Consider the following 144,179-nt stretch of genomic DNA (forward strand, 5'->3'; position numbering starts at 1 on the left):
GATGTGTTTTCCTCATTATATGCATTTGTAAGTGTGCTTTTTTTCAAAATCTGTACTTCTAAATATATTTTATCTAAAGGATACACATTTTTAAAAGTATCCTAATACAGCTATGAGTTTGCAGCTGAATCCGAGTAGGCAGAAAAGTGAGAAAACCAAGAGTATAATTGCCTTCTGAAATGCATGTTCATATGGGAGGAATAAATGAAATCAGTATTGGCATATGCAATGAATTTCACAAGCTTCTCCATGAGGTATAAATATACTTATATAGTTCAGACACAAATACTGTATGAGTTGCAAACTCTTCTGGGTTAACAGAATAATGTTTTGACCTCTTCAGTCTCCCTTTCTTGGGAGCTACATGGCAATCTGCCTAAATAACTATTGTCAGAAACCTGACATTTTGCTATCAAGCCAATACAGTTATAGCAACAAAAAAAGTAAGAACATGTTGAAACTCTTCTTACCTTTGGACTGATTTGGGGTATTTTTCCTAGTCTGAAACTGTCCTTGATTCTAGAAAAGTTAGAATATTACGTTTTTCTCACTCCAGATTTTCAGTGAAGACAAAAAAAGTATCTCGTGGATTCTTATGAAGATTTATTGTGGCAAATTCTTTCTTATCTCAGATACCTGAAATATATATTCTTAATCACACATACGTATTTATTCTTCTTTTGCCCGGACCCTATCTTTATTGTTTTTCATTTTCAACATATGAATGAAGAAGTGGTGTAGTCTGTAGACAGAGGTCCATGACTATGTTACTGTACATTTAAGTGAGCACCTGTGCTTAATTTGTTATTGTGTATAGTGTTTTAGAGGACTTAAATCTCCATTCTTAGCATTGTGGTAGCAAAGCTACACCTGGTTTCAGTGCAATATGAAGATGTATCAGTCAGAGATGGGACAGGTCACTCTGTTCTATAGTTTGGTGTAGACTGTAATTATCAGCCAAATAGGGAAACCTATCTAGACTGGACATGATGTGTGATTAAGTGGTACTATCTGCAATTCAATCTGTGATACAGTATTGGGGGATTGCAGCTGTGCATATTGTATTCAACATGGCATATCAACTAACACAAAAATACCACCTTCATTTCAGAATGACATGTGAGGCTGTTTTTAAAGTTCACGGATATTGGGGAAGGCTGGCAAGTAAGCTGATAATAATGCTTTATTTGCATTGATTGCAAAGCATTTTGATCCCAATTGAAAATGTTTGTTTTAATTAAAAAAAAAACTTAAACTGCCTTCATCCATAGCAGCTTGCATTCTGCAAGCCATCATACTGGGCTCCCAGATAGATGATTAAGGACAAGGAGCATTTTAGATAGGGTCTCTCTATCGGTGAAAAGAGCATTGGTCAGAGGTCAGGCTATCTTTGCAAGCCTTCAGGAAACTTATGAAGACCAAAATTATGTCATTGGCTTTTTAAAAAATTGGATTGCTTAATTTACTTGTAATGAGTACATTGAACTGACTTGTTCTACATCATTAATGTTCAGCGCTATCTTTATAGAATGTCTACAATTTATTTTATGCTTTAAAAATTCAGAGGGACACATACATCAGGGCTTTTCAACTAGTGGTATGCGTACGACTGGTGGTTTGTCAGCACCTGGCAGGTGATGCGCTTATGATGGGTTGAAAAGCACTGTAACAATTTTTGTGGCTTTGGGTGGTCATTGCTTCAGAATATGAACAACTTCTAGTTATGCATGGATTGTTCTGAATATTTAAGCTGTAAAATAAGAAAAATCATTTGAAACACCAGCTATACGTAGAAGATGGTGCAAAGAAGAAGAAAAAAGTAGTGATTCCCGGATCTGACTTCCCATTTTGCATTCAGGAGAAATATCAGACTGGGACAAAGATTTTTCCCCAAACTCAGTCCCTGAAGTTGCAGCATAAGAAAAGATCATTTTGCCCATTAAAACACTACTATTTATGTTCTTTGGCTCTGAAAATGCCAGCCTATTGATTACAGCTGAGGTACAGTCCACAGTCCACAGTGCACTGAAGACTCAGAAGTTGATAAAGTGAATCTAGCTAAGTTCATTGACTGAAGATGTTTATTTTAATGAAGGTGGGGCTAGCCATTCAAATATAACTTTAATTAGGATTGCCTGTTGCTGAAGCAACATTTGAGTTGATCCTTTGGGTTGCATGGAGCTGTCCAGGGTACTATCTATTTTTGATTGACTTGACCTTGACTTACATTGCTTACTTTTGAATTATTTGGCTGAAATCAGGAATCTAGACCCTGCCCAGCTCTGTTCCACCTGTCTGTGACTTTATACTCTCCTTGAGTGGGTGGGGGACTGGCGGTTTACCTTTGAAACAGTAGAGAGAAATATATCATATACAGTGTCAGCCCTTCAGTGTAGCTCAGGACAGGACACAGACTCTGGAATGATCGGAAGTCTACTGATATATATTATAGTTACAGAATTTTGAAAGTGTGACTGTGCTTTTGTTCCCTCTGCCTTATACCTCAGGGAATTAAGGCAGAGCCAGCTTGAATTTCTAAAATTTTCCAGGCTTAGAACAGGTTTTTGTAACAGTTGCCACATAGTTTCTCCAAGGTCAACTCTGGAGCTTGCCAGAGATGCACCAGGGATTCAAGCAGTGGACAACTTTCCTCACGATGGATACTTCAGGCTCATTCAATCAAGAGTGATTGAATGATTCAGCAATGAATGGTTCAGTGCAGATAAAGGGCAGAATTATCTTGTCAGGAAAGAATTGCAAGGATCCTTGTACTTCATATGCACAAAATAAAGACTGAGCCCATACACTAAGCACTTTTATTTTTCAACAAACCCTAGTAAATCATATCACAGTTTAATGTTAAATAGGAACTTAGCCTATGAGGTTGATTTGATACAAAATCTTACATTGTTTAGATAGTGAGATGCAGCTCCTTGATCTTGTTACATCATGTTTTATCAGCAATACTGCAAGCTTTTAAATGCCCCCTTCATCTCCCCCTCCCATCGTTGGCATTTTATGATAAAGGGCTGTGATTTCCTGGCATTGTTGGTAGCCTGGAAATAATAGTTGCATCCCAACAATACCTTTAGGGATTGGGTCTAAGTATGGTCTATAAGTCAAAACAGCACAGATGGCATAGCACAAGTATGCAAACATTGCTTACTTGAAGACAATGATCTCTGTGTGCCAAAGCCTTAGTCTTGCCAAGCTTTTCATAGGGATCATTGCAAAGACAGAGCTAATGTGCAGAGACTGGCAAGGACAATGTGGAAATCTTGTAGATGTTTACAGGAAATCTACTTCCCTCTATAAAGGCCGGCAAAGGAAGAATGCATAGAAGTGGTCATTATTTGCCATTTTTAACAGGTGCTTAGTCAAGCCTGACAAGAGAATCTTATCTTTCATGCTTTTCCTCCTGCTTAGCAACAAAATCATTCTGCCATGCATCCCTTACTGCTAGCAGGAAACAAAAGAAAAAGCCGTGTGTTTCTTAGGCTCTGTCTTGTTATGTGCCACATTTCTCAAGCATTTCTACTATATAAACTCTCATAAAGACTGGATCTCTTCTAAGGACCCTGAAGAGCTTTGGACAGATCATGCATGGAGGCTTCTTTTGTTTTGGTCAAGAACAGCCAACGTGGCATAAGTTAAACAGCTTGGTTGTATGTAAGCAGAACTAGACTTCGTATCAAGGACAGCTCCACCATTAGACAGAGTGAAATGAATGCCTTGAGCAGCAAATCCTTTGGAAATTTCTCCTGAGCCCCTGGCTCTTTCCTTGTGTTGAAGAATAGAGCTGTCTATCCTGTGTCACTTCTCTAAAGTTACATTACTGCCTCATTTGTGTTACAGGATACTATCCTATTGTGAGTTCCAAAGTCAGAGTCAACTGCTATCAGTTTGCTGTTGTCTGTGGAATGAAAAAGCAAAATGTCTTAGGCTTGCTTCACTGGATATATGAAATGCTTGCTGGTGTGATATATTTAGTTGTTCTGTTGTTGAGGTTTGCTATTCATTTCTTCAGAAACCTCTATAAGAACCAATCCAACCAACTCTTTTTTTTTAGCCAGCAGAGACTCTTAATATTTTTGGGAGGCTGAGAATTATGTTGAATGGAATCATATATGGCTAAGAAATTGGGGGGTGGATTTGGAAAGTTTTTAAATTTTGATGCTGCCTATTTTGAAGATTATGTTCCTGTCTTCACTTGTTTCCCACTTTAAAATTATCTTTTAGCAATCACAGTTAAAAGGGGCTTTATATGATTGTGATATCTACTTTTATATGATGCCAGCATTCCAGCAGTTGCATGTTGGAGATACCTTTTACAAATCAGAGATGAGATTGGAAAGCTTGCAAATTAAATTTGTGGGGAGGGAATTTAAGTACAGTTCTTATAGGTTATAGTCCCACAGGTGCTATTTAACATATAGTTATTATGAACAGATGCTTTTCAAGTATAATGCTTACCATATTTTCCGGGGTATAAGACGACTTTTTAACCCATGAAAATCATCTCAAAAGTTGGGGGGTCGTCTTATACGCCCAGTCATCTTATACGCCGGAAAATCAGCGAGCCCGGGAAGGCACGCCCTCCCCTCTCACTGTGGAGGAAGCAGGGCAGGCTGGCATCGGGCGGGAGCCAGCAGGGCAGTCCTGCGCACGCGCACGCTCCCCGGCTGTTAAGGAGCACTCCTTAGCAGCCGGGGAGTGCGCGCGTGTGCAGGACTGCCCTGCCGGCTCCCGCCCGATGCTCTTCCCTCTTGAAGCAGCATCCCCAAGGACTCCTTAGGAGCCGGGGAGCGATGCTGCCTCAAGAGGGAAGAGCATCAGGTGGGAGCCGGCAGGGCAGTCCTGCACACGCGCGCACTCCCCGGCTGCTAAGGAGTGCTCCTTAACAGCCGGGGAGCGTGTGTGTGTGCAGGACTGCCCTGCTGGCTCCCGCCAGATGCCAGCCTGCCCTGCTTCCTCCACAGTGAGAGGGGAGGGCGTGCCTTCCCGGGCTTGCTGATTTTCCGGCGTATAAGACGAAAAATCTTGAAAATCATCTCAAAAGTTGGGGGGTCGTCTTATACGCCCAGTCGTCTTATACGCCGGAAAATACGGTACTCCTCCTTCATGTCCTTTTTTTCCAATACACTTTTCCCTCACCACTTCTGTTCTGTTACTTTATTTCCAGTATTTATAAACCATCCTAATCCTAGCAGACTCTGATTGGATAATAATAAATAAAGCTAGAATACAAAAATCTATTTAAAAAACGGACATATGACAAGGATCATGAAACAATCAAGGTGCAAAAGCATGCTTAAGCATGTTTTCCCTTGTCTGCAAAATGCATTGAGGTTTGCAGCCATCCCTACCAATGGAAAAGTGTTGTCCAAAGTGTGGAGCTACTACCAAGAAGGTCTGTTGCCTAGTCCATACTTTACAAACTACACAAAGAGATGGAACCCTCAAGAGACCATTTTTAGATGTCCAGACCAGAAGACATTGCCTAATATATCCTGGTCTATCTCAACAGGGCTTTAAAGGTAATGTCACTTACTTTAGATGGTTGAATGGAATCACCCAAAACATCTTCAGTTGGAAATGCAATAAAGACAATGTAAATAAGCTGGAAATATTTTTCAAGAAATCATGGCTATGAGAAATTCTTATTTTCCCTATGGTATACAGATCTCCTCAAATTGTTTGCAAAGATTTGTGCAAGCAACAATTCTAAGAGAGTGAAGAAGGTCAGAAGTAAACAGCTCAAAGGAAGTGTCATTCGCTAAATGACCAAGGTTGCTTCCAACAGCAATTATGTTTTCTTTGACTTTGCTCATCAAAATGCAGAAACACTCCTGCTGTTCTGTTGTTTGGGAGAGATGCCTAGATCACAGCCCTAGGTAGTAACACCCCAGGCCATGTTTCATAGTTAATGCATGCATTATGTTGCCATAATCATATCCTATTATACTAATGACACTGAAAATTTGCAAATTCTTAAAAATGAAAACTCTTGAAAATAGGAGGAACCCTATTGTGCTCTGGGTCCCCTAGCACAATTTCTAGGCAGCAGGGCATTAGCTACCTACTCTTACCTCAGGGAAATCAGAAGACAATGTCTAGATATCTATTTCACAGTGGCTCTTTAATTATTATTTTCTACAATGAAAAAACAAAATGCATAGAGAAAGGTTTTGGATTGGAATATCATCACATGAAGAAGACTAGAAAGCTCTTAGGAGTTTTAATAGTATAGTAAAGCACTTAGGCACTTTAATCATGTGCACATTCTGACTTGAGAACCTATTAATTTTGTCAAGTTTGAATCAGAACTCACACTACAGTTGATGGAAATCCATCTTCTTCCTTGGGCTTCTCATATTTCCATAGGCAACATGCACCCAGGCACCAAATGGCAGCTGACCTTATCTTCAAAGAGTGACACCAGGAGCCTCAATAGAACTGGTCAGTACTTTAGAGTTCTATGGTTATGCAGGGAAATGGCAATTTTTAATGGAGTAGTATATACTTTGCCTTTCTGGTTTTAACCCATGGTATCTCCAACCACAGGAAGTCCTCAACTTACAATACTTCATTTAGTGACCAATCAAAGTTGTTGTTGTTGTTAGTTGCAAAGTCGTGTCCGACCCATCGCAACCCCATGAACAACGTTCCTCCAGGCCTTCCTGTCCTCTACCATCTTGTGGAGTCCATTTAGGCTCATGCCTACTGCAGTGACTCCATCCAGCCACCTCATTCTGTTGTCCCATTCTTCTCTTGCCCTCAACCTTTCCCAGCATTAGGCTCTTCTCCAGTGAGTCCTTCCTTCTCATTAGGTGGCCAAAGTGTTTGAGTTTCAACTTCAGGATCTGGTCTTCTAAAGAGCAGTCAGGGTTGATCTCCTCTAGGACTGACCGGTTTGATCGCCTTGCAGTCCAAGGGACTTGCAGGAGTCTTCTCCAGCACCATAGTTCAAAGGCTTCAATTCTTTGGCACTCAGCCTTTCTTATGGTCCAACTTTCACAGCCATACATTGCAACTGGGAAGACCATAGCCTTAACTATACGCACTTTTGTTGGCAGGGTGATGTCTCTGCTTTTTAGTGTGCTGTCTAGATTTGCCATTGCTTTCCTCCCCAGGAGCAAGCGTCTTTTAATTTCTTGGCTACAGTCCCCATCTGCAGTGATCTTGGAGCCCAGGAAAATAAAATCTGTCACTACCTCCATTTCTTCCCCATCTATTTGCCAGGAATTGAGAGGGTCGGATGCCATGATCTTGGTTTTCTTAATGTTTAGTTTCAACAATCAAAGTTACAACATCACTAAAAAGGTGACTTATGACCGTTTTTCACACTTATGACCGTTGCAGCATTCCCATGGTCACATGACCAAAATTCAGATCAGCTTGGCAACTGATTCATATTTATAATGGTTGCAGTGTCCTGGGGTCATGTGATCCCCTTTTGCGACCTTCTGACAAGCAAAGTCAATGGGGAAGCCAGATTCATTTAACAACCGTATTATTAACTTAAGAATTGCTGTGATTCACTTAACAAAAGTGGCAAAAAAGGTTGGAAAATGGGGCAAAACTCACTTAACAAATGTCTCACTTAGCAACAGAATTTTTGGGCTCAATTATGGTTATAAGTCAAGGACTACCTGTATAAGGATCAAATAGGGAGCAGTAAAAAATAAATTGATGTTGAGATAGCAGTGTCTACAGTGAGAAGTGCCGAGACTGAGTTAAGTTAATCACAGTTTGGAGAAAGGCCATATTCTGAGAAGAATTATGGTTTTAATTTTCTGCGAAGCTCTTGAGTTATGCTACTTATAGAGCATTGTGGGAAAATGAAATGGAGGATTTGAGCTCCCTGCCACTGTTTATGAACATCTTAGAAACCATAAGATGCTATTTACATACTAATAGGCCACCAGAAGGCATTTTCTTGAACAATCTCTCAAAAGTAGGGATTCTACACATTTTTAAATATGTTTGTGCTAAAAAAATGAGATGGGGTGTGTGTGCACAGGCTTGTTGCTAACAAGAAATTAAATGCTGGATGCTATTTTCTTCTGGATTCTATTGGTTTTATCATGACATTATCATAAGTGGCAAATGGAGGAAAGAGACTCAAATTTCCTCTGTCTTAAGTGTTCTTCTCTTATGTGCATAGAATCAGGATTCAAGGTTTGGGATTTTGCTTCCCCCCCCCCCCCGCCTTATCCTTTGTTTCTGTCCTTTGCCAATGCTGTGAGTAATCACTCTTTGTTTCCATTCTTCTACATTTTCTCCCCATAGACTTATCTCCATAATAGTAAGCAAGGGGAAGTCAAGTCAAAGAAATGGCCTCAGCTGGCTGGAGTTTTCAGCATGTCATCTCTCCGACTTGGAACTCCATTTCAAACATGATTAGCTCATTCATATTTCACATTAGTTTACTTATTTATTCATTTTTTGTGTAGATCTAATTTTTCCCAGTTAAGAACTGTGTAAATAGCCCTAATGAGCCTTGAGGGCTCTCATTTGCTTAGAGAAATTAAAACAAGCTGGGAAATCTCCAAACACGTGGGTCTTTAGGTAAAAATGCATTTTTGTACCTAGAGATGGTCATTTCCCCTCCATATTTTAATCATTTATCTGTAGTAATCAGCTCCTGTTGTTGCTTCAAATTCGTGGCATAAAGATCTTATCACACACGAATTACTAAACCTCTTAGCTGTGTACTGCCTTTGCTGAATTTTTGCTTTCATCCTTGGTAATTGCTAACCCAAACATAGTATACAAATTCAGTTTAAAATCCACTTTGATTTGGTGGGAGAAATTCATAATTATCATATGAGCCTTCCCTCAATCCCCAACCCAAAATTTGCACTAATACAACTTATTCCAACTCTTCATTTTCTTAGAAACAGATGATATATCAGCTATATTCACAGTGTGCTCTAGTTATTGGCATCTAACAGCAGATAAAATCTCCCTCCCTCCCTCCCTCCTTCCTTCCTTCCTTCCTTCCTTCCTTCCTTCCTTCCTTCCTTCCTTCCTTCCTTCCTCTTACACAAATAGAATAAAAGAGTTGGAAGGGACCTTAGAGGTCTAGTTGTCCAACCCCCTGCTCAGGCAGGAAACCCTATACCATTTCAGACAAATGGTTGTCCAATCTCTTCTTCCAAAACTTCCAGTGTTGGAGCATCCACCACTTCTGGAGAGGTAAGTTGTTCCACTGGTTAATTGTTTTAACTGTCAGGAAAAAAACTGTCAGGTTGCTTCTCTCCTTCATTAGTTTCCATCCACTGCTTCTTCTCCTGCCTTCGGGTGCTTTGGAGAATAGCTTGACCCCTTCTTCTTGACCCCTGAGATATTGCAACACTGCTAACATGTCACTCCTATACTATGTCACCACTATACTATTACCTGATATCATCATTGTGGCAATTCTTTTTCTTAGTGATAGTGACCAAAACAAAAAAACTTGTTGTGAAGGACTATCTTTTTCTAGAGAAATCAAACTCCTACTCACTTGCATGAGAAAGCTATCAAAACAAAAGCTGAAAATAACAAATAATTGCCAGAACAAAAAACTTTGCTCCAACACATAATGTCTTCATGAAACACACAATTATGATAGTCTCTGTTGTGTTCCTTCTGTTATTGTTTGTCTCTCACTCCTTCTGCTTTTGTGAACTTGATGCAGCACTAAATCCTGAAGCGCAATCTTATTACCAGAAAGTTATAAGCAATAGACTGAAAGAAAATCTAAACCGGCTCTCCACTGTACAGTTTTATCATTTGATCTGTTCAAAGTCCCCAAATACGTTTATTTTCCTAGGTCTCTGCATGCTAGGACAGTTTGAGTTCCATGCTGGATTATTTAAATTTTTCCAAAATAGCTTTCTTCTAAGAAAATTAGACCCTGGTGTAAGATATGTTAGGTGACACACGGAGTAGAGACAGCAGTCTCTGCAGGTCAAAGTAGCAGAACTGATATTCATGGAGTGCAGGCTCATAGATTTGATGAGGGGTAGAGAAATCATGCCGTAGGGATATAAAGAGTGACTTGGTGTTAGCCATAATCGCTGCAATGACACATTGTAGTTAAACGTAGTTGAAGCGAAGTTAAGCACAAGATTTAATATCAGTATATCTACTGAGCCACAGAGCGCTATTTATTTTTAATTGAATTAAATTGCTTGCAAAATGAAGGAAGCATGCTTTCATTTATATTTTATTTTAAAGTGTTCGGCAATGATCACAAAAGAAAACTTTGCTTCTAGCTGTCCCATCTTGACATTCTGGAGACAGGTTGCTACCCAAGACACATTGATGACCTATGATTATCTCCCTTGGGGCCAGAGGAACTGTCAGCCAGTCTTCTTAATATTATAAATTCTTGTTTCTGGGCATCTCTAACTTCTGATTTCTTCAAAGGCCAGAACCACTTACTTGACTGTTGTTGATTGGATGTGGAATTGTAGTGAGATGTGAATAGCAATAGCATTTAGGCTTATAGTAAGGTAAAGGTTCCCCCGCACATGCGTGCTAGTCGTTTCCAACTCTAGGGGCCGGTGCTCATCTCTGTTTCAAAGCCGAAGAGCCAGCGCTTGTCCGAGGACGTCTCCGTGGTCATGTGGCCGGCATGACTAGATGCCAAAGGCGCATGAAACACTGTTACCTTCCCACCATAGTGGTCCCTATTTTTCTACTTGCATTTTTACGTGCTTTCGAACTGCTAGGTTGGCAGAAGCTGGGACGAGTAACAGGTGCTCTGCTACGTGGCACTCGGGATTTGACCTGCCAAACTGCCGATCTTCTGATCGACAAGCTCAGCATCCTAACCCACTGAGCCACTGCATCCCAGGCTTATAGTACCCCATAGTATTTTCTGGGCAATTTATAATAAAGAAGCATTATATTTGCATATTGCCCACAACAATCTAGGCTTTCATTTTACTGACCTCGGAAGGATGGAAGGCTGAATCAACCTTGAGCCCTGTCAGGATCGAACTCCAGGCTGTGGGCAGAGTTTGACTGCAATACCGCACTTTAACCACTAGGGATCATATTCCAATGATGCAGTCTTTCTCTGGATTTCACTTGGAAAGAAATATTAGTATTGAAATATTATTAAATAAATAAATAAATAAATTTGTATTCTATACAGAGTGATCATAATAGTGATAATATAGTCAAATCTTACTTCTTTGCTCGCCAGATTTATTTAGTATAATATCTTAACATTTTCTCAGGATGCTTCTGTACAGGTTTGAATTCTCATGTGCTCCTACTTGACTTATCAATCAATGTTCTGTGGTTCATAGCTTTAACATTACAGTACTAAGCCTAAAAACTGGCCCCAGCATTCAATCAGTCCTCATGCACCCATTATTTGTTGCTTTTCTTCCAAAATGTGATCTTTACCTCCCTTTGGGTGCAGACACAGTCCAGGGGAAGTACAAAGAAACTTTTAGTTATTCTTGCAATAAATCCATCTTTCCCAAAATTTCATTGATTGTTTTCATTGTTCATTTGTGTTCATTTTGGTGTTTGGATTTTAGGGAGGTATGTATATTAAGATTACACTAAAGGGAGGAGTGATGGCAAAATGTTTAGAAAACTTAAGCTAGACTAATGAGTACATGCATAGAGTAAGAAAAATGATCTTGACGTTGACATGCTGGAACCATTGCCTAGGCAAAGGGACTGAAACATGTTTTGAGTCCAGAACTATGAGATAAATCTGGAAGTGACTCAGGCAGATGCCTCTCTAATTCACTGAGCTATAGAAAGGAGCAGGAGATACAGTATGCTGCAGAATTCTATTATTATGGCCAATCTCAATGTAAATAGTTTTAGCCTTTCCATGGAATTCATTTTCTGGTCTGGTCTACTTATTTGGGCTGATAATAGCAGGCAAGAGAAAAAATTCTGCAAAAATCCCCAGAATTTGATGGCATTGGAGAAATACATATATTAATTCTTTGCTAACAACTAGTGGTTATATGAATTTTTAAAGTTCAGATTTGATAGTGATGCAGTTGGGGAAGGAAAGACACTAATTCTCCCATAGGAAGACAAATTTGTGAAAGAGAGGTATTGCTCTTAGTGTCTTCCAATTTCCTTGGCATACCATCCCTACATCTGAGCACAGCGTCGGATCATTTAGAATTCTCTGTGCACATGATTTGCTACATATTAATGTGTGATATTCTATATAAAAATCGCAGCATGAAATGACTTCTGTATCCTTTTTTATCTTACGCTACACAAACCAGTGATTATTTTCTAACTAATGCAGAACAAAAGCTAGGAAGGAATGATGAAAACCTGTGTAGCTTCTAGGTACTGGATTTATCACTATCAACAAGAGCAACCATGACAGTACATTATATGTATTTTTCCAGTCAAAGATGCTATAAAGCTGATTAAAGTTACTAGGTCTTTTAAACTAAACTCTCGAGAAGAATTTTTCTACCTGTCATATCTTATTCCTTAAATATTTAGGCTTATGACATTTGATTCTGACTCTCTCTATATCAACAGTATGTTGTACTCACATTAGATATGTCATCGCTCATTAGGAACAGGCAGGGCTTTTTTTCTCATAGAACGCTCAGAACGGAGTTCCGGCACCTTTTTTGGATGGAACCTTGTACGATAGGCAAGGTGGGTTGTATGACATGTGTGAGTTCCGGCACCTTTTTCTTTTACAAAAAAAGCACTGGGAACAGGTGACACTGAGAATTAAAATCCTTCCAAATTAGGTGGGGGGGGGGAAGGAAACAAGGTAATAGCATGTTCAAAAATGAATAGTACATTCTAGTGCAAATACATGAATTCTTCGGCTAACTGATTTATTAGATTAAACCTGTCCAAGTTCACTTCATTGTCAGGGAATAAAATAGGTGCAATTGCACTGCATTAATCAATGGATCTAAGAAAAGCTCCTTTATCTAAGGAAAAAATATATCATCCCATTTCAGCCATTTAAAAAAAAATCATGTTATGGAGTAATGAAAATTAGTGGCTTCTTATGTAACTGAAAAGGAAATGGTATGAGCTGTTTTGAATTGGGCACTTACTATGAAAAAAAATCCTTAAAAAAAAGCATCTGACCCTTTATCGCAATACAGATTTGTCTTGGCAGTGAGAAGGACTGCTCTCTCCATTCATTGGTGGATCCCTTCCACAGCCCAGCACAGGGTCCTTGAATAGAGTGCAGAGTGATTCACAGCCACCTCTCTAACGCTGTGTCCCTGAGTGTGAAATTATCCATCCTTTCTGTCTTCCACTTATGGCATGGCCCAAGGCCCAGGTGGTGCAACCAGCTGCAAGATCTTTAGCTCTTGTTGGCTTTACCCCAGCAGTCTTAGTCTTTTAGCATTCTTTCACTTGCATTGAAGAAGGGGGAGTGGCAGAAAAGGACAGCAGGCACTCGACAGCAGCTGTCCCAGGTTGGCAATTTCCCCATGAAGCATTCATATCAAACCCTCTACAGCAGTGCTAAGCACTGACCTGGTAGGGAAAATAGTAGAACTTGTTTCTGAATTGACAGGTCTAGGATTATCCTGTGTCCCTTTGAATAGAGAGGTTTTGTTTTCCAATGAATTGGTGTGATGCAATTCCAGGAAAAGGACAATTGTGGTGCTTTCCTTACATCCCTAATGTTTGTGTTCTGTGCCCTCAGGGTCACCTGAATAGTGCAAATGGGTACGGAACCTATTCAGGCACTATTCAGGTGACCCTGAGAGCACAGATAAACCTCCAAGTGGCTTCAAGGACTCTCAGAAAGAGTGCTAGTGAACAGATGACTGCAAGGAATATTAACCCTTCCATTCTCCACCATTCAGTCAGAACTGAAGTAGCTTCTTGGATGAGAAGCAAAATGTCTTCAAGGAAAAACAACAACAAGAAAGTCCAGTTGCCTTTTGAAAAAGCACTTTTGGGACAACCATGGCCTGGATAACTGAGAAACTCCATAAACCTTGACAGAAATATGCAAGAACCATTACATAAACAAAGTGTGCTTAAATATCCTTTATGTCCAGGGAAATAATATGGTCTTTGGAAGTGACTCAGATAGGCTTTTCCCTAATTCATTGGAGTATAAGAAGCAGAAGAGGTAAACTATAATCAGGCTTGCAAAATGTTGTTATTATAACCTATCTCACTAAAGTTGAAGTCTAGTTTTCTTGTGGAGTTGATTTTCTTGTCCACCTTGTGGTCCGATATCAGATTATTGGTTTCTTATTGTTCCACTCCAGCTTTCCTCAATATATATTCTGCATATGAATTAGAAGAGAATGTGCAGCCTTGTCTCACTACAGGTAGTCCTCAACTTACAACCATTTGATTAGTGACTGTTTGATGTTACAGCAGCACTGAAAAAAGTGACTTATGACCATTTTCCACACATACGACTGTTGTAGCATCCCCATGATCACATGATCAGAATTTAGACACTTGGCAACTGGCTCATATTTATGACTGATGCAGTGATCCAAAGTGATCCCCTCCTGACAAGCAAAGTCAATGGGAAAGCCAGATTCACTTTTTAACTATGCTAGTATCTTAACAACTGTAGTCATTCATTTAACAATTGTGGCCAGAAAGGTCATAAAAAGGGGGAAAACTCACTTAGCAACTGTCTTACTTAGCAACAGAAATTTTGGGCTCAATTGTGGTCATAAGTCAAAGACTATCTATCTGTGCTTTGCTGATCTGTTTTGCTATGTGGCTTCCTGATCTGTGTAACTGGTTTTCATGAGGACCATGAGATGTTCTGAGATTCTCAGTTTTGAAGTACAACCCACAGATTAACAAAACTGAAGGTCTTCTTCTGGTCAGTGAAACATATATACTTATTTATTTGAACAAGCCGGCCTGGTCTGATGGGTTTGGGGTTTGGGGTTTTAATATGAATTTTAACTAATGTATCACATCGGGCATAATTATTTAATGTTATTTAACTTTTGTATTTTGATATTTATTGCCCTGTACACCGCCCTGAGTCCTTCGGGAGAAGGACGGTATAAAAATTTAATAAATATAAATATAATATAATAGATATTGTCCTCTTTTTTTGGCTTTGGGTCTTTTTTTCAGCCTTTTCTAAATCCAACCTGAACACCTGGCATCTCCTTTTTTATATAGGGTTCTAATCTGCATTGGATGATGCAGCATGTTAAGTTAAAGATTTTATATGATACTTTGTGTACACTATTAAATTCCCTTTTTTGGTAGTGGTCTATAGACTAAACTCTTCCAATATGTTGGCCACTCCGATGTTCTCCAGATTTGCTAGAGTAGCTTGGCGTAACTTTGCAAGATGTTGTTTGCTATATTTCTGTAGCTATCCCATCAATCACTGTAGCCTTCTGACTTGGTTATGACCAGAGTGCTGACATACGTAATTTGGTCTTCTGCTACTAGAGATGTTAATAGATTGCTATTTACTTCTATTACTACATGTTAATAGATAATCTTTTAAGGTATCGTGGACGCTGACACTTCTACTGTACAGAATTTCAGTATATTCCTTCTCTCTTTTTTCAATATTTTGTAATCAGTTATTATGTGTGCATTGATATCATTTAATCTGAGGTAGGAAACTTCTTCTGAGTTTGGAGCACCGTTTTTGTTTTTTCATGTCTGTTTCTATCTTTGATGTCTACAGAGTTTGTAAAACTGCTTCTTGTCTCTTCTAATAACCCTCTAAAATTCTTTATTAGATTCTTTTCTAAAATCTTTGTCTTCCTTGGCTTTGGCTTCTCTTCTATTTTTGGCAATTTCCACTATTTGTTCTGATACCCAGTTGGCTATTTTTGATTTTTTAATCTTTGACAGTCTCTTTTCACATGTGTCTTTCACAGCTTCTTTGATTCCATTCCATAATTTCTCTGGTTCCCCACCAATGAGTTTCAGGAACTCAAAGCAGTTCCTTATGTTCTCCTTGAAAATGGTGGTTATGTGCTCTTTATTTCAGTTTCCTAAACTATACAGTGCAACTATGTTTTCCTCCTTGATATTTCCAAATTTGACATTCTAATTTTTCAACTGCAAGCAATATATCTTGTTTGCATGTTCTGACAATTACAACTTCACCATAAAATTCATCAACTTCCTCTTCTTCTGCCTTAGTGACTGGAGCGTAAATGTGGGCTAGAAGATCTCCAAGGTCCCTTCCAACTCTGTTATTCTATTAAACTGGATAATTGTTATATTAAAAGGTTGTCTGTGAAATCTAATTGATGTTATTTGGTCACTGATTGCATTGTAGCCAAGTACTATTATTAAAACTTCACTAACCATGAAAGCAACTCCGTTCCTTCTTTGTTTATCATGTTGTGACTAATAAACTGAATGACATTCCGATTATTTCTGTCCAATTCCAATCCATTTCAATTCATTTTATGTCTAAAATGTCAGTGCGTCGTTAATTCATATCTTATTTCATTGTACTGAGCTTTCCTGAGTTCATCCTTCTTTCATTCCATGTTCCCAACTGTAATTTTATTTTTGCAGTTTTGGATTTTGTTTCTCGAACATAGCAATATCACAGCTAGATATCCTGAAGGCTTTAATCTAGCCATGTCATAAACACAATTAGTACTCAGAAAGATCCTCAGCTGTTCCTCAGCAGCAAGTTGAGTGCCATCCAACCTGAGGGGCCATCATCCAGCACCACATCATCAATCACTTTATATTGTCTATCCATGTGAATTTCTTGTTAAAATCCAGAAGTGGTTTATTACTGTCTTCTCCTATGCAGTATGAAATGATGCCTTTGCCATTGTAAGTAAGGTGATTATTTGCCTCCAACACCTTCTGATATCTCTCTTGCCCATTATAGGTGCCTCCCTGCCTTAGTCGGGCAGCTGGATGACCTGCATGTCTTCACTGATCCTGATGGGGTAATGTTTGTTTGGCACAAAACCTTGGCTTTTCTTTTCTCATCTCTCTCAAGAACACCCCCTCCCACAATAAGGTAGTACAGCAGGATTTGAGGGGCACCTTTAATAAGTATGCATAAAAATAAAATATAATATTGATGGCAATAGTTGGATATAACTGACTGCTATGTATCTGCGTATAGAGAGGGAAAGGCTCTTTTCTCATTGAAATCTGCCTCTATTTTTGCTAGCACGAAGAAATAGACAAAAACTCCTAGCTGGCTAAATGAAGAACTGCTTGGGCAGGGAGAACCTCAATGCACAAGAGTTAAGGTGTTCAGCTTGCTTTCTCCTGCAGACTGACTGACTGATTGATTGATTAATGACATTCATGGCTACATAGAATTCACAGATTGGAATATCTCGGATGGCCCTTTTATTAGTTTTTCCCCCCTTATCTTTATTCAGTAAACGGGGAATAAACTGATCAATGAAATACCATTCCTTAACTTACAAGAGAAATTTCCAGCATAGAGAACCAGGATAAATTAGACAATTTAAGACCATTCACTTATTGACACTTGGAAGTCAATACTTGGGAGTAGGCCCTTGTATCACCAGCTCTGCTTTTGAGTACGTATTCCTAAAGTCAGGCTTCTTGGTTTCAGCAAAGATGTTCAGTATGTGGACTTTTACAAGCTATTTGTCTTTGCTTACACACACACACACACACACACACACACACACACACACCAAAGCCACATGCCTGAAAGTTGAGTTTTATATCTCAGTGCTGGTATGAGAGAGAATTTTCCTTCCCACGTGCCATCAACAGGCTCAGCACAAATAGCAAAGCCCACACTCCAGAAGATAGGCTTAAGATACAGAAGTATCTTGACAGACATGAACATTGGGCGCTAACTAACAAAATGAAATTCAATAGTGAAAAAAGTAAGGTTCTACACTTAGGCAAGAAAAACCAAATGTACAGGTATAGTATAGGGGGTACCTTGCTCAATAGTAGCAACTGTGAGAGGGATCTTGGAGTCCTAGTGGACAATCACTTAAATATGAGTCAGCAGTGTGCTGCAGCTGCCAAAAAAGCCAACACAGTGTTAGGCTGGATTAACAGAGGGATAGAATCAAGATCACGTCAAGTGTTTCTTATTAGTTTTAATTGCATGGTATTATTATTATTTCTATATTGTATTGTTTAATAACTTGGATATTAATTTGTTTATGTTTTTACTATTATTATGTTTACTTTTATTTTGCTTGTATTTATGTTAAAGGGGAGGTAAAGCGCATTATGAACTTGGTTATATATATAGTTGGTTAATGTTTGTTAGATTGTGATTATTATATTTGTAACCCTGTACTCAGCTCTGGGAAGTGGGGGAAGGAGAGGGGGGGGTTTAGGGTGGGTTGGTTTGGGGGATTATATTGTAACTTTTATAAAACTTTTAAATAATAAATAAAAGATCACGTCAAGTGTTAATATCACTTTACAAAGCCTTGGTAAGGCCACACTTGGAATACTACATCCAGTTTTGGTCACCAAGATGTAAAAAAGATATTGAAACTCTAGAAAGAATACAGAGAAGAGCAACAAAGATGATCAAAGGACTGGAGGCTAAAACATATAAGGAATGGTTGCTGGAATTGGGTATGTCTAATTTAATGAAGAGAAAGTCAAGGGGTGACATGATAGCAGTGTTCCAATATCTCAGGGGCTGCCACAAAGAAGAGGGAGGCAAGCTATTCTCCAAAGCCCCTGAGAGCAGGACAAGAAGCAATGGATGGAAACTAATCAAGGAGAGAAGCAACCTAGAACTAAGGAGAAATTTTCTGACAGTTAGAACAATTAATCAGTGGAACAACCTGCCTCCAGAAGCTGTGAATGCTCCAACACTGGAAGTTTTTAAGAAGAGACTGGACAGCCATTTGTCTGAAATGGTATAGGGCAGACATGTCAAACACAAGGCCCGGGGGCCGGATCCGGCCCACAAAGTGGTTTCATGTGGCCCGTGAAGCCATCCTGGAAACAGTGAGGGAACGGCCCCCACTGCCTTGGCCCTGGCCCAGAGACCCTCCTTCTGCCAGAGACCCTCAGATCTGTCCCACTCCTGCCCAGGCCCCCATAGGCACCCTTGATGCGAACGATGTAGAGCTGGCCATGCCCATCCAGTAGGCCATATGCACTCTAGCCACACCCATCCAGTAGGCCACGCCCACCTGGCCCCCTGAGGGCAAGTACAATGCTGATGTGGCCCTCAATGAAATTGAGTTTGACACCCCTGGTATAGGGCAGGGGTGTCAAACTGCTGGCCCAAGGGGCGGATGCATCATAGCGAAACTGCGCCCACCCCATTGCCAGCAATGGCAAAAAAGTCACGATGTGTTGCAACATGTCACGTGACATTGCGAGTTTGACATACCTGCTATAGCATTTCCTGCCTAAGCAGGGGGTTGGACTAGATGACCTCCAAGGTACCTTCCAGATTTATGTTGTTGTTATTGTTATTATTATTATTATACTCCAACCTGCAGTACTTTGCTGCATCCCACATCTATCAGATGAGGTGGCTTCTCACCTCTGAACAAAGATCGGGCTGGGTTTGCCCTCCATTGTTCAAAATTTGACAAAGACCAGATTATACAATCAATTCTGGATGTAACATTATGCAGCATACGTAATTGTCTTAATATGAATCTCTGCAATGCAGTAATTCCTTCTGAATTCAGTAATCATATTTTCTTGGAAAAAGACAAATCTGAAAAAGGGACAAATCTAAAAGGTTCATAAGAGTTTAAAAAAGTCTATGTTTATTTATTTATTTATTTATTTATTTGGATTTATATACCGCCCCTCTCTGAAGGGACTCGGGGCGGTGTACAGAGCAATTAAAACACTATAAATAACACATGATGTATAAAAATTAAAATAGAATTAAATTAAATAGCCCTAAACAATAAACACATTCTAAAATTTAAAATTTTTAAAATTTAAAAATCTAAAATCCCAGTCCCTCAGTCCAGGCCGGCAAGTTCAAATAGCCAAGTCTTCAGGTCGCGGTGAAACGAGCGAAGGTCGGGAGCCATCCGGAGCTCAACTGGAAGCTGATTCCAGAGGGCAGGCATGCCCACAGAGAATGCTCTCCCCCTGGGGGCCGCCAGTCGACATTCCCTGACCGATGGCACCCTGAGGAGGCCCTCTCTGTGGGAGCACACAGGGCGATGGGAAGTTAACGCCGGCAAAAGGTGCTCCCATAAATAACCCGGACCCATGCCATTTAGGGCTTTATAGGTCATCACCAGCACCTGCTATCACCTAAAACTGCTTTATGAAGGAAAATTCAAGAGTAAAACCAAGAAAAGAAATAATTATATTAAATAAACACAACTGTTTCTACACCCATTTTAATCTTTATACAGTATGTCACTACCATTTCTATCCATTTTTTCAGCTTTTCTCCTCTTGGTGTTTATTAGAAACTTTCTCCATTGTTAGGCAAAATAGGCTTGATAGTATGCATTAAAAAAGGTAGAAGATGAACTAGTTTTCTACATTAAAAAAGCTGGAGGTTTGTTAGGTGGCAATATGCTAGATTAAAAATGTCATTTGTGCCATTGTTTAATATAGGTGAGCAAAATAAATTTGAGGCATATCAGGTCTACATATTTTATGTAGGTCTCCTAACCCTGCCCATAGATGCAAGGAAAGTATTTTAGGAAAGGTGACCTTGACCAAGTGAGTCAGATTGGGATCCCCTATGCTCAAGATGTGGAACTACAGTATCAAATCTGAGATGCAAAACTCCAGATGGTCATTGGATGGCAGCAAAGAGCTATTTATCCATCTGTTTGTTTGGAATGCAATTACAGTTCGGATATTTTCAGCCAATGTTATTTTATTATACAAACAGAAACCTTAAGACAGTAGATATTCCAATAGCAATTTTCCTGCCTCATCAAAGATTTTTGAAAATATCGACTTCAAAATAAACATCTTAACAGAAATGCACCAGTACTTCAAATTTCAGTTTGGCCATGTGATAATATCAGGTTCTCAAACCAAATTGTAATCTAAGAGCTGAACAAAATAAAAAAAAGCTGTGAAAATTAGTAACCTGTACTATGGAACAAAAGGTACTTGTATATAGCAGATATGAGGATGGGCCATAGTTGCCAATTTGAAATGTGAACAAATGGAGAGTATTGTCTTCACAAACAAATCCCCTGGGATTTTTTTTAAAATATTATTTTGGAGAAAAGGAAAAGGAAGAAATTAGATGAATATTAATCAGACTAGTTGTTCATAGTATATTATATGACTAATTTGTTTGCATGAAAGTCAATTTAGCTGTAAAAAGGAAAAAAATATGGATAATTTACATAAAATGAAATATACATAAGTAGGTTAAAGACAAGTTCAGCAAAATCCTCATGAGGTGAAGCTTTCTCAAGTAACCTCATGAACTTTCCATTTTCCAGAAAGACCAAACCAGCCAGAATTCACTGTCTGGCCACTGATCTCCACTTCCCCACTGCTTCAAGGAATGAATCCTACTAGAAACTGATAACTAAATAACCCCAAAAGCTTTACCACACACATCATCCATGAGAATTTCACAAATGCTTATATTTCCCTGAGAGCAAATGGGAAGAGAATGGGCAGAAACTACAGAAGATAATTATTCTGCATAGCATTAATATAGCATGGGAGGTGATTGGAGGGAGTTGTTAGCGTGTAGATGGTCTCTTGGAAAACATTTAATAGCTTGACCTGGTCAGTGACCAAATCCACAGTTCATGCTTTCCTTATGTGCCATGACCAATAGTAATCTGTGCTGCCGTGAATCTCACAGATCCCCATATCAAGATTTTCATATGTGGCTGCTCCATCTCCACTGCTTGTATCCTTTCTCTCAGTGCAGTGATGACTTTGAACCAGTTGGAGAGAATGACAGAAACTCATATCAAACTCTCCAATACACATCAGCACTGGGTTGTGAGTTGCCTCATGGTTGATGCACAAATTTGGAAATGGTGGATGAAATGTGCCTGCAGTGGGGTAAGAAGATGACTTAGGCTTTCTAATTAGTTAAGACTTATGAGAACTTTGAATGTCACTAGGATGGGGAAGGGTGGTATTATACATATATTCCCATGACTGCCCTGAAAGAAAGGATACAAAGGATACAAAGCAGCCATGTAGGAATATCTTGATATGTACCTACACAAACTCATCCACACTTGTGTATAGATGCATATTTCTAAAGAAATAAAAATAAGAACTAATTAATAAGTCTGTATATAAACCAAAGAATATCCTTTGATATGATCCATGTAATTCAGTCCAACTCTTACTGTCCTTTATCCTCTGCCCAAATAACAGTTTGATGCTTCAATCAGCACAATATTGAACCGTAGTAAGGAAGGATTACATTTCCACTAGGGAAGACCCTTATCTTCCACAGTCATTGCATCGCATAAATCAAATCTGAATTTAAAAAAAAGCAAGTGTGACATTTGTGAGATCCAAAAGCTTTGTGACAGCAACTCAGATATCTAAACACATGTATTATGACAAAATTGCAAACTGCTGGCTTGGCAGTTTATTTTGAACAGCCGGGGAAGGTGATAGCTCGCTGAAAGTCAGAAAAAGGATCAATATTGAACAAATCAAAACAAATATGTGACAGGTTCTGAGAATGCTATGAAAAATTAAATACTGGGGAACTGATGACAAGGAGGTTCTCAAATTATGAGAATAACAATACGGTCTTCACAACAGTTGAAAGTCTGGTGACTGGGTGCTTGTGTGTCTAGGATGAAAGCCAAGGGGGTATTTTTGGATGAGAATATCCAGCAATTGTGCAAGGAGCCTTTATTTAAATGTGAAGGCCTGGATGGCCTTTACAAAGGAAAAAAAAGAATCCTGTCATTGTTCTACTGTGCAGATGGAGAAAATGAAAAGAAAGAGAGACTTGGGGAGGTTATAAATCTTTTATGTGAACTGAGCAGTTGCGATTCAGTTATGCTGTTGAGTTTCTGCTTGAAATTTAAGGATACAAAACACTGATGTTAAAGCATGCGAAAGGACTGTATTCAATATTAGAAGCATGAGTCCATGCTTCTAATCTATAACACACAGACTTGTCAGCCATGCTATTTTGAAACCTCTTAGTAATGAAGATTCGCCCCTATGCTAGGCATTTCAAATATTGTAGATAGGAACTTTATTTTCCTTTAAGTAGAGAATCAGCAAATAAAATATGACATGATAAGCAACTTTGGACCAGTGATTATTTCTTAGCATAATCTACGGTATTCCAGAGTTATTCTAAAAGATAAAAAATGGGGTGGGATTATGGAAAACCTGCATAAGCTTCCTTGAGCCCCTTTGAGAGAGTACCCAATTTAAAAATAAGAAAGGTAGGAGAAGAATGTAATCTTCCTTGGGATTCTTGGAGAAAAAGTTGAATTCAAAACAAAATAAAACCTAGTATGCAAGCTGATTGGACTATATAGAAGAATTTAAGGGTTTGAAAGTCCTACAAAACATGAACTGCTTGTTCATGAATATATTTATATTCCAAAAATCCATCAAGGGAGAAGTGACAGAAACATCCACCACAGTAATATTCATCAGGGTGCTATGAGTTTGATGGATGAATATACACATGAATATCTTGGTCACATGCAACACAAACAATTAGAGCCATCTCAAAGCCAATGTACAAAACATCCAGTTAACACTAAGCATTTGAAGTAAGCTTTCCTAAATTTGTGCTCCCTCCAGATCAGTTGAAATAGAGTTATTATCATTATCCTACCATTGGCTGGAGAATTGGAGAACTGCAGTTCAATATATTCCAAGATGGCTGCTGGTAGACTGAGAAAGTCTACTTTAAAGGAAATGTATTTAGTGAACAATGGTTCTTCCTTGTTTTAGCTATAGCTGGATGCATTAAAAATATTCCAACAAAAAAATTCCATCAAAAATATTTAAACCTTAATATTGTGTGATTATAAAGGTATAAGTCGCTCTGAACAAATTAACCCTATGCTGTTTCAGATTTTGCATGTTTTCATTTCTTCTCTTCAGATATTTCTACTGATTACATCTTTTATATATGACAGGTTGAATAAGGGAATACAACTTTATTTCTAACATCAGAACTTTACTTTTACTTTAGTTTTCCAAAATATCATCAACTGGCTATGGCAAGAGTCATACAATTCATACAATGGCCCAGATGTCTCTCCAAATCCCTCAACTCTCACAGAACGCTCACAAAATTCCTGCAATCTCACCTGGACATTGCATAAAATCTCAGGTGAGAATGCTATAATCTCTGTAAACACCAGGCCAGACAATACTTGCCGTTATAGGAAAAAGGAAAGCTTTTAGTTTCATGGATCCCTCTATGATGGGGATGGGTGTATATCAGATGTTTTGCCCTTTACATTTGACTTTTTCTGAGATGATGAAAACAATTGTCTCCTGCATCCCCATCCTGCATGAGGTGGAAAGAGAAAAAGAATAGGAAGAGTAAAAAAGGAGTGTCAGAAACAGAAACAAATGGATATCTGGTCCCACCCATAACTTTTGGACATGAGCCTCACCTGCTCTTTGCTTTAGCTCTGCCCACCATTCTATGTGCCCCACAGCAATTACTGCCATGGGAATGTGATCCTCAAGCAGAAAGGTTAACCACCCCTGATTCATCTAGAAGAAAGTAAAGGAGTGGCACCTCACAATACCATTAGGGTGGAACAAATCTTGCCTGTTAGAACATCCTGCCTCTGGCTACCTGTCAAATTAAAGAGAAATTGGGTGTGTCCTTGCTCAAGTAAATAAAACCAGCAACCTGGATAGAAGCAGCATCATAGAGAGAAAGGAGCATTTCTTCTGATGCCACAACCTGAGTAACATGTTCCACCCCAACCGTCTTGTACAGCTTTTGGCAACTTATTGACATCAGAAGACAAAGACAAAAAGTTGTACAGTTTATTATTCATTACAACAAACACAGCAAACCCGTCAGATCCCATTTTCCAATCTGCATTCAGATAACATTTGGTGGCACCCCAATTTACTCAAAAGCAAGAGTAATTCTAATTTGTGAGATGAGGTACCATCTGTGTGCGTTTGTATGTCTGAGTATGTTTGAAATGTTGAACTAATCTGAGGAGGGGATCTGAAATTGCTCTTGGCCTCAAACACCTTTCAGTCTGGGGCAAGCCCTCAGCCGAATGATAACGCCACGGAAACATATAACATGGATTATTAGACACATTGATGATTGGAAATGCCTGTGTGTTATTTTATAGATGCTGCTAGTGTGTGTCAGCACACCCATTATTAAAGGGTCCAAAGGGCTAATAAAAGGCTAGATCTATGAATGTCTGACAGGCTGAGCTGTGAAGAAATTGGCTGGGGGGTAGGGAGCCTCCCACAATTGCAGAGCACCTTGAGACCAATGGAAATTTGTCAGAGGAACGTGTGTGATTATATGGCTCTAGATATTGAACATACAGTATATGTGGTTCATAAAGAAGAGCATTCAGGTTGCCCAACACTTAGTTAATGGTGACTGCTTTACTTAATACCATCAAGATGTTATCCCTCCCCTCCCCTCCCCAGTACCTATGTATTAACCCTAAGACATGGAAGAATAATGGAACTGGAGCTGGCATAGCTATTGGGAACTAAACGCAAACATCATTGTGTAGTGAAATCAGTCACTGCACTGAATGACTGCCCCCCCCCCCGAATTCTCCCTCCCACTACTTTTCTTTATGCCTAAAGAATTTGCCATATTCCATCTTCAGGCTCTGAACTCAAATGACCTTTGAAATGTGAATTTATGACCATTTCATCACCTTCTGTGATCAGCTTCCTTTCTGAACAAATAGAAAGAAGAAATATAGGGTGGGGACTGAGGAGGGGGAGAACCCATAATGGTACATTTCCAGGGTCTGCTTAAAATGTCAGGGTAATCACATCCAAGTGCTGTCCTCTCCTCTGATGTGAAATCAGAAGCAGCTTCAACAAGGGCTGTTATGCTGTTCCACTTTCGCTAAAGACTCCAACGCTTCCTTCTTTACCCTTTCCAAGGCAGCCGTTTGGAATTGGCAGCCGTGTTCCCATCAGAAATCCCTCTGCCAGCTCGGTACTGTACTTCATTAGGCAGCTCTATTTAATGGTTTCAACAAAAGCCATCATTTTAGCCAACTGCCTTGACTAAATTAAAATTTCTAATCTCTGTTTTTAGTGTTCTGCAACTGATGTATACATAGGCAAAACTGGTCAACATCTGCTAGTGGGTTGGCCCAAAGTTCGGTAAAGATGTACTTCCCATTTCTGAAGCATGTGCAAAGTAACAACATCCTTATCCTCCAGAGAGCTCTCAGGATTTTACTTCGCCATTTGTTCAGACACACTTTAGCAGCATATAAGCCGTACAGTTGATTCTCCCCTTGGTTGCCGTTTTATCTGTAGTGTCATTTTGAGTAATTGGGGTATGGTAGCTGATCAACTTTCAGGTTTCTCATTGGCAGGAAGGGACTATATTGGCACCAAGAAAGGATATGATGGGTCCTCTCGGTGCCTGAGCAAGTGTCCCCTTTTTGCACTTGGCTACCCGAGGCTGTTAGAGAATAAGCTTAATAAAGCCTCTCAGTGCCTGCATCTTCACTATTCGCAGCCAAGGGGTGGCAAAAAAGCAAAGAAATATTTTAAAGCAAGGCGAAAGATGGTAAATGTACATATTTAGCCAGTGATCTGTGAAAGTTTTTGAATTAGTTTTTAAAGCTTTGTTAAGACCAGAACGCACAGATGTTGAAAACAAGTTCAGATGTAGCGACAGATGGTATTTGATTATGAAGCAGACTGTTCATATAATACAAAGATGCTGCTTCTGCCATACACAAGTAACTGCAGAGAGTGGAGCAGAAATTTTGGAAACCAGAGCAGTTCAAGAGGTTCTTTGTGTGGCAATAACTTTTAACATTTTTCCAGCAGAGTTAGAAATCAGGATAATTTTCTTCTTCAACATTTTCTCCTCCCCTCCCCTGCTGCTTCCGTGATTATTCCTCGTTTGGCTTTGCAAGTGGCTTGTCTTTTCCCACTGCATTGATTTGATAGGAGCATGTTATCATTGTGTATCTGTTTGTGTGTGTGTCTACTCTCTTTTACAGTTACGTGTTACTATTGCCATTGAACCAAGGAAAGGGGAAAGAAGAAATCTACCAACACTGAAAAATGAATCAAAATCCCTTTGCATGTTACATTTTAATACTTAAATATTTTAAGAGTACTTGATATAAGTCCTCATAAAAATGTACTCGTGCCAGCAACCTTTCTTCCATGAGAAGAGAGAGCCACCATAGGTTGCCCTTCTATTCCAGACAATGTAATGTGTGAAACACCATTTTGATATTACCTCTAAACAGACTTCTTTGGATATGTGTCCAACTGAATGCACCAATGGCGCTAACGTGTGCAAATCTTGACTGGTTATCAGAGACTGGTTAGAATGCAAATTTGCAGGCAATTTCTGCCCACTGCCAGGAATTCAATTCTGAATGGCTCAAGGTTGACTCAACCGGCCACCTTTTCAATGTTGGTAAAATGAGGACCCAGATTGTTGGGGGAAATTTCCTGACTCTGTAAACTGCTTAGAGAATGCTGTAAAGCGCTGTGAAGTGGTATATAAGTCTAAGTGCTATTGCTATTGCTTATGCTTAAATTGACTACATGTCAGGTTTATAATGATTATGCTTCCTACTTCTTTCCAATCTAGATTTCTGCTTATACTTTTGCAAATCATATTAACATGATATACCAATGCTAGAAAAACAGCCTGTTTTGTCTCTCTTCCTCATCTGGATAACAATAGCATTTAGCACTTAAACTTATATACTGTTTCACAGTGCTTTATATCCCTCGCTAAGCAGTTTACCGAGTCAGCATATTGCCCCCAACAATCTGGGTCCTCATTTTACTGAGCTCAGATGGATGGAAGGCTTGAGCCGGTGAGACTCGAAGTCTGGCAGTCAGTAGAATTAGCCTGCAATACTGCATTCTGACACTGTACCTCCACAGATAGCGATATAATTCCTAGAAATTTATTTATTTATTTAGATTTATATACCGCCCTTTCCCGAAGGACTCAGGGCGGTTAAAAAATACAGTAACCCCCTCCCATTGTCTCTAGTTGAAGAATGTAAACAAGTTACAACACAGTTTGTGGGCAAAATGTTAACTGTTCTAGCTTGATGGTAGATCTACAGCAATGACTATGAACTCAGTCAGCTGATGCTGGAGCTGAATATTTGTAACTTCATAAGGGAAAATATATCCACTTAATGCCGGGAGATCTCGGATTCTGCCATCTCTTTTTAACAGGAATTTCCTATGCTAATGTGTGAGTTTCCAATTTTGCTGTGCTAAATTACCAAAATCCAAACTGATTACTCCCAAGCATAACCAAGATGAACAAAAAGTAGACCTGATGCTTTGTCCAACTGTAGAATTATATAAATCAATAAATATGTCTTAGGTTTGCATAAGATTGCATTCTAGGCAAGAAATTGTCCTCCCATTTATAAAACAAAGATTTGAACATATACTGAGTCATGTCACTAGACCATTTGACCCAGAATCATTTGGTTTGACTGCCAGCAGTTTTCCAAGATTCTGACAGACTAATTTCTAGCTCCAGCAGAATGGTAATATTAATATCTTATGTAGTGACACCAAAACTGCTGCTGTTTTCTATGTTATTAGCCCCCCACCACCACACGGCTAATGCTTGTTTGACTTTTTACAAACCATAATACATTTCATTCCATGCCTGCTTGGTTGTTAGATTGGTCATCAAAGCAAAATCTGGCCTCTCGTGTGTATCAGTTGTACCCTACTCAGTAGAAAATTGAGGGTAGCAAGAAAGAAAAAAAGACGCAGAGAGGGATGAACAGCTACAACTTCTACTAGCCTACTTGAGGTTGCACTTGAATGGAGAAAGGTTATGGCATGACCTCAATGACTTGTATTTTTTCAGGTGCTTGGGTCATTCATAACTTATTGGGATGGGGGGAGCTAGCCATTGTTAATATATGGCAGATAAAACCAAATATGTTGGGGGGGGGGAAATAGCAGTCCAAGATTGTACATGTTATAGTGGAAGAAACTGAGACAAAATTGAGGAAAAGTGGAATCAGTCCCTAAGCACTGCTGTAGAATAAGGCCATGTTCACTATGAGAGAAAGCATTGGATCCTTCTGCTTTGGTATCCACTCTTCTCCAAACAGAGTAATCTCTTTCTCTCTGAATTACCTTAAATAAAGGTATTTTTATTAGTTCAAGTTATTTATGATATGTTGTGCAAATGATAAAATACTGGTTCATTGTAATACATGTAAAGTACTGCAAATACTGCAAAATGTATGTGATGCATAGTAACATTTTTTTACAACTACCTGGCAGAATGACACTCATAATCAAAGTGCACCTGGGCGTCTATTTGTTCTCACTAAAAAAACTATTTGTAACTTATTGCAGAGATATGGTACATGATTTGATCCCAGCCTTTTGAAAAAGAAGACGTAATTTCAGAAACATACCCTACCTTTCAACTGATAGGGCATTCAGGATGAATATTGTCTAAAATGAAATATTAGCCAGCAAAAAGGGTTATAAATGCAACCTGTGGTGCCCCGATAAATGCATAACTGGCTCTGCTAGCTCCTCTGCTGTTCCCAAACAACTGATCGATGCGCTCAGTGTTGCGGCTCTCCACTGACTCACAACTTTTCTGACTATCTAACAATCAGCTCTCATGAGACATACAAGCCAACTGCAGCACACCCCAGGTATAACCTGAGAGCCTGGCAGGAGCCTTTTGCTGAACCATAGAAACTCTTCATCTCAACCTCCTTTCAAGGTCATTGCTGTCTGCCAACCAGCCTTCTCCTCGCATGTGGGTTCTGATAAGAGCAAGAAGAAAGAAAAACTTTTGCTTTCTTTCTCCATTCCAAACTGAAAACCTGTTACCTTCCAGATGCTCGAGTTCAACTTTTGTAGGCCCCAACTTAGCTATTATTTTGGTACCCCACCTTCTGCTTTTAACTTATTCGGAATCTCGGGAGTAGCATGTTTTTTTACAATTCTAAATAAGTTTCTTTTAAGATAAGAAGAGAAGAGAGACAGGCAAATTGGAGCCCCCCCCCAAAAAAAAGAATATTACAGGAATCCAGATGCTTTTGCTCAAACAATATGAATTTGGTTTGATTAAGATTGGAGATAAGATTGGTCTCTCTTGACTTCCGGTGGCTGCGCGGCGCCGGAGACAGCCTCCCCGGGCTGCCCGCGGCTCAGCTGAGTGATTTTCGCCCGAAACAGCGCCGATCAGCTGTTCGGGCGAATTTGAAGCCCCCTCCTCAGGAGAAGAGGAGGGGGTGAGGCCCCAGGTAGGGGTCGAGTTCTCCGGGGCCGCCTGAGCTTGCAGCTTGGGCGGCTGAAGGATCGAACTCCCCCGTAGCCTGGGTCGCTCCCAGCTGGCCAGCGCCTCTGCTCCTGATTTCATGGAGCAGAGCCAGGCGTCTGCGACCACCCCTGCCTGAAGGAAGGACTATGGATTAAAAGGAGCAGGCAGAGCGGTACAAGAGGAAAAGGTGAAGAGGATTATTTTATTTTACTCTCGAGCTTGATGGACTTTTTTAAACTTTAAGTGAAAGTGCGTCACAATTGAAAGTTAAAGATGGCGGCTAAACCTCCCCCTAAAACTCTTCGGAGTGGTGGATCTTCTCCGGTGCAACAATCATCATTACAGGCGTTGCACCCTCCTGATGTATTGACACCGAAGGATTTACGAGATGCTTTGGATAAACATGCCCAGGTACTTTTGGAATCAATTAATCAATCAATTGGTGATAAATTTGCACAGATGGAGGAGAAATTGAAGAAGTTGGAGGAGAGAATGGAGGAGAGGATGGAACAGAAGTTCAGGGTGATGAAGGTAGACATTTTGTCTTCAGTGTATAAAGTGGCTGAATGTGTGGAAGATTTGGATGAAAAAGTGGAAGATTTGACTCAAAAGAATGCTATATTAGAAGCAAAAGTACTGGAGAATGAAGATTTAAGAGATAAAATGGATAGAGAATTGAGTCTTGCTCAATATTTCCAGATGCAGTTTGCCATTAGAATCAGAGGTTTAAAGGAGAATATTAAGGAAGATCTAAAGCAGCTGGTTTCTGAGGCTCTTGAAGTGGTATTGAAGCAGCCAGCATCCGAAATAAAAGGAGGCATGGATAAAGTGTTTCGTGTGAATTCATGGATTGCTAGACAGAGAAAGCTGCCTAGAGATGTGGTGGTTTATTTTGCAAAAAGGGAAATTAGAGATGAAGTTATACAAGCTGCCTATGATACTAAAGTCGTGATTGCTGATCAAGAAGTTCTGGTTCTAAAAGAAATTCCTCCAAAGATTTTAAGGAGAAGGAAGGATTTTACATTTCTTGTGCAAGAGCTCAAGCAACGAGATATAAGGTTCAGATGGGAGATCCCAGCTGGGTTGATGGTGATGCATGAAGGTAAAAGGTACCGTCTGGTTACTGTGATGCAAGCGCGTGATTTTTACAATAATGTTTTAAAAGCAACCCCATTAACACTTCTGGAAGCTGCAAAGGGATCTGGAGAAGGAGAACATCAAGAGGCTGAAGATGGACAGACAGAGGAGAATGGTGCTGGAGGAGATCAAGTTATAACACTTTTGGATGATCCTAGAGAACAGAGGGTGACGCGTGCTGCTTTAAAACGATCAAAAAAGATAAAAGAACAAGAACAGCAGAAGTCTATGGAACTTTCACAACGTACTTATAGCCAAGTAGTGGGAGGTGGGAAAAGATTTGGGTGAGGAATGTAAAATTTAAACAAGTTTGAAATCTAAGAGAGAATTTTTACAAAATGTTTTATAGATGGTATTTAGATTTTAAAAAGCTAAGTATGTATCTGAATCATTAGCCTAAATGTTGGAGGTGCGGTGATGAAGACGTAATATATTTTCATATATGGTGGACTTGTAAAAAGGTTAAGGCTTTTTGGATAAAAGTCTGGTGGAACATACTAAGTTGATGTTGAATTTAATTACGGCAGCAAGACTTTTGATAGGTTAGTACTGGAAAGAGGAACTGCCGACCATAGAAGAGTGGGCTTTAGAGGTTTCCGACTTGGTTGAAATGGTGAAGATTTCGGCCTATTTGTAAGATTACTTGCAGGAACGCTATATTATGGAAGGGAGAGAATGGTTTGAGTTTATCCAGAATAAGTATAGGGTTAAGAAGTTTTATATTTGAATAAGGCTTCTTTCTTTGTTTCTTTTTCTATATTAGTTTTTTTATATATATTTAATATTACTAAGGTTTGTTTTATCCTATATAAGCTAGAGAGTGATAGATTTTAGAGTTTATAGTTGTTAGTATATGGTTGTTTATGATTGTTTTTTTTTATACATACCTTGTATTTAGCTCTGGGAAGTCGGGGGGGGAGGGGGGGAGGGGGAGGAAGGGGGGGAGGGAGAAGGGTGGGGGAGGGGGGACTTTCTAAGGGAAAAATTGTATGTTAAAACTTTTCAATTAAAAAAAAAAAAGATTGGTCTCTCTTCTTCTGACAATTATTAGATGTATAAAAGATTCCCTTTGGCTTTTGCAAAATGCTGGCAGAAAATTATCAACGACGATAGCTGTTTGTACTAAAAGGTGTTAAACACTTGTAATAAATATTTTTCCTTATTTCCCCCAGGATCAAGTTCTATCTCTGTCTGGCGAAGCATAAAAAAGAACGGTCATGCCCAGTTTTAATAGGCAATAGGATTTTCAGGCCCCAAGAGTTGTTTCATAGCCTGGCAAGGCTATAATGAAACTGGCCACTGTTGCCACAAGATTTTCCCCATCAAGTGATCTCCCTTGTCACCTCCCCCAGCTGCCCATTTGTTGTGCCTGTTAGAAAGGAAAACAGGCCATTTGTATTGGATCTAAAAATGCATTTTTTTTCAGCATAAACATTTTCCTAGGGTAAGCATGCATTTCTAAAAACCAACAGTTGATGCAATCAGAATGATCCTTGAAGAGCACTGAAAATAATTGGTATTGATGCCTAAATTCTAAATATTTTATTCAAATAGCAATGTGATTTCTTTTCGGTACCCTTTGGATGGATATTACATACAAAACAAAAACACATATGCTGTACAATAGCCATGTTGTCCAAATGGAAATCAAAATGGCAGATGAGGTTGGGATAAAATGCATCTTTAGTTAGCTATTGGACTCTTACAGAAAAGGTGCTTTGAAAAGGTGCTTTTTTATATAAGAATCAAGCATGGATTCTATCTCTCAGGCTTCAGGAGCATCCTCTACCACTAGCAGAGTCATCATCTATGTTGTAGTACCAGTATCCTTTTACTAAAGAATATACTTTACATAGCATGCTCTTTCTCAAGATGCATGCACACATGTGCACATAAAGAGTTTCCTGGTTGTTTCGTCTTGAATCAGTCAGTGGAAAATGTTTGTATATCCCCTAAGACTGGAATTCAAACCCTGACTAGAATCATTTAATGTATTTTGGGTTATTACAAACTGCCTGAAATTCTTTAAAATGAGGTGTCAAATAGAGCAGGGGTCTCCAACCCCCAATCCATGGACTGGTACCAGGCCGTGGCATGCCAGGAACCAGTTTGCACAGACAAGCAGAGCTCCATTTATGGGGTGCAGGCAGCACACAAAACCACACACCCTCTAGTCCGCGGAAAAACCTCTGTTCACGGAACCGGTCCCTGGTGCCCGAAAGGTTGGGGACCTCTGAAATAGAGAGGTATTTTAAATTTTGATGCACGATATTACTTATGCACATTGTCTCAATACATCCCATTGTACTCCTCTGAACTGTCAGTAACAATTCTTGGGAAAATCTTTTCAAAACTACATGTATGTTTTCCAACTATGTGCACAAAGCCCTTTTCCCAATAATTCCCATTCAAAAAGAAACTAAGAAGAACATTTCAATTACTCCTTAAAACCTGCCTTTCTCATCTTATGCAATGTGCCTATAAGCCACATATGAACTAGAAATTTGGTCCCCAAAACTAGAATTATTAATTTTCTTCTTCATGCTTGTGGTTGTAGAATGTAAGAAGAAGACAATCTTCTTAGATTCCAGCATCCCTCTGAAATCTCCAGCAGCTTTTCTTGAGCTCTTCCCAAGATTTCTTATTACTATAACTCTGGTTTCCATTCATGAAGTTTTCCGTAGATCAATCATTTAAGGAGTACATTTTAAAACTTAAGTTCTGAAGTGGCTCATTCATTGAATGAATCAGCAACATTGGGCAATGTGTCCAAGAAATGACTGAATTCATAGTAGAGAATGTTAAGAAAGATGTCAGCAGTTTTTGCTATTACACTTGTGTAGAGTGCATCAAGATTAGGTCACTGGTTATTTAAATCAGTGTTCCTCTGAATTCTGTCTACCATCAATCAGTAATGACTACTTCCACCATTGCTGTTGTAATTTTAACTAATGAATCTACCATGACTCTTCATTGGCTAACAAAGCCACCCAGCAACCCTGTTCATTTGCCAAACCTCCCAGAACTCTTAGGGCACAACCAGAGGGCTATGTTAGCATAATCCTCCAGTCCTTCATTTGGCAGAAAAGTATGTCAGCATAAATTGTGCTTTCCTCCCTCATTGCTGATTCTACTTCTCCCTTAGTAACAAGACCATCAAATGGTGCTATTTTTACTGTTTGAATGTGGGACCAGTTAAGAAAAAATGATTAGTGGATCCTCTGGCTTCATTCCTTTCTCACTAAACACCACCTGCTACAAATTGTTCCTCTTAATATTTGGAGAGATGGAGAGGAGTGAGTGTAGCTAGTCACTTGAAATTGTGTTTTAAGCCACCTGACACGATGCCCAACTAACAGGTCATAGGTGTAGAGGTGTGCTCTACCTCAAACATGAAAGCCTGGTTGTTTCTGAATATGGAAGTAGGAGTCTTCTAGGTAGGAACCAGGTTCTCAAATAGCTCAGGTGACAGGCCAGAGAAACAAAAGAGAGAGAAAGGGCAGGGAGTGATTATTTATTAATTGAATTTTTATGCTACCCAAACCATTAATAAACACAACTGACTTCCTCCAGGTGGTACTGCTGGGGAATGGTACCCTTCTCCATAATACAGCAGTGAAAAAGCCTGTGCATGTGAAATTTCTCATCAGCTCTCCCTGGTGACAGTTCTAGCAATACACAGGAGGCAAAAACCCTATTTTAATCAGCCTTCAGTGTAGACATCATTCTCTCAGGAAGGCACTATTCTTGTTTTCTTTTCCCTATTTAATATATTCTTTTTCAGCAATTTGCTAAACCTGTACTTAAAAAAAGGTTTGGTCCTCTCCAAAAGTGTTCTAAGTATGTGTCTGGGTATATATGTATATGCATATATGCATGATAAAGTAGATCACAACCTACTACTTGATAAGATAGAAAAATGTGGGTTAGATAGCATTACCACCAGATGGATTCGTAGCTGGCTGACAGGCCGTACTCAGCGTGTGGTCCTCAATGGAACCGCATCTACATGGAAGGAAGTGTGTAGTGGGGTGCCCCAGGGCTCTGTTCTGGGCCCAGTGCTCTTCAATATCTTCATTAATGATTTGGATGAGGGGATAGATGGGGAACTCATCAAATTTGCAGACGACACCAAGCTGGCAGGAATAGCCAATACTCCAGAAGATAGGCTTAAGATACAGAAGGATCTGGACAGACTCGAGCACTGGGCACTATCTAACAAAATGAAATTCAATGGTGAAAAAAGTAAGGTTCTACATTTAGGCAGGAAAAATCAAATGCATAGGTATAGTATAGGTGGTACCTTGCTCAATAGTAGTAACTGTGAGAGGGATCTCGGAGTCTTAGTAGACAATCACTTCAATATGAGCCAGCAGTGTGCTGCAGCTGCCAAAAAAGCCAACACAGTGCTAGGCTGCATTAACAGAGGGATAGAATCAAGATCAAGTGAAGTACTAATACCACTTTACAATGCTTTGGTAAGGCCACACCTGGAATACTGCATCCAGTTTTGCTCACCACGATGTAAAAAAGATGTCGAGACTCTAGAAAGGGTACAGAGAAGAGCAACCAAGATGATTAGGGGGCTGGAGGCTAAAACATATAGGGAACGGTTGCTGGAATTGGGTATGTGTAGTTTAATGAAGAGAAGGGTGAGGGGTGACATGATAGCAGTGTTCCAATATCTCAGGGGCTACCACAAAGAAGAGGGAGTCAAGCTATTCTCCAAAGCACCTGAAAGCAGGACAAGAAGCAATGGATGGAAACTAGTCAAGGAGAGAAGCAACCTAGAACTAAGGAGAAACTTCCTGACAGTTAGAACAATTAACCAGTGGAACAACCTGCCTCCAGAGGTGGTGAATGCTCCAACACTGGAAGTTTTTAAGAAGAGACTGGACAGCCATTTGCCTGAAATGGTATAGGGTTTCCTGCCTGAGCAGGGGGTTGGACTAGATGACCTCCAAGGTCCCTTCCAACTTTATATTATTATTATTATTATTATTATTATTATTATTATTATTATTATTATTATTATTATTATTATTTAAGCATGCAAGAAAAATCTATCTACTAAGCTACACTGGATCCATGGGATAGTTTATGGTTCATAACCTACAAAATCTTGATCACTGGTAAGCCAAGGAGGCTTCCCATGAGAGAGGCATCATTATTAACCTTGATATCATGTGTTTCTAAGCCTAATTTTAAAAGTACTCCGCAAATAACAATCAATTGATCATAACCTCCTGTGTAGGTAGAGAGACAGACAGACACAGTCAGAGATTGAATTTGCCCATCTCAGTAAGCCTACATTTTGTTTATTCAAGCCTTGCTGAAGAAACTACAAATAGAAGACTATACAACATTCTTATAAACCATGATTTATCAGCTAGGTTTACACACAGTAATTCATCAGCTGGGTTCACACATTCCATTAGGGGCTTTTGAACATCAAATGTGCTCAATTTTATATTGGATTTTTATATGAAAATTCAGTGTTGGGCTCCAGAAATAATCAACAAAGTACTTTGGAGCATGTGTGACTACAAATTTAGTCCCTTTCTGCATCTTTTTATTCTGCTCCAACTTTTGAGTAGTTTCACACTGGTACCCCATAAAGAAGAACTTTAGTAAGAATATAAGCCAGGAGCAATGAGCTTGTAATTTATATTTTATTTTGCACAAGCTTGCATATATACTGCACATACATTCAATTTAGAGAAGATGGAAGGCACACAAGGCAATTGAACTACTGTATCCTTTAAGTGGTACAAAGCAAAAAGGTAAAGATCTGGAGAGTATACAAAAGCTTAAAACACACGCAAAAAAAGAGTTCCCCCCAACTCCCCCCCCAAAAAAAACATTTTTCCTGATTTCTTTTCAATTTAGTAGCTGCCAAGCTAGAATTGTAAGTTTTTCAGTCAATTGTCTACTGCACCTTTTTTCCCTCCATACAGACAGGGGAGTCTTCATGTTTTATCACATCATCAATTAATATTACAGTACATCCTTGGCAATACAAAATTGTACACCATCAAATAAATTAGGATAAATTAAACCAATAAATTATGCAAAGTCTTCAGAACAATAGACAACAACAAACCCCCCCACAGTTGAAATTGCCTCTATCTAAATAATAAAATTAAAAATAATCCAAAAATTGAATTCATTAATTCAGTTATTGTACTAACTTCAAATTAAAGGGTTTTTATTACAAAAAAAACTTAGATAATGCTATTTACAATATATTGCTAAATAATATAAAGGCAGTGTTTTGTAACTTTTGTAACTATATACATATGAGAAGTAGCTGGGACAACAGCAATATTTATGGCTTAACCTTTGATTCTTCTAGTTTAAAAAGGTACAGTATTTCTCTGATTCTTGAGTTCAGATTAATATGAAAAGCTTCCTGGTAAAAATGTATATGTGTGTTTACACTTTTTAAATAAATTCTACAGTATTATGTTAATACCTTAACAAAGTCGAGAGCAGGGATGTCAAACTGGCGGCCTGCAGGCTGGATGTGTCATGCAAGGCCACGCCCACCCCAGCTCCACAAAGGCAAAAAACATCACGATATGTCACGATACATCACGTGACGTGATTGAATTTGACACCCTGGTCTAGACTAAAAACACTGGGAACAATATTTATACTTGCCATCTTATCCACATTTTACCCTATATTTCTTGGACTCTTTTGCTGTCTGAGTAGAGAAAATAGCTGAAGATTTTGTACTTTTCATACTTTGAAACAGAGTTAGCCCTAAGAAGATTCAAAGGTTAATTAACAGTTTATGTCCCAGATCAAACTCTTAATATTTTTAATGGTTTATAACCAACAAAACTGTATTTCCTTCAACAGAACATTTAAGTGCAATATAGTAACTGTTTATTAATATAAACCAGTTACATTCATTAAGGGGAGCTTTTTAAAAACAATGTTTATTAAAATTTCCAAACACAGAATACATATCCAAAAGAATTCTTTGCACTAAAACACCAGTAATTACTATATAATACACATGACAAATAGAAGAGGATTAAAAAAAAATTACTTTTCATGTACAATGCTCCTTTGAGGGGATTTGCAAACCACTTTTATATATATATATATAATTATTTATTTATATATATTTTATATATATATATATATTTATATCTTTCCGTTCTGCTGGTGAAAGTCCTATATTTAAAGCCACAAAATCTTCACTTTTACTTTTCACCTAATAGTAACCTGTGGAGGGAAGAATCCATTGCCAATAAATTATATTGTGCACATAGAAAAAAATTCTGTAATATTACAGAAAGTGGATCACTCTTCTCCTGGATACATGATGAGAGAAATCTATCTTTAAAAAGTATTGAGCTGGGTTTTAAAGAATGCTTTCAACTATCTATGCAGTTACTGCAGCAATTCCTATAAATTTAACAGATGTTCTCAGAATGTAGTTATTAAAATCATATGCCTTTTGTTCAAGAAGAGCCCTCAAGCTGAATATATACATTGCTTTATAAAAGTTCCCCTTGGCTATTGATGTTCACCCACATACTTGGTACAGTAACAATGATTCTGCAAACTTAAAACACTTAAAATTAAATAATACTCAGAGGCACAAAGCAAACCTCAAAAATATATGGGTGAACATTTCCTTAAATAATTATTACATCCTAATATCTTTCACTTTTTAAAAATCATTTAATGTGAAGCGTTCCCATTACACAACCAGAGATACAGTAAGAATTAAGTGTTTTATAGCTTCAAATAGAACATTCTTCTCACAAAGCATAACAAATGTCTAAAATAGGTTCTTAATCTACATTGGAAAAATGTAAGCTTTTCACTTCACACGTTTATTGTGTGTGTATAAGTATATATACATATATATATATCTTTATATATATATATTAGCAGGTGTATATATGGTTATATATGTATGTATATGTATACACATATATATAATACGTATGAAATATTGCTCCTATACTACTGTTTGTTAGGCTAAGAAAACACAAGATCTGCACCACTGTTACAAAAAATTGGCTTCTACAAGAAATTTTCAAAATTGAATGCTGCTCAAACGATTGAGAAAAAATAATTTGCATTATCAAACTGTTCTAAAAATTATCTTCTTCAAAAACTTATTCTCCTGCTTTTGTTTTTAATGTTCTTTAAAAAGACACAAAATGTGCATAGCTATCAACATTGTGTTAAACAGCTGGAAAAAAGTGGAGAGAAAACCAGTATTTATTGCATCTGGGGAATTGCGTGGAGGAAGGAAGGTCCAAACATGAAAATTGTAAGCCACAGAAGGCACAAGAATAATTGTACTGGTTAAGGGAGAATAACTGGTAATTTGAAGGATTTGTTTTATCTAATCCTTCCGCTGGTGCATTTAAGGTCTAGGCACACACTATAAGCTCCAGTTTCTGTAGTAAGGAAAAGAGGGAAAGAGGAGAAAATTGAATGTCAGCACAGAATTTCAAGGTCTTTTTAAAAAAGTGTTTTAAATTAATTTCTTTTTCCCATATTAAAAATACCTTCTGTCTTTTCTAATCCAGTCCCATCTAGTTTTGCTAACAAAAAAATGGGGGTGAACTGGGACTGGAGGTATAACTACAGGGACATCCACAGGAATGATCAAGAAAGTCAAAATAGTGGCCTTATTTGTGGCACTCATTTTTTCTATGTGTTGCATTGTACATAAACAGGCAGAGCTTTGACTATGCTTCCATGGCTGCCATCTTTTATTTTTTAGTATATTTTATGGACAATTTGAATAATTACTATTGCTGGACGTGGTCAGTTTTACATTTTGCTGCAGTCTCCTGACATTAGAAGCTGATCAAGGAATGCCTGGCTACAAAATCAACAGTAATCAGGTGCAGCATTATCAAAAATTAGAATACTCATGCAAAAAACAAACAAACATCCATGTAAGATTCATAGAGATGAAGTGACCACAATTCTATCTCAAGAATTCCCAGGAGGTATACATTGGATTATGGGGCTTTGCTTCATAGAACTGCTGGTCTGAATGCTTCCAAATTCCAAATCAATAAAGCTATCCTCTTGTTTTCTCCTTTTCTTCTTCTTTTTAAATGGACAGAAGACATAGTACAACAACTTCAGCAACTTGTGCTGCTCTAGTGGCTCAGCGTGGCAATGAAATCTATGGCACAAGGTGATCATGTTATTCTTTAAAAATGAAACCCTAAAAAAAATCATGGGGAGGATGCAAAAATATCCTTAAGATAGAAAAAAAATTGATATTTCACGCTCAATCTGATGTGCTTTGGGAGGCACAAAGGCAACACAACTAACACAATGAAATGATCATTAAATAACTAGGGAATAATCAGGTATAGATCTTTTAAAAAAACAAATCAAGGTTTGGTTGGTTCTCTCCCCACCCCTATGACCGTTTTGAAGCCTCACTCGCTCTCATTTTTCTATAGGCTATGTTTCAAATAAATAAATGGCATAAGTTTTAAAATGTCATTGAGTTCAATGAATCACATTTCATTTCAAGACAAACCGCACTAACGTTTACAGCACTAATGTAATTAACAATGTATAATCTTCAAAATTGTGTCTAAGAAATTAAGTATGGCTTTAGTTTGGTATGTTTGGCCATGGTCAAGGTGATAATATAGTAGGAGGGTTTGCTAAAGTGGGCTGCTAGAAGATTTCATGCTATTTTGAAAATAGAGAGAGTTGAAGAGCTTCCTGTAATAATGTGAAGACAATGTCTCTCTTTCAAACCTCCTGTACCTCTCCATAAACTTTTAGTAGAAGCAAGCTTTAAACCACTTCTTTCAAAATAAGAAGATAAAAGGACGTAATCGTAATGATCATCCCCATTTTTAAAAAAGTTGGACTGTTGGATGAGTTGAAATAGCAACTCTCGGGAGGGTAGATATGCTTCCCCATAATCTTTTCTCTTTGTAAACTACTTCTGGTAATTTAGTTCAGTTTGATTTGAACTATGAAGTTCCTTGTATACAGTACATCAGGGACAAGGAACAGTTGTTTAATAATAGTTAACTAACATTTAGGATCTTAAACTATGATCCGATCATGATTTCAGATCCTACTGATCTTAAACCAGTTCCTTAGGTCAGATATATCGGGGAGCACACCAGAGTAAAAATATCAAAAGTAACATTCAAGAAGAAAAGCAAATATGGGAACCTATCCCTGAATTAATAAACTATGTTTTATTTTTTTTATTTTTTTAGCTAGAATAATGTATTACATATGAAAAGACCCACTGGACTTTTTCTTTAACATAGTGTGTGCTTTAGTGTATCTTGCTGGCTTCAGCAAAGCTTTTGCACCGAGAAAACTGCTATTCTGCATATTGAGAAACCCTGTGTGGTGTTTCTGTCACTAGACAAAGGCCTGTGCCCTAATTTTTTTTAAAAAAAAATCAGCTGGTTTTAAGGCTTTTTTACTGTCAACTCTCTTCATCATTTTTGATTCTCAAGCAATATTTATAAATGAGGCATCATTGCAATGACTAGGTCAGCTTTTTTATTATCATAATGTATATGGGGTAAACTTTCACTCTCCAAATGTTTGTTTTTTCTTTAAAAAGCAATTTCAAGAAAGGGATGAAAAAAGGAGGATCCTAAAGAAAATTATCTGCTGAACTGTAAAACTGCCACCATGGTCAATTAGTACTGAATCTGATTCAATTTCCTGGGGGGGGGGGGGGAGAGACAAGAGGTGATATGATAAATACTAGTCCAGATAACAATAAATTCTTACTGCATCTGTACAAAAGACACAGAAAATGGCGAACACATAGTGCCACGGCATACAGGTAATTCTGCTAGACATTATTACTTTCCCAAAATGTGAAAAAAGAGATACCTCTGAAGAAAGCATAAAAACATTCAGGGGAACATTTTCTTCTTTTTTGAATTAGACAGATTGTTGCAATTCATTTCAGCTAGATCCAGACCACTCTTATTTCTGCTTTTCATTGAAAAAAAAAATCAACCTTGTTTTTTTCATTTTGAGATGAAATTCTGTTTTGGACTTCAGTGAGCATTCTTGTCCAGTAAATACCAACAATCTTATCCAACAAGAAGTAAACATATTCTGTCCTTGCTGAAAATGGCAGCCTTAAAATAAGATCCTCCCATCATCAGCAAGAACTTGTTTATGTTCGGGTATTAGGACGTTTCGGGCTTACCAGCCCTCGTGTCATCAACCTGCTGGTGGGGAACATAAAACATCATGCTCTCAGTATGCAATTAGAGTAATATCAGAGAAAATAGGGAAATATTAGCAATTTTCAGTGGCAGCTCTGCATTCGGCATGTTGAGTTTAGTTTTATTGAAAGATGCCAGAAATAGTGGCTCTTCGTTGCAAAAGATTATCTTGAAAATATCAGGACAACTCTGAAGAGCTCCATTTTTAATACACTACGCACTGCTCTCATGTTTTGTTTGGTGCTAACTTTTGCTGTAGAACAGAAAGTATTTTATTACTTCTGTTCAGTGTAAATCTGAGGAATGAATAAAGTGACTAGCTTTTATTTTCCTAGCCAATGGGACAGAAATACAAATTCTGCACAATATTTAGGTGCAATCCAGTTCTCATGAAGCGTGCTCAAAACTTAGAAAGTTAGTTAGCACAGTTAAACACTTAACTTTATGCACAGTTTTCTCCAGAGTTGTGCTTTCAGTATATATTGTGCCTAGTTTATTCCTTTAATCAATATTTTCTACAAAAATGTTTCTATTCCATTTCTAATATATAGAAAGTGGTCTTGCACTCTGAGATGATGTCATGTTTTGCCATAGTAATTTGAGAATAAAGCAAACATATCTTACAATGCTTTTCAGATGAAAAAGTAATTAAAACATGAAATATCAAATATCAAATATATACATCACCTAAAGATTTCAGAGAAGGGGAAGAATACATTTGTATCAAATGCTATGTAGAAGATGGCCTAGGCCCAACAGTTCAATGTGATGAAGTAAAAGGGCACAATTCAGTGAAAATAAAGCATTCATAATTCATCATAATCATCCTATAAACATTTGGTTAGAAATCACTTCTGGACTTAGTCCCCAAATGCATGTGCATGGGATTGCCCCTTTTAGATTCCATGGGTTTCAATAGGAAATATTTTCCCATGACCAACAAAATAATTTAAAATGCTCCACTATGACCAAATACCATACAGCAACTCTTTTTTTTTACTTTATGGACAGTGACATGCAATTGTTTTGAGGAGCTGACCATATCACGGAATTGTATTAGCCAAACTACAAAATTATCTTGCCTTCATTTGCTTTGCACAATATTGCCTTGCTTGAAAGAAGAAAGGGAAATATAGCTAGATAAATACAGCTGAGGCAAACATCAAAAAATGAGGGCATTCCAGCTATGGAATTTTGGGTTCATCCAGTCCCATCTCCAGTCTATTTTATTTTGGATCCAGCACCTTTAACATGTGGTGAGCCCAACATGGAACAGAACAGAACAGAGCATACTTTCAACTCTGTGGTGACTTCTGAGAGAACTTGCCACTACTGTTGTTTTCCCAAACTTTCTAACAACAGTAGATAACTCTCTCAAAAACCTAACAGTAGGGCACAAGGAGCTTGAACACATGCTTATAGTAGAATAAAAGATGCCAAAATGAGGGCGTACATTGTTCTCATAAAAGGAAAGACATAAAGCTTAGAAGAGATGTCTTTTGCTCTCAGTTGAGCAAGGAAAAGATTTATATATCTTCTATGGAGTTACACAAAAAGTGCGCTTCCTTCATTAGCAGTTGAACTAAAAATTTAGAAACCTTAGCTGTGAAAATCCCCCATAGGATTAAGAGCTTTTAATACAAACAAAGGGCCATCACCTTCTGTAGGATTTTACCATGATATCTGGGGGGGAAAAACCAACCAGGTAATGAACAATATATAATAAGATAGATGATAGATAGATAGATAGATAGATAGATAGATAGATAGATAGATAGATAGATAGATAGATGATAGATAGATAGATAGATAGATAGATAGATAGATAGATAGATAGATAGATAGATAGATAGATAGGCTTGTACACACTTCAAAACATTCTTCTTCTCAAGGGATAAGAAAAGGAATCGGGCGAAAATGCCCCAATACTGTTTTTCCCCAAAATGTTAAAAGTCACGGGCAAAAATAAAACAAAAGCTGGAGTTAAAATAATTATACACTTATTACTGACCTAAACCTATAAGAAATCACAAGGGTTTCTGATCTGATTTCATATATGAAATTAATATAGAAACACATACACACACATTCACACATAGCTTGGGCATAAAAAAGGGAGAGTCTGCTACTTTTTTAATACATTCATAAATAGCGGTGGAAAATCTCTACTCATGAAGAAGCTCTTGGAGGCAGTTTGGGGATTTGAAAATCTCAGGAACTTCACTGTCCAGCTTACAGATGACCTTGTATATGGCCTTCTTCCAGGAAGGATCAACATCTTTGCCTGCGATAATGGCATTGAAAAACTCTCGTAATGTGATCTGAGCCACTTCCAGGAATCTCTCTGGAACCTGCTGATACAAGGAGACAATGGCATTAATAAAAGTTTTCAGTTTCAAGTCTCTGGATCTTCAAAGGAAACTGAGCTAAGTCCTTGCTTTCAAAAGGGAGCTTACATAGCACCTGCATTTTCTAAATGTAGCAGGACTCTATTCTCTTAGGCAAGGCTGTTATATATAGTACAATAACTTTTAAAACATGTGTTAGCTAGCTTTGTAAAGATGAACTACAGAATGTTAGCATTAGAATATGAACATCTGGGTTTAGAGGGTGCTGTTTTTATAAGATATAATTAACAAAGGAGGGAATGAGGGGGAAAGGCGATTGCCTTGAGGTCTGCAGGATATAATGCTCATGTATGAATTCATTATTTTCTCTAAGAGCATGAAGCATGTGCTGAAAGCAACTTCTGCTCTTTGTTTCTGTGTGTTCCTATGGTATGGCTAATGCTAAGAATCATTAAAAGAACAGGGCAACTATGCATTCTTTCCCAGAGAATCCAATAATGCCTTACCCTCAACAGCTTGACTGAGATGTTACCCAATTTCTGGTGATTCCATAGTCCTCTTTCAGACATAATGATTTATTTAAAATGTATTATGCAGCATAGGACTCTGTACATGCGATGACCACATGAATAGACAAGATACAGCCATTTAAAATGTCTTCATTCACAACTCTAGGCAGCCCCAATTGGCATGGACAATGTGACTGATATTAGAACTGTACTATAGTAATACCCATAGACTCCCAGATTCCTCATTCCAGCTATATATCCATTAAAAATAATGTATATTCAAAATATCAAATATATATGTATGTGTGAGTTTGTGTGTGTATTTGATATTTTGAAAATAAGTGATTAAGAACATTTTGTTTTCATAACATTTCATGACTATCCTTTGGAGAAAAGGAACTTGTTCCAAGAAGACAAGCAACTTTGAGTCATTCATTACCTTATTGCTACCTTTCCATTTTAAAAAGCATGTAGTGAGTGTAGATTGATGGATGGATCAGTAATTCACAAGTCTGTGAGTAATCACTGGCAGTGTAACTCCAAAAGCTAATGTCTTTCACCTGCTTAGGCTGAGTAGCTTCTAAACCTATTTCTCAACAACATCTTTTTACAAGAATTCCTCATATTAAGAGGCAGCTGAGTGTTAATGTTGGATAGAAGGAAAAGTAATTGATTCTTTAACAGAACTCATATTTTGCATGAAAAGGGGAACAAATTTAACTTCTGGCATTTTCATGAAGATTCCCTGAGATTCTGGAAAGTTGTTGCCAGAAAAAAAGGACAATATTAATAGACAGCTTGACAGCTTGACCCACATAAAACATTTTGATATGTTTGCTCAAAGTGTGGACTTGAATTCAACACAAGTGCTACCTGAGGCAGTTCATCAGTCAATACCAAAAAACCAAAAAACAAACCAGTAATCTTCACAGATTCTTTGTAAAGAAGAAGGCAATTGCCTCAAACAGTAGTAGCCATAAAACACATTTGAGTATATGAAATTACAAATTGACATATTTTTTTTATTAAAGAAAGAAAAAAGAACAATCAATTAAAATATAATCTCAAGAAACATTTCTGCATGTAGGATTTCTTCATACTGTATACTCCTGTTTATGGGGTAATTTTTTTAAAGGCCAAAAACACACCTGGAAGGGGAAAAAAACACCCTGAAATAATACAAAGAAAAGAAAAATGTGTGGTAGGACTCAAATAGAAATCTACGCCTTTGTTATATCTTTTTTTAAAAAAACATATAGTGCTAGAAGTTTTTTTTTTATTTAAAGGCATCAATAGCTTTCCAGAAAGATCCATGAAAAATTTGATCTCTCCCCCACCCAATTGTCTGCAATTCCACATTTGGCTAATGAATTCTTATGCCCTATTGTTGCCAAGATGTTGGCCCAAGTATTTTGCATCCTATTTTGCATCCTAAAGCTTGAAAATTTAGCTTCTTCTGCACAATGCGCTGAAAGCTTTGTTACCACTGTAGCAGATCAAATACAAGCAATTCACAAATAAGATTTTGCCATGAGGCAGACATGTGATCAGCAGCTACTGAAGTCCATAGAGGTTGCTTGAATACACTCAAAGGTGGAATTTGTACCCAAACACCAGGCACATTTTAAAAAAAATGATTTACAATGCAAAAGAAATACTAAGTGAAAACAGTTAGAAAGGGGATGTAGTCAAGACATACTTTGTTGTCACTGGAAAAAAAACCTTTTAAAACCCATTTGTTTCATTTTAATTATATAAATACAGAATCTAATGATATATGATGCTTCTAATTGCTAGAATTATAGAAATTCTTTCCTAAACATTGACAGCACATATTACCATTAAATGTTGCATACAGTAGAGGTGCAGCTGAAAACTTGGGGAAGGTGGGAGGCATTTGCTAAATTTCGTTTTTATATATCTCGTCTTTCAGAAAAGTGACACAGGTAAGGAGGAAGGCAGACAAATGTCAAGAGTTGTTTTATGGATGCTATTAAAAAGGCAAGATAATTTCCTATAAAATATGAAACTGCTTTTTGATCTTATTTATCTAAACCGGGACCATCTATTTTCTGGAGTTATCAAGATTGTTGTTTAAGTGGTAAAAATTTTATTTCTTGATTTTCTTCAAATACCACTTTGGCAGAAGAAAGCAATTATTCAGAAGCATAAATAGGACTCTTGGAAAATATGGTAAAAATGGAATTATAAAGGAAGAAAACATGAAAGAATAGCTGAGTGAATTTTCTATATTTCTAGCTGTGGGCCTTTATATGAATTGCTGGAAAACCAGAGTCAAGCAGGTGTGAGGGAAACAAATTTGCCAAAAAAAATTGTGCTATTTTTGTACGAAGGAATAGAAGAGAGGTCAGCTTTCCAGTCTGATGTTTCTCCATAATTTTGGAGTACAGTTCTGAGCATTCCAGCTAAAGGGAAATAGAGATTATTCCAAACAGTTTCTATGGAAGGTAAGAATATAAAGGCAAATTCTTAATTATCCTAATCCCATGTACAGTATATAAAATTTAAACTTTGTGAAATTTCACAATGTGTTATAGTTCCATTCTTCCTCAACACCAGAGATTTACTGCCTTTTCTTACTTTTCTTACTTAACTTGACTTTAAATTAAATCCCTTCGTCCAGTGCGCTCGCAGAAGGAGGGTCTTCTCAGGGTGCCGCCGGTAAAAGATTGCCGGCGGATAACACCCAGGGGGAGGGCCTTTTCTGTGGGTGCGCCTGCCCTCTGGAACCAGCTGCCCATGGAGCTCAGGACTGCCCCTGACCTACGTTCATTCCGCCGGGACCTGAAGACTTGGCTCTTTGAGCTCTCTGGCCCAGGCTGAGAATTTTAACTGGGGTTTTATTTTCAGGGATAATTTAATCTTTTAATTGTCTTTTAATTTGTATTTTGTATTGGTGTGATTTTAAAATGCCCTGTAAACCGCCCTGAATCCTTCGGGAAAGGGCGGTATATAAATCTAATAAAATAAATAAATAAATCAGGCGATCTTACCTAACATTAATTTTATATTCATGACTGTAAACCACCTAAAATCGTCTTTGGCAAAATGGGCAACATATAAGTTTAATAAATAAATAAATGCCAATATTATATCACCGACTATGTAATTGCTTAAGGATAATCAATATTCTTCCAAATTTAAAATCAGATTGTAATTAAACATTTTTAGACTTTGCTTATGAAATCAGAATTTAAGGAATATTCTGAACATGTAACTATCAACTAAAAGACATGATAGTAACCTGTGTAATCAGTTCCACAATTCAGCAGTTTCTACAGTCCTGTGAAAAATTGACTGGCCTAATGTTAACCAATGAGCCTACACACACACACACACACACACACACACACACACACACACACACAAAACCAGACAAAATATTTCATATAAGGATGTAGTACAGGCACATTGTCTACTAGAATAAGCACTAGAACAGAGAAAAAAATAATAGGATTCCTTAGGAATCTAAATCAAATTTAACTTTATACAATAAATATCTATAATTAGAATAAACAGTAGCCAAATCTGGATATCACACTGATTTATTTAGTTTAATTACATAAAGTCAGGAGGAGTTTAAGTGTCTGTTACAGGTAAATAATAAGTAACCCTTGTTTAATGACAGTAATTGGGACTGGCAACTCCATCACTTTAACAATGCAGTTATAAACTGAGGGATCACATGACCAACTTGCAACAGCAGTTGTAGCAGTCCTAGTTGTTGTTAAGTGAATCACTGCAGGTCATTAAATGAAGACATCACATGGTCATTATTTGTGACCTCCTGGCCAGGTTCCCCATTAACTTTGTTGGAAACCAGCTGTGAAAGTTGCAAATGATGATTATATATCTGGAGGATAGTGCAACCATCATAATTATGAGCTGGTTACCTAGTCATGATTATGTGACTGTGAGGATGCAGCAATGCCAGAACTATGAAGACTGGTCACAAGTCTCTTGAAGTTTCATAACTCTGAGTGGTCCCTGAATGAGTGGCCATTAAGTGAAGACTACCTGTAATGCATGTCTTCAAAAAGTGTATGTGTTGCTTATAATGCTTGTGTTACAAACTTCTATAACTGACAATAATATTTCTAAGAGAAAGATCTTAGAAAGTTTCATAAAGGAATATTGCAAATCTGTGATAGTACCACAGAATGGGCATGTTATTCATCTCCAAAAGAATGGCCCACAACTAGAAAATTCAAAATTGTTTCAAGTGGTTTTCAGTATTTCAGTTTGTCAAAGCACAAGCAATGGAACTACTTCTAAGAAGAGATGGTTGTGAAAGTATGTATCTTTGTACATGTGGATATGTTCTTGAGTCTTGGGATTAGAAGAAAAAGAGAGCAATATTTTATACTGATATAGTTAAAGAGAACTGATACAGTTAAAGAGAAAAAGATAGCGCAATCTCGTATTCTGATAAGTAGGTTCAGCCTTCAAAAGTAATATGCTGAAGAGATTTACTAAGAAACCTTTTCAGAATTCAGAAAATGCTTAACCTGACTCTGAACTGAACAAAAGAGAAACAACTCTCTATCTCTCACCACTCCTTGAACAGCAGCACTCGGTGGCAGCACTAAGCCTGGGCCTCCATTTCAGCCTTAGTGCCACCACTATCACTCAAAAAACCACCTCACATTATCCCAGGCACATGAGCCTCGGGAAACAGTATGATCGCCCTATGGCCCAGTTATCTTAGGATCCGCTGCACTGCTTAACTTTAGGCAGTGTTCTCTTTCTTTTGACATGTCCCTGAGGGCTACCCAAGGCTGCTCTGGCTCGCACAAGGCCTTTAGTTTTGTAGTAGCTTTAGAGAATGATCTTCCATGGTCTGAAAACCACGCAAAAGCATGTCCCTATTTGTGTGTGATTTTCAGATGCTCTGGAGGTTGCACAAGAGTACACCCCATTTTCATCCAGTGGCCACAGCCTCTGAAAATTGCACAAGAACAGGCATGCTTTTGAAAATGCTTATTGTGAGATGTTGTCACCCAAAATGTCATGGCATGACACCTTACATGTGTGTCATAGGTTTGCCATCACTGACCTGTACTGAATGCTTTTTTTTACCTCATGTGTAGCCAAAATAATAAGTGACCACATGTAATGTTGCCTTTGGGGGTTGCAAAAGTTTCCAGTTTTTCTTGCTCCAGGCTATTTTTTTTATTTATTAAAAATCCAACTTGCATGTTCCTGTCATGGAACCTGACTTATTCTTTTGTATTTCATATTAACATATTAGCTAGATTTAGCTTATAAGCTTCACCATTGCCCTGGGTCCTGTTTTTTTTCCTTCATACTGTACATACTTTTGTTTGCTTGTTGTTGAAGGCATTTAAACCTCTGAAAAACCCTTTTCTTTCACCACAAACCATAGGATTGGATGGCATGGAAAGATTTCTAAGTCAAGAGACGTAATGACTGTCACTTTTCTTTTACAAATTTAGCACTGTTCAATGCTTAATCTAGCAGACTGACTCTCCTTCCTATTTCATAAGGTGCACATCATAATTTCTTAAGAGAATGCACATTCTGAGGCAAAACATCTACTGTAATTGTTTAAATGGATGAGTGATTAGAGAGAGAGATGATCTTTTTTTTCCTAGTGAGCAAATAACCAGTCAGCTGTGCTAATTGTGTGTATCTGGGGGCAGCTTTTCCCTGATCCTAAGTAAGAATGACCTACTAAGTACATCTTTACACCTATTAGATTGAACATCTCTCCAGCAGAAACATCTGCAGAAACAATGCCTCAGTGACAAATAAGAGCCCCGACCAGATTTCTTTTTATAGACTCAACAACAATCCCTACTATGAACCCAGAACATTTTCCTAGCATCAGGTGGCTACAGTCAATCAAATAATAATACTTGACATTCATTGGGAAGAAAGACAATGCTGAGAAGAGGAATGAGGTGGTGGACTTCAGACACACAATCTTCTCTCAGAAAGGGGGAAGACAATGTTCCTTGTAAACTGGAATAGCCTGGAAAAAAATGGATTCATGTGCAGACATGGAAAAGAAACAGAAGTGCATGTGAAAGTATTATTAGAATGATTTCCAATGGGGGTTAATCACAGTAAAACAAAGAAAAACAACTTTTCTGGTGTCCGCTGATAAATATGGTGTTTGCTCCTATGGCTCCCATAGCAGTCACAGATTAAGCAATTGCTTATCCTTCAAGTCTCCTTTAATATATGAAACTTCCTGCCAGAAAGAAGGATAGAGATTGGTGGGAAAATGCTCACTTGGTTTTAACTTCAGAAAGTTAATAAAATCATAATATTGCATGCTCACCACATTTTATGAACAAACTAAGGCATGGTTTTGACAGAAATGCAGACTAATAATGGAAAAAATGTTGCTTCATGTGCATAAGCAAACATCCTTGTATACAATCAGGCTTAGTATCCAGCTAAGATGATATATACAACCTGACTATGAATCATGCATAAATAATTCAGAAATAAACTTTGATTACAAATTCATTAGCTGATGTCAGAAATGTTGCAAGGAGATAAAGGTCTCCTTGACGTAATCATTTTTTTTGTATAGCATTACAGAATGCTCTAATATTATGTCATAAAGTTCACAAACACAACCCATCATAATGCACAACTATTTAAATAAAGTAAATAAACTGAAAATCATGAAAACATTAATAAAATTGTCTTTATGAACACTATAAGATACTTTGTCAAATTTAGAGATTCGCTATCTCATTCTCAGATAGTCCCTGGACAGTCTTCTGCTACTACTACTACTATACTACTATTAGTGTAATAACAGCTACAGCAGCATTGTATTTGTTAAGCATGGAACTTTTAAAGCCAAAGACCATAAAATTTTGAGGAAGGAAGGAAGGAAGGATAGTACAAAAACCCTACGGTTCCATCAACAGGACTTAGATTTGTTCACCAGTAGGCCTTCAATAATGGCCACTGAACTTGAAGGAACTTCAATCTGAGTAGATGCATATAGGATTAAGCTGCTAAACCTTAATCTGCCAACAGAAAAAAGTGTTTGTCTATTAGATAGAATTGTAGTGATGCCAGAGCTTCAAATGGGATGCTTTATTGGCAGTCCTTCACTCCCCACTTTTGTCCCTGTCTTTTCTTGGGAGGTTTATTTCTTTGTTTTTATTTTTGCCCGAGCAGCAAAGACTTTCCTTTCCCTCTCCTCCCCCCCCAGTCCCCCTCCCTTCTCCTCCCAGTTGCTTTACCTTCAAGGATGATTTGTTTTATTAAACTGACTGTCCCCAGCCTCTGCAGTACATAATAAAAGCCTGACATAGCAGCCTGCCTGCCTTCTGTGTCCTGCAGATACTCATCATAAGTGTCAGGACATACCAAGGTTAGCGGTCACTGGAAGTGTGCTGGCTGGCTGCGGCTTTTGCCAAACACACTTGGCAGCTGAATGAATGTCAGAGAGAATAGAAGGAGAGTTACAAAGGTTAGCGAGAAGGCAGCCTTGCCTCCACTTTCCTTTCTTCCTTCTTACATATCCTACCTTCTCTCCTTTTGGAGACCCTGGCCCATTTTTGAAAGAAATATCAGTCTGTAGAAAAAAAACATTTATCAGTCCCTTAAAACTTTTTGACCAAAGCTTTTCTTTTCCCTGCCTGGTGTGTGTTTGTGTGTGTGTGTTGTGTGTGTGTGTGTGTGTGTGTGTGTGTGTGTGTGTGTGAGAGAGAGAGAGAGAGAGAGAGAGAGAGAGAGAGAGAGAGAGAGAGAGAGAGAGAGAGAGAGAACTGATGTTCTTGCTATTTTTAGACACCCATGTGTCTTACCTAATTCTATTGTTCTTTATTAGTGGCAGAAATTGATTTCATTACTTTAAGGTGGAAAAAAGAGGCAACCTGCTCTGTTTAAAGGATGTTTTTTTGCCTCGTTAATTTTTAACAGGCAAGCCGGTTTTAAAACACACACACTCTCTCTCTCTTTCTCTCTCCCCTGAATGCAATCACTTATGAGCTACCTTTGTGCAATCTCAACTGAAAGGGATGGGAATAGTGAAGAAAACATCCTTGCACTGATCCTCTTAATCCCAGAGGCCCATGTGCAAAAAAGACAGCACCTGAGTTGCCCCTTATGCCAGGTTTGCCTCTAGACTGAATCACCTTCAAGTCACAGGAGAGGGAAAGTAAGGGCGAAAGGAAGATCCCCTTTATGTCAGAACAGATCTCCTTGGGAATTGCACTTTGGTTTTGTTTGTGTTTCTTTACTATAAAAGGGCAATAAAATGCTGAGTGTAAGAAGACAATGTCAAGGAGAAAAGGGTATTGGTATTTTGGATACTCTTGACTGCTCGCCTTGGAGAGAGAGTTATTCTTGTCACAAACCCTTTTGTCTGCATCTGCTGACTGCTTGCCTGTAGCCAGCAGCATACTTTAACTGTTTTGTCACCTCCTAACATCACACGCATCAGCTGTTGTGCTTTTGTTACGGGTATTGTCAAACTAATCCACTGTGGCTGTTCTAGTGTGCAGTAAATAAAACAGAAACTGCTTCTCAGACAATTCTGCATGAATATTTCAGATGGCTTTTACAACTCCGATTCACAAAATAAAAAAGCACACACAACTAGGCTCAGATGCCTTAAAGCTAATTGTATGTGGCCAGTTCAGTTGTTCTAGAGAAGAAGATAAAGACCGCTTTTCTATCTACTTTTTAGCCTAGCTGGTTGGATTCAAAGAGGGGGGAAAGTCAGGGAGAATGACAGCTCAGGATAACATTTTACTACACAAAATGTCCCTTCAGAAACAACATGCATTGATGAGTTTAATGGGGTAAAAAAGAGATAGAGAAGACTTATCTTAGTTTGTAAACCAAGAGGTAGAATTTCTCAATATTAAATATAAGAGCAATGGATAAGTGAATTTTAAAATAGTCAGCGTGAAGTGCAGTTAGGCTGAAGTGTTTTAAACACATTTTGTACACATAAAATGTATTTGTTCAAAAATAATGCTGCCAGGTGCCATGCTGGATCTGCAAGAATATATAAAGAGATAAGCCTGCCCCACAACTATGGAAATCCTTTCCCATGGTAACAGATCTAAGCCTGAAGATCTTTTGGAAGAGACCTTGACGAGTTATTGCCAGGAGTCCTCCAAAGAGAACAATATTTTTTCTAAAGGGCAAAAGCAGAAAAAGACATGTTTGCAGCATCTATCAATATTAATATTAGCAATTTGATTTAATAGTTTCCAAAATATTTCGCAAGTATAATAGCATTTATTACCATATAGGCTTTTTGTGAGTAACAGTTCTGTTCATTGTATGTAAGGAATACTGAATACTGTATGTGTATGAAGAAGCAGAATTTTATCTACAAAAGCACAGATAATTTGTTAGTCCTTTAGGTGCCACAAGACCGTTTGTTGTGTTTGTTGCTGCTGTTCTGCCACATAATTATAACTGATACTCCATTTCTCTATACTACAGCTGGGAGAATAAAATGGAGAAAGAATGGATTACTTAATCTGCCATACAGTTTATAACAGAGGAGATGTTTAAAATGTAAACCTTCGGATTCACAATCCAATCTTTTAGCCATTATACTAATGGAAGCATTATGCACAGCTTCTTCTCTAGAGAGAGTTATTAAACTGTTTCTGAACATGATCACAGTTCCTTAACATGACCACATGGCAAGAAACAAAAATTGAAGTCTGGACTGCTGAAAAGAAGAGAGGAAAAAAGAAACAGTGACAAACAAGGGCAGTACTTTACCGAGCATTCATTCACCCTTATGTGCACATGATTCTTCTGAACAAACTCTCCTATCCCTTGCTGTTTGTTAAGTAAATATTGATTAAGGAGAGATCTATCTCCTGACACAAGTGACACAAGCTGGGGGACTTGCACTACAGATAAAGTGGACTTAAAACAGATAAACTTGGCAGTTTTAGTAACTCCTCGCATCATCTCTTAGGTAAAGGGGCAAGATGAAATGAAACCTGTTTTTCCTCTACTGAGGATATCAGGCATGGTTATACTTTGTCTGTAAATATCTGTAAATAAATAAACAACTGAAGTAAAAAAAAGTATATATACTTAGCATATGAACTCCCAGGGAAACAGCACAGCAGAGTATCCCAACAGTCTTGAGTAACCACCTGCTAAGTCAAAATGTCCTGATTTAAACTGATTTGAAGAATTAAGTCATCTTAAAATCAACCTTTCTGGTTTAATCAGTTTGTGCACTGACTAAATGTAAAAGTTACATTTTGTGGTTGTTTTTGTTATTTTTCTTTCTAAACAGTGAAGTGATGACTAGAGAAAAACTATGGATGGTCTTTCCTGAATGGATGTGAAGCCACCATAAAATCTGAATGACAGGAAGACATGGAATAAAATGCTTGAATTTCAATTATGTGATAATTTCTTCATTACCCAACAGAACTCTCTGACTTTCAAAAGACTGAATGCCAATGCATTCTTATTTAAAAGAAACTCCCATTTACAGGAGTTTCAAGGAAGCCTTTTGGATTTTTCCAAATTAGAGCAAATTTCTCATTCACAGTGCAGAGAAGGATCTTCTTGGAAGAAGTTATTCTAAAAGGACCTATTAATATGTGTCCAGCTTTGCAGCCATAATCTATATAAAAAATGAAACCTGCCAAAAAATAGTATGAAACTGTTCAAGAAGTATACAACATCAAAAGGGAATTCCATCCATTATCTGCCATGTAAGAAAATGAGATGATTAAATTTGGACCTCAATTTTCATAATGAATGAATCAAATCCATTTTCCCCTTTCATTTTTGCTTTCTCAAAATTCAGTCAAATTCCCACTTGTACACAATAACCTTTTAAAAACATTCATCTACTTTTATTTGCTATGTTCATTCACGGTCCTTTAATGATGTCTTGCTAACATATATTGTGAATCAGCATAATTCTTTTGAGGTTGTATATAGAAGATAATGCAAAAAAATGCAACTCAATCTATAAATTGAGTTCTCTAATCTTCTTGCATAATGAATTTTATAAATTAGAGAGACTGCACAAAATGTACTACTGGTATCAATGGAAGAGAAAGCCATAACAGTTTCCGCTTAACAATAGAGTCCCTCCTGTGCATGCAGAACCCTGCAGGTCCAAATCTTGATATTTCTACTGTAAAATGTCATACTGCTGGTCAGATGCCTGGAGACCTATGGTATTGCCAGCTACAGGTGAAACTAGAAAAATTAGAATGTCGTGCAAAAGTTCATTTATTTCAGTAATGCAACTTAAAAGGGGAAACTAATATATGAGATAGACTCATTACATGCAAAGCAAGATAGTTCAAGCGATTTGTCATAATTGTGATGATTATGGCTTACAGCTCATGAAAACCCCAAATCCACAATCTCAGAAAATTAGAATATTACATGCAATCAATAAAACAAGGAGTGTACATAGAACAATATCGGAACTCTGAAAAGTAGAAGCATGCATATGTACTCAGTACTTGGTTTGGGCCCCTTTTGCAGCAATAACTGCCTCAATGCAGCGTGGCATGGAAGCTATCAGCCTGTGGCACTTGCTGAGGTGTTATGGAAGACCAGGATGCTTCAATAGCGGCCTTCAGCATTGTTCGGTCTCATGTCTCTCATCTTTCTCTTGGCAATGCCCTATAGATTCTCTATGGGGTTCAGGTCAGGCGAGTTTGCTGGCCAATCAAGTGCAGTAATCCCATGGTCATTGAACCAGGTTTTGGTGCTTTTGGCAGTGTGGGCAGGTGCCACGTCCTGCTGGAAAATGAAGTCAGCATCCCCATAAGGCTCGTCTGCAGAAGGAAGCATGAAGTGCTCCAAAATCTCCTGGTAGATGGCTGCGTTGACCCTGGACTTAATGAAGCACAGTGGACCAACACCAGCAGATGACATGGCTCCCCAAATCAACACAGACTGTGGAAACTTCACACTGGACTTCAAGCATCTTGCAGTGTGTGCCTCTCCATTCTTCCTCCAGACTCTGGGTCCTTGGTTTCCAAATGAGATGCAAAAGTTGCTCTCATCAGAAAAGAGAACTTTGGACCACTGAGCAACAGACAAGGTCTGTTTTTCTTTAGCCCAGGTAAGATGCTTCTGACGTTGTTTGTTGTGCAGGAGCGGCTTGACAAGAGGAATACGACATTTGAAGCCCATGTCCAGGATCCGTCTGTGTGTGGTGGCTCTTGATGCACTGACTCCAGCCTCAGTCCACTCCTTGTGAAAGTCCCCAACACTTTTGAATGGCCTTTTCCTGACAATCCTCTCCAGGCTGCGGTCATCCCTGCTGCTTGTGCACCTTTTTCTTCCACACTTTTCCCTTCCACATAACTTTCTATTAATGTGCTTTGATACAGCACTTTGGGAACATCCTACTTCTTTTGCAATTACCTTTTGAGGCTTTCCCTCCTTAGGGTGTCAATGATGGTTTTCTGCACAACTTTCAGGTCAGCAGTCTTCTCCATGATTGTGATTCCTACCAAACCAGACTGAGAGACCATTTAAAGGCTCAGGAACCCTTTGCAGATGTTATGGCTTAATTAGCTGATTAGAGTGGGACACTTTGAGCCTAGAATATTGCACCTTTTCACAATATTCTAATTTTCTGAGATTGTGGATTTGGGGTTTTCATGAGCTGTATGCCATAATCATCACAATTATGACAAATCACGGCTTGAACTATCTTGCTTTGCATGTAATGAGTCTAACTCATATATTAGTTTCCCCTTTTAAGTTGCATTACTAAAATAAATGAACTTTTGCACGATATTCTAATTTTCCGAGTTTCACCTGTAGAATGCTATGCAAAAAGAAGATGGTCAGATCATTTCATTATATTCCTGGCCTTTTATTAAATTAGGAACCAGCAACATTTTCAGACCCCAGGCACTGAAAAACAAACATAATGATGACATTTATGAAACTTTTATGAAATTTTAGTTCCCCCCATTCACACACTCTTGGGTACTTATTTAGCATTCTTAAGTGAGACTGGGAAATGATTTGTTTAAAAGAAATTAATTGAAATTTATTTTAATTGAATTTCGGAATGGATATGAGCACAATATTTTTGACCCAGAAAATCTAGACTTCAGTTTTCATCAGCCTAGTATAAGCCAGGTTTTAATTTCTATAATACCCAGCTAACAATAGTTATGAAGCTTGGGGATGCTACATTTTCCCACAGTAGATTTGAACAAAGATGTTCTTGGTATGGACTTGATGAGCCTGAATACGGATGTATGATATATCCCTCAGTCTAATAACATTACCTTTTCTTTTTCTGCAATGTAAATTGTAATTCATTCTCCTCATTGAAATAGGGCAACCAGGTATGTCCACTAAGAAGTGAATCAAATGACAAATTGACAGGATCACATTATTATTATTATTATTATTATTATTATTATTATTATTATTATTATTATTATTTATTGAATTTTTATACCACCCTTCTCCCATTACTTCCGCAGTTTGATTCCAATGTGAAAATATCAAAGGGAGCAAAGATCCAAAAGGATCTTATTTGCAGGGAGTATATGTTGACCATGGTGACTTGGAGGTCTTCAAGTCCAAGCCCCTGCTCAGACAAGAATGCTCAAAGCATCCCAGATAAATCACAATCCAAAATTTGTTTGAAAACCTTCAATGATGTATATTGGGAAGCACCCAGCCTGGCATGGAGGATCATGGATGGAGCTAGCCTGGAGTCACTATGCAATTGCAAAATAGCTAGGGCTAACTCCTCCTAACTCCTTGGAGTCTTATCTAATTTTCCAAGGAGTAGGCTGCCATACTGTAGAAATTCCTATATTATAAGCAGAACATAATAGTTTGATCTGTACGCATGTGGGTCTTGCTGTTCTTGCCTGACAGTGTATCACCCATGACTCCAGGAATCAGGTTGTTTCACTGCTTGAAACTTACTCTTTACTTAAATTTTAAATCTTTCTTTGTAAGATCTTCCATCCTTTGATTTTTAGGCCTTTGGGCACTATGGAGAAAAAAATCTGCACCCTTTCCCCCATGGCAGTAGTTCGAGTACTGGAAAACCACTATCAAATCTTCCCTTCACTTTCTAATGTTTAGGGTAAATATAACTGGTTCTTTTTACCAGAGGATTTGACCACCAAGTCCCTCATCATTTTTGTAACTCTTCTCTGCAATCTTTCCAGTTTATCAGCATCTTTCTTATCCTGGATACAATATTGCAAAGGACAGTTTGTATAACCTCCTGTGATCTGAAATGCTATGGATGTAGTTCAAGATTATATTGGTTCTTTTGACAGTAGCAGCACACCTCTACCTAATGCTTAATCTGTGGTATACCATGATACCCAGGTTCCTCTCACAAATACAACCAAGGGGTCAGTACCATCTACCTGTTTTTTCCCCAACCTAAGTGTAGAAGCCTACATTTCTCATCATTAAACTTCATTTTAATGGAAAAGGCCCATTTTCCAAGTCTACCAAGATCCTTTTGAAGCTCAAGCCTATCTTTTGACTAGGGACTTGTGACAAGGCTCCCAAGCAGATGAAATTGGAAACTATAATTTACAATAAACCAAGCACACATTCTTTAAATCTCTTCCTCTGATCTACACTGTCATGTTTACTAATTTTGAATCAGGTCTTGATGTTTATTATTTATACCTATCAAGAAACTGTGAGAACATTTGTGGGGCATGTGACAAATGATGTGACACATCAAGGAAACCTGAAGATTTTCTAAAAAACAACTATGGTGCTTTATAGCATTTATTTAGAGAATCAGGGACCTTGACAGAAATATGCAAGAACTGTTACATAAGCAAAGAAGGCTGAAATATTTTTTTAATTCCCTAAAAGCAACATTGTGTTTAAAAGTGACTGCTCTCTGATTCACTAGGGCAGGGGTGTCAAACTCGCAATGTCACGTGACATGTCGCAATCACGACTTTTTCCCCATTGCCAGCAATGGGGTGGGCACGGTTTCAGCATGTTGCATCCAGCCTGTGGGCTGGCAGTTTGACGCCCTTGCACTGGGGTATATGAAGAACAGGAGGGGAAGACTTGTAAGATTCTTTGGTATAAATACTGTAAAAAATAGTTTTAGTGTTTTCTGGTCTGATCTACCTAGTGGGGCTGACAATTTCCTTTAGGACAGGGCTTACCATGATTCAGACTTACTGTGAAACCACAACATAGTATTATGAGAATAAGCTCCAGCAAAGCTGAATTTCCTCATGCAAGTAGAATTGACTAAAAATTTCTACTTTTAATATTTTTAGTTATCAGAAATAAATGTCTGATGCTGTGGCTCATTCTAATCAATATGAACTTGAATAAATGAATATCAAACTATGGACTTTGAATTTGGCTTTTTAAGTATCAGAATAAACCACAGACTTAACAAGAAAGTGTAGTTTATTCAAAAATAGGTTAACCACCTCCTTACATGTACAGGAAGAAGGAGATGTAAAGCCAGACTTTACTACTTAGGTTACACATTATCCTTCATAATGCTAATGTGTGAGCCTGTATTTTGCCTGAATATTTTGTTAAAAGTGAAATAGATATTCATTTCTGGAAGTCTTATAGTTCTGTTGCATCTAGAGATGTCTAAACAAAATAGAATGCTCAAGTCTAATGCTGTGTTACATTACTAATGTACCCAGAGTAAACATACTTGTAGGAAACAGCTATAGTTCAAGGCTGGCCTTAAAAAAAATCAGAATGTTTCATCAGTCCTAGCACAAGAACTAAGAGCAAAAACATTCTGTCTCGTATTTTACTAAGCTTCAAAAGAACAATGTCCCATTGAGTAAAAATTCAGCAGCATTCTGTAAACATTAATTTAAGGAAATCAATAAGCTCTGTGAGCTAAAGGCATATTACAAGATAAACTGGCCAGAGAGCTAGTTGGTCAAACAGTTTTTAGTTTTCTCGTCCAGATAAAGATGGTTTCAAAATGGGGCTAGCGTGTCACAACCAAGGTTTGAAAGCTATGTGGCCTTCAAACAGTCTGCTTGTTCCTATTATAAAGCTGGACAAACATACTTTAAATATGATAAGGCTAAGCCAGGACGGGTTTGCTTAGCAATTTTACATAAAAGTAAAATTTCTAGAAAGGCAGGCTTCTCATGCTTTCCCTGGCAATCAAAGTTTTCTCCCAGGCCTTGAGAAATTATAATTTTAACAAGGCAGCATCTTTATTTTTAATAGCAAAGCCTTTACAAATTCCAGTTTTATTCATGACCATAGCAAAGCCTTTCCAAATTCTACTTTTATTCAGTCAGTGGCCTATCTTGCCAGAAAGACTAGTTCCTGTCTCCTGAAGATTTGAGACCAGAGATCTCTGGTTGCTTAAACTGCAGAATTAAATTGTACAAGTTCATATCAATAGTTGGTAAAAAGGTTGGGGAGGGTAGTTGCTAATTTCCTTCTTGTGTACTGCAATAGGAATTACCCTTAACATAGATAACAGTACATCAGGGTAGATGATTTAGAACATTTACAGTATTAGGAATACGAAACATAAAAGATAATTTTTATTATGTGACATTTCAAGGAGTAGCCTTATTACAATGTAGTATTACAGGGAGAAAATAGGGCATCTATCCAGTTGAGGAAAAATCAGTAAGACTATCTCTTTTCTACTCCTTCTCCAAATCAATTAGAATTGAGTTGCTTTGCTAATTTGTCTTCAAGTCAAGAAATGCTACTTATAAATGCCACGTCAGCTCATAATAAGGTAGCGCTCACCTAGTCAACATACTGATCATGATAGATGTGTCTTATTCAATTCTTTTTCTGAGTATATACTGGAACATGACAAAGACTGGAGGAGCAATCTTCCTCCTCACCAGGATATTATTGATTTAGATTAGGAATTCTTTTGCTACTTTGACCGCCTATTCCTGATATTGTCTCTCTCTGTCTCTCTCTCTCTTTGTCTGTCTGTCTGCCTGTCTCTCTCACACACACACTCACACACACATGCAGATATGGACTTGGGGTGGAATAGGAGCTGCCTTAGTGGATCTCAACATTTGCATTGGAAGTGTCTTAGAGAGAGAGACAATAATGGATTTACACCATCATGTTTACATGTCAGAGGATATATTTTTTTGTTTTCATCCAATTTTGAAATTGGTAGTTCAAAACATAGTAGAGTTTTGATTGGTATTAATCATCCTCTTTTACAAATGTAGACTAATTTAAGATGATCTGCATTAGGAGATGTTTGTAATCTGAAGGATTTCTGAATGTTCTTGGAGAGGTTCCGATTAGCACACCTAATACTCTGGCCTAATTCTGGAGTGCAGATGATGCAAAAAGGTTCTTGTCTTGTCAAGGTAAAAAATTACCTTGTGTATATGATGTGACAAAGCAAGAAACACTCCCATTGTGGAATACCTAACCTATGAAGATTTAAATGCAATCTTTTTAGTGCCCTTTCATAATCTTTCTGTTCATCCATGCATCTAACTAGCTGACGTGTTCTGTTTATTATATTGCATGTCCATTTCTGTTGAAGTTTTTTTTGGGTCATATCTTTGTACAGTGTCCTAGTAATTGCAAAGATAAAGTCTACTTAAGGATATTCAAACACAAATAAAAATAGAACAGATCTAAAACAATTTACATTTCCTTTACATAAAACAAAACACTGAAGGTCATAAAAAAGGGGAAATATTAGAATCTTTATAAATTTTAAAAATTACTTTCAGAAAATCCTGTGAGAGAATATGTCAATCCTCCATAACCTAGTTTAGGCTTCAAGAGCCAAATATGCATATACTGCAGCACAAGTATTTCCTTCCATTTTTAAAAAGACCAAAGCTTGTAAGCCGCCCTGAGTCTTCGGAGAAGGGTGGGATGTAAATGGAATAAAAATAAAAATAAATAAAATAAATAATTCTAGATTGCTGATTTCAGTGGGGAAATTATGTTGATACTCAGATTCAACATTATTCTAAGCTTTACAGCAATTTATGCTGTAATTTGTAAACCCCCACCCCCACCCCCATTATTTTGGTGACACTTGATGTACTGAATTTAGTACATTTTTACTCCCATTAAGAAAAAAAAATGTGAAATAATTTACAAGGGAAAAAAGAAGAAAGCATGCTGTAAAATTTGTTCCTGAATTATATTGTACCTAACTCATCTGAATAATGGAATTCTGATTCTTTTGCAATGCTTCTTTTTCCCCCTGCATCAACTAAGTTATACATCCCTTCTGGTACCTGTTTCTTGGCAAGCTAATTTCATACCATAGGACTTTATTTCTGCTTCTACTGGTGCTATAATCCATTAGTATCAATACATCAAATACAAGCTTACCTGTATTTTTAAAATAGCCCTGTCTGAAATGATATAAGGTTGGACTAGATGACCTCCAAGGTCCCTTCCAACTTCATCATCATCATCATCATCATCATCATCATCATCATTATCCTCACATGTTGATGTAAAAGTCCTCCTGCCTTGAGATACTATGATTTTGAAAGAGTACATTGCATGAAGCAGATGTAAACAATTAAATATTAGTAAGGGCTTCTGCCTTTGTTGGCTTCACATTCAATAAGAACATTTAGCTTTATCCATGACTAATAATCATGACAACTAGAAATAGAGTGTCCTTAATCAGTTGTAGTATATTTTCATTTGCCCAGAGAAACCTCAAGAAATAACTGTATCCCCAACAGCTTTTACCTGTGCACTTTCAAATAGTGAAATCTGGCAGGTCACTGTGTGAGTTAGACTCTATCATCAGCTCATTAGGCCTGTGGCAGGGATGATTTTAGCCACAGCTTTGCTTCAGCCTCAAAAAAAATCCCCTAATCTTTAACTCCTTGCTCCTTTTATCTGATGTGCTGGCTTATGTTGTAATTTGACATTACCTTATTGATGCTGTTGTGAATCTGCAAACCATTTGGCTGACTAATACAGGAATGAACAATAACACAAATTAAAAAGCCAAACCAATAAAAATGCCTAAAAGAAATAATAAAAAAGGGATTTGCTTATCCACTAGGTGAGCCTTCTGCCATGCATTTAACTGGAGCCAATGCAATGTAGTGGATAAAAAAGGTGAGTAAACGGATGACTAACCCCCAAAGCCACGTTGAAGTCTGCCCTAAGCCAAGCACCCTGGTGGCTTTGGGCCCAATCTACCTCAAAGGGTTATTGTGAGGTAAAATGGGAAGAAGGAGTTCTATGCTTGCCACCATAAGCTCCTGAAGGAAAGGTAGGAAATAAATCTAACAAATAAAAGCCTCTAATGATTTCTTTACCAAAAGAGATTCATTGCTGTAGCAGATGAGAAAAACACTGTAATTACTGCATCTCCTTTTATTGCTTGTAAGCTTTTAAGAGGTACTGACAAGATCTGTGGATTAAGCCACTTAAGAATCAGTGCTTCTGGCTTTGGAATATTGATGTTCCTAAACTGCAAGTCTGACTGACTGATCTTTAGTAATTCCTTCCTCTACTCTCAGACAAACAAAGATCCTGTCTGGAACCAGTGGCTGTTAAAATTTCTACAAAATTCAAAGGAATAGCTGCTAGTGCCCAATGAAGTCTCTATCTGCTTGTGTTGTGAGAAGAATCAAATTGGCCTTGGCCCATTTTTCATCCTTTATTAAAAAGAAAGAGGAGCCCTATTTACTATCGTTAAACATTAAAGTGTGTTAAAATGTTATTTATATTGCAGAGGAAAACAGATCCCCTGCTCAGAAATCTTACACTTTAATTAAGATAGCAAAGGCAAAGTAGCTAAGAAGGAAAAGCTCTTTTTTAAAAGAAAAACAGGAAAGATAAAGCTTGGATTTGGTACAGATAAGAATGTTAGCTTAAGCATACAGGAAATGCTTTGCAGGAGAACTAGAGCGCGCTGCAGTAAAGGAGAGATGAAATGAGAATATTGGTTTAGAAGCGAACAGTTTGAAAATGGAAGGATTAGAGTTGAAGAAAGCAGCAAAAGGCCCCAGCTATGGGAGAACACTGATTTTAGTAAAACCCATCTGAATCCACCATGTTATGGAGCAGATCAGTTAAGAGAGGACACAGTATGACTGGGGAGTCTCCAGTTTAAATCTCAACTCAGCTAGTAACTCACTGGGTGGCCTTAGGCAAGTCATTATTTCTCAGCCATTTGCAATATGGGGATGAGAACATTAGCCATCAACTCAGCACTCCCAAGATAATATTTGTGAGGGGAAAATGGCTTTGAAAATAGATAGCAGCAGCTGGATGAGAACTATACAAACTCCCTGATATTTTCCTAAGCCCTCTTCAATGTTTTGATCTAAAGGGTTTGCTATACTGTTATCTGGTTAAAATTATGATCCTTTTCTTTTCATCCTCTTTATCTGCTTCACTGGAATTAGAAATGGATGGATGTCATTATCATGCCCTACACTGTATTTGATTCTTTAAAAGATCTTAAATTCCATTCTATTACACAGCGGTTCCCAACCTTTTCTATACCCTGCACCCTAGAACGCTTCTGATATATTCTCGCACCCCTTACAAAAGTAATACCTGGTTATGCATATACACCATAATTCTGAAACTTCTAAATCCAAGTTTTTGCACCCCCTGGAATATCGTCTCACATCCTCAGTTGGGATCCCCTACCCTAACAAATGAGTCCTTTTCTACTTGCACAGGCTGAATTCAGTGGATACATATAGCCCTAAAGAGCATTCCAAGGAGGAAAAAAAAATAGGAATCCAGTCCAATTTAGCTTTGTGCGTATGGATGAATATGTAGCGATTCAAAGGCAGACTTCTTTTTTTTAAAAAAAAAAAATCTGAGTGCACAAAGCTCTCTGCTTCTTCTGTCAGTTTTACTTTTTCCCATAATCCATGTTTAAAAGGGAAATCTGAAGTATACTTTCTCATACATTTAAAGAAATTATAAATTTATTACATTCTGATTAAAATTATCATTCATCTCTCACCTCCCCCTATCTATAATAGCTCCCCCTCATGTGAAAAAAATGCCTGATTTGCTCGCCTATTTTTTAAGGAAAGATGGGTTATGGGCCTCTCATGGTCTTCTTATTCCAAGCTTTAGAGCAGGCTGGGCAATCTGCAGCCTATATTCCTCCTAGTTTTTTGAGCCTTGGAACACTCCTTCAGCACTATTTTTGGAATTTTTAAAAAAATGAAATAAAGGCTAAGATAGGTGCTAGATTTTCTTTTATATCATGAAACACTCATACCTATCCACTAAAAAGAGGCAAATTCTATCTTGTCAAGTAGATCCAGTACATTAAAATGCATTATATTTATAAATTTATGCAGCAGGAATTTTTACATATCCCAAACGGCAATATGGCAGATTACAGTTGCCTATCATATTAAAAGTACATAGAGTGCTGGCAGAAATATTATATTACTACCGTAGTGCTGACACTCATTCTATTGTCATGATTCAGGGGGAAAAAAACCATTCTGTTTTCTCTGATGATCTTCTATTAATATATCCCTAGACTGAAGATGCCCAAGACAAAAGATAAACTGTACTTAGGGCAAGCAAAGAGATTCAAATAGAATTGAGGCATAAACAAATATTGTTCTGGTTGATAGGATTTAACTTGTACTTGAAAATAAATGAATGAAAATAAATGAACTTAAATAGTTTATGAGTTTATGAGCTCTAGGTTTCCCAACTTATTAAGACCTAGGCCTCAAAGAACAGCCATATTTAAATAACTTTCTAAAATGCTTCCTATACTATATCCAGCAGACATAAGGAGTAGGCAGAAGGAATGTTTGTTCCCAAGTCCCATGTTTGAACTTTCCAGAGACACCTGGTTAAGTATAGGATCTTGCATTTTTGGAAATATTGGAATAAATATAGGATGCACTTATTGCTACAGATAGAATGAGGTGAAAGACAATGACCTATCTAAGGTTATTTTGTAATTCATGATAATAGATCTACAGTACCAACTATCTTCATAGTGCCCTGAAGTAACGTCTCATTTTTTTTCAGTCTCACTTCTAATTTCAAAAGTCTTTGAAAGGATACATTTAAAAAGCAATAATCAATCCTAAAATTAACAATTACCCAAATTTAGTTTCTCTCTCTCATGCATAAAATATTCATTTACCAAAGCTGTTATTTAAAATAATAGGATTAGAGAAAAGGCACAATATAACAATATACCAACTATAAAGGCATATCTTAGCTTTAATGTCCTATAAACATATCAGCACCTTTATTTTCTTTTTAAATGTGAAAGTTAGTTAAATATTATGAAACAAATCTTGCTATTTTTAAAAGATTTAATTATTTAAGATTACTGAATTTCAATCATGTTACATTTGATTTTTAGACTTGGTGACAAATGAAGACTTTGTTTAATTCTATAAAAAGCATAGGACAATTATACAGTCTGAGAGAGACATAACTTTTGTGGCTACTAGACTTAAGTCTAATACCCCAAATGACTCATCAGATTACTCTTGTGAACTCTGACTGGCATTGGACATTGCAATTAATGGGGATAAATGTGAATTATCCTTCATAAATCTCTATTTCCTGAAACATCTTAAAATTTTAAATCTAAATTAGATCTACTTAGAAAATAGGGTTTTGATCTCTATCCCATTGATAGAGGCAGTCTATTAGGGCTAACAGATTGAGTAGTCAAAATCTGAATATCTACAAGATAGTAACAAAGTTTTTCTATATTTATTTGTTGTCATCAAGTGGATTTTTAGATTTTTGCAGCCTAGATCCCACAGACCTAATTCTACACTCCCAGAATTTAAATCTCAATGTGTTGGGAAGAAATAGCTACTGCTGAAAATGGCAAAATTAGAATGCAAGTCTCAGGCATTTTCTAATAATCTTCAATGTTTTGATCAGAAAAAAAATCAGTACTGGATCTCTGCTTTCAAAAATTAAAATAAAGAGTCCCAAATTTAAATGCTTCATTTTTATTTGGGTAAATTAATTTTTAAAAAGTTTAAAATGCCTGTTTTAATTTTCTTACCCTGATTGAAAACATACTAATGCATCAAAGGCCAGAATATTTTAAGGGATTAAAGTTTCAATGTTTAATAGATTAATTGATTAGGTTTAATTGATTAAACATAACAAATACTTTTAAATATTGTAGACATCAAACATAATTTTAGAATAGAACTCCTATTTTCTTCACATGACAGGGGATACAACTCTTCAAAAGTAGTATACAAAGAAAAGAATAGTCTTTTTTCAACATTACATGAAAATTTAATTTGTTAAAACTCATTTGACTAATTTACCAATTTAAAACAAAAGTATAGTTCTGTAAAAGGCAAATAGGAAAAAACCATTAAATGTAAAATAATTGTATTATTCATGCATATAGCATTACCTATAAGAGTAGAAGGGAGAGTCAAAGAAATGCAGAGTAGCTAGGGACAACAGAGGTCACAATTTTATTGTAAATAAATCAACTACCAGAATAGATTTTGGATTAAGATGTTCACTACCTCAAGGGTAGTAATATAAGAATAGTGGCACCCAGCCCTTGTAATGGCTAGCAAATGATATCAAAGAGCACTCTGGAGAAAAATTATTGTACCTGAGGAGGAACATGTTCCACAAAAACTTTTTTAGTACTAACAGGCCTTGAAAAGATTTTTTTTTAAAAAAACAGACAACGGACCAATACACATATCTAAAATTGTAAATGAAGCAGAAGCAGAATGCAGGTTTACAAATCAGCAATTGCTTGTATGGCATTTTTCCTGCTAACAACTCAGCAATGCTCAACAAAATATGACCCTTTCTGTACGCATATGTGCATGCACTGCATGTTCTATATAAAGCATAATATAATTTTATATAATATATTAATAGGTATTGGAAATTATGCCTGAAGTGAAAAGTGAGAACTTGATTGAGCTCTATGTCAGGGGAAGGAAGGAAGGAAGGAAGGAAGGAAGGAAGGAAGGAAGGAAGGAAGGAAGGAAGGGTCACTTTAATAAAAAGGACAGGTTTGCTATTCCAGAAAAAAAAGCTATGGCCTCATTTTGCATGGATTTTGTTTTGCTTTGTTTAAAAAAAACTATAGGTAGTTCTTGATTAGCAATCACAACTGAGATAATATTCCTATTTCAAAGTTTACATTATAGAGATTGCTAATTTTAATCTCTCCTTATACCATATGTGTAATCTGAGCAATTCCTTTATCATAGTTTAATTTAATATGATCTTTTATCCATTTTTTTCCTAATCTGTATGTACTTTTCCTAACTCTCCTGACATAGTCAATTTACTTTTGGATATATTGGAAATTTGAATAACATTTCTATTTCGCTGGTCATTGATCTCAATAAAGTTATCTGATCTATGATCACTATGTGAAACCACAATCTGGTTGCTCAATAAGGATTACCTGTTATAGGCTCTGCATTCTGAAGAAGTTTGAAAACTCCTGATTTAAATCATTTATAAGCAGAAGGCAATAAGTGTTGTATTAGAGAAGTTCCAAGCGGGAACGTGCCATTTTAAGTAGATGGATGGCTCCATTCTCTTGAGTTGACTTCCAATTATTAGCCAGTAGTCTTGCATTCATTTCAAACCGCACTAGAAAGCAAGACTGAGAAAAACACTTTTGATCTTTGATGACACGCTCATAGTATACTGCTCAAAAAAAATAAAGGGAACACAAGATAAGACATCCTACTATTAAATACAGTACATTGTGTTGTTTAAGTGTTCCCTTTATTTTTTTGAGCAGTATACTTTGAAGGACACCCCTGACACCAAAGAAGTGTAGACCTCTTGCTTCATGGCATTGCAGCCTCTTTTATAGAGGCAAAAAAAAAACACCAACAACAACAACCCTCCAGCAGTTGCTGTTCATTGAAGAGGGGCATGTCAGGATTGGTCAAAAGAAGTTTCTAAAGCCTACCGGTTCCTCAAAAAAGAGATCTTAAATTTTGTCATCACTGAGATAATGATTCCAATGGGCAAGTAAAGCCTTACATTCCAACTCAAAAAATAGCAAGACATCATCCCATCTCTTATATGACCTACTGTGAATCAGCAGTATGTTATCTGTTGCCATTCTCTTCCCCCATCCATCCCCTGTACCTAGGAATGTCCTGCTCACCTTTAAAGCATTATGCTCAGATCATCTTTGAACAGTAACAGTATGAGTGATCACATGAAGCACAAGACAGCTACATTACTTATACTCACGCATATCATTAAGGCCTAATGTTCTTCGAATCTTGCTCCTGCAGCTCCAACACTCAGGAGGAAAGCAGCCCATGTGCTATCTATTGTAACCCCTAATCAAACACGATTCATTTTCAAAACACTTAGCAGAAGTGTTCACATCAGGTCCCATATTGCAACCATGAGAACAAGATATTCAGAAGTTTTCTGGGGAGGAGTATGAAGAAGCTACAAGAGGGAGCACCTAGAGACTATGTTCCACTCTGTAGCCATGAGCATTTTCAAATGTGTGCTGAGCATGATTATAAAATGGAAGTCTTTATTTATTAAGTGAGTAGAGGGAAAGATATTAGGGAGCTCAGGCTGAGGTACAAAAGGTTAACTTGCTGTCGCCTCCATTTTTTCTCACAATCCTTTTAAGGGAGAATTGTGAGCTCAGGACATCTGGAGTTCAGGAAAACAGGGAGGAACTGGGAAGATGAATAAAGGCTCATCATACAGCACAAAAGAACAGAGCAAAAAGAAGCCTGGGTTTGGGCATTCTTGTCTGGCAAGGCAGGCAGGCAGTAAGGCTAATGAAGCATTTGCAATATGGGATGTATGCCAGCGTAACAAAGAAGATGTGCATCAGCTCTGCAGATGTGCCAAAGCCCCCAGAGCAAAATAATGACATAATCACCATCAGTGTCACAGGCCAGACTGTACACAAGGTGACATGGGAGGGAATAAATAAGAGTCTTTAGAGGCATACAGCACACAGAGAGGAAGAAATAGCTACAGCCATCAGTGCTGCCAACACAGAGATAACATCTTATAAAAGTTGAAATTGTAATATGAAATGCTAGCAAAAGAAAATTTCAACCAAGCTAACCCTTGAAAGTGTGGCTTGTCCTTAGACTCTTCCTGATTTCTTAATTCTCTTTGCCCCTCATTGCACACAAAATGAAATGTCAGCAGAATTCAATATTTGCCAAGTTCTTCTTTGTAAGAATGATGGCAAGGAGAGAAGAGAAGGAAGGGAATGAAGTATTGAAAATAACTTTTATGTCTAATATATATCAAAGGCTTATATGCTTCTCCAAGTAAAATAATCCCCCAAATCAATTTTGAAAATTAATCATTATTTTTTTAAAAATATGATTTTTCCAACTACATCTTAATTATGGTTACAAGCCAGTATATTCTGGGCAATCCTGACTTCAATAAATTTAATAAGATCATTGGACTTACAAAGTCAGCAATTATCAAAGGAAGTTTATTTTCAGTAAAATATAATAGAAATTCAGTAGAAAATATTGAAACATGTTCAACTGAAAGAAATGGCACTTAAAAAGAGTTACAGGAAATGCTTTATATTATATTTAACCAGTGACTACAAGAGTTAACGGGGTACCAATTCAAATGTGTAATAAACTTTAAGAAGGAAAACATACTATATAAATTAGTGATTATGTTCATAGCAAAGAACCTTATTTCTATAGAGCAGTGTTTCTCAACCTTGGCAGTTTAAAGAGAGGTTGCCATCCAGTTCCCAGAATTTCCCAGCCAGCACCTTCAAGATGGGGTAGCTAATCAGAGTGATCAAAGCTGGAACTAATATTAAGGAGGTTCCAAGAGTAGATGGGACCATCTCTTTACTCCTTCTCTTGTCATCCCATTTTATTTTTCCCCATGCTTTCCAGCAGGATAATATGGAAGGATTCTATTCTTGGCTCAGGATCTGAGCTAATTGCATGCCAAGTATTCTCAGCCCATTTTCCATTTCAGATCCTCCCAAATTTATTTTTTTCACCCTTCCCTTTTCCTTCCCCTTGGAGAACTGCAGGATGCCCACCTGTGTTAGACAAGTTATCTTGGAAGTATAAACTCCACTAAATTCATGGTTCTTGATCCCACTAACTTATTGAACAGGCAAAGGCAAATTGTTATTTCAAGCTAAGTTCCTGATAAAGACTTACATAAGTAATATCTTTGTTATTTGTACAAGTTTTGCCTAAATGTTATCATAATTACATTGTTGAATAATAGTGTGTGGCTTTTATAGCAAAAATGAAATCCTAATGCTTTATTGCCATGCTCTGTAAAATTTTGAAGTCCTTTTGGAAAGTGAAAGGCTGATGTTTGGTTTCCCTAGCCCAGGGGTCAGCAACCTGAAACAGTAAAAGAGCCACTCAGAACTGGTTCCCTCACAAAAGGAAAAACTGGGAGCTGCAAAAAATGTGTGTGCATGCACATACATGCGTGCATGCGCAGAACAGGGTTTGACTGAAGAGTGGAGCCAAGGCGAGATATGCACCTACCCTGCATATTTGAATTGGTTGGTTGAACTTTTTTAGTCCCACTTTTTTTTTTGAACTACACATAGCAGAGGACTGGGAGCCGCAGGAGACGGCTGAAAGAGCTGCATGCAGCTCCGGAGCCACGGGTTGAAGACCTGTGCCCTAGCCTTATCTCTCCCACAGATTGATTGGGCATTATTTGTCTATACAACTCTGGATTCAAAAATATCTGCTCATGTAGGTAACTACTGTGACACAGCATTTAAGTTGCAAGGGAGATTCCAAGCAAAGCTCTTTGCTTTAGGTAAAGGTAAAGGTTCCCCCGCACATGCGTGCTAGTCGTTTCCGACTCTAGGGGCCGGTGCTCATCTCCGTTTCAAAGCCGAAGAGCCAGCGCTTGTCTGAGGACGTCTCCGTGGTCATGTGGCCGGCATGACTGGACGCCAAAGGCGCACGGAACGCTGTTACCTTCCCACCGTAGTGGTCCCTATTTTTCTACTTGCATTTTTACATGCTTTCGAACTGCTAGGTTGGCAGAAGCTGGGACGAGTAGCAGTCGCTCACTCTGCTACGCGGCACTCGGGATTCGACCCGCCAAACTGCCGACCTTCTGATCGACAAGCTCAGCGTCTTAACCCACTGAGCCACCGCGTCCCTTTGCTTTACTAGTGTCTTTTTTGACGTCTGATTCATGAAACTTTAAATTTAAATTTTAAATTTTTATGATCCATTTTGCTTCACTCTGCTAGCCGCGCTTGCTTTGCATACAGTAAAAAAAAACCTAGAATAAACCTGTTGCAGGATGCTTTATATAATTACAATTCATAGTGAGCTCAGAGGTACAGACTGTGTGCACTTATACATGTGTAATCAGGAATAAATCCTACTGAATTCAACTGGGATGGGAGCAATTTTGCAGGTAAGTGAGCATATGATTGTGGCCTTAGCATTAAGCCGGCTAGTTCACAACCATTTCCCTATTGTAATTATGAGAATTTAACAAAATGTCTAAAGCTCCACTTGAATATATATATATATATATATATATATATATATATATATATATATATATATATATATATATATATTGAATGGATAGCTGATTTGATATATTATTTAATGATATACCTGTTCCCAATCTGTTTTCTTGATGTAATCTTCACTGTTATATGAACAGCACTACTGCACTTCAGCCCCTATTAGTATTGTTTGATATACTTTTACATCTTCTCTTCTGACCAAATCTTAGCTTACTAAATCCATCAGGGAATACAATTAAATATGTATATCATTCTGTTATGTTGTTGTTCATTGAAATAATTAAGCCACAGAGGATTCCAAATTAATCACAGAAGGTAAAACAGTATTAATAATCTGGTTAGCAAACTCTGGTTTATTTGCTGTTTGATAGATATTATTAGGCTATTATAATTTTAATTAGGAACACTTTTCTCATGAAACCTGATAAATAGCAAAGTATTTATCATTGATAGTTTCATTAACTATGATAACTACAGGAAAGACAGCTATGTTCCTTTACTGTAAGATACCTCATTTCCTCCATTCTTTGAATTAAATTATGTCCATATAGTTTAGTGATTTATTGCAGTATTTCCCTGTATTTCACTAGTCATTCACAAGAAACCATGTACTGAAGAAAATACTTCTGTTTTAATGCACATTGGTCTATTTCCATGTAAGTTATAGAGGCAAATTCAGTGACGTAGCTCAGCTGCAACCAAACATCTTGGTCATTTGGGCTGTTGCTGATTCACTAGAAACAATATTTGGATCAAGAGTGTCCATGGGGGGGTGGGAGGGCAGTCAAAACTGGCAAGATAGTAATTGCTGCAGTGTGATCCAAGCACATTCATTTTCTATGTGTGTTAATATCACTTGAAAGTACACAGAACAGGACTTTGATTGTGCTGCAGTAATCGCCATCTTGCCTGGACTGAACCACTAGTGAACTCTTCTGATTTGGACTGTGAGATCTCTGAAGAATTTTGCGGAATGCTGAATTTTGAAAAAGCTAGCCAAAAAAAAAGAGAGAAAGAAAGAAAGAAAACGTGTGTGTACAATGTGTATAATCCTTTGCATACTGGACAATAGCGTCTTACTTCAGACAGAGAAAATATTTACTAATGGCAGTTTTTATATATAAACTGAAGATTCCACAGTGGACAATACTGCCACTCTATCTTTGAACATGGAATCAGGCCAACTATTTCAGTGCACAGCTATAATAAAGAAACTCCATATTCCCTGTGATATTTCAACAGCATTTTGGCAATAACAATGAATTTAAACCTTAAAAAAATCCTAGTATTTATGAGAGCAGCCTATCAGAGAGTCTGCCTGCCTGCCTATCTATCTCAGGCCAATGCTTCCATTAATAAGCCATTATTTTTTTCTCTGCCACCGTCCACCACAAGTCTATCTTGAAAGGATGCTAAAAATAAGAGTGAAATAGTGCTTATACAGCAGTAAATCCCCCTGTATTGGTTTACTCCTGAGAAAATGCAGATGGGACGGGAGAGGCACCACAATGTTTTGCCTCAGTGCCCAAGTGGGAAAACATGAGGAAAAAGTTCTAACGATCAAAGTTGCTGAAGAGCACATAAAATGGCTCTGCTGCCTATGAAATGCAAGGCAGTTCTGAAAAGGGTTCTCAGAACTTTGCAAGGCCATTTAATCCGCAGACTGTGGCAAGACAATGATAAGTTTCCTGCCGAATGCAACACCTGCCACCTGCAGTTATGGAAAGGCACCCTTGCTCTCAGCTCCTATTGATAACCCTTTTGGTGTGAAGCAAAAGAGCTGAAGGAAGGAGAACTGAAGGTCAGACAATAGCCCTCGTCTCTGAACTCTCCTCAGCTTGGAGGAACCATTAATTATGAAAGCCTTAGGGGGAGGTCTACACAAGAGAAAACTCGCAGCAGTCCAGATCTGGCTTGCCCTGTTTGTTCAACGTCACCCAAAACAACCCAGAGAACCTGTGGGTGAGCAGGACTTTGGGCACAAAAGTGAGGAGACAAAGAATAAGGGGCTTTAATGCCTACCAGGCCATATATACTTTTATTATCAGTGCAAAACTCTCCAAATGCAGAACACGCCTATTCTGCCTTCCCCACCCAGCCCCCTTCCAAAAAAGCCACAGGGTAGGTTACAGCTGGAAACAGCCTCAGAGTGGCATTTTAAAAAGGATGGTCTTTTTCTCTGCTTCCCCCTCCCCTTCCCCTCTCTCCACCAAATCACTTCACAGAGGCAGAAAAACAGACAAACACAAAGGAGTTTGAGACTTTTTCTCCTACATTAAATAGAGTAACTGATAAGGTCAGACATATGATACCTAAAGACATGAATCTGTGAACTCTTGAAGTCAAAGGACTTCTCTGTGCAAAGGAACAATCTTTCAAAGGAAACAGATCACAGAACTCCACTGAATCCCCTTTAAACTTTATGAAGCAGGAGGAGAAAAAGCTCTAAGTAGGGAAGCCTGACAGAAGAGCCTTGAACTCTTTTCTGAAGGAAAGATGAGACCCTCACTAGGCTGCCACAAACATCTTTTTTTTCCTTCCGAAAGGCTCTTCTGAACTTTGATATGTGCCAAGACACCACCATTGAAAGCTGTATAATTATGTGCTATAACCACTGTAGAAAATGCTTTGTTCACCTCAACAAAGAACAATAAGCCAAGTAAAGTGACATTACACTGTATCTTTTTCTTTAAGAATGTTGAGAGAGGTCACGGAGCATTATAAGTAATAGAGATGTTGAGTAAGGAGATTTAAAACTTGATCTTGCTGTGCTTAAATGTAACTCAATGACCAAAGGGGGTGGGGGAGAAAGAATTGTAGGGAGTTATAAAATCTAACCACGTCAAATCGAACAGACCAATGATTTGGGGGTCTCTTTCTATATAGTAACGAACACCTTGATTTCAAGGGGAACAAACATCAAAATAAGACAGCATTTTGACTCAAAACTTTATCAGATTTGGTAGTCCACAAATAACTCTGCATATATGTAGATATATGTATGTAACTGTTGTGTGTGTTTTTCTTTCATATGCCGAGTCTAGTTCAGTTTAGGAGGACTCCGATTAAATTTATGCTTTATACCACCACTTCATATCCTTGCATAATTTTTATATCTTAGAATTTGGGGATGCAATTAATTAGCTGACAGAAGAGTATTTCGTACTAAAAAAATAATATTGCCTAAAATTCCTTGATACAGTTACAGTCTGTATCAACATGCATGTGTTTTAATGGAAAAGAAGGGGAACAAACAGCTGAAAAAAATTTAGTCCATAATTTTTCTATACCTCAGTGTTATCCATTATTAATCTATCAAGAAAAATATATTCACAGACTTCAATATATGAGATTTACGATTTTCTGGTGGAGATAATAGGATTTTTATGAAGAATAATAACAATAATACTTAGGAAATAAATGACTTCTGTTAAATATTTCCTATTTCTACTTTTTAAAATAATAACAGCTATTGCAGATGGTTAGACTATCTTCAGAGTACTTAAAGGTCTCCAAAACACATCATAGCTAAAATTCAGAACCTAACCTTTTCTTGGAGAACATAAATGCCTATGAAAATGAAGATTTTTGGTCTAAACATGTTCAAAGATGTTTAAATATATGTAGTTATTTTTGTTGCATTTCAAATCTTCTTATGCACCAGTAGAATTATCACTTTTAAGACATGTACAATGGTGGAAAAAGTAGGGGAGTTCTAATGGAATTTTAACATTTGTTTTAGCTACATATTCAACCTGTGTTTCTTTCTTTTCAATTTTAAAAATTAATTCACAGTTTTTACATTTTGTCTTCATTTTTTAAAGAAATTTCCAACCTCTCCTTAATAATAACATAAATAAAAAAATCAAATCTTGCAGCACAATATTTTATATATAGTATATACATATATTACTAGGTTACTAAATTGCTGTAATAAAATCTGCATACTTTAAAAGTGTTAAAGTAACGGCAATGTTGTTTGTGTGCTTAATAAATGAGAGGGAAAAGAAATGGGCAGGGGCAGACAAAAGTTAAATTTGATTTAATTTAAATAAAATATATTAGTACTATTAGCCATCTCATTTTTGGCAGGGGCACTGAAGGTTTGCATGTAAAGCTTTCAGAAGCTGCCAGTATCTCTGGAGCCATAGACTGAGTAAGCACTTTTGTATATGAAGTTAGATTCCGTCTGTAGCACCTCCAATTGTTAAATAGATTAGAAGGCAGGAGTGGGAAAAACCTCTCAACAGATTGTGAAAAGCACCAACAAGTCACTGGATCAACAAGAACTCTCTTTGTAAAGGAAGCTTCATTGCCTTCACAACTGTGAAAATTATGACACTTCAGTATACATTTTTTTAAAAATTATTTATACTGTGTAAGCTGCCTAGGGTCACACTTGTGATTGAATAATAAATCTCTATTTTTTGTAGTTCAGATATGCTATATGTTTTTATATTTGTATTCTATTTATGATACAATATGTACGAATTGGTCTGGAGATCACTAGAAGCTTTATTATTTTTTGATAAACAATTCCTTAAGATGGACAAAAATGTAGTTCTTCTTCTCAAACACAGAAACTCAATTCCTGAATCAGAGTCAGAAAGGAGGAAATGTTTCCTTAAATGTCATGGAGTTTCTGTTATTTTGCAGTTTTGCAAATGCCTCAGCTGACTATAATGAGCGGTCACAAAGTGGTCACTTATTAAAGCTACTGTGTCCTTATCTTCTTGCAACTATAAGGCTGAGTCTATGTTGATGGAGCCAAAAGAAAAAAGAAAAAAGAAAGAAAGAAATGAGCACTTGGTTTGTTAATATAGTAACTTTCTTAAGTTATTGATATCTGCAGTAAGTAAGCTTTTGTATGTCATAGTATCATCATGCAATTGACACAAATCTGCATCCCTCCTCTCATGTGGATTATGTAATTCATGTAAGTCATGACACATATTGTGGCTCCTTGCAGAGGGCCAAGACCTGACTTTATGAAAGATTTTTGTGATTCTGAGATACACCTACATACTTTATCCTTATTTCTTTAACATTGCATTAAAAATATCCAGTGCTTTTTTTGTAAAAGAAAAAGGTGCCGGAACTCACATGTGTCATACAACCCACCTTGCCTACCCTACTAGGTTCCATCCAAAAAAGGTGCCGGAACTCTGTTCTGAGCATTCTATGACAAAAAAAGCCCTGAAAATATCTATTATAAACATTAACTTGGTAATACAAGAAGAAATAAAAAACATTTATGCTATTTAAAATAGAATCCATACATCAGGCCTGAATTGTGTTAAAAGATAAAGCAATAAAAGAATAAGGGGGAGAAACTTTGATGATGCTAAATATAGGAAATGCTCCCTTTGCTCAGAGTATTCAGATCCAATTTCTGCTAGTGTGGCAAGAACGCATACTTCCAGATTCAGTGATATGCATTAATGTCTCTTCAGAACAATTGCAGGTATCCTTTTTAAAAAACAAATAAATAAATAAATTGCCATTTAAAAGAACAGTGCATATTTGAAAACACTAATGGCAAATCTTTTCCATATATTTAAGGATCTCAGTTCCAGTAAAAATACTTGCATTGTGGGTTACTGGAATTATATTTTCATGGGACAGAATTCAAATCTCTCATTCATGAAATTCTTTAGATGATTTTAAATCAGTCCTTTTTTGTATTTCACAGGGTTATAAAAATAAAATGAGGGAGGAGGAAGAAAAATGCATGCTACCTTATGATACTTTAAGGCAGGTAGCATACATAAAAAGAGAATAAATACTATTTAATATAGTGAATTCTGTATTAAAGTCTAGGATTTGTTTTATTAAAAACAAACAAACAATGAAATTGGGAAATTTATTTGCCTGAAACTGAAGGATAGGAAGTATTATATGAATAAGTCAAAGACAAAAAAAAAGCATTTCAGTATTTAGTTAAATATAATCTTGCATCATTTTCACACTGAAGAGTTATTTTTAGAATAAATCCTGCCAAGTAATGAATACAGCTTTTATTTTCCACAATCGTTTCATCTCTGAAGGTTGCACATAATGGGTAGTGGGTCATTCCCCACATAGTCATCTGTATGCATATGGACATAAATCATGTACACATGCACTTTGTATACATAAAAAGTGTTCCCCTTCTATCCAGTTACTTTGATATAAGTGAGATTACTGGAAGGAAAGCTAACATCACTGTTCTCCTCTCAGTTCCTCTCTGTATATTTTCTGACTCATGGATATTGTAGGTCTATTCTCATCAGAACTATTATATCTTAATTGCAAAATTCTGAACAAGCACCAAATAGCAGCAAGGAAGTAGGTGGTCATCCAGATTTTTTCAAGGTAGCTATTCTAGCAGTAGTCAGAAATTCCTTCTGGAAAAAGTCATCTTTGTTAAAGCTTTTGATTATTGCGATGTCCAGCAACAACAATGACTGCTATATACAAAACCCATAGTATTCGATATTTTGGATTTGCACTGAAAAACTCTATGATTGTTTCTCCTTGCAGAAAACCCAAGTGGAATATTGACAGATAAAGATTAAAAAGGTAGGTGGGAAAAGGGAGACTTGTGAACACATGAAGAACACTTATTTTTTTTTCAACTGTATTCTATGAACAGCTGGAAGCTGAGTGTACCTGGCAGCTTTACTTTTACAATGCAAGTTAAACTCATTAGCCAAGTAAAGCTTTGTTTCAACAGATAAAAACTAGTTAGTATCCATTTAGTTATTGAAAAAGAAGCCATAGATATTTTTTTTTCCAAAAAGTGTTTGGACATAGCTATAGATAGTTATACCCAAACTCCTGAGAAAATGTATTTGATCTTAAAAATGCTATCCTTGCTATCCCCTGAGCTGTCCTTTTTCTGTTTGATAGGGTGAGATGGGATGACATGGGATGGGAACGGAAGGGAAGGGAATGGGAGGGAAAGGAGTGGTTTTACTTTTGATTTTGGCCTTTTCTCCTAATGGTTTGTAGTCATATAAAATCATAGGAATTGCCCACCAATTTTTGGACTTATCTAGCACAAAGCAAGCAATAAAAAATTGAATCTGGGTAAAAAACCCTAACTCTTGGTTAAAAAAAAACCCCCATCTGTAAAACTATGAGACAAAGTGGCCAGTCCTATCTTCAATGACAAGTTCCATGGTTTAGATCAGGGGTCCCCAATACAAAACCATGCACCCTCCAGTCCGTGGAAAAACCTCTCTCCATGGAAACAGTCGCTAGTGCCCAAAAGGTTGGGGACCTCGGGTTTAGATCACTGAGACAAAAAAATATGACTAGAACAACAGTGTTGCCTCAGTTAGGGTTTTCAGAACTCCCTTAAGTGAGTAGGAGCAAATTATTTCAATGTTTTTGAGTTTTATGGGTTAAAGGACTGTTTATGATCCCCTCAAAACAGGTCCTAAAGGACCTACTTACTTTGTGTGACCTTTATACTGATATAACTTCAGAATTTTTGCTTTAGGCTGTGCCACGAGGAAGCAACATTTAGCTATTTATGCTAGCACTGGTATAAAAAAACATCCTGTTGAAAAGTTAAGAACATATAGCAATAGATGGTCTTGCAAATTGCGAAACAAAAATCATTCATCCAAAGTTTACATTATTATTAAAAATTACAAGTATCCTCTCTTGAAAAACAAAAAAACCACCACATTTTGTTTCACTTTTCAAATTTTATCCTCAAGAGAAGCACAGTTGATAATTGCAAGATCATAAAGTAGGAGAAATTATGTATAAACATGCACTGTTCTAACTTAAATGCTACGTGCGCTGAGACCATTTTAAATGAGAAAAATTGCAAATGAAATTTGCACTATAACTTCTTCTAACCCTTTCCTTTCAATTAATAGCTTTATTCTTTTTCTTTTATAAATATAATGATTGATCAAGTGTCATCAAGTTGTTGATCCAGGCACCTTTATTAAATAGCAGCAATATAAAAAGACCCTGGAACCAGGTGATCACGTTAGTGACACTGGCATGGACATCAATTAATATTATGTGAAAGAAGGCACTGCTAAACCTTTCCTATATTTTTATCAAGAAAACCATATCGCTAGAAAATATGAAATGTATTGACTGCTTTTCAAAACAAAATTTTGAATTTGGCTTACAAAGATGTCAATTTCAATATTAGCAATTTCAATCTCACTAGCAAAAATAATTACATATAAACATAACAAACATACATATAAAGTTTCAGATATGTTGATGATGGCCACCAATTTGAAAAGAATTCTGTTTAATGCCTAACACATATCTTACTTCCATTAGGAACAGAACAGAATCAATATCACCTTCTGACCAATATAACATTGTATGTATGTACAATATTGTACAATAAATACAATATTTAATATGTTTGTTTAGTTCATGTCCAAATATTGCCAGAAGACCTCATGGCCATACCCTTACAACTCTCTTGCCTTACCTCTGCATGAATCTATCTGGATGTAGCAAAATGGCATTGTCAGCATTGAGGAATTTGCTACTCTAGGTTTAAAGAAAGTCAGCACGTTAGCAACAAAACCTGCTGAGCTGTTCCCTCAGTGGCTAACTCATGCTAGTGGATGATTAGCCTATAAGGAACTTTTACATTGAAAGGCCTCAAGCAGCAGAATGCATTCCAGAAATTTCAATGAAATTCTCCAATGATTTTGATGGAACTGAAGCACAACCAACCTTTTCTGCCTTAGGTTTCTTTATTTGTTTTGCAAATGGGGTGCATTTTCCCTACTCAAAATATTCATTTCCAAGACAACCTCATGAGGCCTGGCTTTTTTGATAATAATGTAAGTACACGTATCTGACATTCAAGTAGAAAATGTCGGAAAAAAAGGAGGTGGAGTCACCAAAACTGTACCTATTACAAGAGAGAACTTTCCCCCATTCTGACAAGGCAGACTAATTAGATTTGTCTTTATGGATCCATTTCATCAATACCCGAGATGAGCTATATCCAATGAAGAGACAAATGAAAATACTGTGAAATGCTGTAGTTGTTTCCTGCCCCTCAATTATCCATAAACCCAGGGGAGGGGATGGAATAAAAAGATCAGTGCGTACCTCAAAGTCATTTGCTTTATTGTAGTGCATGTTGAGGGCTCTGTACAGCTCACAGTCTCTGGTTATAGACAGCTCTTCAGTGCTTGTTACACCATCATTGATGGCTTGACGTGCATACTTCTCCATCTGAATGTAGTAGAACTCACGGAAATTGCTAAACCACTTGATGAGCTGAGAAGTAATACATCTGTTGAACTGTTAAAGTGTAAAGAGTACAAAGGATTAGATCATTGACATTTCCTCCTTTTCCTCCCCACAGCATTCTTACATCCCTTCCTCTTCCCTACCCTCACAAAGCTCATCTTCAAAAGCTTTTAAACCTGAGGGATAAGGAGATACAAGAGGTTGAGTCAGATGATATAAAAATATTGCACCAAACTTTTAAATAGCAAAATACTCTTTGAGTCTCATTCCTGAAGTTGCTATCCAATGCACTACTGTCCTACTAGACACACATCAGGCATGGAAAATATTTCAAGATTTCTAGGCACCACTATCAAGATTCTGGCACTTAACCTAGCAGGTGCCTTGGATTTTCAAGCTTTGTACAATAGCCAAAGCATCACTATCAATAGTAAATTAATACAAGATCCTATTGAGGACATTTATGGAATGATGTACAGGGAAAAGTGGAAAGCATGAGTTGTCTATTATGTCATATTTTTTATGGATCCCCAATTAATAAGAGTTGAACATTGTACAAGATTATAGATTTTGATTTTGAAAGTTAAATGATGTATATGTAAGGCAGAACAGAGAACATATTTTTCTGATTAGAGTAATGTGGGGAACATGTCCTTCTGCATATAAAATTTAAATTTTTTTAGCTCAGTAATGCATCACCTTAACTCATAGGGAATAAAACTAACATGAAAAATGTTGGTATCTTTCAGGATGAGTTTTCTTACTATTTCCTATGACCTTTGAACTGAAGATGTCATTTAGGCTATGCTGCAGCTGATACCCTCTTATTGACAGCCTCTTCTATGTGTAAAGGACAGATGCAACTCAACCTGCCAAGTTAAAGCCAATAAATCCATAGCTATATATCAGGCAAGCTGATATACTATCCCCTGCCTTTTGTCATCACAGGCATTCACTTCCCCTGGCCCCCAGAAAGAGATGTGCATTAATCAAAAATCAACAAAGAACACTTATCAAATGCTGGCCATGAGGACATCCAGGCCTCCAACAAGATGACAGCTAAAGTGTGCATTGGGGCTGTAATTACTACACAGAAAGTTGTTTCCATGCTAGCAAAGATAATAAACGAATGAAAATTTATGGCAGAGAATCTAAGCAACAAGGAAACAGAAGCAGGGAGACTGGTGTTTCTCCCAAAAGGCCAACTTGCATCATAATTGCCATGCAGTTGCAAGGGTCCTTACAGATAATTGACCAGAAAATGATTAAGTCATCATCAAATCGCTTCTGCTTGCAAGAGTTCAAACATGTACTTAACCTATCCAAGAATTATATTTTCACTGTGTGTCTGCTCTGTCTCTATTCAGCCCTTGCGGGGAACCTGATTAAAAAGACAACTGAAGGACCCCTGTTATCTGATCTTCTGGTTACCGATTTCAATAGAACTTAAACCCATTACGATTTGCTGAACTTGGAGTTCTTTCCATTTTATCTCAGTAGTAAAATACATTGTCCAAATTTCCAGACACTGAGATAAGGACTACAGGCCCCTGTGACAGCTTACTGTTCCTTTTTAATTCTTTTAGAATAAGAAACAAAACATTACAAAATGATAGCAGAGTGTGCACTGGGGAATGAAAATTGCTTTGACATGGAGATTAGACTCTTGCATTGTTACAAGACATTGTCTCATATGGACAAGAGTTCTGGAGAGAAGAAAAATAGAAAGAGGTCTCTCCCCCCCTCCCCAAATGGTTGTGAATGTGGATAGCAAAAAAAAGTAGGTACACAAATGTCATTATTTAGCAACAGGATACAAAGGGAGATTTAATATTTAGCGTTGAGACATGAAAATGGGGAGGGGGAAGAACTAAAAACAATAGAAATATAACACATGGAGCAATTACATATATAACTACTGAAGAAACAAAGAAAATAATATAAAAACATCTGAAAGATAAGTTAACACAAATGCATGTGGAAGATAGACAGACAGACACACACATACGTAGACAAACATGTACACATACATACTGTACACCTCTGGCCTTGCCTCAAAATTTTAATAAAGATACATTAGACTTCTTTAAATTGCCCAACTTTAAAGAGTTAATTATTTCATCACAATCCCCCCCTTCTGCAGCAGAGTACAAGAAAGGGATCAATTGTTCTATAAAAGAAAAGCTCTGTAGTGCGTTAATGTGTTACTGCAAAAACTAATCGCTACAATAAAGAGTCTGTGCTTCCACAGTGTAAGAGTCTCTGTGACTTTGATTAATGCTTCCCACGGGATACCTCAGCCTCAATATGGGCTGAAGAAACTTCCTAAATATTCAATGAGCATGGTCAAAAGATGTATAAAACAAATCAATCTGACACCTTAAGCTGGCTAGGCAGCAGTTGACTCAAGGGGTGGAAGGAATGAGATACATCATTTAACATGCTGAGTTGGAAAGCCTGGAAGCTCCCGTTCTTCAAAGCTAAAATGACACTGAATCTGTTGTATTTAGCAGTCTAAGAATTATTAGTTTACACGTTAAAATCGGCACCAAGTGGAGCGAAAGAACTGGATACAGCTGGTATTTCTTTTTACAATACCAATTAAGAAGGACGTTTTCGCCTCAAGTTAAAAACGGTGGTTGCATCTTATTCAGCCCTATTTAATTTAGCTCTTTAATTTAAAATAAGAAAAAAGTCACAGTGCATCATGACTCAAAGAATATTTCTCAGAATTCTAAGTGCAATTGATTACCTGAAACAATTTGAATTTATTTTCAAATAAATGTGTTGGGCTTATTTTTACGGGAAATACTCCATTATTTCATAACGTTTGTTAAATTAGCTTTGATTTAAAGTAAGTCGCTTTAAGCATAGGACCTACATAGACCAGCACATGGCATTGAACTGGACTTCGTACATTTATTGTGCAACATATTAGGATAAATTGCAGTGTGTGGGCTGTGCTCCAAAGAGCCCTTGTATATTTTCCAAGCATTTGGTTCCAACTCAAGCTCATGTTGTATGAGAAATGACCTGAAAAAATTCTCTGATTTTTTGGAATGAATTTTTAATGGGTTTTGATAGCAATGTTTGATGGTGAGTTCCTACATATGGAAAGCCAGTCCATGACTTCCTGGAACTCTACCCACGAACTGCAAAAACCAACCGACCCATCTACCCAACACCCCAACTCCTAGCCACAATTGATGATAAATCATTTTCATGTTCTGCTGCAATATATTGTTAGCAATTTTTAACTCCTTTCCTATTAACTTTTAAAGGGATCCCAATAATTCAAGGACTAATTGCACCACATTAATGCAAATATTTTGTCTGACATAAAAACTTGGTTTTATAGCCCAAGATATGCTGCTGCCTCAGGCAGAGAAGCAAATGACACTGTATCATCAACATAAGATATATATAACCCAAAGCTAGTTTTTCACCTTAGGCATTTATTTCCCTCTCTGAATATAAAAATGTAATAATAAATAATGAATTAAATGCTTAACAATTTTCTGTCATTTCAAAATAACTTCAGATCATCTCCTCAAAATGGTTATATAATTCTGGCTAATAGTAAGATCAGACCTTATATGGTTAAAGGGACTTCTCTAATGTAACCTAATTTTTGTCCTCTTTTTCTTTACATGTGATACTTACATTGATGGTTAAATTTATATTGAGCTTCTGCTCTCACAACTAACTATCCATGTATCTGACAAATTGTACTTATATTGCTGTACTAGCAAGGAGCTCAGTAGTTCTAAAACTCAGCTGCAAAATCTTGCTACAGAAAATTTTACTATATAAGATTAACAAAATGTGATCTTATGTCTTTTAGTTGGTTATTCTTGCATGAAGGCAATGTTCACAACCACATCACATATCCTAGAACAGATAGTGACAGTTTGCTGAAATAATGATTAGTGCATCATATATATTTCTCAATATGGTGCCTTCCAGATGTGTTAAGGTTAAACATTTCCAGAATCACACTTGGAATTATCAGATTGTAGAGAAGTAACATATGCTACCCCAAATAATTATCTCCCAAACACTTTGTGTGGAAATTATGATTTATTTCCTTATCATTAGACATAAGTAATAAATTATACTCTTTTGTACTGTCAATTTGCCATTAGTTTTTAAATTAACATTGTTACATATAGTTTGGATAATGAACTGATGTTAAAATTATTGGGGCATGGTATCCATTTTGGGTTTGACAGGAATTGTCTGTAGTGAATGGACAACACTGCATTAAGTTGTATCATCTGTATATGAATGGCATCATAGCATTTTATTTCCAAACAAAATAACATGGAGAGAAGCTCATCATGGAGCCCCAATCTATTTTTAGATCATATGACTTTTTTGCCCTCATACACATGGGAAAGCCGATTCAAAAGCAATGTCAGTCCTTCAGCATTACCTAGCTTAGCTCTATGTATTGAGTGGTATGTCCAATCCTTGGAAGGTTCATTTGAATCTCAGAGCTTTGAATGAACAGGATTCAAGACCACATTATAAAGATAAAGCCTGATTTTGTTGGATTCCAGCTTCCGTATGATATCCCAGCTAGCTTGGGCAATTATGGCTGGATTTATTTATTTATACATGGAAGTAAATAATCTGGAATAATTCCTAATGAGATCTAGTAAAACTAACAAAAATCACTGCTGTTGAGGTAGGAAATTATACATATACATATATACACACACACACACACACACACACACACATATACATACCACCTATCTTTCTATCTTGCCTATCTAAACACAGAAACATTCACACAAACAATGAGAGATTGAGACAGAGAAGAAGAAAAAAAAAGGAAATGATGGGCACAAGATTCTACTCTGTAGATTGCCTGTATGAACCAAGAGCTAAACCCAGGTCAGTCTGAAGAAATCTGCAGAGCAAATCAAAAGAGAAGCTGATTTCACTCATGAACTGTTACATAAAATAAACATCCCAAATGTATCAACGTGGAAACCCACCCTCCAACCCCACTCCCCAAGAAAAGAGGAATGGATCTAATATTTACATCTACTGGTGTGTGATGTTGCTGACCCCGAATGGCTGTTGCCTTCCACCACGGAAGCGGTTGCCTTTCTGTGGTGGGTGAATGGTCCCTATATTGGCTGTTTGTAAAGCACTTTGGGCTTCTTCTGGATGAATGATGCTATATAAATATAAGGTGGCATAACATCAAAATGTTTCATATAAACTTGGCAACATTGTAAGAAGACTGAGTTCGGTTGTCACATGCTGAAAAAAACAACAGGCACTAAACACTAGTGAAATGCTTCTGTGCAACTGCTGGAGTTAACATCCGCTACAAAACAACGTTAAGAGAGTCCTCATGAGGTTCTCTCAAGCCATATTGAGATCAAGCTGTAGCGATGGCTTGAAATCTCCACAGAGATCCTTTGCATTGTTACATTGCAGATAATATTTCCACAGAAGCATTGCTTTTCTTCAGTTCGTTGCACAGTTCAGAGACAATCATCAGGTGTGGGTTAAGTATATAGAACAAAACATTTTTAAGAGGCTTGAATGGCCAAATGTGGAGTGGTCACTGACCCACCCTAGACACATTCATCCTTTACACCTTCAGTGTTAGGTTTCATTTTCTGATCAAACAGCTTTTCAAAGTATTATCACAGTCTGCTAAATCAGTTTCTCCAGAAACTCTCATTGGACAGAATAGATTAACTCTATGTACCATGCAAACAAACAAACGAACAAACAAAAACCATACATTAATCTAGCACAAAGAATGATATTAACAAGACTAGGACAGTAATGGTTAAATTAAGCACAATTTTAGTTACATTAAATACAGCACTGAAGTTTAGTTTTTTAAACCAATTAATAAAATATGAAGGCTAATAAAAAGTAGGGAAAACATACTAAAACACCTGTTTTATTTTAGAATGGCACATAAAGAGAAAACCATAAACCTGCTCTATTATAGATAGAAGCAGGCCATTCTTAATCAAAAGTACAAATCCAGATTTGCTAGCCTCTGGAGTTGGGAAGAGAGTTAAATATGCAGAGCATTTCGGAGAGAAAGGGACAGGATAAGAGGAAATTGAGCACAGCAAATTTAAACTAATATGATGTTTATTTTTAAAGGTTTTCAAAATGATACCATGTATGTCATTATAATAATTGGAACCCAAACTAGTTTTTTTAAAAGATGATTAACACACAAAAAAATCAAGTTGATGTGAAGAAACAATTACTTTAGAAAAAAAAATCAGGAGGTCCTAATATTCTTAGAATGAGGGGAGGATGCAGCTGTACGTCGACAGCTTTCATATTCTCATTTGAATAATGTGGCCTGAATCTGTCAGTTTATTCATCCTCCTTATGTTCAGTGTACTCTGCATCAACAACAAATTAAGTTGTAAATAAGAGACAATCATCACTTTTGTTTTTAAGCAACTACTGCATGGAGAATTTCAATGTTGCGTTCCTTTTTTTGATGGAAGAAAAAGGGATCTCCATAGTGGGCACTAATGTAAGCAGAATATTAGAAACATGCCTGCAACAGAACAATTAAAGGAGAATTTTAAATCTGTTCTCCAAAATGCCCTTAGATAGTAAGCTAATGCCACCAGCAGAAATTTACAGATACAAAACTGTGCCATTCAGCATTTGATTTTTTTTTATCTCCATGTCACAGATGAGGACAGAGAGAAACATTAGAAAGTACAATTAATAAAGTCATATGTAAATCAAAGCAAGGAAGGAAGGAAGGAAGGAAGGAAGGAAGGAAGGAAGGAAGGAAGGAAGGAAGGAAGGAAGGAAGGAAGGAAGGATATAAAACTTTGTCAGCATATTTTATTAGCAGAATTAAATGAAAATTAATAGGCATTCAAGAATTTCAAAGATGTGATCAAGACCAGGGAAGAGAATAAACATTAAAATAGCATTTCCTACCTTTACATCTGAGAAGTAGGTTTTCAGCATATTGGAACTTGGGTACCGAGTATAAAAGAACATAAGCTTGGCCTTTTTTAAGTGATTTGGTGACAAACCTTCCTGCATGTAGGACAAAATGAGTTAAGGAAAAATATTTGGTTTGAATGACAGCTCTCAATATTAAGGGCTAACAAAATTCTCTTGGAATAATTTTATTTCTAATAATTAGTATTCAGTTAATATAATACGCAATTACTTAGGAAAGGGAAAATTATGAATCTGAGTCTACAATATAACTTAGAGATCTCAAGTGGCACAATTCCTTGAGCATATTGGTAGTTCCTATTCAACACAGTAAAATATGGATAAGATTTCTCCTTCTTGTTGGGAAGAAGAAATGGTGGAAGAATTATTTCAAGTGTGCAATTTGCAAACATGTATGTTCATTTGTTGCTAGGAAAACAAATATGTAAATATGTGCATGTAATTTTTTTTTCTTTCCTTATGCACTTTCTTCTAGCGATACACCAAAGTATATGGGGTCACTTAACCTATTTTCTGAACATTGTTACCTTTCAGGTTTGCAAACTGAACAACCAAAAGTGTTCCCAGAGGAATATGGAGCTAACTATAACAATCCAGACATTCTGGTGCTCCTCCCCCCACACCTTATTGCTTCTTGGCACTCTTTTGTGTACCCTGTGCTAGGGCAGTTTTGGTCACATCTGTGAAGCAGGCTGGCCCTGCCATTTCCTCTGTAAATTAATGGCTTTATAATGTATCAGAAATGAAGAAGCACATGACAAAAGTCAACATGGCCCCACAAGGTCAATTAAGATAGCTCCCAGTAGCTTCTTGGAAGACTGTCTCCTTAAAGACAGTCAGTATGCACATATAAATATGTCATTTATTAAATAGCACACTGCAAGGCAGGAAAAGGCCAAATAAATTCAAAGTGATCCAGAAATTGAAGCACTTTCACTAACATGGTGAAAAAAATATTAAAAGGCAATATTTGTCACGTTCCCTGATACAATTTACAGTGCGCCACAGTTAACTTTTTATTGTTTTTAGGTTGTTGGTTTGGATCAATCTTTTTTCAAACAAAGCAGTAGCTTGTAGAATTTTTGAAACATGGAGTGGATGCAAATTGTATTTGTTTGTTCTGTCTGCATATGGCTTAATTTTAATTTTCCAATGATACAAAAAAAATAAACTCCAAAACAATCATTTAAGGTTGCTGGTTTGCATAAGCACATTGCAGAGCATGCTCAAAAATTGCAAAAAAAAAAATAACTTACGATGGACATACATTTTGTGCCAGAAGAAAAGTTTAAAGGACTTCAATTAGCTTGATGGGGAAAATTAAAGGAGCGTTAATGCCTTCATGCCAACTCTCAAAATGTACATATAAAATAACAGTGGCAAGCTATCACCACCTGCATAGCAATACAAGTTATGAACAAATAAAAAGTTTTCCAATAGAATTCATTTTATTACACAACTACACTGACGGGAAGGGGAATTTATTCACACACATGCAAATATTCACGGGATGGGTATATTTGCACCCTTAAATAACAGTTAATTGTGAGGCAGTTAACCTTGGAAATCATTTGTTGGGAATTTTTCCGAAGCAGATCCATTTTAATAAATAAAAGCACACAAGAGAACGAATGCTTTCTCACATGGGTCTCATTCATTTTAATAATCTTTGCTAGTAGAGGTTCCTAGCTAAGTAGTGGCTGTTGTTATTGTTTCATTATTTTGTTTGTATCTTGTTTCTCCTGAAAAGAACTCAGCTTGATCTGTAGGTTACTTTCCATATATCCTCAAAACAGCCTAATAGAACAGATTAAACAGAAGGATGGTAGTTTGGTTCAAAATCAGTTATGCATTTTATTGACCACATGGGTATCGGAACCCAGATATTTCAATATTCGAGTCATAAACATATCTAAGTTCTTTTAATGCTATGGAATTAAGATTCTGCAAAATATATGTTATGAGCAAATTCCAAATTTTTCAGTGTTTTTTTGCTCTTTAAAAGCTTGCCCAGCACTTTTAATGCAATCTTATTTTGCTTTTCTTTGTTTTTCAAAACACTTCGTTTCAGAGATGACATTATTGCTAAAAAGCCTCACTAATAGCAACTATTAAAAATAGATAGCAAAACATTTAAAGGCCAATAGTGAGATGACCCTTTACTAAAACTGAGTTGACCAATTGGTTAATTTTCCTTTTAAGTGCTTGTGCTGAAAAGCAACCGTTCTTCCAAGAAAGCACTGCCTGTTTCCAGGATACTTACACACGCACAATGAGTCATGATGGAATAGATTCAGTAAACATACAGCTGTACCGAACACGAGCTAAGCTCCATTCAAGGCCAGGAAAGAAAATGAGCACAAATAAATATTAAGGAGGTAAGGGGAGGGGAGGAGAGAGAGAAAAGAGGTGGGAAGGCAGGGAGGACAAAAAAGCCAAGAGAAGGCAAACACGCTTTGCCCCAACAGCTGATGTTGCTTGCCTCAGTACTCTGCCATAGCTTTGTGAAGACAGATGACATTCAATTGTATGTCTAATGCAAAAGACAGTAACTGCTGAAACCTGAACCAGCTGCCAGGTGTAAAAAAAGGGGGGGGAGGGGTAAAGAAAAGAAAAGATGATAAATCCATAAATTAATGAAAGACATCTGCTCAGGAACATAAAAGATCAGAGGAGCCGTGTACTGCAGCTGAACTAAAACAGTGTTCAAACAACCTGAGAATCTGATTGTTATATATTTACAAAGCATAATGTATTTCTGTGTAGAACAGCAGCAGCAACAGCAGCAGAAAGCGAGATGTGAGGAACAAGCAAAAAGAAAAATTAAAAGAATTATATATATATATATATATATATATATATATATATATATATATATATATATATATATATATATATATATATATATATATATATATATATATATATATATATATATATATATATATATATATATGTATGTATCTTACTGGCTGTTATATATATATGAGAGGCAATATTTTTTCCTATGGCTGGAAGCTTCCTTGTCAGAACTGTTACAAAAAGAGATCTTTATTTTTATCCCCTTTAAAATTTTATTCTCTTTAAAATCCTCTCAAAGGTTACCTGTAAAATACACACACACACTATACATGTGTGTGTGTGTGTGTGTGTGTGTGTGTGTGTGTAAATTTTTTGGATTGCTAACAAAGAATTAAATTGTTAGCAATCCAAAAAATTTACACAAATAATGAGTTGCCACAGTTGTGACTACACTCTGTGGATGGCCTTAGGTTAGACTGATACAGGCAATAAGAATATATATATATATATATATATATATATATATATATATATATATATATATATATATATGTGTGTGTGTGTGTGTGTGTGTGTGTGTGTGTGTGTGTGTGTTAAATGCTCAAATATATATATATATATATATATATATATATATATATACACACACACACATATATACATATATACATGTATATATATACATATATACATATACATATACATATACATATACATATACATATACATATACATATACATATATATATTAGGAGCAGATAGGTGCATTCCAATATGTATTATCTGCTTTAATCAATGCATGTCCAAATTTATAGACATTGTGTTTGTATTTAGGATTAGAATTAATAATATACTGAAAAAAGCTTCTGTTCATTTAATCAAAGTGCATTGGATGATGTACAGGTAGTCCTCGACTTACAGCAGTTCAATTAGTGACTGTTCAAAGTTACAAGGGCAATGAAAAAAATGACTGATGACTATTTTTCACATTTCTGACCATTGCAGCATCCCCACGGTTACATGATTTACATTCAGATGCTTGACAACTGGCCCACATTTATGACGATTGCAATGTCCCGGAGTCATGTGATCCCCTTTTGCGACCTTCTGACAAGCAAAGTCAATGGGGAAAACAGATTAATTTAACAACCGTGTTACTAATTTAACAACTGCAGTGATTCACTTAAGAAATGTGATGAGAAAAGTCATAAAATGGGGCAAAACTCATTTAAACTTTTCTTACTTAACAACATACATTTTGGGCTCAATTGTAGTTGCAAGTTGAGGACTATCTGTATAGTAGCCATGCATTTACTGAAAGTGATTTTATTTTCCTCTGAAAAAGTTCTGATCAAAGCATTGCCATTTGTTAAACTTTGTTTCTTCATAGTGCTTCGTAATACGGTCTCATCTTGCTGAGGAATTATCTGCCTGACTTTCAAAGTTTTTCAATGTTATAAAACTACTTTCTAGAAAGGAAAAGATTACAGTCTTTACATGGGGAGAAAAATAGATGTATTACAGCAACAAAACTACACCCACAATCTACTGTTGTGGCTTAATATTCTGTATGCAAATGCCCTGAGGCTGAACAAGGCTACTTTTCTTGAGATGCAAAGAGGGTGCCTGACAAGGAAGATCATGTTGTAAAACAACTAGCTGTCTGTTTCTTTGGCAATTTGAATAAAAACTTCAGTATTTGATTAAACATATTTAGCTTGCAAAGATGCACAATGCATTCATGAAGCGGGCAGGAACTGTGGTGCAGGTGCAGGTTCATCTCTCTGTCTTGTTTAATGTGGCATACATAAAGCTAACTCTCTTCCTTCACTTAAAAAAAATAAGATAATGGTTAAAAAAATTACAGTAAAAGCAAGGTATACCAGGAAGGGCTCTTGCTCCCCAAACTTTGCTTTGCATGCTTGGCTTCCATTCTTATCCTGGGTACCTTCTCCAAGGACATGTGTGGTTTTCTGTTCCAAAGGGAAGAACTGATATTCTTAAGAAAAACTCTTGATATATAAATGCATGCATATACAAATAAGTATGCATGAACACACACACGTACCATGTAAAGCAGAGAGGAACAAAGCAAAAAGCCTCACATCTGTCCTATCTGCTTCACCCCCCACCCATGAAGTCTAAATAAGCCAAACAAATGGGCAGTTGTCATAAAATAAAATAGTTTCATATTTTAGAAATAATTTCAACGTCGTTGGAAATAGAGTGCTTTTAAATATACGTTTGCAGCCCTTACTACAAGAGAAATCTGCAAGATTACCTGAGGAATAAGATTGTGAGCTGCATCATATATTTTTTTAAAAAAATGCTATAACACTTTTACCAAAAGTTCTAGGACGTTCCTACAACTTTTGGTAGATATATGGAAGATTTAAATTTATGCTAAGGGCCCAGATGAGAAATACATGGGAGTCCTATGCATTTACTCTTGTCAAATTTCAGAGATAACTACAGAAAGCTTTTTTAAAAATGTATTTAAAAATGAGGACCCAGATTGTTGGGGGCAATTAAGCTGATTTTGTAATAATGCCGCTTGGGGTGTGTGTGAAAGCCCTAATAAGCAGGCATATACATAGAATGAAGGCTACTGCTAAGCTTGTAAGCCGCCCTGAGTCTTCGGAGAAGGGCGGGATATAAATGGAATTAAAATAAAAAAAATAAAAACAAAATATTCAAGCCAGCAGAATTCAAAATCAAACCAGTCCTTCACTAAGTGGTTGGATCTGCTTGGTATTTCATAACATCATGTTTTGGCAATTCCAAATGAATAATATAGACAGGTGATTATTACTGTCCTTATGTTGCATGTTTATTTGCAGAAATATGGGGTATTAATTTTAATACCAAATTGTCAAAGTGCCTTTAATTATAGCCTTCTGGGACAATTGGTATCCCCCTCTGTGTGATACATCTGGGGATATGAATTCATGAGTGGTAAAGAATATGACTGTGTCTCTAACACTGCATCCTTCATACAATATAGAACTCTGAACGTGGTATAGATCAAATTTCCCCAAGGTGGATATCCTACTAGTTTGGAAACTTCATCTTCCATTATTCCCTGGCCATTGTGCCTGCTACTGAGAATTATGGAGTTGAAGTCCATACATCTGGAAAGGGCCAAGGTTGGAACAAACTGTCATAGATCATAAGACAGAATTTTGTACAAATAACAGGTTTGTTCTGAGCTCCATGATGGAAAATTAAATTTGGATTTCATAAATGATAATCTCACAAACGAAATGACAATGAGACTGTAGAATGGCTATTCTCCAAAAGTGTCATACTGAAGTAATAGTTGAATTTGAGAAATACAAAGAACAGAAAATATGTAGATGGATGAGCAATGAATCAGAAAATCCTTAATTCAAAACTCACCTTTACCATGAGCTTACAATACTAAGTAGCCTTAAAGCATGCCATTCTCTCTTGGTCTAATCTCCTCTACTGCTCCCCCCCGCCCCCCAAATACAATGCAGAGAGTTATAATACTGATGCATTTTACTAAGTTGATATAAGGATTATTTCTACTTATATAGTGCATGTGAAGTGCTTTGGACACATGAAAGCACTAAGCAAACATTTTCTTTTTTTAAGTATTATTATAACAAAAGATAAGCTATGCAAAGTAATAAATCCAGGTATACCATGGAGAAAATTTAGGACCTATTTATATTAATACCACATTACAGAATGCAATCAAACCTGATGAAATTAAGGAAATTCTTTACTAATCAATGCAGACCCATCTATAAGAATGCAAACAGGTAAACTTAACATTTTGTATATTGGCTGCATTTTACTGGAAAGCCATTCAATGTATATAAAAATAAATTCACAATCAGATTTGCAAGTTTTTCCTGTCAACTGACAGAAGTTGGAACTGAGATTATCATCACCCCTGGATCCCTGTATTTTTGATAATAAATACTACAAGGTTGTATTTATTTGGAATAACTAATAACAGTTAAGAATGACTTTTATAATTAGGCCCATATAATAACCAATTTATGTGAACGTCTCATACATATACATATCTGTGGAAAAATATTCCTTGCTCCATTTTGGATTTACTGGGGTTTTGCGTATCTGCCACTCATTGTTTAACATAGATTCTTATGAGTCCTTTTTATCTAATAAGGAAATCTGAGAAAACAGATAATGCCAAACATTGGTGCTTGTTTCATTTATTTCATAAACAAAGTCATCCATCCTGCAATTATAGTATAAAAAATAGAATCAGATTAAGTAGTGGATCTTTAACTGCAATAGCTGCAAGCAAATACTTCCAATAATTGGCAATCAATTGTTCACATTACAGTGTAAGAATACTGATTCATTCCCTCACCACAAACTGTACTAACTTAGTAATATTAAAAAGATATTCTAGGATGTATTTCTCATTTTGGGTCCTACCCAAACATGACTGTGGAATTTAGGTCTGAAGTCTTTCTTGGCCATTCCGAATATCGAATTTATTCTTCTTTATTGATTCTCCGATAGAGCAGTTACAAAAGTAAAATAGTAGTATGTTGGGAGACTGTCTTGTTACCCAACCACTAGTGCTGCAGCTTTAGCCAACAGAGATAGGTTGATATTTTCTTATAAAATATCTGAGAGCAAGCACAAGTCACACTTTGTCAATGATGGCAAAATTTTCAGATCCTGAGGCAACAACCATCCCCAAACTATACACTATCCCTTCCACACTTGACATCTGGTATGGGATTATTGTAGAATGCTGTTTTTGATTTCTCCCAAACTTAATGATAGCTACATGGCTTCAAAATTCCATTTTTAAGACAGCTCTCCATTGCACATGGACAGTTATCCAGAAGGTTTGGCAATGTTCAAATGAACATCAGTGTTCTTTTCAGTGAGTGATGGCTTCTAGGTTGTTATGAATCCTATTTTCCTACCCAGTGCCTGCTATGGTTGAAATCATGAACACTTGACTTGGGCCAAGGTAAAGGAGGCCTGCAGCTTCTTAGAAGTTGCTCTGTTGTCTTTGTGATTACCTGAATAATTTTATGCTGGGGTCTTTGTGTAATTTTTGACAGAAAAGCCACAATTTTGAAAAATCTCAATTTTCAAATTATAAATCTGCCTGTGGATTGGTGTGGACCCAAAACTGAGATATGATTTCATAATTTTTTACAGACAGTTAGATGTTAATGATTTTTTAACAAGGTCTTCAGAATTCATTTTGAGCAAGCACTGTAGATCTTAAAATCTGTTTCTTGAGAACTTCACTGTGACAAACAGCCAAAGTTTGACAATTTTATGCAAGATGGGGCTGGCCCAAATCAGCTCTGGTTGTTTAGTGAATTAATTCTATAACTAGTCCTAATTATCCCTTAAATGAAATGGCTTAAATGAAATAGGGAATAATTTTTTTTCTCACCCTAACACAATCACATGTTGGATGACTTTGTTTATTAAATGACTCTTTTTGTTATTTGTTCACTCAAACACCATTTATATACCAGGAAGGCCCATATAAATCCCAGAAAACATTCAGTTGCAAAGATATATAGTAATTCAGAAAATCCAATGAGTGAGAATGCTTCCTCACAGAACTGTAGATCATGATCTATAGGAAGGCTTCTGATTAATAGTAGATATGCATAAGGCTCTGTATCCCAGTTCTTTTAACAACAGCTAATGAAATATCTTCCCACCTGAAGTCAAATGAAGAAAGCAGGATAACCAAGAAAAGACTTTTATGATGTCTGTGTTTTTAGTACTAGTTATACAAGTTATGAAAACAAATGTCTTAGATTTCAAACATGTTCAGGGAATACTCTGCTCTTTTATTCTTAATGTACATTTTTGGTACCTTTATTTAGATCTCAAATGTTAGTAAAAATAAAGCAGATCTGACAAGTGATTAAGTCCATTACTGCCCATTACTGCTGTAAGCACTCTAAACTATAGGTCTTGGGTTAAATATGTAGTTACTTTTGCTCTGTTAATATGTCTGAGGATTACATTTCAGAATCCAACTCTTCTATATAAGAAAGTGGGTTGGTTTTCTTGTTTAATTTTCTTCACTACCATTAAGATTGCTAATCTAACTTTTGCAGTGCCAATGTCAGCATAAGACATCTATTAAATTTTTGAATCTCCAAAGAACAGCCTGTAGAAGTGGTATTAAAGGATAATATTTCTTGTCATTCCAAGTTAAATCTTGATCAATCTGTTAATGATTAAAGGTGCCATAGACTACATTTTCCAGTGGGAATTATAAGAACACCTTAAAATAATGTATAAAGGAAAACATTTTGAATTGCATAGGATAATTTTTGTTTTGTTTTATTTTAAATCAGGATGATTTTTTGCCTTCTTAGTCTATCTATTATATACTTTTGGTATTCCCTGTTAATTAGAGTCAAGGATAGTTATCTTTGAAGCCCAGATCAGTGTAGTGCTACTTTATGAAATAAAATACATTCTGTGAATCAATCCATGCTTTGTTAAATATTCTTTTTATTATGAGAAAAGTGCCTAAACTCTTGATTCATCAGATGTCACTATGTTCTTAAGTAGTGTATCAGTACTGTTAATATTCCTTTATAATGAAGCTACATCTTCATTTAATAATGGCTTCCTTTCTAGTTGATTGAAACCAGCCACTGTATTTAATTCTCTCAGTTGCAATCTCAGGTTGATGAAGTTTGCTTTTATGTCAAGACTTCATGAGTCTATATTATGACTTTCTATAGAATGTTCAGATGTAACTAACATATTTGACTATATTGGAAAGTGAGTTGGATGCATAGATAGGAGTAAGCTAAAAAATGGGGGGTGGTGTTTCCCAATCCTGAACATATTTCTTAGAAGTATGTCCCTTTGAATGGCAGAGAATTCCTTCCAATTGAACATGAAGAAATGCCAATGATACAGTATCACATATGTGTCTTCTTTCAGCATCCTTGTGATAAAAGAATTATAGCACGCACAGGGTTCTTTTTATAAAATATTATTTAAAGCTTTCACAATTGAGGACAATTTTAAGGATGGGGAAAAGAAAAAGATGTGCCTTATAAGATTAATCCAGCTGAAGTTCTATATCTAATTGTGCTCTCAAGCTTTGCCAAATGATTTGCTTTTTGTATATTAGGACAAAAGATTTTCTGTGTATGGCTGAGCAGAGGTTAACCATGCATACCCAGCAGCTGCACAAGAGCTGAGAACAGGACTTGGTGGTGGGAAGGGGGGGGGGGGTGGGCAGGGAAAAGGATTTGATATAGCTTAAATGCATCAATACTTAATATCTTTATTTTGTTTGGTGTCACTTTTTTATATCCACCTGAAAAATGTATACAAGATTTTCAAATGCTTCACTCATTTATTTGGAGACAGGAAATACTGGGCTTATATTCAGACACAGTGAGATTGTTTTTTAAAAAATATAATGAAGATTACATATTGGATTTTGAATATCACCTGAAATAAGTTTGCCTCCCATTCACCATTACCATCCAAACTGCCAAAAATCTTTGCAGGTTTTGAAGCATTTGTGTGGGGCATAGCGATCAATACATTGAAATGTTTCTTTCAGCTTGAAAGATTTCCTTTTCAAAAAATCTTTATTTACCCATGAAATTAGGTGAATGTCTACTCTGAAGTAAGACTTCTAGATTTCAAGGGGAACAATCGAAATACTGTAAGGGAAAATCTGGTAAATATCATATCTGCAGAGGGCCACCAGAATTTGGGAAATTATTTGAGAGCACTACAACTAATTTTGCCACTACTATATTAATGGTAGTGATGGAAAAAAGAAGAGTTTACAAAGCTGCATTAATGGAAAGCAGTGTTGCTTTTTAAAAAAAGAAAAAGAAAAAGTTACAATACAGTATTAGGAAGCCTTGACCCCTTAATATAATATTATAGAAAATTATCTGTAGGATTTTGCAAACCACTAAATTAGCACAGGGGTTATTTAAACTTATATGGCAATGTTTGCAAATACAAGTTTTACACTATGGGACAATTTGTACAAGTAGCTGAAGCACTTACCAAGAGTACCAAGAGATTCAGTTTATTTGGATTGATATTTTGCCTTCAGGGTTTGCATGATGTTCTGCACAGGTTAATTGATCTTTGGTAGCCAATAGATTCAATAGATTAGGATGTAATTAGAACAAAAGGAATGAGGAATATTGCAACTCAAAACTCAGGGCCAAAATGTCTCTTAGGCAGCTCCCAAATTTGCTTTCTTAGCAAATCGTATGAAACATACATGTTAATAGAACAAAATTTTATGGGGATAGATATTTCCTTTCCATAAATTTCTCCTGTTTTATGGCTATGGTTTTGTTTAATATGTTATTTTTCCTGCTTCTTAAAAGCCAAAGTTATTCTGCCTCACATTGGAATTTTGTCAACCACTTTATCAAGATTAAAGTCAAGCATCATAGGAAATCTTCAGAAACTGTATCAGAAGACAAATGGATGGGATTCAGCAGTAAGCATCTTCATTTGCTACAAAACGGGAATTCTAATAAAAAATAACACGTTAAGAACAATGGATGTTATGCCCACTCCCAACATTAGTAGTTATTAGTACTCATTACCAAATAAACACATATCAACATGCAGAATATGGGCTATGTATTGTAAAGGATATGGCACTCCCAGAATAAGGTGAGATTTCGGAAATATCTTGAAGGTCGCCACACTCAGACTTGATGAGAGATATTGAGAGGCTTTCAGCAGTGCTAGGAGGATGTGCTGGTGAACAAGGGTGATGGTTCATATGATGTGATGACATCTTGGTCCTCAGACTTGTGGTCTCTCTTGTTAAATCTAAGGATTCTGGGGAGGCTCTGTCTTTCCCAGGGAAGGAGGCAGAAGGAGCCCCTAAGGGGTTCTGAAATGGGTACGCCATAAGGGGCAGAGGAAAGGGATGGCGAAACGAAGATGAGGTGAACCCTGTGGTGGCAGACAGTGGAGACTGATGGAGAGTAGCATGGTGGCTGCCAGGAGGTGGGACAGAGGCAGGCTGGTCTGATGAATTTTTGCGGACAACTAAGGGCAGTGCTTCTGTTTGGTCTGTGGAATTGGACAGTGGCACATTCCCAAAGGTATCTAGTGGGTTTGGAATGATGATGTCCCCAAAGCACTGGAGGCGCTGGTTTGCTGTGTGGAAGTTGTGGTTCTCTCCATTGACAGCAAATCTTGCTTGGGGGATCTGAAGAGGTGGGAAGACCTGAGGAAGTTGACGTACAGGCTTTGAAGAGAAAATCTTGACCACAGTGTCCACAACCTGAGACATGGCAGTGTTCAGTTCCTGCTTTAGCGTCTCAGCTAAGTGCTTGCCTTCTGGCTGAAAAGAGTTGGGCCCATGATCTTTTTCTTTGGGACCATCTTTTCTAGGTTTGTTTTCCACTATCTCCTGTTCTCTAATCAGAGCTCTTGCACGATCAATAAATTGCCCCGGGTCCAATTCACACATTTCATTATCCGACCTCCCCACAGAATCTCTCGCCCTAGCATCCAGTGTTTCTGAACGCAGGCTGTCTTCAGAGAGGTTACCAGCATCTTCGTCATTTTCAGAATCTGTGCTGTCATAGATTTGGTAGAACTTTTCCTGAAGCTGGCGCAGCTGTTTCTGCATGTCCTCCAGCTGCTGTTTCAGCTGTCTGCGCTCCTCTCGCTTCTGTTCTTTCCTAGCTGAAACCAGCTGCTGGAAACTCTGTTGCTGCTGTTGAGGCAGCTTTTGCTTGCGCTTATTTTCTCGGTAACTTTCTCGGGGACTCACAGACTGCGGAGCCATCTCTCTTTCATTTTCATTGCCCCTTAATGCCACACTTGGGGAATGGCTCATCCCTCGAATGATATTCTCAACCCGGGCACGCTTAGCTCTCAGGTGCTCGTCGCATAACCGATCCATATCAAACTGGCTCATCGTGGGTCTGCCAAATGGAGAAAGACACTCTTGGGGGCTGTCTCTTGAAGAGTTGCTGCACACATCCTCCTGATGTACTTCTGAGCCTGTGCTGGAGAGGCCACTCGCTTGAAAGCTGGGCTCAGTGCCACCATTTTTGTTCATGTTATTTTTCAACAGCTGGGAAATTATAGTTGCTCCTGGAAAAGGCATCATGGCATCTTCATAGGAGTTTGCCCTCTTCAGCAGCTTGCGAAGCACATTTGACTTCTCCCCATCTGCATGCTGCACCACTGAATACTCAACATCCTGCTCAGAACCTTGGGGATTCATGGCACTAAAAAATGATGCTCTCGCCTTTGCAAAAAAGGCAGATGCTGTCCCTACCGTCCGTTTCACTCCAATGTCAACTCTTCTTCTCTTGGTCTGCCTACTTAAGAGGGCTGTGCTGTCATGGTCAGGCATCACTGAACAGTTATTGTGCCATCTTCAAAAGCTTGTCAGCTGGGCACAACTCAAGAATCCTGGGACCCTGGCCAACAGAACAAAAGGACTGATGAATCATTTTCTTTAAATTTCTCCAAATTTCCTGACCTCAATCCTGAATCAAATGCAAAATGCATAGGCTCTGGGATTTATGGCACATTACAATTATTGCAATTTATTATGCACTCTGCTTGAAATGAAACACTTTAAATATTTCTGCTCCACTGGTTTAAGATGGATTAAGATTTTAAAAAAATAGAGGAAAGAGGAAAAACTGCTTAAGCACCAGTAATATATGGTTCTTGCACAAATGCCTAAAATAATACTGTTTATCTTTAGAAAAAAACTAAATAATAGATTAGAAGAACACAGACACTGACAACCAATTGATTAAATTTAGGGTTTGAAATAATGTCCCAAAAGAAAATGAAAGTAAGTCTTGTTCTTAGACAAGGCAATCATATATAATTTGGGCTAAAAAATCAAATTCAGTTGCAAAACAGATTTGAGATTAAATCTAGAAATTTTCTTTAATTTTTTAAAGGTTGTTCCAATATATATGTAAGTAAGAGCAGGTGCAGTGTACATACTTATGTTAAATAGGTTGATACAAACCTTAGAAATCATTGTGGGAACTATTTAAGGAAGAAATTACATCTTGGTTATAAAATACATGTGATGCTGCATTTTGGAGTAAAAAATGAGTTTTGAAAACATATCATTCCCATAATGTCATTTTAAACATTTCAGAAAGGGATAAGATGGGGAGGACACAATCGATCATCCTTGAGATATTTCCCCATTTCATAAACTATGATATGTGGCATCAAGTTCTTTGCATGAAGTAGAAACAAGGCATTCTCAGCACTGGGTTATATCAGCTTCCAGAGATAATATCTCAGGTGATTATTGAAATAATTTTTGAAATAATTATTTCATCTAATATTGTACTTGCATAAAACCCTGTTTTCTGCAACACACACACACTAACACACATGTACACAGAGAGAGAGAGAGAGAGAGAGAGAGAGAGAAATTCTGAAGGAAAGAAACGGAGAGATGAAAGAAAGCAACATCGAGCAACAGCGTGAGAAAGGCAGATATCTTTTCTTTCATAGGAACCATCATTGTTTCCCAGGAATAAAGAAGTTAAAAAGAAGACTGATAACACATTTCCTTGCATTTTATAACAGGCTCTTGACATCATTCATGACTTATTAACCATGATGTGAAACTCACATGGCACATGAAGCATTACAGACGTCTTCCGGTACCTTCATGTTGAAAACTATACCAATGTCATATTAATTTTTCCCATACTATGTTGATCTAATATTAAACTCCGCATGAGCTGAACAGTGCACAGTTTCCACAATAATAGGGTATCTTGCCAAAGGCAGCATTCAGACTTTTGGATCTGTTCCCATCTGTTTCGGTTCACCTGTAAAAACATCTACGTGCTCCCTCGGACTGCATCTGTAGCTAGCTTTTAAAGAATGACTACCCATGCAAATAAAGCATAATTTCAGCTTGAAATAATCTACACTATCAGCGTGTATAGCCAAGGCTTGTACGTGTAATAGTAAAAAGGTAAAATAAAATAAAGCCCTACAAAAACTTTTAGAATGAAACCTATGTTTGTTTGTTTATCATTCAAAGGCTATGCATTCCTTCAATTTACTTTGGAAGTTATAAAATAATTCTTAAGAAATGCTATGCAAATTTGGGAATATTCAACTACATTTTTATAATTTTTTTGCATTGTATTCCTAAGGAGACCATACAGTTGTTCACAGTTTTACTCAGAACTGATACTAAGAAACACAAACACACATACAGAATTTTGCAATAGCAAATGTAACTTTGGGGCAAACATATCTGATTGGCATCTTAGTTTAAATTCAGTTTCACCACAGCAATCTTATGCAGCACACTTTTCAAAGCAACTGTCTTTCCTCATATATTGCCTCCACTGAGATAAAAATATTCAGTCTCAGATTATATAATAGAAATGAATTTACATAAAGACCTAAGAATCAAATATTTAATAATTAGAATAATTAAAAAGATACCTGATTGTGTCCTGTTTTACATGGAATTATGTGAGAAATTAATGATTCCAATTCCCTGTGAGATAAAAGGAATTTCAGTACTAGGTGGCAGTGGCCTTTTTTTCTTGCTGTTTCTTTCGTATGATTATGGATCTAGTTCAGATCCTTTGTGTATAAACAAGTATCGGTGTATTTTCAGATATGCGCTGTTTCATTTAATTTAATGGAAACATTCCACTTCACAACAGAAAGTCATTTTTTTGGCTTCCAGGTTAATTACAACTAAATAAGCTTGCCTATAAATAAAAGGCCAAAAAAAAATACGCAGGGGTGAAAGTCCCGTACTTGGACAAGATTTGTAGCCTGTCATTATATGCTGATGTATATACCTTCTGAGGTCTGCCTCTACTTTCAAAATCCTTCATCACTCTAAATCTCCAAGAGGTTGCTTGTTGTTGGGCTGCATTAATGAAAGTGCATCATTTTAGAAGAGACGTAAAGACATTTGCAGAAAGGAAAAGCAAGAGCAATGCAAATTTTAACTTTAGATTTCAACTGACCTCTGGTATATAACACAGTATTCCCAATATGTTTTAAAAATTGTTCGTTCCTAATTTCTTTCTCCTTTTATTGTATTTCATTTAAGGGTAAAATGTCTGCAAAGCTCATAAAACATTGAATTGAGAAAAGTCATAAGGTCAGTGCTATGGATCTATTATCCAAAGAATTCATTTTTCTTCTACATCTTTGCTTACAGTAGAGCTACCAGAAGAGAAGGCCAGACTATCACTGGAGACAACAAGTAGTATTGCTAATAAATGATACGAGTTATAGTTGGTCCTCTACTTTCCTCATGTTTCCTTTATTCCCGCAGACGCTCATGCTATCTCCTTATAAGACCAACTTTATATTTTGCCTTCTGAACGTAAATAATGATTTTACGTTATGTTTATACTGGGGCTGAAAAATGCCCTCTGGAGCAGCCTCTGGATTTGAAAAGTGCCAGCATGCATAACCATTCTGAGGGAAACAATGCTGCAGAAAAAAATCTAAAATTCTGAGTCATCAAGAATCAGATTTTTGGATAGGATCATGGTACAATTTTCCCACTAGATATGTGAAAAAAAATACATATGAGGAAGGGTAAACTGGTCATTGAATTAGAGAGTGTGCTCCTGTCCAATTTAGAGGAAAGCAAAGCTGCTCAGCTTGATTTATTTCTTGTTCAGAGGTAATTCAGAAGTCATTTAAATTTTAGCTTTCATTATGGTTCACATAAATATCATTGATTAGTTTACTGGTTTGAGTTTGTACATTTTAAGTTATTCTTGACAAGTCCCTCTTTGCCAAGTATTCATTATTTGAGGCTTCAACTTATATAGGACTTCACAAGGACTCAGGTTTTTCAAAGGTGCTGAGTGGTGTGAGAGAAATAGCCTGTTTTACAGCTTCTGATAACTACACAATTGAATGGGGAAAAAAATCCTCTAAACTTGGATAATGCCTTGCACTTCTGAAATCAACCTTCTTCTCTATTCCCCTGAACTCACGGTCCACCCCACCCCACCACACATACACAATGCAAAAGATATGAGTAGCAAATATTATCACATATTTGTGATAATACAAAAACATCCATTGCTCACAAGTACAAACATTCTGTTTAAGAAAGCATTTGAGTCATTAGTCCTCCATATCTTAAATACATAGCACACATGGGTTATAATGTTTTAGGTGATACTACTGCAAAGCAATTATACTGTATATTATGAATTTTTGCTAAACTGCTTTTCCACTGGTACAATGTAGATTGATTTAAAATAAAAGATAACCTAAACAGGCAGAATGGAAATTGGGGAAAAAAAATCTCTGGGGGAAAAAGTGCTTTTTATAGGAAGATTAGAATTTCTAATACATTTCTAAGTCCAAATTGATATAAACTGCTGATTGTGAAAAACACCAATGAACTTTTCAAAGCAAAACTGCAAATTTTAAAATTATTAGTTCTCATAGAATGCAGCTACTCTTTCTCCTTCATTGTACACAGAACTGCACACAAATAAACAAATTCAATGATACCCTCAAATTCTTAAAAAAATATATAGATATAAGATTTGATCTTTTAATTAAACAAGATTTTTCATTCAGCGAGATTGGATGAAACACATTAAATGATGTCAACAATCCATATCAATGATAAAACTTAAGTCCTTTACATTGCACTGACTTACTTGGAAGTATGAAATATTTTTGCTGCACTTCAGAGAAGTACAAAGCATGGATATGTAAAATTTGCATAGCTTCACTACCTATCGAATTAAATAGCCTTCTGAAGCATTGTAAAGGAATTTAGAAGTAAAGTCCATTTTTCTACCACTGATTTTTTTAAAAAAAATTAAATTATGTCATTATATAAAAATGTAAATCTTGTAACATGAAAAACTTTATAATTTTTTTAAAAAAGCAAAGAAATTAGACAACTGTTTAGCATCATTGGCACATGAGACCAATATGGCAAGGTATTGAAAAGCTGCTATGAGATATTTTGCATTCTGTCCCTCCTACATAGGTATGTGGTGCCTTGATGGATACAATGAGTTCTATCTTATTGGCTTTGGAATGCATTGGGGAAAAAGAAATTTCCTGGATAAATGCATCCACTGTTTACCGAATAGGTACCAGAAATATATAAAATAATATTTTTCTAGCAATCCAATGTTATAATGTAACATTAAAAAACCATTTACTACCAAAGTCAACAACTATATAAAACTGCTAATATATTATTCCTACCCTAAGGTCATCCTACACTTTTCCCCTCCTCCCTAAGGTTATGGGACATCCAATCAGAAGACTGAATCAACACATCCATAGCACATACTTGAGAAATTACTCTAGCATGCAATGGAACACAGTCAAGTAATCCATGACCAAACATTCTGAACACTGAAATGTGCTACAGAAATCCTCAGTATCAAGACCCAGCCACCTGAAAGATGCCGATTTAATTGTGAACTGATCATTAAAGCAATTTGCAACGGCAACAGAGCATTCTCTTTCCCATATTAAAGTGCAGAAAGTTACCTATTAAACAATAACGTTAAATAGGTTGTATAAGGTAATATCTAATGTTAATATCAATTGTATGGCTTTAAAAAAGATTATCTCTTTTAAATATGAGATGTCACACACTTAATACTTTTTATCCGGAAAAACTAAGTTTCAGAAGGGAAAGTAATGAAATGAGTGATAGAAGAGGCCTTACTGGAGCCACTCACAAAATGTTTGATGGGCAGAGTTAGCAAAAAACAAGCCAAGAAACAAAGAACATAAGGCCACATGCAAGTTCACTTACAGTCTAGATGAATATTAAAACTTACTAAGCCTGCTAAGACAATGGAAAGACCTATTAAAAACCATGCTTTCCATTTTTTTAAAAAAAACAAAACAAAACAAAAATCTGTTAGTAGATACGTGTATTTCTCATATCTGCACTAACCTAGCAGATGGCATTAAATTAAAGAAATGACAGGTTCACATATGTCTGCATATAGACTGTCACCTCTGAGCATGCAGATTCCACTGCAGACTAGAGACTTGAAAATTCAGAAGCATGCATTGGAGAGAAAGGAGAGGATTTTAAAAAAAAAGTCAGAAAAAGAAAAACAGCATTTTATCTTTGATAGATGAGAATGTCACCTTTAATAGCGCTTGTTCACAATTTCTCATCCATTACACAAAAATATATCACAACGTTCTGTTTGTGCCGCGACAGTGCTTTGACATATTCTTGTGTCAAATGTGTCAAAACCTGCCTAGGTTCCTTGTATCATACTTACTGTTTTTCATCTGGATTAAGACATAAGGCCCAGTCTTAAATATATACAGAAATAACCTCCAGGCCATTCAGTGGAAATTCTTCCCCCAAAGAAGCACAAACATTATTCATTCTTGGAATAGGCCCCATAGAATTTTGAAGGGCTTGATTTCTGAGTAAATGTGAACAGGGTTTGGGATGCTAAATAATTTCAATTGGGGCTAGGTGGGTGCCTTACTCTGCATAGTAAATCCTACTTAACCTGGAAAAATGTTTCCTTTAAAACAAGGGGTACACCAACTTACAAATGAAATTCAGTGCTGTGTGCTCCAAATGAATGTACAAGAACAATGCTCCAATTACCACAGCAAATGATTTTAGGAAACTGCCAATAGAATAGGCAGATAAGAGGCAGAACAGCAACTCACGTGTTTACCTCCCCCACACTAACTGCCTTATACACCACCCAGAGCAAAAGGAGCCAGTTTTTTTTTTAAAAAAAGTTCTTTTTCTGTGCTCTTTTGGAAATTCACAGTGAAAACAACCTACTTTGCAGCCCTCAAGAATCCAGCTCACAAAAGAGCTCTGGATTTCCGTCCTTCCTTAGCCCGAACCATCTCCAAACAAAGCGCCATAAATTCATAAATAGACGTTGTACTCAGGCTCAACAGAGGGAAACTTGCACCTGTCTTTCTTGACACAACACACCTGTCCGACACTGCCCATGCGCACTTAGAGCTGAGCGCCCCTTGTACAATATCAATGCTGGAGCTTTGTCAGGCGGAGCCAGAGAGAAGCGCACGAACAGTTCCCTCGCTTCTCCCGTACGCCCTTGTTAGAGGAGGCCACCGGGGGCTGTTACAACAGCTTTATAGCCCCAAACCGATGTTCGCCCGCCGTTTTACAACCGGTTCTCTCTCGCCTCTTTCCCTCTCCCTTCTCCTGAAACACGCTTCGCCCGCCCGCCGAAGTTCCTTAGAAGAGACAAGCTTTCCATTCTAGCCGGTACTTTGGCTAGCAACTTTTGCACTGCGCGCTGAAAGTTAGTGCGCGCACAAGAGAGAGACTCAGGGCAGCTCTCCCGTGGGCACCAGAGCTGGGAAGAAAGGTCGTCTCTGGAAAGGCGGGAGGGTTTGTGGAGAGAGAGAGAGGGAGGGAGGGAGGGTCTATCTTTGTCGTATTGAGTTTGTGCACGATGTGGACATAATCCCACAAGTTAATCTAAAGCTTTTGGAGGGGGGGGGGAGGTGGAACCTAGGCTTCTCGTGGCAAGGACCCTTTTTCATCTAAATGCAGCATTAGAATGCGCGCAGACGTCTTCTCTCTCTCTCTCTCTCTCTCTCTCTCTCTCTCTCTCTCTCTCTCTCTCTCTCTCTCTCTCTCTCTCTCTCTCTCTCTCTCTCTCTCTCTCTCTCTCTCTCTCTCTCTCTCTCTCTCTCTCTCCTGCTAAGTCTGCAGCACCTCGCTTCAGGTCAATGGCATAACTCTGGAAGGAACTGGCTATAAATCGAGAGACTCCGAGGTGACCCCTCCCGTTCGGTATTAAGCCTTTTTTAAAAAAAAATAAAATAAAAAATCAGAAGAATCCCGATGAGTAGGCTCATTGGCGTCAATAGGGAATCGGGACTCAGGTACACCCCACCGAAGACTGCGCGACTCATTTTTAAGCCTAGCCTCACTCTGGATCCACGACAGAGCGCGCATCACCAGCAGACAGGGCAAAGTGGGGCAAGCCGGATAAGCAGCTCCACAAACCGCAAACAGTTCTCTTAGTGGGGATGCAGCACACCCCTCAGCAGTCTTCGTCGGGATAAAAGCAGCTCCAATCTCTCCCCGTGTTCCCCACTGCACACACCCCCGCCCACCACATACATATTTATCGGATCCAGAATAAAATCTCTATGGGTTCAGGGAAAAGGCGCTTTCGTAGAAAAGTGACGGGGTGTAACCAAACCTAACAACCTGGCCTCAAAACTTCCTATGCGTCCCGCCACCCATTCCTCCTAAACAGCTTCTTTCCGCAACTCTTCTCCTAGCCCTTGGGTAGATCAAAAAGAGAGAATGTTCAAATATGCCTGCTTTATCTCCTGCGCGTGCTTTCTAAACTGCTCTCCACCGGGGAGAGAGAGAGGGAGAGAGGGAGGGAGGGAGAGAGAGAGAGAGGGGAGAGAGAGAGAGAGAGAGAGAAGGAGTAGGAGTAGTCAGGGACATGCAAATAATAAGCAAATCGGAGAAGACAAAAAGAAAAAGAAAGGCAGCGACACAATACGAAGAAGGCAGGCCGGACTTGGGGAGTTAAGAAAGGACCGATTTTTTTGGGGGGTGGGGTGGAGGAGAGGAGAGGTAGGAAAAACAGGAAAGAAACCTCAGAACTTCACATACAACTAAGCCATTTTCTCACCTTTTAAACTATAGTAATACAAAGGTTCGATAAAGACTGAGGAGAAGAGAAAAGAAAGAAGAAAGGCAGTGTTCAGGGGAGGGTCGAAAGACATTTTTCGCACCAACCTCGTCCTTTCACACCGAACAAACTATTGTGATGGTTCCCGTGAAGCCTCGGAATATGGACCATCTGCCGGCTTATTTTTTTTAGTCTAACAATCTTACTCCGGTCACAAACTCAGCAGAAGGGAGAAACCGGGGGAAAAGAAACAAGGAGAGAGAAGCGGGGGGGGGGGGTACCCGAAGACAAAAAGGGGAAAAAAACCTGATCCCCCCAAGCAGCATTTCAAACAAGCCCGTCTCCGTGTCAAGAATACCCCTTCCCCCTCCCCTTCTCCCTCCCCCCCCCAAAAAAAAGAAAGCAAGAGAAGGGAAGGGAGAAAAGGTACTTACTCAGTTCCAAAGGCGAAGAAACTGAGTCCCCCCCTCTCTCTCTTTCCCCCCCACCCCTGCTGGTTAGAGAGAGAGAGAGAGAGAAAAAAAGAAAGAGAGCAAAACGCGCTCATACAAATGCTCAGATCGCCTGGATAATCTGGCTGCTGATGAATATTGCAACTGGACAAGGGAGGGTGAAAGCAAGAGTGCCCGCGTGCGGGTGGGGGGGGTAATGAGTGGGAGAGAAAGGGTACGAGAGAGACAGAGAGAGTGAGAAAGAGGAGAGGGGAGGAGAACCAGCTCTTCTGCGGCGCTCTTCTCTCCCCGGCTGTAATTGTCTTTCCTTTCTGCCAGCAGCAGAGCAGCCTCGCTGAGCTGAGGGCTCCGCACCACAACAAGATTTACTTTAAGACACAGCTGAAGGAAACAGGAAGACTACACGTCACGGTCTGAGTGACGTGCCTAGGCCCAGCGCCCAATCGTGAAGCTCCTTCGGATTCAAGGGGATAGCGAGCGCAGAACTTGGGAGGAGTAGGGGGGGGAGGAAGAGAGAGAGAGAGAAGAGGAGGAGGAGGAGGAGGAGGAGGAGGAGGAGAAACTGAATCTCTCCCCCCCCCTTTGCATTTCCCCTATCCCCTTTCTCCACCCCTCACAGCCTCCCCCCCCCCCCAATTTGCTGATGAGAAGGAAACTTTATCACCAAATTTGGGGAAAGATGACCTGGGCAGCTATCTGTGCCCAGTTCGGAGTTCAACTTTGCCGGATGGTTCAGTTGCTGTACACCAACACCTGGTGGGGGTGGGGGTGTGAAAGCCCGACCCAGCACCACCCAAAAAAAAAAACAAAAAAAAAACCAACTGGTCGAAAACACGGGAGAAGCATCCCCCCGCGTGATCTTTCTAGGCATCGTGTGTGTGTGTGTGTGTGTCCCCGTCCGTCTGATTTTCTCTCTCTTGTGTATGCACATAACTCCTGCCTACGCAGAAATAAACAGGAGTCGAACTTGACTCCAAAGAAGCTTTATCTCTTAAGTCTTAGATGAGCGCTTGGCCACTATCTTCAACAATTTGCGCTCCAGGCTGCCGCCGCCGGTTAAGAGTGAAAGGATCGGCTCCGGAGCGCAACCCGTTCGCCTGGCAGAAAATTGCCCGCTGAATTATGCGAGGGTGTGTTCAAGATTTCTCTGAACTGCCCCACACCGGGACTCAGGTTTTAAGATGGCAGGAATGTCTTCTCCCTTGAGTAAATTTTTTTTCCCCTTTTGAGTGTCGTTAATCTGGTGGATCGGACGGCGCGGTCTTGGTAGGGCTGCTGAGAGGAAGGGTGGCGCTGCGCGAAGTCAAGATATTCGGGGGTCGCGCAGGCAGCCGTCAGTGGGGCTGATCAGCCAGTAGCCCTCGCCTTATAAGAAAACTCCCCTTATCATGCTTAAAAGATCCCTTGAAATCCTGGGCGCGTAAAGAGGTCCTTTCTTCCTGCGTGTGTCTATCTCACCTATTTGTAGCCCTGGATCCCGTAGCTTCAGATTCGGGACACTCTGGATGGTGTAGATACCTCATTATATCTTACGCTGGTCGCCCTTACTAACAACTCCCTTCAAAACTTTAAAGAGAAATTCGCTATCTTCTCCACCTAAATTCGGCGTTGTTCCCACACATAACAAATTCTACTTTTTAAGGCATGTTCACTTTTAAATTCCTCCTGCTTACAGCTTTATTCCTGTTTATTATAAGCATGTTCTTTAATGTACAGTAATAACAAATCCGTCCACCTAAAGTTTAGAGCAGTGGGTTTCCGCAGGTCATCAAACAAAAACCTTAATTTCTGTTTTAAATTATTAGAAGGTGGAAATTAGCAGCACCTTTCCCCAATATATCAGGAATATGGAGGAGTCAATTCTTTTCTTAAATATATATATATATATCCTACAACGCGTTCAAATTTATGAAGTTTGGTCATACCACACTCTTTTATTAGAAGCGTGTTCTTCAACTAACTCGTCACTTCCTTCTTAAAAAGAACCTTACAATTTGTCTTTAAAAGAAAAAAAAAAGAAGAAAGAAAGAAAGAAAGAGAAAGAAAGAAAGAAAGAAAGAAAGAAAGAAAGAAAGAAAGAAAGAAAGAAAGAAAGAAAGAAAGAAAGAAAGAAAGAAAGAAAGAAAGAAAGAAAGAAAAAGAAAGAAAGAAGGAAGGAAGATATATTAAAGAACAGGCACCTCAAGCACTGGAGAAGATTGACTGTCCAGAAGGTGCCAGATTAGAGTAGAGGGGGTTTAATCGTTGGGGGAAATGTAAAGGGCACCGCGATGCTTCACTGGATTTGAGTACTCATTCAAGAAAAACACTCCTTTTTCTCCATATAGATATGCCTATGCAAAACATTTACAAATGTATAGACTTTAAAATTCCGACTTCATCCGCGTGAGTTGGGGCCTCCATTAAAAAATAAAATATAATCATGCCGAGGCAGAAGATTGTTTAGATATCTTTAATAAGGCACATTTAAAGGAGAAGGGTGCATTCAACACTCTGCAATGTCTGAAATGTAACTTCATGTTTTAATATCTCGACACCCGTATTTCTTGCGCTATTATTATTAATTCTGCACAAGCCCCCACTGTAACTTCACTCCCTTTCTTCTCTTCTTTTCCTCCCACCCCAGATGCCCCCCCCCAACTTTAAGAAAGCTAGCCAAATGCCGAAGAGGATAGCACACTTTATTTTATTTTATTAGAAGAATTGAAAGGCGATGTTAAAAAAGAAACGTCTAAAAAGCTTCTTCGAACACCTTCAAAACAAACAAACAAATCCATGAGAACGCTAGCCAAGAGTGACCTCCATTCGGGGGGGGGGGGAAACCATGGCCGTCTGGTGGAAAGCGCCAGCCCCTTTCGCGCGCGTGGAAACGCGGGGAAGAAGGAAAAGTACGTCTAAGCTTTTTGGAGGCCCCGTCCTCGAGGGAGAAGGACGGAGGCGATCTGGCCCTTTCGCTCGGCTTCCAGTGACTTCCGAGCAGAGGGAAACGGGGAGGGGAGGGGAAGGGACAGACTGTCCCTGAGAGGGGGCCACGCCCCTTCCTTCCTGCCGTGGACTCTAGGGCTGGGTTTCATCCTTGGGGCTGATAAGCTGCGGACCCCCCCCCCCTTCCAAAGAATATTTTCCCCACCATCACCCCCTTTTCATGGTTTGCTGCCCTAGACGACAGTCGACGCCTGGATTTCACCGGCCCTTAGGAGCCCTATGCGGGGTAATATGAAGAAGGTCCATCGCTCTCGCTGTCTCTTTCCCTTTCTCTCTCTCTCTCTCTCTTTCTTTCTCTCTCTCTCCCCGGCCTTTCTTCGCCGCTTCCTTTTCCCTGGAGAAAACCTCCTGAATATCTGATGCGCTTCTCCCATCTGTCTCCTAATCTGTTAGGTGAGGCAGAAGAATCAGGCGGCGTGAAGTCCTCGGTGTCGGGGCAGCCCCCTCGTCCCCTTGGGAACGATCCCCTTCTTATCTTTTCATAAAAGAGGAAACCAAAGATTAGGACCTCTTGAGAGGGCGATTTTAAAAGAAGGAAAGGGAGGGGAGAGGCAAAGGGAGGCGGGCAGGCGTCGGACTTTGGAAGTTCTTCTTCGGTACAACTTCTGCTTTTTCCCCCGTGCTTTCTCTTTCACCCCTTCCCTTTGCCGACAGAGTTGCCGCCCTTACGCCGCCCGCCCTTCCCAATGTGGCATTCCGCTAAAAATTTATCACTCGCAAAATCTCCACCTCTCTGGTTTATTAGGTGAGGGGACCGACTCCGAGTAGGGTTAGCCAAGTGGCAAAACTAAAAACTCCTGGGGCAACTCCCACTGTCCTTTGGTGGCCTTCGGGTAGCCCCGAGAAAGCTTCAGCCCGGCTAAGCGCGACCTGTCAGGAACTGCCTCCCTTCCCTCCCCTCCCCTCCCCTCCCCCCCCCCCCAAAGTAGCCCCACGGCGGAGGAGGAGCTGGGCCGCTTTCCGCGCTGCCCCTAGTCCGGGCTCCGCAGAGCGATCAGCAGCTGCCGAGAGGAATTCCCTCGCGGGAGTCCCCCGGGCTGCCTCCTGACCCCGCCGAGGAGCGCGGTTTGTTTAACCGACGGCTTCAGCATTGTCAGAAATGCCAGGGGAAACTAGACAAAGCCGGGTTGCCCGCGGCGTTTGAAATTGAGCGCTCAAAACTTTCTCGCTCTCGAAACGACGGATTCCTCCCCATCATCAGCCTAACCTAAGAGGTACTGGAGAATTAAAAGCCCGCTTGTCTATAAGGTCCTTGCGTCTTCTTACGGCGCTTCGAGCAATTGTCCAGCTCCGCGCCACTATTTTCCTCGGGACCCCCTTCCCATCTCCCCATGGCGCCGACCCGGCTTTAGTTTCACCCATCTTAACTCCTTCACAGGAAAAGCTACCCTCAGTCCTTTTCTCTCTTTCGTTCTGGACAGCTTCAAGGACAGCTTCGTTCTGGACAGCTCTCCTCCCGCCTAAACGAATGTAGTTTCCGATCCATTGATCCCACATTATAGATTAAGATTTAAGACTAAAGGGGGAAATATGAGATGGAGTAAAATAACTTCCCTCTTGTCCCCATGGCAGCACAGCTCTTGGAGCCTGGAGAAAGGCAGCCCTGTACTAGGAAATGCTTCCCTCTGGATTATATTTGAAGCCAGTTTCCTTGCCTTTAGAGGCCCATAATGCAAGCTGGGCAGGGAGACTGGCTGCAAAGACAGTTCTGAGTGGCATTTAGAAGAACTGCACCTGTTGAATTTTAAGAGGTGGGTGAAATTCCAGATTAGCCAGACACTCTCTGATAGGCAAAGGGACTTGAACCCGGTTCCCATCTCTGTGCCCACTGCATGGGGAGAGGGGACAGGGGAAATAGAACATTTTTTAGCATGACAATAAAAGAGCCACTTGCAATTGGCTCCTAGCAGAGATCTAGCCAAGGCTGGCTTCGCCTCAAGCAACCAAACTTTCCAAAAATCAAGACATTAACAGATGGTGGCAACCACATGGAGAGATGGTGTTGCTTAGAGAGAATCTAGTCATTTCACTCAAGCCGAGAAAAGAGTGAATCCCAGAAGGACACCGTGTATTCTGAAGAGTTCTGCACTTGGCCCATCCTTATTCCTCTCCCTTCTGCTCCTGTTTCAGCAGCTTCAGTTTTTTGAGAAATTGAAATAACAACAACAATAGTAATTTTAGCGTGCTTCCTAAAAGGGACGATGGGTTGCCAACTGTTTATATGACACGAAGGGTGCTCAGTGATCTTTATTTGTGCTGCTTCAGAGGGCTGTCTAAATACTAATAAACTGATGAATATATAAAATAAGGAAAGACAATCCAAAGACAACACCAGGAAATGAATAGCAAGCAATAATGGCTTGTAAACTGGAATACAATCTTTCAACCCAAAGGAAAAATAAAAACAACAGTCCTCAAACCTTTGGTTTGTTAGGGACTATGAATTTGAATTCCCTGAAATCTTCTCAATAGGATCCATGTCTTGTACATCATTCAGTCTGATTCATGGAGGAAGGACTTGTGTTATAGTTTTGAAAATGATTACAAATCTTGAATGCTTTGGGATTGTCCAGGGAGGCTTATAATGGGGGGGAGGGGAGTTTTGGGGTTTCATCCCCACAACTACAACAAAGCTGTGAAGTGGGTTGGGCTGATTGGATCAAAGTTATCTTCTGACTTTTCATGGTTGAGGGTGGTTATGAATCTGGATATTCCCACTCCTAATCCAATATTTTAAATAATATTTTCCACCTCTCTTCATTACCTATAATGAGAAGACCCAAAATGGCTTCCTGAAATGGAGTCTAGGGCAGTAACTAACTCCCTGGACTAAGCGAGTTAACACAGAAAAAAAACTACAAGAAACTTACTGAATGCAAAGGGCAGCAATTTGGAAAGATATTTGGGAAAAGTATTTCATGGGTATATTCAACTATTATTGCCTACAGCAGTTTTTTTTAACCCAACATCCTTTAAAAATGTTAAGACTATGAATCCCAGAATTCCAAGCCAGCATGACCAGCATATATTCTGGGAATTGTACTCTCAATAAACCTTAAGGATATAATATTGGGTAGAAGTAATTTTCACTATATATAGCCTATTAAAAATTTTGAACTTCTGAAATATAGTAAACCTTTCATATCACTCCCATTTATATCTGGATCCATTTTATTTTCAACTGGAAATAGTGAGCCCTATTTACATAGATCTACTGCGATACAAAATGAATAACTTCTAAGTTGGTGTAATGCTGTGTTGTACAGAGATAAGAGTACAAACACCTCAGTTTCACTTCGGACTTGAAACTAATTTCTGTTGCTTAATGATTGGCAACTGAATGACTTTGGCTTTGGTTCAGCATTGAGTAAAAAGCTCTTAGTCTTCCACATTCCTCCTCCAGGAACTGTGCATCCTATGAGATTTATTTGTTTGCCTTTATTATGTTTGAAAATAAGTCAAGATGGCAAACATCTTCAACGTATCTCCCTCCTCTTATTTTCCCCACAACAACAACCTTGTGAGGTAAGCTGAGAGAGAGTGACTGACCCAAAGTCACCCAGCTTACTTTCAGAGCTAAGGCTGGACTCAAAGTCTCCCTCTTTCTAGTCTGGTTCCTTAACCACTAAATCAAATAGGCTCTCAGGTATAAATCCCCACCCCTTTTCTTTTGGTTTAATGTCCCCTCACGATCCTTCCTTCCTTCCTTCCTTCCTTCCTTCCTTCCTTCCTTCCTTCCTTCCTTCCTTCCTTCCTTCTTTCTTTCTTTCCTTCCTTCCTTCCTTCCTTCCTTCCTTCCTTCCTTCCTTCCTTCCTTCCTTCCTTCCTTCCTTCCTTCTCTCTCTCTTTCTCTCTCTCTCTCTCTCTCTCTCTCTCTCTCTCTCTCTCTCTCTCTCTCTCTCCCATTTTGGTTCGGTTATTGTGATATAAAAAAATATCTGAGGGCTTTGGTAAATTCATCACAGATTATTCTCACATGGGAGGGGAGATCTTGAGGAAAATAAGCAGATGCCCTTTATCACAGGCCAGTCTGTTTGCCATCTAGTCCAGAATGGTTTCCTGGACTCATTTTCACCACCTGCTGTCCAATCTTTTAACTGAAAGATCCCTAGCAATTCATCCAAGAGCATGGTCTGGGCTGGAAATTGACATTAAAAGGAAGATCCTCTCCTTTATCCCATTTTACCCAATCTGCTTTCCCTCCAGATATACTGTATTAGGAGTATTATTAAGTTCTATGTCAACCACAGTTCACTCCTATGCCTGAAAGAATGGGAGACATGCTTATGGCATTTCCATTGTATTACATGTGCCTATTATCTCTAAGTTTCTCTGTAATCAAACACGTCTTGGATTCATAATTTTTGTTCCTGCTGTTCATATTCATATGAACTGTATATGATTATATGCTATAGCTGGCTGATCAGCAACTGATAAGGCGCAGTGAGAAGAATGGGTTGGGAAGCCCAGCAAGTGTGAAAAGTCAAAAATAATTTTCATTCCTTAATAGAAAAAGGGCTGCATGTTTTTCAGGCCCAGAAATCTAAAAGTCACATTGGCTAAAAGGTACATTTAATTTGAAAATATTGCTCTTCTGTCTTTTCCCACCACCTTCTATATTTTATCTCTATCTGACGAAAACAGACCACTACCTTGATTTCTATTTCCTTAAACAGCAAAGCAAATTTTCATGCAAAAATTTCTGGAGACCCAGTATAATAAACTCCTTGTGTTTTCAGTCTGGGGCCTTCTGGATGGTGCAAAGTTGGGAAAAGTTCTCCTAGCTATTAATTGCTCTATCCAGCAGCAACTAGGCTTATTCACTTCTCCAGTATATACATGATTTTCCTTTTTTTTCTTTCTACTTGCTATTTGTCTTCAGTATTATTGATACAGGTAGTCCTCGACTTACAATAGTTCATTTAGTGACTATTCAAAGTTACGTCACTGTAAAAAGTGACTTATGACCGTTTTTCACACTAACATTGCAGCATCCCTGTGGTCACATGATCAAAATTTGGATGTTGGGCAAGTGGTTCATATTTATGATGGCTGCAGGGTGCCAGGGTCATGCAATCCCCTTTTGCGACCTTCTGATAAGCAAAATCAATGGGGAAGCCAGATTCACTTAACAACCGTGTTACTAACTTAACAACTGCAGTAATTCACTGAACAACTGTGGTAAGAAAGGTCTTAAAATGGGGCAAAATTAATTTAACAATGTCTCACTTAGCAACAGAAATTTTGGGTTCAACTATGGTTGTAAATTGAGATCTCCCTGTATAAATCTCACTTCTGTCTTGAAAAAGAAAAGAAAGAAGACACAGTAATATAGATACTGGATCTTTTTTTTTCAGGTATCTGCATAAAACACATTTAAACTTTATTTCTGACTTGGCCTTTAATATAATTGTCAATCTGGGCTCAAAGAGCAGGGATTTGGATGACCACCAAATTCTAACTGAAGGAAGAAAGTTCTCTGTGGAAATATTTTTTATTTGATTTGTAGCCTTTAATAGCATAGGTAACATGAAACCTTTTTTTAATCGGGTTTGATCCCCTTTTCTTCTCTTCTTTGTCTACCTGAGGTTACCAAGCATGGAAGATAGAGTTGATTTGCTATTAGAGTTTGAAAGAATATGTTGTTTCCTGAAACAGGACTGACTTAAATATTGTAAAGCAAGCTATTAAGTTATTATTTGTAGAGAGGTTTCCAGAGAAAAGGTCTTCAATATTTATTCTCACTGACTGGCACTGTTTTCTACATTTTGGACAAATATTTTTTTTCTGTATCATGTTAGATATTTCTTCTTCCATTCAATCATATCTGATTCTTGGAAACTACCTGGAAAGGTCCCTGCCGTTTTCTTGGCAATATTTTTCAGGGGTTTGCCAATGCCTCTACTCTAGGGCTGAGAAAAAGTGACTGGCCCAAAGTCATCCAGCTGGCTTTGTGCCTAAGGCAGGACTAGAATTTGTGGTCTCATGATGTAAGAGAAGGACTGGCAGAACCTGGGGGTGGAATCAAAAGAGGAATCAGCTTACAGTCTCTATGTAGCCACAAAGAAAGTCCAAGCCCTCTTGAATTCCATTGACCCTTATCTAGCACAAAAATACTGCTAACCATTAGTTGAATAGATTCCTGTGCATAGACGTGAATTGTAATAAATCAGTGTACAGTAATTGTAACTTCACTTGTGGTCCTGGTCTATTGTGCCTGACAATTGGTTTCTAGCCTGATGCCTTAATAACTAAACCAACTTGCCCTGGTTTTGCTAAATAGAGGCATATAGATATTGCTGCAGTGGCAGATATTTTATTCAATTAATTATTACAATAATTTGGGGGAGCAAGTTAAAATATTGATCCCCTATTGGAATCTATCCATCTTTCCTCAATACATAATTTAGGTGAAGGACTGTCTTCTAAACTTAAATAATTAGATAGATGAACATTTACATTGATAATTATCTATATAAATACCAATGTGGGATAGAGATGAAAATGCTGAAATAGGAACAGGGATTTCCCACATTAGAGTTATTGCTGCGGAATAGGGAGAGTAAGGCTTTGGCATTCTGAATCCTGTCATACATATTAAGGCAATTTCAAATACAGCATTTCAAAAGATTTTGGCTTGGTTTGGTCTGGTTTTGGATAGGCATAAGGTAAAATCTAGTCTTGGTGCAATGAGAATTCTTTGGTGCAATGGGATGTTTTGGGAAAGATGAATCCACTCTTTCTTTGCCTTATTAAAGCAAACCTCTAAAACAGAGGAAGAGGCTAATTAATTAGGTTTAAATGAGCTAATAGTCTCACCAGGTGAGATTACTTTCTCTGGCTGTGGAAGCTAAGCTAAGGGTCAGATCAGCTTAGTATTTGTATGGGAGACCATCAGGTTACAGCAGGGCTGAAAAACATTCCAGATGAATGCAGTGGCCACTTCTGCACTTTTGACACCTGCATGTTACGTTCATGCACTGTAATCTCTAGGAGTTAACTAGAAGATAGGTTCACAAACCACAAATTTTAATGCAAATGTGATTCGTTCACGAAAGGTACCCCCTACCCCCCCCCATCCCAATCTTTCTATTTTAACTCAGATTGAATCAGAGGTTTGGGACTTAAGCCTGGAGTGAGAAATAGGTATTGACTAGTATAAGAAAGCCACAATAATTATAAGCTTTTGGGGTACTTTTTAAAAGATTGGAATGGAATTTGCAGGCAGATGAAGCCTGCTGAGTCTCAGATAAATACTGTAGGTACAAAGGTTTTCAAGCTAGGCTCTTTAATTCTACCTAGAAAGTAACCTGCCAGAAACTTTTGCTGTTTTTGAATAGAATTAAATGATATTTTCAGAAAAAGGATATTGTAACATCCTTCCCACAAAGCACTGTGATTGAAGAGCTTCTGATGACTCATTCTTTTTGATTAGAAGGTAGGTCTGTCAATCACACCATTCCCCTCTCTCTTTGTAGTTCCCAGAATTGCCAAATGGTTGTTCACAAAGCCTCCCAGTAGTCCTATTACAGCCTGGATCCAGCTTCAACAGTGGAGATAAGGAAGCAACTCAAGATTTAAATGTGAATGAATCCAATGCATATTTCCCAAATCCAAGCCTCTGAGTTTTCTTGCCAGTTGGAGTTCATGAGTTGTTTTTGAAAGAGGATATTCAGAAATGGCATGCTATCTGTAATGTATTGGGATTTTACTTGAACTGTTTTCACGTGTCTTTTGAATGCTGCTTAAGGTTGCTCAATTAGGGTGTCTGTGTAACGGTTGCTTACTAGCCAGACATGCAGTCTCCAAGAAGATCATTGGATGATTTGGGGTGGGAATGGGTTCCTTTAAACTGTTGGCCGCCGCCTAGTGGCCAACCATATAAGTAGCTGTGCAGAAGCCTCTGATTCAGTTCTGTTCCTGTTTGCCTCAATAAAGCAATGTTTCTGTTTGAAACCTCTTGTCTTGCTTCCTGCCTCCAAATAACTCACTACACAACACTGGTGATGAAGGTGGGATCTTGCTTCTTCAGAAGAGCTGAAAGTCACTAGGGGGTGAGGCCAGCAAAGCACCTGGCAGGGAATGCGTTCCCCCCCCTCAGTCAACCCAGCAAGCCACTCTAGTGACCACCCCACCCTGCGGACCAGTCCCAGGGCCTACAGAAGAAACAGGACGAGGCAACGAGAGACCCGAGCCATGAAGACTTCCCAAAGATGGTGAAAGTCGGAAAGTTTGAGGAATTTGATGTTACTCACCCAGAGAGATGGTCATCCTACATCTCAAGAGTAGAAAACTACCTCCGTGCCAACCAAGTCACCAAAGACAGCCTGAAGGCTGCAACACTCCTCTGTGTCTGCGGGCCTGCTACATTTGACATCGCGGAGAACTTAGTTGCACTGGTGCAGCTGGAGTCCGTTACTTTCACGGACCTGAAGAAACGGCTCAGCGACCATTTCCAGCCCAAGCTGTCAGTGATCGCATGGAGGCACGCCTTCAAACAATGAGTTCAACAACCCAGAGAGACAGCCACGGAATTCATCGTGGCATTGAGACAAGCTACACACCTGTGCCAATTTTCAGACTTGGAAGAAAGGCTTCGAGACTGACTCATCTGTGGACTATAGGGCAGAGAGCTGCAACAGAAACTTTTTGCAAAAGAGACTCTCTCGCTCCATGAAGCCTTCAAAGAAGTTATGGTAGATGAAGCTGCCGGCGGAGCCGTGAAGGCCATGCAGCCCACCAAAAGCACTCAGTACGAGGAAACTGTCCACCATGAGGATGCCGAACTTCCAGAAGATGTCGACTCCTACCATGAAGATGACAAGATCCAACGGCACCATGATAAGGAACTGAAGACTCCTTACAAGGCAGTTCCCTTCCCTCGGTGTTTGGGCTGTGGCAGCCACCCCAATGAGCAGACTGCAGGTTCTGGACAGCCATGTGTCAGGCCTGCAGGAAAACCGGCCACATTGCGTAAGTCTGCAGAGGTTGCCAGAAGGACCGCCAATCGGACGTTCTGATCAGGAGAGGTACCGGGTCCCCAGGGCAGCATAGTGTAGGATTTTGCTCCAGCTGTTGGAGCGTATGCTGCACAGGAGCTCGCCATCCTCTTAAGCCCAAATTTTGGCTTCAAGTTGAGCTGCAAGGCATCCCTTGCAGGAAGAAACTGGACACGGGTTCAGTGGTGTCCATCATTTCCATGGAGACTTTCCGGTTCATCTGCAACCATAGCAAGAGGTGGGCCAAGCTTAGACCATCCAACATCATTCTGACCAACTTCCAAAACTCCTGAGTTGCCGTCAAAGGCGAGGCCACCTTGGCCGTTAAGTTCAAGGGATTTTTGGGGGCCCTGGATGTGATTGTGGTGGAGGGTCAGAGAATGAGCTTAATAGGGCTTGATTGGTTTGATGCTCTGGGCATCCAAGTCACCAGAATCCACTGGACACAAGTGGAAAACTTGGTGTCAGTATGCGAGGAGTTCGCAGATGTTTTTGACACAAGCCTGGGAGAGTACAAGGGCTCTCCGATAGCCTTTAAACTTGATCCTGCCATAATGCCTATTAGGATCAAACCTCATAGAGTGCCATTTGCGCTTAAACATAAAATTGATGCAGAACTGGACAAGCTAGTCAGCCAAGGGGTACTACAGCCCGTAGATGGGGGTGAATGGGAAACTCCAATTGTAATGCCACTTAAGGCCAACAGGGAGGTCAGAATTTGTGCTGATTACAAGTGCACCATAAATAGGGCACTTAAGCAGTATGCATACCCGGTGCTAGTCGTCAGCCACATCTTGGCATTGCTGCAAGGGGGCACTGTGCTTGCTAAATTAGATTTGGCACAGGCCTATCAGCAGTTACCTGTGGACGAGGCCACAGCAGCTGCACAAACTACTGTAACACAGAATAGGGGCTTTTAAAGTCAAACACCTTCAATTTGGGGTTACCGTGGCCCCAGGAATTTTCCAAGGTGTCATGAAGCATATGCTCAAGGGCATTCCAGGGGTTTGCCCCTACTTCGACAATGTGCTCATCACTGGTGAGTCCACTGAAGTGCTTGCAAGGAGGCTCAAAGCCATCCTTCAACGGTTCCACAAAGCGGGCCTTACATTGAAAAGAAATAAGTATAACATTGGGGTCTCTTCTACTGAGTTCCTAGGATTCCATATTGATGCTGAAGGCATCCACCCTTCTGAGTCCAAGCTGAAGGCCATTCAGCTGGCACCTAGCCCCAGGTCAAAAGGAGAGCTTTAGGCATTCCTGTGTCTCCTTAATTTTTACCATGCATTCCTTCCTAACAAGGCCAAAGTGGCAGAGCCGTTACCCCGGCTCTTAGACAAAAACACCCCATGGAAGTGGACCAAAGTTCACAAAAACAGCTTTAAGGCAGTAAAATCGCTACTCTCCTCCAATTCAGTGCTTACGCATTTTAAAGAATCATTGCCTGTATGCATTGCGTGTAACGCATCCCCTTATGGGGTGGGGGCTGTTTTAACCCATTCGGCAAGTGATGGGACTCAAGTCCCAATTGCCTATTATTCAAGGACATTGTCCTCAGCTGAGCACAATTATGCTCAAATTGACAAAGAGGCCTTAGTCATTGTGGCTGGGGTGAAGAAATTCCATGATTACTTGTATGGCAGGGAATTCACAGTCTTCACTGACCATAAGCCACTGTTGGGGTTATTTACTACAGATAGGCAGACACCTCAAATACTGTCCCCTAGGATGTTACGATGGTCCATTTTTATGTCAGCCTACAGCTACAGGCTGATTCACAAACCTGGCAAAGACATGGGCCAGTATACCATGGTCAAGAATTCACATTGACTTCGCTGGGCCCTTTCAGGGACAGCTATTTTTGATAGTGGTCGACAGCCACTCTAAATGGTTGGAAGTAATTCCTATTGCAACTATGACTACTGCTAGGACCATCCAGGTGCTTAGAAAGCTTTTTGCCCCACATGGGCTACCGGACGTCGTAGTCTCGGACAATGGGGCATAGTTCACAGCAGCAGAGTTTCAAGCCTTCTTGAGGACTAATCTCATAAGGCATGCAACATTGGTTCCCTTTCACCCCTCAACTAATGGGCAGGCTGAACGCATGGTGCGCACAACAAAGGAGTCACTCAAGCGCATAGTGACCGGAGATTGGCACCATAGGCTGGCTGATTTCTTGCTTTGCCAGCACACTACACCTTGTACAGCAACAGGCAAGAGCCCAGCAAAGCTTCTCTGGGGAAGAAGGCTGATCACAAAGCTGGACAGGTTGCACCCTGACCGGGTGGCAGCAAACACCTCATGCCCAAAGGCTCCAAGGGGGTTGCAAGTGGGTGATGGGGTGTGGGCCTGAAACTATGGGCATGGAGACTTGTGGGTGCCTGGTAAAATTGTCAAAATTTTGGGACGTCTTTCCTATGAGGTAGCTCTGGATGGGGGGGGGCAAGTCGTTCACCGCCATATTGATCAGCTGTGGAAGCGTTTTGGAGAATGGCCACTAAACAAGGACCTCATGGCAGGTCCACAAATAGAGCTAGAAACTGGCAGCCAAGCAGGGCAGTTCACACACTCTGAGGACTCAACCAGTCAGTACAACAGGAGGTAGTCATAGATGGGAAAAGCCCGGGAGTGCAACATGGGTCCCCTGATGGGGAAAGTCAACCCAAACAAGATAGCCACTGTGCTAACTCTGCTTCTTCATTGGACTTTGGTCTGGGCCGACCTGGAATGGCCAGCCAAATGGACTCGAGTCAATCTGATTCTCGTGAATTAATGAATCCTGGTCTACCCAGCCCGGCGGCCAAGCTGGTGGACCAGGAGTTGCCTGGATCCCCCAGGCGGTCTGCAAGGTCGTGCAGACCACCACCATGTTTGCAAGACTTTATTCTCAAATAATATAAGAATTTGTGTACATTCTAGGGGGGAGGGGTGTAATGTATTGGGATTTTACTTGAACTGTTTTCACGTGTCTTTTGAATGTGGCTTAAGGTTGCTCAGTTAGGATGTCTGTGTAATGGTTGCTTACTAGCCAGACATGCAGTCTCCAAGAAGATCATTGGATGATTTGGGGTGGGAATGGGTTCCTTTAAACCTATTGGCCGCCACCTAGTGGCCAACCATATAAGTGCTGTGCAGAAGCCTCTGATTCAGTTCTGTTCCTCTTTGCCTCAATAATGCAATGCTCCTGTTTGAAACCTCTCGTCTTGCTTCCTGCCTCCAAAGAACTCACTACACAACACTATCAGCACATTAATAAAAGGTAAGTAAACCTTTCCAAATGGGCAGCTAAGAAGCAGCTCAAGAACACAGGAGTACCAGTATGATTTTTACATAGCCTATTCCATGATATATACCTATTCCAGGTATAACTACTTTAGACATTAAAGTCAAGTGTCTTTCAAGTTTTCAGAAAAGTCTTAAAAAACATGTAAACTTTATATAGTATTATTCAGAGTGGAATAAGCCTTTAGTTGACTTACTGAATTCTTCTAGATTATTTTCAGGGTAAGTAAATTAAACAATTCCTTTAATTCTGGATTGTTTTGGACCAGGATTCTCAACATGGCATGTGAAGTCACATTTTCTTATCACATGCCTTTGCACATGGGAGTTAAAATAACTCAAGATGGTGTCTGTATTCATGTGATTAAAAGCTCATCCACATCATGGTGCATGTAAAGAAGGACAGGGTTTCTTCTGCATGATTGTGGCTATCCCCAATTGTGCCTGCTTCCAAAAAAGATTTACTTTTTCAGGCTTTAGCAGGAACCTAAAGAAGAAGTTGTTGCTCCCTTAAATTCAATGTGACTCTGTAGTTTTCATCTTTTTCTCTAGTTTATACTAAAGCCTGAACAAAAAGTCAGGCTGCATTAATGAATAGCAGAGAGACTGGGTCTTAGGCACTTCATTTTCAAGCAGAAAACAACTGTAATAATTAGCTATTTAATTCAGGAATGTGTTTGTCACGCCTATCTGCTGCTTTGTTATGGACACTATAGGTAATTTTCTCTGCTTCACACCTCTTCATTTACCTTCCATCTTTCCCTCTATACTTCCCAAGGGAAGCTCTATGTGTTTATAAGCTACTACTCTCATGAATCTATTGCATGAAATGGGTTACGATTTACAAAAGCTTATGGGATAATAAATATGTTTATCTATAAGCTGCCTATGTCTACTTTTTACAGACTTATTGTCCCCAATTGCTTCTTTCAAACAAGTAGGAAATAAGGTACCAGGCGCACAAAAATGTGCGGTGTACAGCCACACAGACTGGAGGAGTCTTCAATAACCTTGGATAAAGAACTTGGAATCCAAACAGCATCGAGTTGCACAATCATGCAAAATGCACTGGACTTCTGAAGCACTTTGGAAACAGTGGACCATTACAATCTAATGAATCATTATATCACACAGATAAACCATTTTGATATTATGTTCCATTATTTTGACATCTGACTAATTCATATGACACGCTCCCTTACCATTCCTCCTCCTAATGCTTTTTTTTCCTTCAATACTCTGTATATTCCAGGGAACAGATTTTATATTATTTATTTATGTAATTATTAAATCAATTCATATAGTTGCGCATCTCACAAACAAGCAAATCTGGGAAGCATACAACAGAACTAGAAACAATGAATAAAAACATTAAGAAGCCTAAACAAAAATCAAACCAAAAGAAAGAATAATACACAAAGGGATGTTTAAAATAGAGAAGCTACTACACTATGTGATAGTTCTTTGGGGGTATTGGGATTTCCATGAACTGCTGAGTAAGTTTCTTATAATGTGGAAGCCATTATAGTAGCTTTTAAAAGGGGGGGGAAATAAAAAGAAGTATTGCCCATTTAACTATTCAAGAATAGGAGAAAGTGAAACAACTAGGTAGAAAAATAATTAGGGAGAGAATAATGAGCAGAGAAAAAAAATGGAAGAAATATGGAGATAAATATTTATTTATTAAATTTATGTGCTACCCATCTCACTCTAAAAGGCAACTCTAGGTGTCATATAAATTTAATAAACAAATATCAGCTTTAAATATAGAAAAAATGCTATTTTGGTTACTTCCTTCCCAACACTTATTCACTAATGCCTGACCTGATTTGGCCTTGCCTATTCTGGGGAGCACTTCTGTTATTGTGCGTATGTGTACAATGACAAGATGTGGAAATAAAGAAAAAAAAAGTGAAAAATGAATTACAGTAGAGGAAATTAACTAGTTTATACATATCAAACTTCTCCTCCTCCTCTCAGTGTTAAGCTTTGGCCTATGCTGAAGTAACTTGGAATATTTTTCATTATCATGTGCCCATTAAACAGCAATTGTGTTTGAGCCAAATGCAGCTACAGTTGTGTCTCATACAAGGAAAAAAAAACAACCTTAATCTCTATTATTGGTTTGTACCATTAGTAGATCTTTGCTGAATCCAAAAGTTACACACATGTGGTGAGTTTTTGCATGTGAAACCACTAGGGAATCTCAGAGCTGAAGGCTGCACTTGGAAGACAAAAGAACATTCTGGAAGAAAGCAATGGGATATCACCTCCATGTTATTACTGAGAAAGAAGGAGATATTTTTGAAGCTATTTTTGAAACATTATTGTAGATGTTGATGTGAAATATAGAAGCAAATAATGGCAGAACCTAGAAAATCACTTCAGTTTTAGACAAGGGAGAGGGAGAGAGATTTGCACACCAAGAGAAATCCATTGTCCTTTGTTATACATTTTTGCATGGTGCACATGGGAATGGGATATTAGCAATACATTGACTTTTTTCATCTTTTTTCATCTTTTATCTAGCTCACATATGCTTTGTTTACAGCACAGGACTGACATAGAAATAAAATACAACTGCAGAAGTTATGGTGGAACTTGAGTCTGTATTAAGAGAGCATACTTGGCATCACTATGTATGTTTGCATGTTCTCAATGGTGGTGAGGTATCAAGGAAAAAAGGGTTCAATGAAATTATTCAATGGTATTTTTTCATGACTTTTGGGCATATGCCAAAAGGTGGCATTTCAAGGCATAGATATGCAAGTGATAATGAGTTTTACTTTGAATTGTGAAAATATTAAAGCCTGCAACCATGTTAGAGCTCATTATTCATTCGGGGATGATAAGCCTTCTAAGATTCAGCTTAAAAGCCAATTGTGAGTTTGAGCAGCAACAATAGTTTAAATCAAGATAATTTCTAAAACTAATTCCATAACCACTTTATTCCAACTTTCAGTTTATAAGTCTGAGTTTACTTTTGCTGTACTGCCAAGTGTATTTGGTTAAAATTCTTCTATCCAGTTTTGAGCAATTGCTGTCTCCTGATTAGCAGAATATAGTTTTCACTTCAGTAAATCTCCTTAACCCTCTTAGAGGGAATTTTGGGAAGGAGAATAGAAGAGAATGTAGAGAAGAGAATCTGCAAAAAGAAAGTTCTGTTGTATTAACTTCCTTTCATTTATAATATGTTGGCATATTTCTTAGCCCTTTCCAAACATTTAGTTGCAACATTCATTAAAGAAGGGAAGAGAGTGAAAACAAATATGCTCATTCTATTTCTACCCTCACCTCTATCCTCACTCCCATCAGGTTCCATGAGTTGGCTCTCTAGAGATATAGATGTTTCATTTCCAGGGTCTTTGATCTTGAGGGAATTAATACATCTAGAGACAAATTCCTGCTTCTGGAAGAACTTCTAGGAGAAGGAGGGAATAGGTAGGATCGTGAAGATATTGTCTTCAGATTTGGTCAAAACCAGAATTAAATTTGTACCGAATTTCAGTTCTTGAACAGGGGTCTGGACATTTCAGCTGAAAGAACTGCGTTACAAACCGCAAATGAAACCAGTTAAAAATGAATAGTTAGCCATCAACTCATTTAATCCTATCGCTTAAACAGGAGTTTTCTTTAAAGATGAGCAGTGCCTTTTTGTTTATAAAGTGAAAGGTGAAAGCTACCTTACCTTCAAAATAGTCAATGAAGTGAAACTTTGGTCATATATAAACTCACGGAAATGTAAACAACTAATAACTAAAAATATACGAGGAAGGTTTTTATTGACAACATTATTTTGACAGAAATCACAAAAATACATTTTAAGGATTGTTTGGCACAAATAATAAATAGCCTTAGTATTCATATTACAAAACATCCAGTTTAAAAATATATCGATACCCTATTGTTAGCCAGCAGGATAGATCCAAATCAGACTTTCCATTTCCCCAAAACACGCCAGATTTCTGAAGAAGGTCCAAAGCAGATCTGGGGATATTCATGAAATGCAGGATGGAACTGAGGAAGAGAGACTTCCACTGCCTGAGCAGAAACCAACCAGCGTAAACTGGCCTGTAGCTGTTAATAACAAGGAAAATTCCCTCCACATGTTTTACCATCTCCTTCAGGAAACTTAACTGGTGTGTGAGTGTGTGGGAGGGTGTTTCTTGAGAATGATGATTCAAGGGAGAAATGTCTAGAAAAAAGCAGACTCTTGCACTGGTGAAAATAGATTTGTCAAAGGAAAGTGGGTGGGAAAGAGGAAAGAGCTCATGAGAAGGGAAAGTGAACTCTCCTAATCCTATTAAACGCAGTAGCATGTTTCTGTGGACCGCAGGGAGAGATTAAGCACAGGAAAAGGGATAAGTGTTGCTTCAGTTTCACTAAACTAATGTGACAACTTGTCATTGGAAATCTTTACAGCTTGTTAGTAGATGACTAGCTGATTCAGATATGTTTTCTACCATTTCCTTTGTGTCTGGGTATGAATGCCACCTCCCACCTCCCCCCACTTTTCCTGTCCCTTTCTTGTCCCGGCAGCTTCATTTTGGCTCTTTTTTTTTAATCCTTTATGTTTCCTTCAGTCAAAACATTTAACTTGCTTTAATCAATATTTTGTTTTGAAGATGTCCTCTGACCTTTGTTTGGACAAAGGTAACCTTCAAGGGCATCTCATTCATTCATTAACCTAAGTTAGATGCTGCATTTCTTTCATGTGGTCTTGGTAAGACATGAAATGTCCATTTCCCTAAATGCTGCAGAAAGAATCAACAATGTTTATTTCATTCATTATCCTGATGTGTGTTGGCTTGAGCAGGGGGTTGGAGTAGAAGACCTCCAAGGTCCCTTCCAACTCTGTTATTCTGTTCTCTTAATGAAAGAATGGCAGGAATAATTTAGATAAGAAAAGAACATAAATCACTAACACTGAAAAAGCTGGATGTTTCTTTCTTTCTTTCTTTTTTTCATCTATCTTCTTCCTCGTACTTCTGAAAGCAGGTGAGTTCTTTCTTTTCAAAGCAAATGAGGAACTTCTTTGGAAATATTAATTACTCCCCCCCCCTTCCTCTTCTCTGCTGTCCATTTCCCCTGCTTGTCCTCCATTCTCCCTCTTCTACTACCATAGGCGTTATTGTTGGATAAATGGAAAAAAACATTTTACAACATTAAAAGAAGACTGTTTACAAAAGGAAGGCCATGCTGAGGTATAGAGGAAGCCTGTTTTTTAACACTGGACGCCTCTTATCTCAGGCAGCTCCAGATGGATTCCACACACACACTCCCACCCCTCCAGTAATTCCTGGTGTGCCAAATGGGGTTAAGGCGGGTGGACACCTTGACATGGGTAAAAGTCTTTTAGAGAGACCTTTCAGTTTGCTTGGTATTTCTTCTGGGTTTTTCCCCCTTTCACCCAAGGGATTGCCTTTCGCAGAGTCTTTTGCAGATCAGCTGTTGCCAAAAGGGTTGGCAGCCTGAGAGGAATACACCACATGGGAGAAGGATTTGGCTATAGCAACAGGGGCAAATTATGTGAAGCATTAGGAAAGGAATAAGTCACACTAAAAGGCACGTGGATACATTGACTTTTCTGGCTATAAATTGCATACTATTTGGTCTTGGTCCAGCTTTTGATAGAAAGATAAAGTTGTCCAAATCTGTCAATAATTAACTGTCAGCCAATTAATAGTTCCTTCACAAATCAAGTTCCTTTCCTGAAGGTTCAAGCTCTCCGTGGGAAAATAATGGCTGGGTAGATTGTATATTTGGTTCTGCTACCTTTCAAAAGTGGCTTCAGAATCGTTTTCTTTTCACTCACACACAGTCTCAATGGAAACATTTCCTTCCAGGAACTGGGAATTCAGGCTGTCTTTTTTTTTAATCTTGAAGAAATATATTTTAAAATGCACAGATTACAGTGCTTAGATAGAAGACATGAAACTATGTGGCAGGCCTCTATAATTTATGGCCCATTAGATCAATATGGGCAAAAAAGGAGGGCAGTAAAGGAAAGGAAAAGAGACATCATTTTTGTTGAAAAAAGCAATTGATTATCCAGTGCATTATGAGTACTGCTATTCTTCCTTGGGAATTACTTTGCTTCAGTCCTGACAAAGAAAAACCAAAACATCCACTATGAGAACATAAAGCAAAGAAGTATATTTATTTAGGAAATTTATATGGCTGCCTACTTGGTCACAGATAATCCATGCAGCTTACAGGCAATAAGAATACAATACAGAAAATAAAATAAAAATAAAAAAATAACACCCCATCCCCACTCATAGAAAGTTCTTGGGAAAGGACACAAAAAAGATAAAGAGGGAATATTATTAAGAAGCAAACTAATTAAACAAAATGTCTTTTTTTAAGATAAGGCAAATATTAGAGATTTACCTCATTTGTTTCTATCCTCATAAACATCCCAGTAGAAGTTTAAATATTTTCAATCCATTTTATTCCATGTTTCTAAATATGATAAACAAAAAATCCACAAATAAATAAATAAATAGTATAGCAAACTTAACCAACAAGCTGTCAGCTACAGGACTGATGTCAAAACAGTGCCCAACGAGAAACAAGAGGAAGGTAGTAATGTGATTGGGAGAACCCAGAGATTTACAGAGGTATGACAAATATTGTACAGAAAACAGCTGTCAGAAGCTTTATCCCCTGCAAATAGTCCAGTAAGAATCACAGGTGCTCATTGGCCACAGAAGACTGAAAATCTATTTGGGGAAGTTTAGAGGATTGTAATAAAATGGATCCTGAAGTGAAGGACCAGAGTTGCGGTCTCTAAATTTGATAAATAATTAAACAAGGTTATATCCCATGCTACGTAGTGAACTATGTCTTAAAAACGAAGGTGCCCTCACTCAGGTTGTCTCCTAATGACTATATAGTCACAACCATGCATTTTTACAAACTGGAAAGAAGTTTGCCATCCTGGCCTTGATGGATGCTTTTCAAACCTATATCTTGATTATTTCCTAGAGATTTCCCGTGAAAGTAATACTATGAATGGTAATCAGGGACTGGGGTTGGGATTTGAGGGATCACATTCAACTCCCCCATTCAGTCACAATGTTCACATGATGTTGTCATTATCTACCACTCTACCGCACAGGGTTGTACCTATGAGAATGAAGAGAAAGTAAAATGATGGGACACTCACCCCATATCCCTTTGGTTGGAGCGCTTATAAACAATAATATAGAAATGCAAGGGAAAGTCTTGTGATATCTTTGTCCCTCTGTTTGGAATGACTAAGAGAAATGGGAAGCATTTTATGTTGCTGCTCCCCTGAATCTACCACAAGTGGCAGTTGCCTCATTAAGCTTAATCAGTAGAGCTGCTCCCAGAATGAACGACCCCAAAGAAGGGTTGCCTGACTGCTAAAAACCATAAATAAATAAAAATAAATTAAATAAATAAAATAAAATAAAATAAAATAAAATAAAATAATAAAATAAAATAAAATAAAATAAAATAAAATAATAAAATAAAATAAAATAAAATAAATATGCTAACATAAACCAAGTAACATGGTAGTTGTTTTAGGAAACAGAATGGCCCAGCCACAGGTTTGGCATGGGTTATTCTGTCTATTTAGAATTTCCTATGACGTTACTCTATATTTTTCTTTTTCTTTTTCTTTTACTTTTCATTTATTAGGCTCCCATGTTGCTTCAGTTATTTTAAGCAGTGTACATTCCATATCACTACAAAGTTTAAAACAATATGAATAATAATATAATCAACCCACTGTGTGAAGAATACATTCACAACTATTTAACTAATAATCAATTACTTGATTATTAATAAGTAACAATAAATTACTTCTAGGAGGAACTATACTGCTTTTGGTTCCTACAGAATTCTTGAGCAACAGGTCTTAGTGGCCTTCTTAAATTCTAGAAAGCTTGGAAATGCTTCTCCCATGACTTTATGTAAATATTAACTAGTATAGAAGAAAGAGTACAGTTCTGAAGCAACCAAAATAGAGGACCTTAGGATAAAAGCTCTTCCTCTGCTATTACCAAATGGAACTGCACTCAGAGAAATGAGAATAACCACTGCAAAACAATTCCCCTTACTCCCAATCTCTACAGATGGTCCAGAAGGATTCCATAATTTTAAGTTAAAGGCTTTATGGATCCCCCCCTTAATACATATTTCCAGAGGTTCATATTTTGTTTGCCAGCATGCCAAGTTTTTTTTTAATTTCAGGGGAGAAAAATGCCTGCCAGAATTCTTTTCAGCCTAGAACATATACCATAGAATCATAGGGCTGGAAGGGACCTCAGAGGTCTTCTAGTCCAACCCGCTGTTCAAGGCAGGAGATTTTATACCATCCTGGTCAAATGATTGTCCAGTCTATTTTAGAAAACCTCCAGTGATGGAGTACCCACAACTCTGGGAGGCAAGCTATTCCGTCGATTAATTGTTCTCCCTGTCAGAAAATTTCTCCTTACTTCTACGTTGGATCTCTCTTTAACAAGTTTTCACCCATTATTTCTTGTCCTGCCCTCAGGTGCTTTGGAGAATAATTGAATCCCCTCTTCTCTGTAACAGCCCCTCAAGTACTAGAAAACAGTGTCCCCCCAAAAATCCCTACTCTTCAATAGACCACTTTATTAGCAGTGGACAAAGGATGTATATGTATTTTTTTATGTGTAATAAATAATGTGTGACAATTGCAGTGTGTGTCTGGATTTCTGTTCTCCTCTTATGCTGTATTTGTGTGTATTCATATACTGGGAAGCACAGGGTGGGCTGCCCCTCAATCTCAGCAACTTTAAGACGTATGGCTTTGGAAATTCTGGAAGTTGAAGTCCATACTTCTTAAATTGCTGAGATTCAGAAATACTGCTATAATTATCTGTTCAGAGTTATATGACAAGGAAGGAGGAATGAGGGGACTTGGAATGGAGCATTTGACAACATTCCAAACTATTCTCCAATTACCTCTTCCAAAAGGATGCATAGGGGGATCCTGCTCCCATTTTTTTGGGTCCACCCATTTTCCCCCCCTCAATTTTTATTTTGCTTACTCCCCCCTCACACCAAATTTAATTCTATTCCAGAAATGTCAAACTTGCGATGTCACGTGACGTCGCGTGACGTATCGGGACAGTTTTTGCCATTGCCAGCAATGGGGTGGGTGCGGCTTCCAGGTGATGTATCTGGCCCTCGGGCAGGCAGTTTGACACCTGCTCTATTCTATTCAGTTTTCAGAGAGCAACGTGTCTGATTATAACCAAACAGAATCTGAAATCCTGTACATAATGTCTTTGTTACATTCTTTTGAGCTAAAAAATAATATAAATTAAAAACTAGAGTGTAGAGTAAGACCACACCTGGGTCTGTGAGAAGCTAGATCTTTATTTTAGGTACTACAGTAGTGGCCAAAATTGTGGAAACCTTTTGGGAAAATTGTGGAAACCTTTTGGGAAAAGTGTGGTGGAAATTGGTGGAAACTAAACCAAATGCCACCTTAGGTTTAGTTTCCACCAATTTTTCTTCTAATTTATTTATAACTGTATCCTTGTTCACTTAATAATACTATTTTTCATTGCTTTCTGGGCAACCAGTCAGCTCTTTGCACCATTACTTTAATTTTATTACGTTTTACAAGCTCACTAAATGAAAGAACACAAAAAACCCAACGAACTTGATAGCAATTACATAACACACTGACAAATGTCCTCCTCTCAGCTTCAGTACATGATATCAATAACTGAATCTTACTGTGATCTGATTGGCTCATTGCCAAAACAAGATGACACCTGATTGGCTCTCTAAACAGTCATGCTCATTGGCTACAATCAGATGAAGGAAAGCTACCTAATATCACCCTAAGCAAGTTGTGCTTCATTTTTCTGGTTATTTGGCTATAACCTTTCATAGAATACAGTACAGATAATTGAACAAACTTTGTTGTATTACATTCTTGATTAAACTATCTTACCATTGATATATAATTTTATGGTACTACTCCAAAAAAAGTAGTGTTATTAGCCATCAAACCTCAAAAATATACTTCTCCCAAAAAGTTTCCACAGTTTTGGCCACTACTGTACATCATCACAAAAGGCTAACTTAAGAACATCATGAGATACATTTGGAAGGACACATTGTCCAATATTTTTTTCTTAGGTTAAATCTCAAAATTATCAGAACTAGTTAACAAGAGAGGGGGCCAAAAGGTCAGGAGGGCAGCCATGACTGCACAATTGAAGCCCCACCTCTTTTGATGTGTATTGCAGGCATGACATGTGTAAAAAAAGGGGGGTAGAGTTCTGTCACACAGCCACAGTGTCCCCCTTGACTTTCTTTGACCAGCCCCTATGGATGCCTCACTTAACAACAGAGAAAGTGATTCTACGGAGTTCTTCTCTAAAATCCAGATGTCCTATTTAGTTCAAGAGTAGTTATTTTTTTATTAATCAACCATGGTTTGGAGAACAATGAATGACGCTTGCTGAAAGGCCCTGGTGGCATGGCTGTTAAGGGGGAGGGGGGAAATGGTAAGTGCCCTCTCCCATCCTCCCGCTTGCCCATCTACTATTATTCCTTCTTGCCACTTTATATTAACTGATGGTGACATCTTATCTCTTGCTTGAAGGGCAGACAAACAGATTACTTTGGAGCTGATGTAAGTGACACTCGAAGGATTGGCCAGCAGCCGGTTCAGTAAGAGCAACAGCCCCACAAGCTGTGCAGTTTCTGTATGTCAACTTCATGACATGCCCTGAATCCTTGATTTAATCTTGAACTGTCCTGTTACCCATAACAGTTGGCAATATTTCACTGTAAGTCATTTGTTGATGTGTAGAAACCTAAGCACATCAGTCACCCGCTTTGCATTGTTGTCTTCAATCATTTCCAAAGCCCTTTTAATTTGCAAAGTGCTCTTTGGTTGTTTGGGTTGCCCACTAGTTGCTGATGGCAGCATCCAGCTGACCTTGGGTGGTCCTGAAGAAGATAAGAGGGGTCACAGATAGCTAGGACATGGATGATAGGCCACCAGGAAATCCAGAGCTGTAGGCCAGACAGGAAGTCAAAAAGCAGGCCTGTGTTGAAAGGGATTCCCATTAGAGCAATTAAAGAGAATTTGAGAGAGAGAGGGAGGCAGGGAAGCTAAGGTTTCTATTGACTCACTCTGACATGTTAAGTTGGTCACACTATAACATTCAGAGAATAGCAGATTTTTTTTGTTACTATTTGCTTTTAAAAAATAATTGCTTATAGGAGGAGTAGCAGAACCTGGGGCATAGTTAACGGAGGGATAGTCCTCAAATCCCTACATAGCCACACACAAAGTCCAACTGTCCCTCCCAATTCAGTTCACCCTTATCTAATTCCAAGCAAGTGATAACTGTTAGTTGAGAAGATTCCTGTGCACACATTTTTAAGCAATAAATTGGACCTTCATGTGTGAAGCTAATCTTTCATGCCTGACATAGCTGTTCCTATTCTTCCTTTTATATATTCCTATATATTTGAGCTTAGGTGGGCCTGTGCTCAGGTATGGCTGAAATCACTAAAACCAGTGGTGATACCAATAAACAACTGCCTGATTCGTTTATTTATAAAGCAGAGTAACCCTGACCCAAGAATATTTGGGGCCTGAAGTCAATTGGTCATTCTTACTGCTAAGGCACAATTCTTGCACAGATGAAAGTTGTAAGAACACAACATTTTTCAAAAGTAGAGAATGTATTTAGGTGAGAGGGATTCCTTGTTGGGATATTGGACAGGAAGGGGGACATAAAATTGATCTATGGGATGGAATAGACATTTGTGGAAGAAGGCAGGTTAACTGTTTTAAATCCTCCAGCTAAGAAATGTGAAACATCCCTTCCACATAAGATTATCCTTCAAAGAATCATTGACTGTCTATAGGGACATGAAAAGAAACAGAATTTATCTCATTAGATAAATGATCTTTGTCATTTTCAAGTGGTATTATCCAGAAATAGTTGAAGAGGGCAATGTACATAATAGTAATATAATGAATAACGTTACATCAGCAGGAACTCGGCTTCTACTTCTGTAGTTTTCCATTCCCACCCACTGTGCAATATTGCTATATTTAGTTGTTTTCCACAGTGGACCCAAAAGCAGCAATCTGAGGGGTTTTTGTATGTTTGTGTGATTTAACAGCAAGTAAAATAATAGAGATAAGGCTACAAGGATTTTCCGTGAAACCCAAAAACATGCTTTGGCTGGTTACTCTGCCAATTTATTATTTAATTTGCATTCTGCTGTTGGAGTGTAACTTAATTAGTTCCTAAAAAGCCTATTTGTAATTTGCAATGAAACTGGGAAGATGAACTTGCAAATTAGTATTTTGGAAATTTACTAGAGGAGGTTTTGACTACTAAATTACTCCTATAATGTTCTCAGTTTTGGCACTGTTTCTCAGCAAAAGAAATTCTCCCCCTACCTCCTGTTTTGGGATAAGTAGATATCTGTATTTTGTAAGTGAGCTTCTGCATGTTAGAAAGAAGAAAGGCTAAGGTTGAGATTATGAACAGATAGGTTGTGTTTACCTATTTGAAAGAGGTCAGGATACAGAGTTCACTGACATAATTCTGCTTTCCACATTCAGATCTATTAATAAGTTGAATTTCTAGTGCTTACCTATGGTAGTTTCCTGCAAAGGGTTTGGGAACTGTAGTTTTGCAAAGAGCATGGAAGTTGCTGATCTTTTTATTCTGTACTACTGTTCTATATTTCATTAATCTTGTATAAGAGGGTTTTCAAGCCTGATACAGGAACTGCTATTTTATAACTAACAATTATTTTGAAATGATCCTGCTGATAGAAAGACTTGTATCCTTGCTTCCCTTGCACTCCTAAATCCTAAAGACTGTAAGAAAGATGAGAACTATTTGTTAAAGATCTTTAACACATATTCCTGAATTTCAGAGCTCACAGATTTCTGGGGAGAAGTAAGACTTTTCAACAGCAAGACATTCTCAAAAATTTATGGTGTATATATGACTGTCCTCTTGTTGTTATTTGCTGGAAATAAGAACACAGACCCTAACTCTGGCCTGAGAGCACTGCATGCAATAAGTTTTAAAGTTTCCCTGTTTGTTTCCATCCCTAAATTGTTGTTAGGGGTTTTACAAAAGAGGGAAGAGGGTCCATAATGGTAAAGGGTGTCTGCAAGATACAGTTGTTAAAAAAAGCAAAATGCAGACACCAATAGAAAGAGACAGAACTTCCATTTCAGTCCCAAAGGTGCTCTTCAAAAGGCAACTGGACTTTCTTGTTCTTCTTTGAAAACGTTTTGCTTCTCATCTAAGAAGCTTCTTCAGTTCAGTTCAGAACTAAAGAAGCTTCTTGGATGAGAAGTGGAACATTTTTAAAGAAAACAACAACAACAAGAAAAAGCATCTTTGGGACAACCATGACTTGGATGATTGAGAATCTCCATAGGCACTTCCATTTCAGTGTTATAGTTACTTTAAGAAATAGTAGTTTAAGCTTATGAAAATAGATTTATTTATTTTTATTTATTTTAATTCCATTTATATCCCGCCCTTCTCCGAAGACTCAGGGCGGCTTTACAAACTTAGCAGTAGCCTTCATTCTATGTATATGCCTGCTTATTAGGGCTTTCACACACCCCAAGCGGCATTATTACAAAGTCAGCTTATTGCCCCCAACAATCTGGGTCCTCATTTTACCTACCTCGGAAGGATGGAAGGCTGAGTCAACCTTGAGCCTGGTGGGATGCGAACCTGCACTAATTGCAGGCAGCTGGTGTTACTTAAGGAGGCATTAGCCCACTGCTCCACCAAGGTTATATCGGTATAACCCTTGAAACATGGGAGACAGGGAGTGACCATAAAGAAGTAAAAAAAAATAAGGTGGCAGCTGTGATTGTGTGATTGAAACTCTGCCCCTTTTTATGTGTGTCACATGAACATGGAGGGTTCATCATGTTAGGATAAGAATGCAAAGTGGATTTTTTTATTATTTAGAAGGAATATTGGTGATGTTCTTTGTTTTTAAGAAAGCTAATTAAACCTCTCTCAGGGTTTACTGTCCTGTTTTTATAATGTCTCCCATCTCAAAATGACAGAATATCATTACACCGATTTCTGGTGACTATGGGTTCTGGGGCCATAGAAAAGAGACATTCCTTTCCTAAAGTTTTGAGTACTTTCCAAGCTCTATCTTTGCCTCATGGATACTTTTAAAGCCACCCCCACCCAGGGGTTATATGTAGAACTTACATTATAAGGCATCACATTTCTTCCAAGAGCAATCAGCATAAGTATGGACCTACCAAATATACAGTACTGGTATGGCTATATAGTTTATTAGCTATGGCACAGATGCAGTTTACCTCCATGGTATAGACAGTCATGTTTGGTGTAGTGAATATTTGTTCTTCAGCTACTGCTATCTTTGTTTCACATAATGCCAATACATTCAAAGCACCTATTGCCGTTAATCATAGCTTATCAAACCGAAACTTTGAAATATTCAGCCTTTAGAATCCTAAACTCTGCTAAGCCTGGGATCTAATGGAATAGCTAAAAGAGAACCCACAATATGACAGGCAATAGTTTTCCAAAGTTGCAATGCATTTGTTCATTCAAAATCTGCTGAGTTGTCCATTTTGTATTCTATAGCTAAAGCCCTTCCATTTGACGTTTCAGGGGTCAGGCTCTGTGCAACTGCTGTTATTCAGGATACTTGGCTTTTGCTTTTGTTGTTGAATGGCATCGTCAGCACACTTCGTCAATTTAGTGATTGCCTGTCTTCTTCATGCTTATTTTCCAGAATAAGTCATAGATCAAAACTGCTTGTTTCCCATTACTGGAATGGGACAGACATTCCTCAGGAAGATTGCTCCTGTCCCAGGGTACTCTATTGTAGAAGTAACTCAGAAAAATTTATCTTAGAATAACTTATGGACATATTTCGAGCATTGGAGTGAGCGGTATTCAGACAAGGGGTTGTTTCTATGTTTGGGCAACCTATGTGGGCGGGAGATGTGTGAAGCTTGAGAATACCCAGCTACACAATAAATTGTAGTAGAACTTGGTGTTCCTAATTCTGAGCTGATAGCTTTTGATCAAACTGAGCTATGTAGTCTAGGATCAAGGGCTTCATTACCATTATTTGACAGGATTATATGGACAGGCAAGTAGCCTATTAGAGAAGTCATAAGCTATAAATTCAATGGTTTAAGAATGATGTTTCTAAAATAGTGGTCATGAACAATATTATAGTTCCTACATTTAAAAACAAATATATATTTTAGATTCAGGTTCTAGAATGCTGAACATGTTACCATGTTCATGCTTCCATGTTCTGTGTGTGTATATTGGAGAGAAAGTGGATTGTTGCTTATCCCAATACTTTCCTGACTCTGGAATATTATTTATGAAAACTGGAACCCTACTTTCCTATTTTGTAGTGTGGAAAAAGAAACATGAGCGCCAAACAGAATTTATTCCTCTTTCTGAAAACAAAATGGTATGAAATATTTGAGAAAGTATAGAAAATTTTAAGACACACTCTTTTATAATCTGTTTTTAAAGTGTAAAATCTTACTTTTTTATTAGAAACATAATAAAATTTAGAAAAAAAACATAGCATTGTCAGGGGATAATGGATGCTGGATTTTGTTTAAATCAACAGGTTCCCCCCCCCCAAGACTTATTCTTTTGGTTAGGGCAGCCACTTACACAAACCAATTTTGAGTGTTCCCATTAATCTTCTGTCCATGCAATTGACTAAGATTCCCACCCCTACTTATTGTCCCCTTTACCATGGAAAATATCTTCTATACTAAAACAGACACATCTATCAATAGAACCATAACAATTCAAACAGTCAGAGACATGCATCTTATAAAGACAAGAGACAGGAAGAAGACAGATACAGAGTGGTATATTATTTACAATTCTTTATAACAGTAAAGACTAATAATAGGAAACTGAAGTTCTGTGGAAGAGAGAAGAAGTGAATATTACATATCTTCCACAGTACAGAACACTGTTTTCCAAAATATTTAATATGGCCTAATCAAATGCACCTAGTCTTCTGCATACATTGACTGAAAATGCGCATAGGGAATGAGAGATGCCCCCTGGTCCCAACTCTGACATTTGTGTCCTACAACTCTTAAAAGAAAAGATATAATATATACAGTTTTGCACATAAAAAAATTATTCACATTCTCAATTGTGTAAGTATTCAGGATCAGGGCTGGTGTGGCACGCAAAGTGAGAGAGCAAGCACATCCTAATCTTCTGTTAGCAAGGAAGCAGGAGTTAACTAAAGATGGTAATGCATTCTACAATTTTACCCAGAGAGTAAAGATTTGCTAAGGAGCACATGTAACAAACAAGATTGCAAATGGTGCATATAAGAGCACAAAATTATATGAATGAGAAGGTATATTGGCAACTGTTGTCCTTTCAAAAATATATTTTAACAGCTCCATAAACATTAGTTTTACTAATCAGGGAGCAACAGATGATTGATGGATAAATGATGCACGATCTAGTTTACAGGTTTTTTTTTAAAAAAAGATTCATTTTGCTTACATGCTGTCCGTTGAATTAGATATGAGCGTCTAGAAGAGAAAGTGATGAGCCATTGTTCCTGTAAAATTATAATGACAGCCTTGCT

The 144,179-nt window shown here is 38.0% G+C and overlaps 1 protein-coding gene across 1 annotated transcript; it reads right to left on the minus strand.

The window, feature by feature from the left end:
- Nucleotides 1-44,906: 44,906 nt before the first annotated feature.
- PROX1 (prospero homeobox 1) lies at nt 44,907-103,506 on the minus strand (the record flags this gene model as incomplete). The annotated part of the gene is made up of 4 exons (XM_081315959.1): nt 44,907-45,092; nt 83,196-83,390; nt 90,297-90,398; nt 101,776-103,506. The coding sequence occupies 4 exons, from the start codon at nt 103,504-103,506 to the stop codon at nt 44,907-44,909; spliced, it is 2,214 nt and encodes a 737-aa protein (XP_081172085.1).
- Between the last annotated feature and the right edge of the window lie 40,673 nt (nt 103,507-144,179).

The sequence above is a fragment of the Vipera berus genome, assembly GCF_964194415.1.
Source record: "Vipera berus genome assembly, chromosome: 1".
NCBI classification, from domain to species: Eukaryota; Metazoa; Chordata; class Lepidosauria; order Squamata; family Viperidae; genus Vipera; species Vipera berus.